The following is a 120,461-nucleotide window of genomic DNA, read 5'->3' on the forward strand; positions in this document are numbered from 1 at the left end:
GTGTAATAATGAGAAATAACACACAAGAAAAAGTATTGAACACATGAAAGAGAGGTGCAAAAAGTCATGGAAAGTCATGACACAAGCTGAAATCTATCAGTAATTAGAAAGCAATCCTGCTACTTATTGAAAAATAGTATCAGCTGGTTCACCTCATGGCCTATTAAAAGGTGTCTTATTACCAAGGTGCCACACAAGAACCATCTCATGATGGGTAAAACCAATGCGCTGTATCAAGACCTTCGCAACCTTATTGTTGAAAAAGAACGGATCACATTAATTACATAAGAATTTCTAGACTACTGAAGGTTCCAGTGAGCACTGTTACAGCCATAATCTGAAACTGGAAAGAACATCATTTCACCATAAACTGGACATGATCAGGTGCACCTCACAAGTTTTCAGACAGAGGAGTGAAAATAACAGAAGAGTTGTCCAAGAGCCAAGGACCACCTGAGGAGAGCTACTGAAAGACCTGGAATCAGCAAGTACACTTGTTTCAAAGAAAACAATAAGTAATGCACTCAACCTCCATGGCCTGTATGCACGCTCACCACATGAGACTCCATTGCTGAACAAAAGCATGTTCAAGTGCATTTAAAGTTTGCTCAACAACATTTATACAAGCCTGTGAAATATTGGGAAGATATAGTCTGGTCAGATGGGACCAAAATTGAATTATTTGGTTGACATAATACACACCATCCTTGGAGGCCAAAAGGCACAGCATATCACCCTAAAAACACCATACCAACAGTGAAGCTTGAAAGTGGAAACATCAAATGTACCGAGACATTCGTGATAAAAAAATCTGCCATCTAGCAGGATGATGACGATAAAATAAGGGTGGACATTTTAGGAAGACAATGATCCCAAAGACACAGCCAAGGAAACTTTCAATTGGTTTCATCGACAGGAAATATAGCTGCTAGAATGGCCCAGCCAATCACCGACTTGACTCCAATAGAAAATTTATGGAAAGAACTAAAGCTCAGAGTTCATAGATGGACGTGGCAAGACCTTTAGGATTTGAAGAGCGTTTGTGTGGAAGAATGGGCCAATATCACACCTGAGCAATGCATGCGACTAGTTTCTCCGTACAGGAGGTGTCTGGAAGCTGTCATCCCCAACAAAGGTTTTTGTATGAAGTATTAATTAAATTTCAGTTAGCGTGTTCAATACTTTTTCACTGGTGTAATTTCTCATTATTATCTAAGGAGTAAAAAATTCAGGAATGTGGTTTAGTTGTCAAAAGTATCATACTTCTTCATCAAACCAAACCAAACATTTCTGGATTTCTGACTCCTGCTCGTCACTGATCCGTCGGCAGTGCAGATTGAACTCATTCTTTTCCAGCCTTAGATGTTCTCCAAGGCATGGGTCAGCAGTAGCCTTTTTAAGCCATGTAAGCGGTTGTGATCATACAACCCTACCAGGTGAGCAACTTCACCCACATGCTCCCACTTTTATCCAGATAAGACCATATTGCACTTATTGTGCTCAGTTATCGTATTTCTCATTATTCCACATAATGGAACGGCCTGGTGGAGTTTTTTGTGACTCTTCAAGTTGGGTACATGGAAGTCGGTGGTGTGGAAAAGTTTTTCAGGCAAAAGAGGTGCCCCGAGACTGTGATTGCTGCTGGAACTAATGCCGTAAGGTTGCAACCAGGTTTTGCAGCACCAAGTTATTTATTTATGTCTATTATATGCCGTTTTGGCCAATTTAATCCAAGTGACTGGTATTTTTTTATTTGGAAATTCGGGAAAAAGGCGGTTTTACTTAAAGGAGCTAGTTAAAGATCAGAATATACACTACCAGAGACATGGAAAACTGGCACTCCAGGAAATGGTAAGACAAATATAATATGCAAACATGGAAAGTAGGAAATCCCCAGAGTCGTTATGCCAGTAAATCCATATACCTAGCATACAGTTATACCACTTTAAAATAAAGAAGATATCCGGAGCAAACATTTACATAGTATTACACATTGTATCTTGACTTTATTTTGGTTTATAGCCATTCTGGCAGTGCTGTTCTTTATATTTTATTCACTTGATAGAGCTACAGTTTATAATTCCATCACTTACACCATAAAAAGGAATAAGAAGGGTAAGTATCATGAAAGCATACACATATATATATGTGTATTCATACACTCAAACTACGTTACATGCATGCATTACATTTAATAAAAATATAGATCGAAGTGCTTCTTTAATGCTTAGGCAATTTTTCATTTTTGTCTTGGCAATACTTTATTGATCCACAAATCAGGACAAATAACACAGAAAGTCCCAGCAAATTACCCCAAATGGTGCAAAATTATAGAGTCTCACCCTTCCGCTGACTTGCCGGGATAAGAGTAGCTGTGACTTCTGAGCTTCCAGGGCCGACTACCCCCACCTGTAGCAGTGACAGGAGGTAACGACAAGCTTAGGAAGCTGACAGTCCATTGAGGTACAAAGACAGGTGACCAGAGGGTCACAACCTCACTTCTGTGAACATCTCCGTAGAGCCAGGTGGCCGGTGGGCCCCAATCCTGGCTTTCCCTAATGCATCCATGGGGTTAACGTGACCAGTGGCTCCAAATTCTGGCTTCCCCAAACATATCCATGGGTACAGTGATGGTCAATGGAGAAGATCTGTATTTTTTCAGCTGGGGCTGTGGTCCCCTAAGCTGGAATCCGATAGAATGTCAAATCTGTGTCCCTCCTGATGGAACCATAATCTGGCAGCTATCTTGTAGAGTGTTCCTGACTGCGGTTTTTTAAAGCGTCTCTGGTTCTTTGGATCTTTGGATGTCTTGTTACAGAGGCATATCCCCCTTATATAGTTCACAACTATTCTTCAAGCCACTAATCACAGGTCAAGGGGAAGGGGCGATGAGGTTAACCCACATTGTTTGATTATTTATAGTTTATCTTTCAATGTTTTCAAGTCAACAAACTGGCTGGCCTGGTATAATGTCTAATCAACATATCAGCAAACATCATTGTTCAGTGACTCTGCATCCCTGTTTTGCAAAGATAACAGTACAATAAACTGTAGGAGCTGATATAAGAAGTAAATAACAACCATTCATCAATTTACAAATATCAATACAACCTACAAGAAGAGTCAACATAAAGATAACAATCTATGCCTCCTGGCTTACTGAAAATAGACATCTGGATAAGTAAGATTAAATGCTGTGTCGTCTCAGGGGCATATAAAGGCTTAGTGTTTGGAGAAGAGTGAGAAGCTTGTTGGCAATCCAATGGAGCTTTAGCATAAATATATAAAATAAATATATGAATAAAATCAATTCTTAGTGTTCATATGTAAATTTTTCCTTTAGTGGGTGCACTTCCCCAAACAGTGCTTACAAGCATTCATCTACTGTGCCTATAGATGAATGCAGCTCTGATTGGGAGTGCTTTATCTGAACCTTATGCAATGCTTGACCATCAGGATTGTCTTTATTAACCATTTTTGTAATTAATTTATCTTTATTAAAATTAAAATACAAATATAATAAGGAACTAACCGTGCCGGATTTGGCAGGTGGATCATAGTCAAAGGGAAATAATAAACAGTATCATCACAATCTCTGAAAGTTGAACTCAATCTAAGGTAATGTCACAAGGTGTAAAAGATTATCAGTGTAGTGACTCAGACTGTTATTACATAATCATGTAGAATAATAAGGAAGAAGAGAGGAAAAAGAAGAAAGGAGAGCAGAAAGACAAAGAAAGAGAGCGGGGAGGGAAGCAGAGGAGAGAGGGAAGGGAGTACAATGGAGAACTCCAAGAGTACGGCTCAGGCTCAGTTTTCCCCCGATAAGATTGAGGTAGTCAGCAGAGGATCTAAACTCCAGCCAATGAAACCAGGATTTGTAGAACCGGTGATAGGAGTTATTAATCGTGAAACTAATTCCTCCATTAGCATAACCTCATTTATTATGGAAGACCAGAGGGAGATTGTTGGAGTGGTATCTTTTTTTCCATGAAAGAGGAATGCATGTTCTAGCAGACACAATAAGGCTATGTTCACACGCTGCGGATTTTGCTGCAGATTCACAGAGGTTCCGCAGCTGCGGGTCCACAGCAGTTTCCCATGCGTTTGCAGTACAATGTAAACCTATGGGAAACGCAATCCGCAGTGCCCATGCTGTGGAAAAAAATGCGCGGAAACGCAGCGATTTATATTCCGCAGCATGTCAATTCTTTGTGCGGATTCTGCTGTGGTTTACACCTGCTCAATAGGATTCCGTAGGTGTAAAACCGCAGTGGAATCTGCACTAATTCCGCAATAAATCTGCAGGAAATCCGCAGGTAAAACGCAGTGCCTTTTACCTGCGGATTCCACAAATCCACTGTGGAAAAATCCGCAGAGCTCCAAAATACGTGTGCACATACCCTTAGGTGTTTCAATATCGATTTTTTTGTAGATTTGTAAAGGGATTTTGCTGGAATGGAGAACGACGACAGCTGGATCCAGGTCTGAGATAAAAGCTGTGATTTCACTGCTTGTACTTTTTCCCAAAAATGGGAGAGAAGCTTGCAAGACCAAAAAATATGAAATAGATCACCCTCCTTCTCCTCGCATCTCCAACACATGGGACTGGTATTTGGGAATAAAGACTGTAGGTGACTTGGGCCTTGATACCACCAGAATACAATTTATAGCCGGTCTCATGGAATCGAGAGCTGATGGATGATTTATGTGTCAGGGTGAAGACAGGTCTCCATCGATCCCACGTCAGGGTATGACCCAGATCACTCTCCCAATGTGTAAGGGTGAAGACACGTCTCCACCGATCCCTCATCAGGGTATGATCAAGATCACTCTCCCAATGTGTCAGGGTATGACCCAGATCACTCTCCCAATTGAGAGAACGCTAGAGGAACTCCAAAAGGTGGACCCACTAGACCGCGAAAGTGAACCCTCCTAGAGCGAGTGGACCCAGTGCACCACCCCCTATACAGGGAGCGTTAAGGGCAGGCCGGAGATGCAGGTTGACTCGGAAAGAGCACAGGGAAGACAGGCAGTACTGAGACGACGGTATAAATGGTGGGGGCGGAAGTGGTAAAGGACACTAGGACTGGATTGAGGAGAAGACAGACTGGTATGGAGAAGACAAGGAAGCAGGGCAATCAAGAGACACTGGGAACCTGGCAGGAAAGGTTAGACGCAGACTAAGGGCCCCTTTCCACTTGCTAGAAAAAAAATGGTCCGATTTACGGACCAAAAAAACGGATGTAACGTATGCGATTGTCATGCGAGTGTCATGCGTGTGTCATGCGAGTGTCATGCAATTTTTTTATCGCAACATCCGTATGACATCCGTATTGCTGTCCGATTTTTACGCACGAGTCTCATGTCGGGTTTAGGAAGCAGCAAAAGCCGGCAATTGAATTACCGGCTTTTAAGATATCTAGCGCTGCATTAAATATAAATATAAATATATATATATATATATATATATATATATATATATATATGTGTCTCCCTGACATATATATATGTATATATACCTATTCTATGTGTATATATCTACTGTAATCTAACCTGTCAGTGTGATTTTACTGTACACTGCACTGAATTTCAAAGGACACCGGTACGTAAAAATCGGACAGCACTCGCATGGTGCGAGTGCTGTGCGTTTTTTTTCTCGCACCCATTGACTTGCATTGGCGAGTCTCGTCCGAGAATCGCAGCAATACGCAGCATGCTGCGATTTTTTTCTCAGTCCGATTTCGTCTGAGAAAAAAATCGCAAATGGAATGTCACCTATTGAATAACATTGGTCCTAGTGCAATCCAAATTTTTATCAGATTGCACTCGTCCGTTTTCCTCGCAAGTGGAAAGGAGCCCTAACTGTAATGATGGAGGCACGGCAGCAAGAACAATCAAGGGACACTGGAAGGCAGGCACTACAAAGAAACGAAAGAGAGAGAACAGGTGAGGGAGAAGGCTGGGAGAAACACAAAGGACTAAATGCTAATAAGGCTGCTATAAGGGCAGAACGACATGGGGCCAGAATCAAATGCGAACACAAATGACAATCAGGCACCGCCAGGAGGAACAGGCGGTCTGATAAGGAGGACGGCGGAATACCTTCCGGGTGGGAGTCCTCCAGGGCACAGAGAGAAACAGACAGAGCGACCAGAATCAGCGAGATAAATGTGCGCGTGCGCCGCAGAACCCAGTACGTGTGCTCACCCGAGGAGGACCAGGAGCCGGGCGCGTGAGAGGAGCAGAAGCCCGAGATCGAGCAGGGACGCGTCGGGACGCCGCAGAGTGGTAAGTATGGCGGAACACAGGTGGCGAGGCAAGCGGGGGCGTGACACCAATGTGTCAGAGTGAAGACACGTCTCCACCGATCCCTCATCAGGGTATGACCCAGATCACTCTCCCAATGTGTCAGGGTGAAGACACGTCTCCATCGATCCCCCGTCAGGGTACGACCCAGATCACTCTCCCAATGTGTCAGGGTGAAGACACGTCTCCACCAATCCCTCATCAGGGTAAGACCCAGATCACTTTCCCAATGTGTCAGGGTGAGGACATGTCTCCACCAATCCCTCATCAGGGTAAGACCCAGATCACTCTCCCAATGTGTCAGGGTGAGGACATGTCTCCATCGATCCCTCGTCAGGGTACGACCCAGATCACTCTCCCAATGTGTCAGGGTGAAGACACGTCTCCACCAATCCCTCATCAGGGTAAGACCCAGATCACTCTCCCAATGTGTCAGGGTGAGGACATGTTTCCATCGATCCCTCGTCAGGGTACTGCCCTGATGGCTCTCCCATTGAGTCTGAAAACGAGTTTTAGGCTGGTCCAGGGGGTCAATCAGTATGGAATTTGTGAAAGACAAAGTATGCCTTAAAGGGACACTGTCACCTGAATTTGGAGGGAACAATCTTCAGCCATAGGGGCGGGGTTTTGGGGTGTTTGATTCACCCTTTCCTTACCCGTTGGCTGCATGCTGGCTGCAATATTGGATTGAAGTTCATTCTCTGTCCTCCGTAGTACATGCCTGCCTTGTGCAGGCATGTACTACGGAGGACAGAGAATGAACTTCAATCCAATATTGCAGCCAGCATGCAGCCAACATGTACTATGGAGGACAGAGAATGAACTTCAATCCAATATTGCAGCCAGCATGCAGCCAACGGGTAAGGAAAGGGTGAATCAAACACCCCAAAACCCCGCCCCTATGGCTGAAGATTGTTCCCTCCAAATTCAGGTGACAGTTTCCCTTTAAGTGACCTATCTTCCAGCACTCAACTTTATATGGGATCAATCAGAATCACTATCAATGATGGCAGTCATGTAATGACAATCAGTTTAAGGGTTTGCTAAAAAAAAACAAAAAACAAAAAAACGCTGTGTACAATCCATTTGTTTTTTTTACTCAAAAGCTATTAATCGTTTACAGGACCATTTACAGCTTTCTATGCTACAGAATTAGGCTATGTGCCCATGTTCAGGATTGTTTGCAGAATTTTCCTGAACAAAACCGGACTCCTTTTGCAGGAAATCCGCCTGCATTGTTATCGCGTTTTTTGCGCGTTTTTCTTGCATATTTTTTGTGTTTTTTTTCGCGTTTTTTCCAGAGTTTCCAAATGCAATAACACAGTGGCAAATCCGCAGATTTTCCGCAAAATGAATGAACATGCTGCGTTTTTTTCCATGATGTGTTTGTTTTGCGGAAAAAAAAACGCAGCATGGTCACAAAAATTGCGGAATGCATTAAAATGATGGGATGCTTAATGTAAGTGTTTTATAAGCGTTTTTACAGCGGAAAACCGCCGAAAAAACGCGAAAAATCCAGAACGTGGGCACATAAAAATCAGATGATGTCAGGGCAGCACGGTGACACGGTGACTCAGTAAATGATTTACTGATTGTCTGTATGGCATGCAATTTTGTTTTTCTCACGCCCATCAGATTTCGGCATGAAATCTCAGCATGCCGAACAAAGCAGATAAAAAATATGCACTGCCTCATTGAATAACATTGGTCTGAGCGCAATTCGATTTTTTTGTCCAATTTGTACGCACGTGTGCGCGAGCCCTGAGAGCGACTGTGTGTAGTTAGATAATACATACAGCAGATGGCAGTAAGGATTGACAGACAGAATAGAGCCACAAGGCACATGTGAATGGGAGGTGTTCTGCAGTCTTGTGATCGCTGCCTCCAGTTCCTGCTTCCTGCTGATGTTCAAAATTGTGTCCCTGGGACTTGGGAGCCGCACAGATCTGTGGGCGCAGGTTGGTCTTGTTGCCGCATTATAATTTTCTTGTTTGTTATGCAGAAATGTCAGCACTTACTTGTAATAGTATTTTCCTGCATTTGAATGGACAAAAAATGCTGTAGATTTGAAAGAAATGCTCCAGTAATAAGGCTATGTGCACACGATGCGGATTTGCTGCGGATCTGCAGCGGATTTTTCCTCGCAGAAAAGCTGCAGACATGCACTGTGATGTACAGTACAATGTTATTCAATGGGATAAAAAAAAAACCTGTGCAGATGGTGCGGAAAAATCAGTGCGGAATTGCTGCGGATTTCAAAGAAGTGCATGTCACTTTTTTTGTGCGGATCTGCAGCGTTTCTGCACCCCTCCATGTTAAAAATCCGCAGTGGCAAAAACCGCACAAAATCCGCATCAATTCCGCATAAAAACCGCACAAAATCCGCGGCTGCGAATTCTGCCAGGAGATGCGGATTTTGTGCAGAAAATTCTGCACCTCTTTTCCTACGTGTGCACATAGCTTAAGGCCGGCTTCACACTCAGCGTATGAAAATACGGTCCGTATATTACGGCCGTAATACGCTGAAATGTCCCGAAAATAGTGGTCCGTAGCGCCTCCGTAGGCAGGGTGTGTCAGCGTTTTTTGCGCATGGCATCCTCCGTATGTAATCCGTATGGCATCCGTACTGCGTGGTTTTCTCGCAGGCTTGCAAAACCAACATACCGCTATAGAAATGATCCATGTGTCCCAAAAAGAAAAAAATATATATATATACTGTCTATATATATATATATATATATATATATATATATATGTCAGTAGACACATATATGTATATATATTACTATTTTTTCCAGCGCTATACAGCTTGAAAGCCGGTAATTCAATTACCGGCTTTTTCTTTCTCCTTCCTAAAACCCGACATGATTTGAGACATGGTTTACATACAGTAAACCATGTCTTCTCTCCATTTTTTTTGCAGATTCCACACTACTAATGTCAGTAGAGTGTATCTGCAAAATTTGGCCGTTCTAGCTCTTAAAATAAAGGGTTAAATGGCGGAAAAAATTGGCGTGGGCTCCCGCGCACTTTTCTCCGCCAGAGTAGTAAAGCCAGTGACTGAGGGCAGATATTAATAGCCTGGAGAGGGTCCATGGTTATTGGCCCCCCCCTGGCTAAAAATATCTGCCCCCAGCCACCCCAGAAAAGGCACATCTGGAAGATGCGCCTATTCTGGCACTTGGCCACTCTCTTCCCATTCCCGTGTAGCGGTGGGATATGGGGTAATGAAGGGTTAATGCCACCTTGCTATTGTAAGGTGACATTAAGCCTAATTAATAATGGAGAGGCGTCAATTATGACACCTATCCATTATTAATCCAATTGTAGTAAAGGGTTAAATAAAACACAAACACATTATTTAAAATTATTTTAATGAAATAAAAACAATGGTTGTTGGAGTATTTTATTCTACACCCAATCCAATCACTGAAGACCCTCGTTCTGTGAAAGAAAAAACATAATAAACCAACAATATACTTACCCTCCGCAGATCTGTAACGTCCAACGATGTAAATCCTTCTGAAGGGGTTAAAACATTTTGCAGCAAGGAGCTTTGCTAATGCAATGCTACTCCTCGCTGCAAAACCCCGGGGAATGAGTCTAAATATAGATCAATGAGCTATATTTAGCTTCATTTGCGGTGAGGCGCCCTCTGCTGGATGTTCATAGATCGTGGGAACTTTCCTAGAAAGCCTGGGAGTAGAATAAAATACTCCAACAACCATTGTTTTTATTTCATTAAAATAATTTTAAATAATGTGTTTGTGTTTTATTTAACCCTTTACTACAATTGGATTAATAATGGATAGGTGTCATAATTGACGCCTCTCCATTATTAATTAGGCTTAATGTCACCTTACAATAGCAAGGTGGCATTAACCCTTCATTACCCCATATCCCACCGCTACACGGGAATGGGAAGAGAGTGGCCAAGTGCCAGAATAGGCGCATCTTCCAGATGTGCCTTTTCTGGGGTGGCTGGGGGCAGATATTTTTAGCCAGGGGGGGGGGCCAATAACCATGGACCCTCTCCAGGCTATTAATATCTGCCCTCAGTCACTGGCTTTACTACTCTGGCGGAGAAAATTGCGCGGGAGCCCACACCAATTTTTTCCGCCATTTAACCCTTTATTTTAAGAGCTAGAACTGCCAAATTTTGCAGATACACACTACTAACATTAGTAGTGTGGAATCTGCAAAAAAAATGGAGAGAAGACATGGTTTACTGTATGTAAACCATGTCTCAAATCATGTCGGGTTTTAGGAAGGAGAAAGAAAAAGCCGGTAATTGAATTACCGGCTTTCAAGCTGTATAGCGCTGGAATAAATATTAATATATATATACATATATGTGTCTCACTGACATATATATATATATATATATATATATATATATATATATATATATATATATATATATACCTATTCTATGTGTTCACATTTATTCTACCTATTCTACTGTAAGCTGTCAGTGTGATTTTACTGTACACCGCACTGAATTGCCGGCTTTTCTCTCTAACAGCGCTGCGTATTTCTCGCAAGTCACACTGCTTGTCCGTGTGTAATCCGTATTTTTCACGCTTCCATAGACTTTCATTGGCGTATTTCTTGCGCAGTACGGTGACAAACGCAGCATGCTGCGATTTTGTACGGCCGTAGAAAGCCGTATAATACTGATCAGTAAAATACGGCAGATAGGAGCAGAGGCATAGAGAATAATTGTGCCGTATTTTTTGCGGGTTTTACGGACGTAGTTTCTGCGCTCTTACGTCCGTAAAACTCGCAAGTGTGAAGCCGGCCTAAGGAAAAAAAATAAGCAGTGTGTGATCTCGGGAATCTCATTCACATTGCTAGTACGGTAAAGCACTGCGGTTATTTTCTGTGGCAAAAACTGAGCGCGTTAACCAGCTCCGGCTTTGTTTATACCTGGTGTTTTTTTATGCTTTTTTTTTCTGCAAAAAAAACCAAACCCTGCTCTCTTGGCACTAAAGAAGCTGCAAAAAAAAAAAGCATTTTTTTTCCTGTTTTTTTTTTGCTGCTGTTTTGTCATGCTACATTTGTCTCGTGTGCATGCTGATAAAATTTAGTGACCACAAAAATCATTCTTCTAGATAAGGTTTTCACTCAAAAAACGCAGCAAAACCTGATGCCTGCATTTTTTCAATGCGTGAAAAACACTGAAGTGACATGCTCTATCCTGGAAAAGCCAAGCAAAGCACAAAATACTGAGGACAAAAAAAAGCAATCTGTGTGCATGAGATTTTTGACACTTCCTAGACTTTGCTGGTACTGTAAAACGCAGCTGTGGTGTCACATCGTGTCAATTTCTCTTGCGGGTGTACTGAGTTTTCTAGGTGACTTTCCCCCATAGAATTACATTAGTTGCAAAAAACGCACATTTTTTGCGCATTTCTGTGTCAAAAACGCCACAGAATAAAAAAATATCAATAAAGTTCTGTCAAAGCCAAATACCAGGAAGTATCAACAACAAAGCAGCTTTATTTGAAGTATAACGCACCAAATGGAGGCAAAAACGCAGTGTGAAAAATGTGATAAAAATGCAATGAAAACCGTAAGTGACCTAATATGAATAATAGGTGCAGAAATTCTGCGTCATCGAAAGCTCATGGTGGGAACATCGCCTAAGGGGATTGAATCGCCTAAGAAAGGACGTGTTTCCTGAAAGAAAACTTAAATCTGTGATTAGAAAAGGTATCAATTAAATCCATGTAAAAGTGCCATTATGGCCATACGTTTATAGTGCTAAATCCTGCTGACAGGTTCCCTTTAAGGCCAGGGTCACACTTGCGTGAAACTCACATAATTTTCGTGTCTCAATACCCGGCACTGCCGCCGGAGTGTGCGTCTGCATGTATTTCTATGCAGCTGAGCGCTCCAGTCCGAGTGCTAGCAGCAGTGCCGGGTATTGAGACACGTGCTAATTTCTCGCAAGTGTGACCCCGGCCTAAGCAAAAGTTACAAGAGTTCTCTGGTATTCATTTATTTCCCACCCTCCTTTATTAGCAATCTTGTGTGTAAGGCTTGCTTCACACTAGCAGTATTTGGTCAGTATTTTACATCAGTATTTGTGGCCAAAACCAGGAGTGGAACAATCAGAGGAAAAGTATAACAGAAACATATGCATCACTTCTGGATTTATCACCCACTCCTGGTTTTGGCTTGCAAATACTGAGGTAAAATATTGACCAAATACTGACCGTGTGACGGCAGCCAAATACTGAGGTAAAATACTGACCAAATACTGCTAGTGTGACGGCAGCCCTAGAATGAGGCTAGTGAGTCTAAGTCCTCATTCACACATCAGTATTTGGTCAGCATTTTTCATCAGTGTTTGTATAGCAGGAATGGAACTTTCAGACCGGGTGCCCACGATCTTGAAGGGGAAGCGTTTTGGACACAGTGCATGTTCGCAGCATTCAAAGCGCTGCCGGCATTGAACGCAGGTGAATCCGCATGTGATCACTGAACCGTGTGGATTCCACAACATAAATTGACATGCTGCGGTCTGGAAAGAGGCGCTGCATGTCCGTTTCCACTGGTGCACACATAGTGGACATGGGATTTTTTGAAATCCCATCCACTATGCTGTAACATTTGGACGCTGTGGATGTATCAGCATTAAACCCGCAGCGTTTACTGATCGTCTGCACATAACCTCACAGAAGAACTAAAAGGCTGTGTGCACACATTGCGGTTTTTTCGCAGTTTTTTCGCAGTTTTTCCCGATAAAAACGCTATAAAACCGCAAAAAAACTGCATACAATAAGCATCCCATCATTTAGAATGAATTCTGCATGTTTTGTGCACATGATGAGTTTTTTCCGCGAAAAAAACGCATCACGGTAAAAACCGCAGCATGTTCATTAATTTTCCATTTTTTTTTTGCGGATTTCCCACTCCAAAATGCATTGGGAAGTGTCCGGAAAAAAACGCGGCAAAAACGCATGCGGTTGTCTTGCAGATTTCTTGCAGAAAATGTCTGGAATTCTCAGGAATTTTCTGCGAGAAATCCTGAACGTGTGCACATAGCCTAAATGAAATATTGACTTCTGTTCTGTGTTTTGGAGACACTCATGGTTTTTGCATACAAATACTGATAAAAAAAAAGCTGATGTGTGAATAAAGCCTTATATTGAGAAAGTAGTTGTCGCTCCACTCACAAAGTACTGTGGGATCCGACTGGTTAAACGTGCGATCACTTGATACCAAACAGGAGTGCTGCTGAAAATCATAGGATTGTGACCGGGGAGTACGGTACATTGCTGCACTCATTACTAGTGTTGAGCGATACCTTCCGATATTCGGAAATATCGGTATCGGATTGGATCGGCCGATATCGAAAAAATATCGGATATCGACGATACCCGATACCAATGCAAGTCATTGGGACAAAAATATCAGAATTAAAATAAACCCTTTCTTTCCTTGTAGGTTAATTCCACATGAAGGAAAACAACTAAGAATAATGTAGAATGTATTGGGGGAGGTGGAGGAGACATTAAAGGCATAGAGGTTTAGCCCAATCAAATGGAATAGCAGGAATTTTTTTTTTTAAAGATGTTCGGAGTTACAAAGATATTGACTATGTTTAGATTTTTTTATTTTGTCAGATATTTATGTTTCACTAATTCCATACTCGTACAGCTTCTTTTTACTTCTCCAACACTTTCTCCTTCATCATCCTCAGCAGCAGCATCTTTTTCATCAACTTCTCCTTCACCTTATTCATCTTCTTCTTCACCTTCTTCCTATTATTCTTTTTTTTTTTAATTCTTCAGATTCTTCTTATTCAACTATTATTCTTCTTCATATTCTACTTCTTCATCTTCTTCATATTCTTCTTCTTCATCGTATTCTTATTTGTGACAGGCATTCCTGTAGTTGTTATCTATAAAAGTTTGAAGATTAGACCTTCCCGTTCTGCCTGTCACAAAAGCAGGGCTGTGGCGTCGGAGTTAGTTTTGGTTGGAGTCGGAGTCAGTAGAAATGTACCGACTCCGACTCCAGCTTTAAAAAAATGTATTAATATTTCATAATTGAACTTTCATATGCATTTTATAAATATTACTCAAATATATATGTTCTATCAAACTATGAACAACAGTGATAAGCAGTTCTGATAGACATTTCTTACTTCTTGTGTGTCACTGTTCTCCACTGTCTTTATCTAATCTTATACTTGGTTAACCTCATGCTGCCCCAACCCCCCTACCTACAATGTATGAAACTGAAAGGGAAAATGTGTTGCAAATTCTTAGTAGTAAAGCTCCTTCTCTGGACTAGATGTTTGGTGTGCGTCTTCCAAGCAACTCACAGCTTGGCATTGCTACATCAATGAAACGGAGAGAGGAGCTACTATTACAAAATAACATTCTTTTTGCAGCTGTTTATGTAGACCCAATGCATCGGATTCTTCTAGATGACCAACAGCTAACTAAAGGAAAAGAAGCTCTGTTTGAAATAGCAGTAAGGATGAAAGGGTTGCAGAACAGTCAGGAGGAACAAGAAGAATTTGGTCGTCCTGCCACATCTTCACCCTCATTAACTGATGAAGAATTTAATTTCGAAAAATATTTGGATCACAAGGACCGTGCAAAGCGTTCCCGCATAGAAGAGTCATCCCCATCAAAGAACACAGCCAGTACATTTCAGCAGAATTTTTCATGTGCACTAAAAGAAATTGAGAAATTTGACCGTTCATCAAAAATAACAGTGCAACAAGCGATTCCTCTGTGTCCTGACATTGTCAGAGATGTTGCCCGAGTGGTTACTGCTTTGCCACCAACCCAAGTTAGTGTAGAGAGGCTGTTCTCTGCTCTCAAAATAATTAGATCAGATTTGAGGGCATCCATGAAGGAGGATCTGACAGAGGCAATACTTTTTCTGAGGACAAATTTATAGATTTCTTCTTATTAACTGCATAACAGTGTTTATTGCATATTTACTTACAAGAGTTTAGAAAAGTTTATAAAAGTTATTTGCTATATTCTAATTGTATTCTAATAAATATAGTTTTTGCTCTAAGTGGTCTGATTTCTTTTATGATGGTGAGAAACTGAATAAGCACGATGTTAATATTTGACAACAGTAAATTTATTGTTACGAATTGGCCATTTATGAAGGAGTTGGAGTCGGAACCTGATAAAATCCAGGAGTCGGAGTCGCAACTCTGGCTTACCGACTCCACAGCCCTGCACAAAAGATTTACAACAGTATTTGTCTGCGTTCAGTTTGGCCTGCAGCAGCAGGTTTATTCCAGGAGCACCACGAGGAGGAACGGACTCACCCCCATACACTGCTTAGTCGTTTTCTTCTTATAATTTAGATAATATCTTTTGCTCTGATTTTTAGTCTTATGCTTAATGTTCTTCTGCTTTTTGTTCTGCAGCTTCTTGTTCTTTTGCTTCTCAGTCTTCAGGGTCATTATCTTTAGGGTCTTGAACATGGAAATGTAGCAGAAGGTACAATAAGGCTGAGGAACTGCCGAGAACCAGCTGACGGTACTGGAACCCGGATGGCTACCCGAAGGTAGAAGAGCCAATGGAACTACCGAGGACCAGCTGACGGTACTGGAACCCGGTTACTAAGCAGGAGGTACCCGTGCCACAAAGCACTACCAAGGACCACCTGACATTGGTGGAACTCGGATACCCAGAAGGAGGCCCCTAAGCCAAAGGCTCTGCTGAACCAGCTGACGGTACTGAAACAAGGGGGACCTAGTCAAGATTGTCTTCCTAAGAACCAGCTAACGGTGCTGGAACTACGATAGGCAGCAGAAGGTACACAGGAAAATAAAAAATAGCTAGGCCGCGAGCCGGCCACAGTTACCGAAAACCCACAGTCTTGATTGCCAGTTCCCGCAGCCCACATAGGAAGCACCTAAACTGCAGGCACCATGGAGCCGGCTAACCCGAACACAACAGGACAACGTTTTGGAGTCTAAGTGACCTTGACACTACCCGGAAACAGCTGGCATGCTGGAACCAGGCTGGGCAGGAGGGAGTACCCGTGCCAAAGACACTGCCGAGAACCAGCTGATGGTACTGGAATCCGGATGCGTTGCCCAAGGTACAAGAGCCAATGGAACTACCGAGGACCAGCTGACGGTACTGGAACCCGGTTACTAAGCAGGAGGTACCTGTGGTGGAACTCGGATACCCAGAAGGAGGCACCTAAGCCAAAGGCTCTGCCCGGAACCAGCTGACGGTGCTGGAACCAGGATGGGGAGCAGAAGGTACAAGAGCAAAAGACACTGCCGAGAACCAGCTGACGGTACTGGAACCCGGATGGCTACTCGAAGGTAGAAGAGCCAATGGAACTACCGAGGACCAGCTGACATTACTGGAACCCGGTTACTAAGCAGGAGGTACCCGTGCCACAAAGCACTACCAAGGATCACCTAACTTTGGTGGAACTCGGATACCCAGAAGGAGGCACCTAAGCCAAAGGTTCTGCCTGGAACCAGCTGACGGTGCTGGAACAAGGGGGACCTAGTCAAGATTGTCTTCCTAAGAACCAGCTAACGGTGCTGGAACTCAGATATGCAGCAGAAGGTCCACAGGAAAAGAAAAAATTGCTAGGCCGCGAGCCGGCCACAATTACCGAAAACCCACAATCCTACAGAGGGAGCTTGTCCTATTGGCACTACTGAACCAGCCTTGATTGCCACTTCCCGCAGCCCACATAGGAAGCACCTAAACTGCAGGCATCATGGAGTCGGCTAACCCGACCTCAACACAACAGGACAACGCATTGGAGGCAAAGTGACCTTCACACTACCCGGAAACAGCTGGCGTGCTGGAGCCAGGCTGGGAAGGAGGGAGTACCCATGTCAAAGACACTTCTGAGCAGCAACGGGCGGTGTTGGAGCCTAGGGATTACATGACAAATACAGTGTAGGCTGAGGCCTAATTGGAGCAAGTTGAAAGGAAACCTTTAACCCCCTAGGCGTTAGCAACTGAAAGAGCCACCTTGTGCAGCACCAACGCTGCACAAGGAAAAGGTGGCTGTCACGGATCCCTACTCCGTGGTGTCACTTGCCTGCTCTCACACGTGACTTGGGGTTGTGCCTGCAAGGGTTAATCTATCTCCCCACTCTCAGTCCCAGCATTCAACCTCTGTCCTATGCTGTAATGGGAGCATAGTTAGCTCTTAGGCTGTGACGAGATGCCTAGGGAGAGTTAGGAGCATTCCACGGCTACTTCTAGTGTTGTGTTAAGCTTAGGGACTGCGGTCAGTGCAGTTACCACTTCCTTCAGAGCTCGTTCCATGTTGCTCCTAGACCACCGTATCATAACAGACCCCCTGGTGAGATATGGAGACAGAATTTCTACTAGTCCCAAGGAAGTACCTATTAACACCTAGGTGCGACTTGCTTTCAGGACAGATGTTACACTATCACTAGTCACACATATAACCCTAGACATATGTCCCTACACACATATAGGTATATATATATATATATATATATTTCACCACACCTCCCTCCTTATGAACGTGCATGGGGGTTGACTTACAGGTCCGCTCCCAAGCACGTATCTGGTTCTGCCCCATCTTGGCGAGACAGGCCATCCGCATTGCCATGATCAACTCCCTTCTTGTGCTGAATTGTGAAATCATATTGCTGAAGTATCAAACTCCATCTAAGCAATTTCCCATTGTCCCCAACTACTCTGTTGAGCCAACTCAATGGGTTATGATCTGTGATCACGGTGAAGTTGCGCCCATAGAGGTATGGTTGCAGCTTCTGCAGAGCCCACACAATTGCAAAACGTTCTTTTTCATTGGTGGCATAAGCCACTTCTCTGGGCAGGAGTTTCCTGCTTAGGTACAGGCCTCTACTTAGTTCCATGATGGTGAGGTACAATGCTTTAGCTAGCTGCTCTAACAGCTCATCTACCCTCGGCATGGGGTAGACCTCACATCTCGTCAGTACATTTAATTTCCTGTAGTCTACACAGAACCGGGTAGTATGGTCCTTTTTTGGGACAAGAACCACAGGCGAGGCCCAGGCACTCTGGGATTTTTGTATCACCTTGAGTTTCAGCATCTCCTCTACCTGTTCCCTCATGTGTGCCTTCACCTCTGCTGACACACGGTACGCAGACTGCCGTACTGGGGAATTAGTACCAGTGTCCACATGGTGAACTGCTAAGTGTGTCCTCCCAGGCTCCCCTGTGAAGACTTCAGTGAACTCACTGAGCGCCCCCATCAGCTCAGACCTCTGACTGTGGGATAGCTCAGGGTTAAACTCTGCTGACTCCAGGGACTCCACATACTGAGTCCCGGACCCCACATCCAGTAGCAGACCAGCCTCCCCCTCTTCAGGCAGGCTACAGACAGGTAAGACACAGGCCTCCCTGGCATGATGTGCCTTCAACATATTTACATGAAACACTTTCTGACGCTTTGCATGCTCATCTAGTGTCACCACATAATTATCATTCAGCCGCTTATGTACAGTATATGGTCCCTCCCATGCGGCCTGCAATTTATTCTGTAACATAGGGACCAACACCCAAACCTTCTGCCCTTCCTCATAGGCCCTTAGTCTGGCATTACGGTCGTACCAGGCCTTCCGGTTGATTTGGGCCTGGGTCACGTTCTCATGGGCCAGGTTGCTCATCTTTTGCATTCTCTCTCTGAGCCGCAGTACATATTCGACCACTGAGACTCCAGTACTGGGGTCGTCCTCCCAACAGTTCTTAATCAAATCAAGTGGCCCCCTGACTCTCCTCCCATAAACCAGTTCAAAGGAGGAGAATCCAGTAGACGCCTGGGGTACCTCTCTGTAGGCAAACAACAGATGGGGGAGGTACCGCTCCCAGTCTCTCTCTTCAGTCTCCACCAGCATTTTGAGCATTTGCTTTAATGTTCCATTAAAACGCTCGCAGAGTCCGTTGGTTTGGGGATGATAGGCGCTGGCCACAAAATGCTGTACTTGTATTCTTTCACAGAGGCTTTCCATCAGATCAGACATGAACTGGGTTCCCTGATCGGTCAACATTTCCCTGGGGAAACCCACACGAGAGAACACAGTCAGTAAAGCATCCGCCACTTTGTCTGCTCGGATGGAGGATAGTGCCACAGCTTCCGGGTATCGTGTAGCATAGTCTACCACTGTGAAGAAGTACTTTTTGCCAGAGCTGCTAGGGATTGCAAGTGGCCCTATGATATCCACAGCCACTCGCTGGAAAGGTTCATCGATCACAGGCAGTGGTATCAATGGAGCTTTCTGTATATTCCCGGACTTCCCAACTCTCTGACAAACTACACATGATCGGCAGTAATTGGCAATATCTGTCCCCATCTTGGGCCAATAGAAGTTATGTGTCAGGCGAGCTTTAGTCTTTTGTATTCCAAGGTGTCCGGCCAAAGGAATTTCATGGGAAATCTTCAATAATTGTTCCCTAAATGGATAAGGGACAATCAGCCACCGTTCATAGTCGCAAGATTCTGTAGTATCCGTGGGGATAGTCTCTGTATACAGTCTGCCCTGGTTCCAGTGAACTCTCTCTTTGCCAGAAGCAGCAGGGGGTTGGTCTGCAAGACAGCTGAGCTCTTCCAGACTGACATCTGTATGCAGGGCCTCCTGGAAGCTCTGACGGTCAGCCTGCAGGCCCTGACCTAGTGTGACTGCCAGGCCCTGGTCGGAAGCTGAGTTTTCAGTGTCTGTTATCAGGAACCTTGGTGGGTCTGCCATGTATGGAGGCTCCGGGACCACAGTATGGGCCTCCTGTCCTGGCAGTTCTGTCTGAAACTCATCCTGTAATCTCTGGACCTGAGTCTGAGCCGCAGCCTGACTCCGGGTCACAGCTGCCACATAATTACAGTCCTGTGCATTGGGACATTTTCCCTTCTTGCACGGGATCTCAGATGGGTCTCTTTCCTCCACCTTCTCTGCATCATTTACTTGCAAGGGAGGAACATAGTGGGACACCATCCTCCCCAGGTCTGTGCTTAGCAACACATTGGTGGGAATAGCCTCTGATACTCCCACTTCTCTCAGTCCTTTCCCTGCTCCCCAGTCCAGGTACACACGGGCCATGGGCATGGCAGGGCTGACCCCCCCCCAATCCCGGTTATAGACATAGTCTTTCCTGGTATGATAACGGCAGGGGTTATCATGGCTGGACGCACCAGGGTCACCTCTGCCCCAGTGTCTCTGAGACCAATGGTGACTTTATTGCCAACAGTGACAGATTGACAGTTCTCATTTGCCCTCGCATCAGAACCGGCTACAAAGAGGACAGACTGTGGGGGCACAGCCGGCTTTGTGGTGGTAGTTGGGCGTTTCTCTCTATCAGGGCAGACAGCGCTAACATGTCCCACTTTGTTGCAGGAGAAGCAGCGGCGTGCATCGCCTAGGGAATGTCTATTTCCCGGGGCCCCATAGAAGGTGGGCTTGGACAGCACTGGTGATCGGCTGGCAGAGGAAGAAGGGTCCCCGTTTGGCTTACCTCCCCTCCAGCTGAATCCCGATGGCTTCCACACCTCAGGCATCCTGTTAGCCACATAGCAGTCCTCAATCCTTGCAGCCTGATCCGCAGTTTGTGGCTCCCGATCAAACACACATTGTCGTACATCCGTGGGGCACATGTGAAGAAATTGATCCTTGACCATAAGATCCGTTAAGTTCTCAAAACTGTTAACAGAAAGTCCCCTAATCCAGTGGTGGAACATGGTCCTCAAGGTGCTCACAATATCCGCATAGCTGTCAGTTGATCCACGTTGTAGGTTCCGGAACTTTCTATGATACACTTCTGGTGTCAGGTTGTATTTCCTGATCAGGGCCTCTTTTATGGCCTCATAGTTCGCATCTAGCTCTGGTGGGAGGCCAGCAAAAACTTCCAGGGCTTTGGCTCTCAACCCTGGGGTTAGATACTGTGCCCACTGCTCACAGGGTAGATGGTACTGCCTGCAGGTTTTTTCAAATCCCCGCAGGAAAGTATCTAAGTCCGTATCCTTCTCCATCACAGGGAAGTTTTCAAGACGTGGCCTACTTGGATTTATGTCCTGGGAGGGGTTATCTGAGGACTGATACCCCGCTCTATTTGAGCCATCTGAAGCTGGAACGCTCTGTCCTCCCGGCGTTCTGCAGCCTCTCTCTCAGCCTGTCGGTCCCGGAGTTCTGCAGCCTCTCTCTCAGCCTGTCGGTGCTGTAGAATAAGCTGCATGCGCAGATTGGGATCACTTGTTTCCAGCCGTTGTAAGTCCATTTGCAAAGTACAGTCCATAGGCTCCTCAGCACTGGCATTGCTGACATTTCCATCAGGCATCTCCGGTGCAAGAGCTAGCATTGCTGGGTCTCTCTGAGGTGGGCTCTCTCCTTGCCCAGATGTTCCAGCACTTTGCTCTATGTCCTGCTCGACCAGGAAGTGTATCAGCAGCTCCCTGGATCTGTCGGCAGTCTCTATTCCTCTCTGCTTCTTTGCTCTGCTTCTTGTACTGGGCTGCCATATCGATGAACAGCCTTTGCCAAATAAAAGATAGAAAAGAAAAACTGGGAGGGGAAACTGTTTGCAAGTATGTCTAAGTAAGCACTGAGTTGAACCTTGAAGAACTGGTGCACTTCTCGCAAGGATACCAATTCTTTAGTACTGGGAATAATTGCTTAAACCATGCACTAATACTCTAATAGAAATAATTCTATCCCACCGCTCGCCACCAATTGTCACGGATCCCTACTCCGTGGTGTCACTTATTCATCACGTGCCTGCTTTCACACGTGACTTGGGGTTGTGCCTGCAAGGGTTAATCTATCTCCCCACTCTCAGTCACAGCATTCAACCTCTGTCCTATGCTGTAATGGGAGCATAAATCACACACCGACCCAGGCCACACACCCGCTCATACGCGCTGCCACCACTCATCGAATACATGGGCGATGAGTCCTGGAACTAACAATAATACTAATAAAAATATGTCTATCACTCATAAGGCTCACACACCTTTAGGCTATGGATTCTTTTAGAACATTCAAGGTTCAACTTGTTAAAGTTTTATACTTTAATAGCAAAAAGTTCAATGCTTACAATAAGAAAAGGTATAAAAATATGATAATAAAAAGACATACAACTTATGCAAAACAGTGTCAAAAGAAACAGGAGAAAACTTACAGAAATCATCTAACTGGTAGTCTGCTTTCTGCTCCCTGAGGGGGGGAGGGGTGAATGGAGTTGGTAGAACACATCAGCTTCTCAGGCTGCCCTCACATGTGAACACAATTCTCTGTCTGCAGCCTAAATTTATAACTTTGGTCTGAGGTCAGGTTTCTAGACCGACTTCCCAGGTTAACCCCTTTACCCCCAAGGGTGGTTTGCACGTTAATGACCGGGCCAATTTTTACAATTCTGACCACTGTCCCTTTATGAGGTTATAACTCTGGAACGCTTCAACGGATCCCAGTGATTCTGACATTGTTTTCTCGAAACATATTGTACTTCATGATAGTGGTAAAAATTCTTTGATAGTACCTGCGTTTATTTGTGAAAAAAACGGAAATTTGGCGAAAATTATGAAAATTTCGCAATTTTCCAACTTTGAATTTTTATGCAATTAAATCACAGAGATATGTCACACAAAATACTTAATAAGTAACATTTCCCACATGTCTACTTTACATCAGCACAATTTTGGAACCAACATTTTTTTTTTTTAGGGAGTTATAAGGGTTAAAAGTTGACCAGCAATTTCTCATTTTTACAACACCATTTTTTTTAGGGACCACATCTCATTTGAAGTCATTTTGAGGGGTCTATATGATAGAAAATACCCAAGTGTGACATCATTCTAAAAACTTCACCCCTCAAGGTGCTCAAAACCATATTCAAGAAGTTTATTAACCCTTCTGGTGCTTCACAGGAATTTTTGGAATGTTTAAATAAAAATGAACATTTAACTTTTTTTTTCACAAAAAATTTACTTCAGCTCCAATTTGTTTTATTTTACCAAGGGTAACAGGAGAAAATGGACCCCAAAATTTGTTGTACAATTTGTCCTGAGTACACCGATACCCCATATGTGGGGGTAAACCACTGTTTGGCGCATGACAGAGCTCGGAAGCGAAGGAGCGGCATTTGACTTTTCAATGCAAAATTGACTGGAATCGAGATGGGACGCCATGTTGCGTTTGGAGAGCCCCTGATGTGCCTAAACATTGAAACCCCCCACAAGTGACCCCATTTTGGAAAGTAGACCCCCTAAGGAACTTATCTAGAGGTGTGGTGAGCACTTTGACCCAGCAAGTGCTTCACAAAAGTTTATAATGCAGAACCGTAAAAATAAAAAATCATATTTTTTCACAAAAATTATCTTTTCACCCCCAATTTTTTATTTTCCCAAGGGTAAGAGAAGAAATTGGACCCCAAAAGTTGTTGTACAATTTGTCCTGAGTACGCTGATACCCCATATGTGGGGGTAAACCACTGTTTGGGCGCATGGGAGAGCTCGGAAGGGAAGGAGCGCCGTTTGACTTTTCAATGCAAAATTGACAGGAATTGAGATGGGACGCCATGTTGCGTTTGGAGAGCCACTGATGTGCCTATACATTGAAACCCCCCACAAGTGACACCATTTTGGAAAGTAGACCCCTAAGGAACTTGTCTAGAGGTGTTTTGAGCGCTTTGACCCACCAAGGGCTTCACAGAAGTTTATAATGCAGAGCCGTAAAAATAAAATAAAAATTTTTTTCCCACAAAAATTATTTTTTTAGCCCCCAGTTTTGTATTTTCCCGAGGGTAGCAGGAGAAATTGGACCCCAAAATTTGTTGCCCAATTTGTCCTGAGTGCGATGATACACCATATGTGGGGGGAACCACTGTTTGGGCGCATGGGAGGGCTCGGAAGGGAAGGAGCGCCATTTGGAATGCAGACTTAGATGGAATGGTCTGCAGGTGTCACATTGCGTTTGCAGAGCCCCTAATGTACCTAAACAGTAGAAACCCCTCACAAGTGACACCATTTTGGAAAGTAGACCCCCTAAGGAACTTATCTAAATTTGTGGTGAGCGCTTTGACTCACCAAGGGCTTCACAGAAGTTTATAATGCAGAGCCGTAAAAATAAAAAATCTTTTTTTTTCCCACAAAAATTATTTTTTAGCCCCCAGTTTTGTATTTTCCCAAGGGTAACAGGAGAAATTGGACCCCAAAAGTTGTTGTCCTATTTGTCCTGAGTACGCTGATACTGCATATGTTGGGGTAAACCCCTGTTTGGGCACACGGGAGAGCTCGGAAGGGAAGAAGCACTGTTTTACTTTTTCAACGCAGAATTGGCTGGAATTGAGATCGGACGCCATGTCGCGTTTGGAGAGCCCCTGATGTGCCTAAACAGTGGAAACCCCCCAATTATAACTGAAACCCTAATCCAAACACACCCCTAACCCTAATCCCAACAGTAACCCTAACCACACCTCTAACCCTGACACACCCCTAACCCTAATCCCAACCCTATTCCCAACTGTAAATGTAATCTAAACCCTAACCCTAACTTTAGCCCCAACCCTAACTGTAGCCCTAACCCTAACCCTAGCCCTAATGGGAAAATGGAAATAAATACATTTTTTAAAATTTTCCCTAACTAAGGGGGTGATGAAGGGGGGTTTGATTTACTTTTATAGCGGGTTTTTTAGCGGATTTTTATGATTGGCAGCTGTCACACACTGAAAGACGCTTTTTATTGCAAAAAAATATTTTTTGCATTACCACATTTTGAGAGCTATAATTTTTCCATATTTTGGTCCACAGATTCATGTGAGGTCTTGTTTTTTGCGGGACGAGTTGACGTTTTTATTGGTAACATTTTCAGGCACGTGACATTTTTTGATCGCTTTTTATTCTGATTTTTTTTGTGAGGCAGAATGACCAAAAACCAGCTATTCATGAATTTCTTTTGGGGGAGGCGTTTATACCGTTCCGCGTTTGGTAAAATTGATAAAGCAGTTTTATTCTTCGGGTCAGTATGATTACAGCGACACCTCATTTATATCATTTTTTTATGTTTTGGAGCTTTTATACGATAAAAACTATTTTATAGAAAAAATAATTATTTTTGCATCGCTTTATTCTCAGGACTATAATTTTTTTATTTTTTTGCTGATGATGCTGTATGGTGGCTCGTTTTTTGCGGGACAAGATAATGTTTTCAGCGGTACCATATTTATTTATATCTGTCTTTTTGATCGCGTGTTATTCCACTTTTTGTTCGGCGGTATGATAATAAAGCGTTGTTTTTTGCCTCTTTTTTTTTTTTACGGTGTTTACTGAAGGGGTTAACTAGTAGGCCAGTTTTATAGGTCGGGCCGTTACGGACGTGGCGATACTAAATATATGTACTTTTATTGTTGTTGTTTTTTTATTTAGATAAAGAAATGTATTTATGGGAATAATATTTTTTTTTTTCATTATTTAGGAATATTTTTTTTTTTTTTTTTTTTTTTTTTTTACACATTTGGAAAAAATTTTTTTTACTTTGTCCCAGGGGGGGACATCTCAGATCGGTGATCTGACAGTTTGCACATTACTCTTGTCAGATCACCGATCTGACTTACAGCACTGCAGGCTTCACAGTGCCTTCTCTGAGCAGGATCTGTGAAGCCACCTCCCTCCCTGCAGGACCCGGATGCCGCGGCCATCTTGTATCCGGGCCTGGAGCAGGGAGGGAGGTAGGCAGAGCCTCGCAGCAACGCGATCACATCGCTGCGGGGGGCTCAGGGAAGCCCGCAGGAGCCCCCTCCCTGCGCGATGCTTCCCTGCACCGCCGGCACATCGCGATCATGTTTGATCGCGGTGTGTCAGGGGTTAATGTGCCGGGAGCGGTCCGTGACCGCTCCTGGCACATAGTGCCGGATGTCAGCTGCGATAGGCAGCTGACACCCGGCCGCGCTCCCCCCGTGAGCGCGGCCGATCGCGTATGACGTACTATCCCATCGGTGGTCATAGGGGCCCACCCCACCTCGACGGGATAGTACGTCCAATGTCAGAAAGGGGTTAATATCATAATTGCGGTCTTTTTGATTGGGCACGGCCGCTCTACTAATGAATATATATTATTTTCCTCTGGAGACACGTGTGAGATGGTTCCCAGGGATAGCTTCCCTCAGGCCACAATCAGTGTCTCCCCTCCAAGACCTAGAAGGTGTCAAATGTTGCTTTTCTTCTCGGCCCTAGCTAGACCCCCTGGTGAGATATGGAGACAGAATTTCTACTAGTCCCAAGGAAGAACCTACTAACACCTAGGTACGACTTGCCTTCAGGACAGATGTTACATTATCACTAGTCACGCATATATCCCTAGACATATGTCCCTACACACATTTAGATATATAATTTCACCACAGTGGCTCTTTTAATTATGCTCCTTGCACACGCTGAACTAAACACTTCTAAAATGTGTCCCCTGATACCGTGAAACCGTCCCGGAGGTGGGACTTTCCTTCGGAACGAGACGCAGCACAGCCGGCATTCGTGCCCCTTTTGCGCCGAGCGCCGCCTCCTCAGCGTTGTTTGAATCTGTCACGGAGCCCGCGCTGTTATGTTAAACCTTGGCCATGCGCTGACTGCGCCTGTGTGGCCGCGCTGCCCGAGATCTCGCCCCGCAGTGTCTTCTGATTTAGTCACACTGTGGGGCTGGGATTCATGGGCATGCTCAGTGCATATCTTTGCCTCTCACTCATCTCCTTCCGCCTTCTTCAGACTGTGGGGCATCAGCTGATCCCTAATCACATGCCACGGCCGTGACGCCACACAGTCTGAGGAAGGCGAAAGGAGATGAGTAAGAGGCGAAGATATGCACTGTGCATGCCCATGAATCCCAGCCCCGCAGTGTGAATAAATCAGAAGACAAAGCGGGGAGGCATCTCGGGCAGCGCAGCCGCACAGGCGCAGTCAGCCTGACATCAAATGATGTCAGAAGACGGGCAGCACTAACTGCACATGCCCAAGGTTAAACATAACAGCGAATAAAAGCGGGCTCCGGCACAAATTCAAACAACGCTGAGGAGGCGGTGCCCGGCGCCAAGGGGGTATGAATGCCGGCTGTGCTGCATCTCATTACGAAGGAAAGTCCCACCTCCGGGACGGTTTCACGGTATGAGGGGACACATATTTTACAAGTGTTAAGTTCAGCGTGTGCAAGGAGCATAACTAAAAGAGCCACCTGTTCCTTGTGCAGCATTAGTACTGCACAAGATGGCTCTTTCAGTTACAAACGCCTGGGGGGGACAGGTTCCCTTTAATTGCTGTAGTAGTGTCAGTGTGGAGGGAGCAGGCGAAATTGCCAGATACACAGCTGGGGATCAGCTGATGTTACTGAACCCCAATAACACGGCAGCAAGTGTTGACTGTGCATACAGCACTTCCGGGCACCAACTGGCCGTGTTAGAGCCCAGGGACAGCAGGAGGAGCAGACTTGTGTTATTGCCGCATACACAGCAGGGGAGCAGCTGTTGTTACTGAACCCCACTAACACATGAGCGAGTGTTTTTCTCTGTGCAGACAGCACTTCCGGGCACCAACTGGCGGTGTTAGAGCCAAGGGACAGCAGGAGGAGCAGACTTGTGTTATTGCCGCATACACAGCGGGGGAGCAGCTGTAGTTACTGAACCCCACTAACACATGAGCGAGTGTTTTTCTCTGTGCGGACAGCACTTCTGGGCACCAACTGGCGGTGTTGGAGCCCAGGGAATAAAGGAGAAGCAGAGTATAGGCTGAGGCCTAATTGGAGCAAGTTGAAAGGGAACCTTTAACCCCCCAGGCGTTAGCAACTGAAAGAGCCAACTTGTGCAGCACTAACGCTGCACAAGGAAAAGGTGGCTCTTTTAATTATGCTCCTTGCACATGCTGAACTAATCACTTCTAAAATGTGTCCCCTGATACCGTGAAACCGTCCCAGAGGTGGGACTTTCCGTCGTAATGAGACGCAGCACAGCCAGCATTCATACCCCCTTGGCACCGGGCACCGCCTCCTTTGCATAGTTTGAGTCTGTCACAGAGCCCGCGCTTTGATTCTGTCACAGAGCCCGTGCTGTTATGTTAAACCTTGGCCATGCGCAGTTAGCGCTGCCCGTCTTCTGACATCATTTGGTGTCAGGCTGACTGCGCCTGTGCGGCCGCGCTGCCCGACAACCCGCCTTGCAGTGCCTTCTGATTTATTCCCACTTTGGGGCTGGGATTCATGGGCATGTGCAGTGCATATCTTCGCCTCTCACTCCTCTCCATCCGCCTTCTTCAGAGTGGGCGGCGTCACGGCCGTGGCATGTGATTAGGGATCAGCTGACGCCACACAGTCTGTAGAAGGCGGAGGGAGATGAGTGACAGGCGAAGATATGCACTGAGCATGCCCATGAATCCCAGCCCCGCAGAGTGAATAAATCGGAAGACACTGCGGGGCGTGATCTCGGGCAGCGTGGCCACAAAGGCGCAGTCAGCCTGACATCAAATGATGTCAGAAGACGGGCAGCGCTAACTGCACATGCCCAAGGTTAAACATAACAGCGCAGGCTCCAGGACAGATTCAAACAATGCTGAGGAGGAGGCGGCGCCCAGCGCCATGGGGTATGCATGCCAGCTGTGCTGCGTCTCATTACGAAGGAAAGTCCCACCTCCGGGACGGTTTCACGGTATGAGGGGACACATATTATATAAGTGTTAAGTTCAGCGTGTGCAAGGAGCTTAACTAAAAGAGCCACTTGTTCCTTGTGCAGCATTAGTGTTGCACAAGGTGGCTCTTTCAGTTACAAACGCCTGGGGGAGGGACAGGTTCCCTTTAATTTCTGTAGTATTGTGTGTGTGGAGGTAGCAGGAGCAATTGCCGGATACACAGCAGGTGATCAGCTGACGTTACTGAAACCCAATAACACTGGGTCATGTGTTGACTGTGCAGACGGCACTTCTGAGCAGCAACTGGCGGTGTTGGAGCCCAGGGATTAAAGTTCAGGTGGTAGAAACATGAACACAACAGGAGACCTGGATACTGTTGCCAACCAATTATTTAATCTGTAAGAGGAGTGGCAAATTCCTGCGAGATCCGGGCCTTGTTCATTTTCAGAATAGTAAGCAGGTCAACCTTATCGGAGGATAGTCGCATGTGACGGTCTGTTAGTACACCACCTGCGGCACTAAAGACGCGTTCCGATAATACACTAGCAGCAGGGCAAGCCAGCACCTCCAATGCATACTAGCTATGCTCTGGCCATGTATCCAGCTTAGAGACCCAAAACTTGAAGGGGGAAGAGCCGTCTGGGAGTACACTGAGAGGGCAAGACATGTAGTCTGTCGCCATCTGACGGAAACGGGGCCTCCTGCTGACTGGACCCGTCTGTGATGGTGTAGACATTTGTGGCGGGCACACAAAGCTTTGCCACTGTTGGGCCATACTGGTCTTGCCTTGTGCTGAGGCACTGCTTCTGCTCTCTCTTTGTGCAGAGCTTCCTCCACTGCCTCGACGCACTGAGCTGCTTTGTAAAGCACTAGCAGCACTTCTCTCGATTGGACTGGAGAAGATGATGGACTGCACCAGTGTGTCTTGGTACTCCCGCATTTTACGCTCCCGCTGCAACGGTGTTATGAGGGTGTGTAAGTTGTCCCGATAGCACGGATCTAGGAGGGTGTACACCCAATAATCAGCCATGGTTGGAATGTGGGCGATCCGGCGGTCGTTTCTCAGGCACTGCAGCATGAAATCAACCATGTGCTGCAGACTGCCGACTGGCCAAGAAACGCTGTCCCCTGCTTGAAGTGTGATCTCTGCCTGCTCTGCATCACCCCACCCTCACTCTACATACTGACTACTGGAGATTTGTGTAACTCCCTCCTCTGGACAGATGTCTTCTTCCTCCATTGACTCCTCCTCATCCTTCTCACAAAGTGTCCCCTGCCTAGGCCTTTGTGAGGAACCACGTTGCGCAGACTGTCCAGAAGCAGATGGCATTTCTGACTCCTCATCCTCCACCTCTTCCACCACATCAACCCTTAGCGCCTGCAGTGTTCTTTCAAGCAGGCACTCGCCATCCGCGTGGAATCATCGAAGGCACACAAAACCTAGCTGATGTCCTTCATAGTGGCCCACTCAGTGGTTGTGAAATCTGAACGGTGCGCAGTGCGACTTTTTTGCGCCTGATGCAGCTGGTACTCCATTACTGCTGGCTGCTGCTCACACAACCGCTCCAACATATGTAACGTTGAATTCCACCTGGTGGGTAGGTCACATATGATGCGATGTTCCGGAAGGCGGAATCGGCGCTGCATAGCTGCAATGCGCGATCTTGCCATGCTGGAACACCACAAGTGAGCACACTATAGGCGGACCTTGTGCAGCAGTGCATCAAGATCCGGATAGCCCCTCAAAAAACTCTGCACGACCAAGTTGAGCACATGTGCCAGACATGGGATGTGAGTGAGGTTGCCTAGGCCCAGAGCTGCCACCAGATTTCGGCCATTGTCATACACTACCATGCCTGGCTGGAGATTCGCTGGCACAAACCACACGTCGCTCTCCTGCTTGATGGCATTCCAGAGCTCCTGCGCTGTGTGGCTTCGATTCCCCAAAGAAATTAATTTCATAGAATCATAGAATGGTAGAGTTGGAAGGGACCTGCTGGGTCATCTAGTCCAACCCCCTGCTCAATGCAGGATACACTAAACCAGGGGTCCCCAACTCCAGTCCTCAAGGCCCACCAACATGTCATGTTTTCAGGATTTCCTTAGTCTTGCCCAGGTAATAATTGCATCACCTGTGCAATGCAAAGGAAATCCTGAAAACATGACCTGTTGGTGGGCCTTGAGGACTGGAGTTGGGGACCCCTGCACTAAACCATCTCAGATGGATGTCTATCCAGCCTCTGTTTGAAGACTTCCATTGAAGGAGAACTCACCACTTCTCGTGGCAGCCTGTTCCAATCATTGATCACCCTCACTGTCAGAGTTTTTTCTATTATCTAATCTGTGTCTCCTCCTATTCTGTTTCATCCCATTGCTTCTTGTCTTTCCTTGTGCAAATGAGAATAAAGATGATCCTTCTACAATCTGACAGCTCTTGAGATATTTGTAGACAGCTATTAAGTCTTCTCTCAATCTTCTTTTTTGCAAGCTAAACATTCCCAAATCCTGTAACCATTCCTCATAGGACATGGTTGGTAGGTCGCTCTTCTCTGAACTTGCTCCGATTTGTTGATGTCTTTTTTTAAAATGTGGTTCCCAAAACTGGATACCGTATTCCAGATGAGGTCTGACCAAAGAGGAGTGGAGGGCAATAATGACTTCACGTGATCTAGACTGTATGCTTCTGTTAATACATCCCTGAATTGCATTTGTCTTTTTTGCTGCTGCATCACACTGTTGACTCATGTTCAGTTTATGATCTATTAGTATACCCAAGACTTTTTCACATGTGCTGTTGCCTAGCCCTATTCCTCCCATTCTGTATATGCTTTTTTCATTTTTATTGCCCAGATGTAGTACTTAGCATTTTTCCCTATTACATGCAATGACTATGGTGGTGACTATGTGGTGTATTATACTATATGCAGGACTATGGGGAGTGCATTATACACTATAAACAGAGTGAAGTCAAGCCCAATATTGATTTCATGTAGATTTCTCTTTTGTTCATTTACTTTGTACTTTGTTAATTGATAAAAAACTAAGCTATTAACATTTCTATTTTTGAACACATGTGGACGGTACACAAGAGCTGTGCACATGAGATGTCTTCGCAATCTGACAGATTTTGAGTGCTACTTCACGGAAGAGTGGGAAAAGATTTCCAGTTCTAGATGTGCCATAGACGGCTACCCAAAAATACTGAATGCGTCATAATAAATTCAAGTAATATTAGTTTATGGGTGTGCATTTAGTATATATGGATCACATTATTTTAGTTCTTTATGTTTCTTTTTCCTTTTTTTTCACTCTAAAATATTTCCGTTTATTTTTCAATTGAATTGGACAGATAATAGGTGACATCAAAGGTGAAAAAATTCTAAAATGATTCTTCCTGATATGATTTTATTAACATAAAAAAACCCATAGAACTTTAGCAGGTGTGTGTAGAGTTTTTATATCTACTTTATATATTACACTTCATGTATACAATTACATTTAGGTATCACTGTAGTTCAGTCTGCCAGTAAAATGTTCAAGATCTAGCAGCAACCAACATTATATGAAATTGTTAGCTATGAGATTAATCGTTCAACTGCCTCAGAGGTTCCAGCCTCATGTACGGGCCATACAGAACTTCCTGTTCTAAGTATGTGGTGATCAGGTATCAAGAATGAACCCTCACTGATAATTCATAGAAGTGTGGACGGAGTGATTCGTTATCAGTTCCTAGAATCCTTATCTTTTAAGCCTTATTATAGAACACAATTTTAAAAAAGTCTTAGCTTAGGATCCCTATGTTTGGTCGCCGAAAGAAAAAGTGGCACAGCTACAAATTCGACAGCCCCAGCCTCTTAAAAATAGAGGTAAATTAATAAATAGTTAATACGCAATAAACAAAGAAGTCACAAAAATTATATTTTAAACTAAAATAAATATAGGAATAAAGAGGGACGAAATCATAAAATGTTCTTGTTTGGTTATTTCCATGTAAAAAACATATATCACACACATAAGGAGGAGACAAATAATTTGGTCCTCCATCATTATAATGTAAAAGTAAAAGCTTAATTACTTTCAAATGTATTATACAGGGTTGTATGTGAGTGATAAAGCTTTCTTCTTCGCTATTCCTCATGTAAGGGGTGTGGACTGGACTGCCAGTCGTGTCCCTGAAGACATCAATCGTGTTGTGCATATAGTGTTATGCGTCTTTTGTATAGCTTGTGAAGTGTAATATGTTTGCTTTGGTAATGTGTTGGGATATGATAATATTTAGTGCATGAGTAATGTAGAGGTAATACATAAGTGTAATGTGGATAGTGTTGGATAAGACATAGATAGTGACATTAGTGTATAGTATAGGAGGTAGACAGTTGACTGTAAAATAATGTTTTGTGGGGATTTTTTGCCCAGCAACAGACAGCAGAGTAAGTGAGAGTTAAGAGATGGGACTAGCCCACAGTGGGAGGGGTTAGGGCCAGGGAAAGCAGACTACTTCCTGACAGTCAGACAGGAGTTAGAGTTTCACAATGCAAGGAGAAAAAGCAGAGCATAGATGAACATTTCATAAAACAAACTTTATTCAAAAAGTAGTACCAAGACATATACTTTAATATTTGAGATTATATTACTAAGATAAATTAGTAATGAGAGCACAACGATTAATGCTTGAAATATGCTGTAAAAAGGCCCCCCTGCCACCTACCCCCCCACAGAGCTGTAACTGCCAATACAGGAGCACACAAAGGACCCCTGCACCACCCCCCAAAAATAGAGGGGAAAGGGGAAAATGGTAACTAGCCCAACACTATTGACAGGCAGATAAAGGCATCAATGTGCCTGACCTGGAGGGCAAGCACCCATACATGCAGCAGACCACCTCCTGACTGCTTCCCCACCCTGCCCTCGCACCTGGTAAGTCTTTACCCCCATGTTAGCGAATATGATTTTTTATGCCACTATGGTATCCTAGTATGGACACTCTTTCTGCTGCATGTATGGGTGCTTGCCCTCCAGGTCAGGCACATTGATGCCTTTACCTGCCTGTCAATAGTGTTGGGCTAGTTACCATTTTCCCCTTTCCCCTCTATTTTTGGGGGGTGGTGCAGGGGTCCTTTGTGTGCTCCTGTATTGGCAGTTACAGCTCTGTGGGGGGGTAGGCGGCAGGGGGGGCCTTTTTTACAGCATATTTCAAGCATTAATCGTTGTGCTCTCATTACTAATTTATAACGCTCAAATATTAAAGTATATGTCTTTGTACTTCTTTTTGAATAAAGTTTGTTTTATGAAATGTTCATCTATGCTCTGCTTTTTCTCCTTGCATTGTGATATGCTCTGAGCAGATTTAGTGAGTTCGGGGGTGGCTGGCGTTATTTTCGTCAGACCTCGATTTCTCACATTATGCATTTGGGATTTTTGTTTTCAGGAGTTAGAGTTTGGAGAGCGACAAGTGTGCAGTGCTGCCAAGGGGGGATCCACAACTAGAAGAGACTGGAGCGAGAGATAATGAGATCCTAAAGAGAGTTACTGATTAGACTGAGAGACTTTCCAGAAGGCGTTACCGGGTAAGATGCTGAGATTGCTAGTGCCAACGGTAATGGACCTATAGAGTACTGAGAGAGTGGGACTAGTGGGGGACCCGAGCGGTAGATCCAGAGTGTCCATAGTGATAGGACGCGGAACCGCTGAACGAGTTGAGAGAAACTTGCTGATCAGGACTGTGGCCTAGAAGCTGGGTTGTGGTGACGTGGAGATGAAACAGATAAGGTGCAGAGCCCTGGAGTAGCCTACAGAGGAAGGATACAATGAGAATAAAAAGGCTTCTTACTATGAAGGAAACTTGCTTAAGACTGTGTATCCGCTATCCCTTGTATATAACTCTTATCAAGTTCAGTAAATTCCCCATGTTTGAACCAAAGTCTCCTTTATTACTCTGTGGAATTCGTGGTCCTGGCTAGCCAAAACCATTGGCTAAAGGTGTCCGGCACGGGCACAAGGCCCTCACAACACTAACACCAACACCCAGCCAAGACCCATCTTTTCCTGTAGAGTATATATAAATGATCAGGGTCACCTTGCACTCTATATAAGTTGGTGCTTTAAGAGGAAAAAAACAAATCAATATAGTAGAGCAACCTCCAGCACACACAAAAAAAGTGAAAAAATTTGTTCTTGATTTTCAATGGTTAATTTTTATTCTGGGAATTCACAGCCATGAAATGAAGCATAACATAAGAAACTTGTCCCCAACGTTTCGACCGCATACGGTCTTTATTAAGGGTTCAGTCTGTGATTATGGACGGCAACTCGAACGGCAATCCCAGAAAGATGGGATTCCCATATCCCAATACCCCCGAATGCGAAGGAAGAAAAAAATGTCCATCTACCTATACCGCACCGAGCAAAACGACCCAGGATATGGAGACCCCCTGTAAGTATCCACACAAAGAAAGCCCTTTCCTCCCCTTCTACACCGGGATGTAATCTATGTAAGGGAATAGATTATAAATGGTTTAAAGGGATCCCTAAGTATTCTCATCATCCGCACAATAAAAAAGAAGAACTGAAGTAAACTATAATGTAAAAAAGAACATTCATAAAGAATGTATATGTGCCATAAACAGTCATACATAGAAACATGCCGTATCATGCAGTTCTTCTTTTTTATTGTGCGGATGATGAGAATACTTAGGGATCCCTTTAAACCATGTATAATCTATTCCCTTACATAGATTACGTCCCGGTGTAGAAGGGGAGGAAAGGGCTTTCTTTGTGTGGATACTTACAGGGGGTCTCCATATCCTGGGTCGTTTTGCTCGGTGCGGTATAGGTAGATGGACATTTTTTTCTTCCTTCGCATTCGGGGGTATTGGGATATGGTGTTAGGCTATGGACTTCTTAAAAATGGCGCCGGTAAGTGCAGGCGCATTCCCTTTGGCATAGGGCACACAAATATGGTATCCTCCTTAGGGCTTCTTGAATATGGCGCCAGTACACGCATGCGCAGTCGCTCGCCTCTTTCCTCTGCGTCGCCGAAGGTCTCAATTAACTTCCGGTGCGCATCATATGACGTCTGAGAGGGATTTCCTCTAGCGCGCGCCGGAAATGAGTACCGGAGTCGATGCAGTTAGGGATTTGGCGGCAGCGTCTCAGCATGCGAACACCTTACTGGCTGGCCTGATTCTTCAAGGGGTATTTAATGAGGTAAGGTGGGAGAAGGAACACACTCCCCTTGAAAAAGCACGGGCGAAACGCGCGTCGGGGCGTTGCTGGACAGCGGTGCACAACTATGGGTAAGCATTGATCCACTTACGATATTTCATTTTTATATTATATATTGAATTCTCATCTGGGAACAATAGATGTAGATAATACCTCAAAGGATGTCTCTGGGAATCTTATATTTATATGAGAGTAACATTAGTTATAGTGTGCCTCAATGCTTGACATGACATGGTTGGATGCGGTACTTTCGCGGCTCATGGGATTTTGACTAATTCTCTTTGATATAACTCACATGGTGTTATGTACAATTTTTTTTTAAATTTGTTTTCAATAAACTTTATTGATTTTATAGTATTTGTGATATAGTGGTCTGTGGGTACTTGGTACTCATCTTGTGGTAGCTGCCTAGTATGTTCCAAGACGGCCTGTTAACGTTTGGCCACGGCTGTGCTCATATCGGTCGGAACAGGTAAGCGTTCACGGGTCCATGTGGAGGTGGACCGTGACGGCTCCTGCAGTGATGATTCAGAGGAACTGGAGTATGAAGAGGAGTCAATGTGCACAGACTGGATTCCTGCAATCCTTGGAGTTGGCAGAACATGTAGAGCGCCACTCTCACGATCTGTACCCGGTTCCACAACATTTACCCAATGGGCAGTGAGGGAAAGGTATCGTCCCTGTCCATGGTGACTGGTCCACGCATCGGTGGTGAGGTGGACCTTGCTACTGACGGTGTTTAGTAGTGCATGTTTAATGTTTCCCTCCACTTGCTTTTGCAGGGCAGGGATAGCTTGCCTGCTGAAATAAAAGCGGCTGGGCACGTTGTATTGTGGGACTGCCAATGCTATCAAGTTACGGAAGCTGTCAGTCTCCACCAGCCTGAATAACAGCATTTCAAGGGACAGTAGTTTTGCAATGCCAGCATTCAGAGCCTGTGCTCGTGGGTGGTTTGCCGAGAATGGCCGCCTTTTCTCCCATGCCTGTGCTACCGATGGCTGTAGACTGGGCTGGGAGTGTGAGGATGACTTTGAACGTGGTGCTGTGGGTGGAATTACACTGGGTCTCTGGACAACAGTGCCAGAGGTTCTTCCATGGCGATCCTGTGAGGAAGCCGAACCAGCTGTGTGTGAGCTGGAGGAAGAGGCTCCAACACGAGCTGAAGAGGTGGTAGGTGCCGCTGTAGGTTGGCCTAGGTCTTCAGTGTTTTTGGAACTTCACCGCGTGCTTAGTCCGCACATATTTCCACATATTTGTGGTATTGAGGTTGCTGACACTTTTCCCTCTTTTGATTTTCTGATGACACAGCTTGCATTTGACTAAGCAAATGTCAGCTGCAACTGTGTCAAAAAGGACCAGGCACTGCAAGTCTTGGGAGTGCCCGCTTTGGCTTTTGGAAGAGGCATGCTCCTAATGGGTGCTGAAGTGGAGGCTACAGGCAACGCAGTCTTCCCCCTCCCTCTCCCTCTTTGGGCCGTTCGGGGAATCTCTTCCTCAGAGCTGCTCCCACCACCTTCCCGTACCTCACGCCATGATGGGTCAAGGACCTCATCATCTACACTACCCTCTTCCACCAACTGCTTCTCCTGGGTAGTCACGGCAGCACAGTATGCACCAGAAAGTGGCACCTGAGTCTCATCATCAGATGCGAACTGAGGTGTGCTGACCGGAGGCACTGGCCCACCCGCCTCTTCAGATTCGGAGAGACAAAGCTGTTGGGCATCACTGCATACTGCCTCCTCTTCCATTTCTCCAATGCTGCTTAGCTGGGCCCCTCTTTCCAAGCCAAGAGATTCAGAGAACAGAAGTAGAGATGGCTCCTGTCCTGGGCTCTCTGACTGCCTGGGCAATTTGGCAGGTGGTGAAGAGACAGATGGTTGCTCTTCAGTGCTCTGTGCCTGAGAGGATGTGGCACTAATTGAAGTCGATGCGTTAGCTGCCATCCATCCGACAACGGCTTCAATTTGTTCGTCCCGCAGCAGCGGGGTACGGCCAACTCCTACAAAGCTGCGCATGAAGGTCTGTTCCCTGATAAACCTGGGGGATGATGAGTCACCGGTGCCCACAGCAGGCACAGAATCCCCACGTCCTCTCCCTGCTCCACGACCACGTGCCTTACTCCCTGCCTTCTTCATCTTGGTAGACTGATAAAGATAGGCAGAAAAGTACTAAGGGCTTAGTGTGCTTATTCCTGAACAGCTGCTAACAGGTATAAGAAACACTAATTTTATAAAGGGTGGACTACACTTTAATATGAGCTAATGTGGCCTACACAACTATAAAGTGGAGTGTTTGGTGAACTTTATAAACTTTTGGTTTGTTTCGCAGAACAGACTACAGAGTGAGCTGCACTCACACAGAGACCGTGCAGATAGCCATGAACAGCGCTGCAAGGCCAAGAAAAGCTCCTCTATCTAATCCTATATAGTGTTTTTCCACAATCTAGCAGGATACGGATGGAAACTGTTGTGAATTCTGCTCTTGGGCTCCCTCCGGTGGTTATGAGTGGTAGTGCTGCTGTCTTTGGATTGCAGCATTTATCAGGTGTGTCCACTTATTGCAATTTGGACTGAGCTATTTAAGTCTTGCTTGATCCTTTAGTCAGTGCCAGTTGTCCATTGTTTTTGGAGGATTCACATCCCTGACTGGTCTCTCCTGTTTTGCTGTTCTTTTCAACAAAGATAAGTTCTGGCTTTGTTTTTGCTGTCCACATGCTGTGGGCCTTATAGTTCTGTGCATTTTCATGTTTTGTCTTGTCCAGCTTTGTCTGTGTAAGGATTTTTTGCAGCCAAGCTGCATCTCTGGAGATGCAGATATACCCTCCATGTCTTTAGTCAGATGTGGAGTTTGGTATTTTCTGTGGTAGATATTTTCTAGTGTTTTAATACTGACCGCATAGTACTCTGTCCTATTCTTTCTTTTTAGCTACAAAGGCCTCCTTTGCTAAATCCTGATTTCAGTCTGCGTATGTCATTTCCCTCTCCTCTCACAGTCAATATTTGTGGGGGGCTGTCTATCCTTTGGGGATTTTCTCTGAGGCAAGATAGTTTTCCCATTTCTATCTTTAGGGGAAGTTAGTCCTTAGGCTGTGTCGAGGTGTCTAGGGAGTGTTAGGTACATCCCACGGCTACTTCTAGTTGTGGTGCTAAGTTCAGGGTCTGCGGTCAGTACAGGTACCACCTTCTCCAGAGTACGTCACATGCTGCTCCTAGGCCACCAGATCATAACAGTACAACTGGCCACAATGAGTTAAACGCATCTCAGAAGAAAGGAAGGAAAGTGCTAAGCCATTTTTTTTCTGTAGTCTGTTGTGTCTTTCCTTCCCTCTTTTCCTCTGGGTGGCTCAGGAGTTAGGCGCTGGCATGGAGGTTCAGGAATTGGTTTCTCGTGTGGACCAACTTGCTGCTAGAGTACAGGGTATTTCCGATTATATCGTTCAGACTCCGGTTTTAGAGCCTAGAATTCCAACTCCTGATTTGTTTTTTGGGGACAGGTCCAAATTTTTGAGCTTTAAAAATAACTGTAAACTGTTTTTTGCTCTGAAACCCCGTTCTTCTGGTGACCCCATTCAGCAGGTTAAAATTGTTATTTCCCTGCTGCATGGTGATCCTCAGGATTGGGTATTTTCCCTGGAATCTGGGAATCCTGCTTTGCTTAATATAGACACCTTTTTTCAGGCGCTAGGGTTATTGTATGATGAACCTAATTCAGTGGATCATGCAGAGAAGACCTTGTTGGCCCTGAGTCAGGGTCAAGAAGCGGCAGAATCGTATTGCCAGAAATTTAGAAAATGGTCTGTATTGACTAAATGGAATGAGGATGTCTTGGCGGCAATTTTCAGAAAGGGTCTTTCTGAATCTGTTAAAGATGTTATGGTGGGGTTCCCCACGCCTGCTGGTCTGAGTGATTCTATGTCTCTGGCCATTCAGATTGATCGGCGCTTGCGCGAGCGCAGAGTTGTGCACACTGTGGCGTTGTCCTCCGAGCGGAGCCCTGAGCCTATGCAGTGTGATAGGATTTTGTCTAGAGCTGAACGACAAAGATTCAGGCGTCAGAATAGGTTGTGTTTAAAGCGCTGCGGAATATGATAGCGCTATATAAGTAAGCATAATAAATGTAGCAACGTGGCTGCATATGGCATTTACTGTATTTTCTACATGGCATGAGCAAATAGAAAATAAAAGTTGAGAATATATAATTGAAAGAAGTTGTTCACTACTATCCTTAGGTCAATTTTGAATCAGCTGCTCTCGGTGATGGAAGTGCTCATTTTCCGAGCTGCTCCATCTTCTGATATTGGCTGCGGCCTCCTATTGAAATCATAAATCTGTGTTTGTTATTTTTCATTGCAAATACAGTCATGGCCAAAAGTATTGACACCCCTGCAATTCTGTCAGATAGTACTCAGTTTCTTCCTGAAAATGATTGCAATCACAAATTCTTTGGTATTATTATCCTCATTTAATTTGTCTTAAATGAAAAAACACAAAAGAGAATGAAGCAAAAAGCAAAACATTGATCATTTCACACAAAACTCCAAAAATGGGCCAGACAAAAGTATTGACACCCTCAGCCTAATAATTGGTTGCCCAACCTTTACCCAAAATAACTGCGACCAACCGCTTCCGGTAACCATCAATGAGTTTCTTACAATGCTCTGCTGGAATTTTAGACCATTCTTCTTTGGCAAACTGCTCCAGGTCCCTGATATTTTAAGGGTGCCTTCTCCAAACTGCCATTTTTAGATCTCTCCACAGGTGTTCTATGGGATTCAGGTCTGGTCACCATAGAAGTCTCCAGTGCTTTCTCTCAAACCATTTTCTAGTGCTTTTTGAAGTGTGTTTTGGGTCATTGTCCTGCTGGAAGACCCATGACCTCTGAGGGAGACCCAGCTTTCTCACACTGGGCCCTACATTATGCTGCAAAATTTGTTGGTAGTCTTCAGACTTCATAATGCCATGCACACGGTCAAGCAGTCCAGTGCCAGAAGCAGCAAAGCAACCCCAAAACATCAGGGAACCTCCGCCATGTTTGACTGTAGGGACCGTGTTCTTTTCTTTGAATGCCTCTTTCTTTCTCCTGTAAACTCTATGTTGATGCCTTTGCCCAAAAAGCTCTACTTTTGTATCCTCTGACCAGAGAACATTCTTCCAAAACGTTTTAGGCTTTTTCAGGTAAGTTTTGGCAAACTCCAGCCTGGCTTTTTTATGTCTCGGGGTAAGAAGTGGGGTCTTCCTGGGTCTCCTACCATACAGTCCCTTTTCATTCAGACGCCGACGGATAGTACGGGTTGACACTGTTGTACCCTCGGACTGCAGGGCAGCTTGAAATTGTTTGGATGTTAGTCAAGGTTCTTTATCCAACATCCGCACAATCTTGCGTTGAAATCTCTTGTCAATTTTTCTTTTCCGTCCACATCTAGGGAGGTTAGCCACAGTGCCATGGGCTATTAACTTCTTGATGACACTCCGCACGGTAGACACAGGAACATTCAGGTCTTTGGAGATGGACTTGTAGCCTTGAGATTGCTCATGCTTCCTCACAATTTGGTTTCTCAAGTCCTCAGACAGTTCTTTGGTCTTATTTCTTTTCTCCATCCTCAATGTGGTACACACAAGGACACAGGACAGAGGTTGAGTCAACTTTAATCCATGTCAACTGGCTGCAAGTGTGATTTAGTTATTGCCAACACCTGTCAGGTGCCACAGGTAAGTTACAGGTGCTGTTAATTACACAAATTAGAGAAGCATCACATGATTTTTGTCTACCCCCTTTTTTATGTTTGGTGTGCAATTATATCCAATTTGGCTTTAGGACAATTCTTTTTGTGTTTTTTCTTTTAAGACAAATTAAATGAAGATAATAATACCAAATAATTTGTGTTTGCAATCATTTTCAGGAAGAAAATGAGTATTATCTGACAGAATTGCAGGGGTGTCAATACTTTTGGCCATGACTGTAGGGGAAAAAACACAGAAAAAAGATACATGCAACAAATATGCTAAATTTAACACCTGTATATTCAATGTGAATGAAAGGTAAAGCTATGTTTTAACTCTTAGTCACTTCTGCTAGTTTTTAGCCTCTGAAGTTTCCATGAGCCACACCTTGACCACAGCCGGATTGAGCTCAGTCAACATCCGACAGTGCGGGACCAGATTAGAAAATGTGATGTCTAGTGACTGTAGCAGCTGTATGTGTGTTGGGGAATGACAGCTGAATGGTGACTTCATCTCACTAAATCTTGGAGACAAACCTGTAAATCAGGTTTTCCTTCAAACTGCCATTTTGCTCATGTAAATATAACTCCGTAAGACTATACAATGGTTGGACATCTGAGAGGTCAATTGTAAACCGGAAAAAATCCTGAGCACTAATCATCTGAGCAAGAACATTAATGTGATGCTGGACTTGTACCATGGAGCCTCCATTATAGGTCCCATCCTATTTGACAAACAATAGGGCTGCAACCTGCTATGTTTTTTTTTTTCAAGCTAAAATGACACCTCAGTGGCGTATACTGGAAGCTATAAGTCATTGGTGCCCGTCAAGTGACAGCGGTGTGTGTTGTGTTACGGATCTGGAAACGTCTTGTGGCTCCTTTTTTATACCTTTTTTGGCCTAGGTATACTTTGGGAGCTATTCTGGCCGTATATTAGAACATTCCCATAATCTCCCATGCACCAGACGAAGGCCAAAAAGTGTGTTCTTTTGGTCTCCGTCTGACCGGTATGTGCTGGCATACGAAAAGACTGTACTATACACAGCCACAAGTGTAAACCATGTGGTATATTTTTTTACAGTGGGTCTCTATGGTGGACGATGCCCTGGGATCCTTCCTGACAGTGCATACTTTTGGGCACAAACCTCCTGAGCGTATGTGCCCGACTGTCGACAGAAATACCGTTTGTACCTAGCCTAAGCCACAATACAACCAAATGGTAACTTAGTATGAAATATATAATTAATTTTTTCTTGAATCACTCATAACATGTTCTACTTTTATAGATACAAGTGGCCAAAATGCATCTGCTATTCGTGGGCATAGTCTTTGCCCTGTCGTCGCTGGTCTCATCTTTGGACAATGGACTAGTCAGGACGCCCCCCATGGGCTGGATGACGTGGGAGCGCTACAGATGCAACATCAACTGTGAAACTGACCCAGATAATTGTATAGGGTAAGTCTGATTGTTGACTGTACGTGAGTTCATTGTTTTTCAACTGCAGTTATTAGCAAAAGGAGACTGTCACCAAAGTAGTGCTAGCCTTAGTGCAGACAGTGCGATTCAGTGACTGCTGCCAGAATCCTAGCAAACTATGTTTTACTTTAGAATGGTGCAACGTTTTGAAACAACATGTCTTAAAGAGGATATCGTGTATCAAAATAGGTGATAACTTTGATTGCAGGAGGTCCCACCATTAGGACCCCCACTGATCCCGACAACAGAGCTCTGACTTGCTTTTTTTTTCTATGGCCACAGATTCTTTACGGAGTCTCAACAGTACCAAAAAACCATGACACGAGCAGGGGTGCACATGCACGGTACTCACTACAATCAAGTGGGGCACTTCAAGGCCTCCTTCTAGGGATCAGTAGTGGTCCCAGCTTAGATACATCCAACATGTTATCTGTCCTATAAATGGGGGATAACTTGTTAAGTTGTGAAAACCCTTTTAAAGGGAACCTGTCATCCGATTATGCTTTGAAGATGGCTTCTTCTAGTGCTGCTCTACGTGTTTGACGAGTCTTTTATTATGTAAGAGACCTGTCAATCGCCTCTAGCAGCCCTGAAAAAAGCCATCTGAGGTAGAGCTGAACAAGTCTCGTTTCCGGCTATGATCCCCGGTTAGATCTTCAAAGTACTTTTCTTTTCTCCAAAATTCTCGGAGTGTTTCAAAGTAAAATATACCTGTCTGCAGTCATGAAGCCAGGATCTGATTAATGCTGCTCATAAGGGGTTACATTTTAAATATTCATGGCCCGTATTAAATAAAAAATAAAAAAATTCAAAACCCGCGGGAGCTGTACTTCCCCCATCATCCCCATCCATTAGATATAAGTAATGCATGTTCAGTGAATGCATTAAAATACTCACCAGTCATGGTTTTCCGCCAATTCCGGCAGTACATCATGTGACCGCAGTTATGACCAACCATTTAGCACAGTGTTTCTGTGTGGGCCACAAGTCACTTTCTCAATGTAAGCCTATGAGACTTAGAACCAGGCTCTCATAGACTTCAATTAACAAATGAACTAACGGTCCACGGTGTGAGCCAAGAGGAAAGAGCTGCAGCCACATGGTGCAGGAGGGAGAACGGAGCGGCGCTGGAAACGGCAGAAGACTGCAACTAGTAATTATTAGATTGGTTATTCTCACAATTGCATTTTGTTTTCCACAAGGAACAGTAATTGCATTTTCTTGTTGAATGGGCGGTCTTCTTCAGACCTGCTTAAACTACATTTTCCAGTAGAACCTACTTCTCCTCAGTGCTGCAGACCCCCCTCCTGTGTGCTCCTTATAAGTCTCACCTATGAATTATAATCAACCAATCTAAGTATAGCATTCCCCTTAAGAGTCTGTGCAAGTGTTTGTCTTATGATGGCTGGAGATGGGCTTCAACTATCAGGACAAGCTTAGCCCTTCTTTCAATAATTGTGGAAACTGTACCCATCGGAAGGTCTGCAGAAGGTTTTCAGTCATTACTGCAGTATTCTGGTCATGGTCTCAAACTATGCATCTTGGGAACCTTTGTGTCATCAACATATGACCTGATGATAATAATGCTTTATAAAGTAAGAAAGAAAACTCAGAACTTTGACACTGTGTAAAGAAAACCGAACAAGGTGACGGCAAAACAAGTTGGAGCGCTTTCTCCAAGTTAAATTGGGTTCATATATCTTAACGTCCTGTAAATATCATGGTGGAAGAATCTCGTGTTCCTTCTCGTATATTTTTTTAACTGATTCTTGTCTGTATTTCAAGATGTCTTTGAAGAAAAAACTGAAGTAGATGGTATCGGTTCTCCATTTTGGCTTTTTTCTTTCATTGGTATAGAGAACTGTGACAGATATTGGTAGGATGCCCGGCATTATTGCATTTATTATTTCAACTTTTTGACAGTATCTTTAGCAGACAAGATTTTAGGGTGCATAAAAAGAGATGAAATCTTATGGATCCTCTCCTAAAAAGGAGATTGGGACGTTAGACTCCATTCAATAGGCGGCAACTAGATTATTACAAGGGATGGAGGTCTCTGATACAATGAAAGGTTAGAAAAGTTGGGCTTGTTTAAATTCTAAAAAATACACCTCAGAGGGATCTCGTTTATATGGATAAATACATGTGGGGCCAATACAAAGGAATGGCATATGATTTATACCTTCCTAGGACCTTACAAAGAACCAGGATCTAAGGGGTAACATTTCTCCTTGTGGAAAGTGACATGTCGGCGTAGAGAGACTTTTAGGCTGGATTCACACTTGCGTTTCAAAACGCATGCGTTTAAAAAAAAACCGCGTGGTGAAAAAACGCATGGAAACGCGTGCAAACACTGCGTTTTTTTGACACATGCATTTTTGCATGTGGTGAAAAAAAGCAGAGTTTTGACGCGTTTACATGCGTTTTTTCATGCGTTTGCGTTTTTTAAACGCATGCTGAGAAATGTGTGACAGCTGCCAATCATCAAAATAAAGTAAAAAACCCACTATAAACAGAAATAGTTAGGGTTAGGGGTAGGGATCATAACCCTAACCCTAAAGGGATCATAACCCTACCCCTAAGCCTAAAGGGATCCTGTTGTGAATTCTGTGGCAGAGCTCCCTCCTGTGGTCACAAGTGGTACTTCGGCTGATTCTCTCTGTGAGCTTCTGTTGGTGGAGGGAAGTGGTACTGCGGCTTCTGAGTTTCCTCCCTCAGGTGATCTGGTGAGGTCGTTAGGTGCTTCTCTACTTAACTCCACCTAATGCTTTGATCCTGGCTTCCTGTCAATGTTCCAGTGTTGGACTTGCTTTTCCCTGGATCATTCCTGTGGCCTGCTGCTCTGCATAGCTAAGTTCTTCTTTGCTATTTGTTTGCTATTTTTTCTGTCCAGCTTGTCTAATTTGTTGCTGGAAGCTCTGGGACGCAAAGGGTGTACCTCCGTGCCGTTAGTTCGGTACGGAGGGTCTTTTTGCCCCCTTTGCGTGGTTTTCTTTAGGGTTTTGTGTAGACCGCAAAGTTACCTTTTCTATCCTCGATCTGTTAAGAAAGTCGGGCCTCACTTTGCTGAATCTATTTCATCTCTACGTTTGTCTTTTCATCTTAACTCACAGTCATTATATGTGGGGGGCTGCCTTTTCCTTTGGGGTATTTCTCTGAGGCAAGGTAGGCTTATTTTCTATCTTCAGGCTAGTTAGTTTCTCAGGCTGTGCCGAGTTGCATAGGCAGAGTTAGGCGCAATCCACGGCTGCCTCTAGTGTTGTTTGGAGAGGATTAGGGATTGCGGTCTGCAGAGTTCCCACGTCTCAGAGCTCGTTCTATGATTTTGGGTTATTGTCAGATCACTGTATGTGCTCTGACCGCTATGTCCATTGTAGTACTGAATTGCCTTTCATAACAGTACAGGAAGCCAAAAGTACTAATGATTCTCAATAGAGGGAAAAAAGAAGTTCTGAGACCATTTTTTTTTCTTTGCACTGTGTTTTGCCTTTTTTTTCCCCTAGACATTTGGGTGGTTCAGTACACAGGTGTAACGATGGACATTAGAAGTCTGTCTTCATTTGTGGATCAGCTCTCGGCAAGAGTACAAAAGATTCAAGACACTATTGATCAGAAAGCTATGTTGGAACCAAGAATTCCTATTCCTGATTTGTTTTTTGGAGATAGAACTAAGTTTCTGAGTTTCAAAAATAATTGTAAATTATTTCTGGCCTTGAAACCTCGCTCCTCTGGTGATCCAGTTCAACAGGTTTTGATTGTTATTTCTTTTTTGCGCGGCGACCCTCAGGACTGGGCATTTTCTCTTGCGCCAGGAGATCCTGCATTGAGTAATATCGATGCGTTTTTCCTGGCGCTCGGATTGCTGTACGATGAACCTAATTCAGTGGATCAGGCAGAGAAAAATTTGCTGGCTCTTTGTCAGGGTCAGGATGAGATAGAGGTATATTGTCAGAAATTTAGAAAGTGGTCCGTGCTCACTCAATGGAATGAATCTGCGCTGGCAGCTATGTTCAGAAAGGGTCTCTCTGAAGCCCCTAAGGATGTCATGGTGGGATTTCCTATGCCTGCTGGTTTGAATGAGTCTATGTCTTTGGCCATTCAGATCGGTCGACGCTTGTGTGAGCGTAAATCTGTGCACCATTTGGCGGTATTACCTGAGCTTAAACCTGAGCCTATGCAGTGCGATAGGACTTTGACCAGAGTTAAACGGCAAGAACACAGACGTCTGAATGGGCTGTGTTTCTACTGTGGTGATTCCACTCATGCTATCTCTGATTGTCCTAAGCGCACTAAGCGGTTCGCTAGGTCTGCCACCATTGGTACGGTACAGTCAAAATTTCTTCTGTCCGTTACCTTGATCTGCTCTTTGTCATCGTATTCTGTCATGGCATTTGTGGATTCAGGCGCTGCCCTGAATTTGATGGACTTGGAGTATGCTAAGCGTTGTGGGTTTCTCTTAGAGCCCTTGCAGTGTCCTATTCCATTGAGAGGAATTGATGCCACGCCTTTGGCCAAGAATAAGCCTCAATACTGGACCCAGCTGACCATGTGCATGGCTCCTGCAAATCAGGAGGTTATTCGCTTTCTGGTGTTGCATAATCTGCATGATGTGGTCGTGTTGGGGTTGCCATGGCTACAAGCCCATAATTCAGTATTAGATTGGAAATCCATGTCGGTGTCCAGCTGGGGTTGTCAGGGGGTACATGGTGATGTTCCATTTCTGTCATTTTCGTCATCCACCCCTTCTGAGGTTCCAGAGTTCTTGTCTGATTACCGGGATGTATTTGATGAGCCCAAGTCCGATGCCCTACCTCCGCATAGGGATTGTGATTGTGCTATCAATTTGATTCCTGGTAGTAAATTCCCAAAAGGTCGACTGTTTAATTTATCCGTGCCTGAGCACGCCGCTATGCGCAGTTATGTGAAGGAATCCCTGGAGAAGGGGCATATTCGCCCGTCATCGTCACCATTAGGAGCAGGGTTCTTTTTTGTAGCCAAGAAGGATGGTTCGCTGAGACCTTGTATAGATTACCGCCTTCTAAATAAGATCACGGTTAAATTTCAGTACCCCTTGCCATTGTTATCTGACTTGTTTGCTCGGATTAAGTGGGCTAGTTGGTTCACCAAGATAGATCTTCGTGGTGCGTATAATCTGGTGCGTATCAGGCGAGGAGATGAATGGAAAACTGCATTTAATACGCCCGAGGGTCATTTTGAGTATCTAGTGATGCCATTCGGACTTGCCAATGCTCCATCAGTGTTTCAGTCCTTTATGCATGACATCTTCCGAGAGTACCTGGATAAATTCCTGATTGTGTACTTGGATGACATTTTGATCTTCTCGGATGATTGGGAGTCTCATGTGAAGCAGGTCAGAACAGTTTTTCAGGTCCTGCGTGCTAATTCTTTGTTTGTGAAGGGATCAAAGTGTCTCTTTGGTGTGCAGAAGGTTTCATTTTTGGGGTTCATCTTTTCCCCTTCTACTATCGAGATGGATCCTGTTAAGGTCCAAGCCATCCATGATTGGACTCAGCCGACATCTCTGAAAAGTCTGCAAAAGTTCCTGGGCTTTGCTAATTTTTATCGTCGCTTCATCTGCAATTTTTCTAGTATTGCCAAACCATTGACCGATTTGACCAAGAAGGGTGCTGATTTGGTCAATTGGTCTTCTGCTGCTGTGGAAGCTTTTCAAGACTTGAAGCGTCGTTTTTCTTCTGCCCCTGTGTTGTGTCAACCAGATGTTTCTCTTCCGTTCCAGGTCGAGGTTGATGCTTCTGAGATTGGAGCAGGGGCTGTTTTGTCGCAGAGAGGTTCTGATTGCTCAGTGATGAAACCATGCGCTTTTTTTTCCAGGAAGTTTTCGCCTGCTGAGCGAAATTATGATGTGGGCAACCGAGAGTTGCTGGCCATGAAGTGGGCATTCGAGGAGTGGCGTCATTGGCTTGAAGGAGCTAAGCATCGCGTGGTGGTATTGACTGATCATAAGAACTTGACTTATCTTGAGTCTGCTAAGCGGTTGAATCCTAGACAGGCTCGTTGGTCGCTGTTTTTTGCCCGTTTTGACTTTGTGATTTCGTACCTTCCGGGCTCTAAAAATGTGAAGGCGGATGCTCTGTCTAGGAGTTTTGTGCCCGACTCTCCGGGTTTGTCTGAGCCGGCGGGTATCCTCAAGGAAGGAGTAATTGTGTCTGCCATCTCCCCTGATTTGCGGCGGGTGCTGCAAAAATTTCAGGCTAATAAACATGATCGTTGTCCAGCAGAGAGACTGTTTGTCCCTGATAGGTGGACCAATAAAGTTATCTCTGAGGTTCATTGTTCGGTGTTGGCTGGTCATCCTGGAATCTTTGGTACCAGAGAGTTGGTGGCTAGATCCTTTTGGTGGCCGTCTCTGTCGCGGGATGTGCGTGTTTTTGTGCAGTCCTGTGGGATTTGTGCTCGGGCTAAGCCCTGCTGTTCTCGTGCCAGTGGGTTGCTTTTGCCCTTGCCGGTCCCGAAGAGGCCTTGGACACATATCTCTATGGATTTTATTTCTGATCTTCCTGTTTCTCAAAAGATGTCAGTCATTTGGGTGGTCTGTGATCGCTTTTCTAAGATGGTCCATCTGGTACCCTTGTCTAAATTCCTCCTCTGATTTGGTGCCATTGTTCTTCCAGCATGTGGTTCGTTTACATGGCATTCCAGAGAATATCGTTTCTGACAGAGGTTCCCAGTTTGTTTCAAGGTTTTGGCGAGCCTTTTGTGGTAGGATGGGCATTGACTTGTCTTTTTCCTCGGCTTTCCATCCTCAGACTAATCGCCAGACCGAACGAACCAATCAGACCTTGGAAACATATCTGAGATGCTTTGTTTCTGCCAATCAGGATGAGTGGGTGTCCTTTTTGCCTTTGGCTGAGTTCGCCCTTAATAATCGGGCCAGCTCGGCTACCTTGGTTTCGCCATTTTTCTGCAATTCTGGGTTCCATCCTCGTTTCTCTTCAGGACAGGTTGAGTCTTCGGACTGTCCTGGTGTGGATACTGTGGTGGACAGGTTGCAGCAGATTTGGACTCATGTAGTGGACAATTTGACCTTGTCCCAGGAGAAGGCTCAACGTTTCGCTAATCGCAGACGCCGTTTGGGTCCCCGACTTCGTGTTGGGGATCTGGTTTGGTTATCTTCTCGTCATATTCCTATGAAGGTTTCCTCTCCTAAGTTTAAACCTCGTTTCATTGGTCCGTATAGGATTTCTGAGGTTCTTAATCCTGTGTCTTTTCGTCTGACCCTTCCAGATTCTTTTTCCATACATAACGTATTCCATAGGTCATTGTTGCGGAGATACGTGGCACCTATGGTTCCATCTGTTGATCCTCCTGCCCCGGTTTTGGTGGAGGGGGAATTGGAGTATATTGTGGAGAAGATTTTGGATTCTCGTGTTTCTAGACGGAAACTCCAGTATCTGGTTAAATGGAAGGATTATGCTCAGGAAGATAATTCCTGGGTTTTTGCCTCTGATGTCCATGCTCCCGATCTTGTTCGTGCCTTTCATGTGGCTCATCCTGGTCGGCCTGGGGGCTCTGGTGAGGGTTCGGTGACCCCTCCTCAAGGGGGGGGGTACTGTTGTGAATTCTGTGGCAAAGCTCCCTCCTGTGGTCACAAGTGGTACTTCGGCTGATTCTCTCTGTGAGCTTCTGTTGGTGGAGGGAAGTGGTACTGCGGCTTCTGAGTTTCCTCCCTCAGGTGATCTGGTGAGGTCGTTAGGTGCTTCTCTACTTAACTCCACCTAATGCTTTGATCCTGGCTTCCTGTCAATGTTCCAGTGTTGGACTTGCTTTTCCCTGGATCATTCCTGTGGCCTGCTGCTCTGCATAGCTAAGTTCTTCTTTGCTATTTGTTTGCTATTTTTTCTGTCCAGCTTGTCTAATTTGTTGCTGGAAGCTCTGGGACGCAAAGGGTGTACCTCCCTGCCGTTAGTTCGGTACGGAGGGTCTTTTTGCCCCCTTTGCGTGGTTTTCTTTAGGGTTTTGTGTAGACCGCAAAGTTACCTTTTCTATCCTCGATCTGTTAAGAAAGTCAGGCCTCACTTTGCTGAATCTATTTCATCTCTACGTTTGTCTTTTCATCTTAACTCACAGTCATTATATGTGGGGGGCTGCCTTTTCCTTTGGGGTATTTCTCTGAGGCAAGGTAGGCTTATTTTCTATCTTCAGGCTATTTAGTTTCTCAGGCTGTGCCGAGTTGCATAGGCAGAGTTAGGCGCAATCCACGGCTGCCTCTAGTGTTGTTTGGAGAGGATTAGGGATTGCAGTCTGCAGAGTTCCCACGTCTCAGAGCTCGTTCTATGATTTTGGGTTATTGTCAGATCACTGTATATGCTCTGACCGCTATGTCCATTGTAGTACTGAATTGCCTTTCATAACAGGATCCTAACCCTAAAGGGATTAGGGTTAGGGGTAGGGTTAGGATCCCTTTAGGGTTAGGGGTAGGGTTAGGATCCCTTTAGGGTTAGGGGTAGGGTTAGGGTTAGGATCCCTTTAGGGGTAGGGTTAGGGATAGGGTTAGGGATAGGCTTAGGATCCCGTTAGGGTTAGGATCCCGTTAGGGTTAGGATCCCTTTATCACCTTTATGGTGGGGGGTGGCATATCAGTGTGTTTTCTGTTTTTTTTTTTAATAAAAACGCATGCGTTTTTAAAGCAAACGCATGTGCTTAAAAACGCAGGCGTTTCCATTGACTCCAATGTATTTTTTGACACAAAAAAACCGCATGAAAACGCATGCGTTTTTATGTGTTAAAAAAACGCCTCTCAAAAATACAAGTTGCATTTCTGAAAAAGAACGCATGCAGCAAAAAAACGCATGCGTTTCAAAACGCGACCAAACGCGTACAACAAAAAACGCATGCGTTTTCAATGTTAAATATAGGAAAAAAAACATGCTTTTTTTGTGCAAAAAAACGCTGCAGACAAAAACGCAAGTGTGAAACCACCCTTAGGCCATGCATTGTTTTTCTGGGAAATTTAAATATGCAAATTGTCTCTTTAGAAAGGTAGAGGAGATGAACTCTAATGCCACTTACTGGAAGTAGCAATGCTAAAAGTCAATATCAGCCCTTTAATGAGCCTTGTCATATGTCTTAGGATTTGACTGTCAGATCTCATGGTTTGCACTGCCGAATAAGCCCTGAGCCAATCAAATTCGCTCAACTCTAATCCTAAGTCTTATAATAATGCTCATTAAAGGGTTGATATTGACTTTTAGGATTGTTACTTCCAATAGGTTCAAGTCCTGTAACTCCCTGAAGAGGCAATTAGCATAAAGAACCAGGGGACATTCATTACGGATGAAGGAAAGAGGATTCTGGCAGCTAAATAGGAAAAGGTTCTTTACAGTTAGAGCAGTCCTACTGGAATAATGAGATCTTAATCTGCGCATGTGCTGCCTCCGACTCCATTTTCCTGCAGCCCACCGCTGGGAGATCAATGGCTCCTGCCTCACATTGCCCCACTCCTGACGCTGCCGTCTTCCTGCAGCGGTTACCCTGCTCCTGCCTTTTTTCTTATTTATCTCCTCAAAATTTGGGGTGCCTCAGATTCTCCTCTGGTAGAGGCCGGGAGAGCAGGGCAAGGTTTCAATTTCTTTTCATATCGGACAACTGAAGGCAATTTATGAACTACGGTAAATTGTGGCTAGAACAGACTAGTTAATCCATTTTAACCTATTAATTATCTTGTCTGAAGAAAGATACAAACTCTTATCCGGAGTCAGTTTAAACTTCTTGAAGTAATTTTCCATCTTCACTTCTTTATACGTTGATTCTTTAGCCACATTTTAAGGAAACTAAATTATGTTTTTGTTGGGGGAAAAAAAAGTAAAAAAAGAAGTGGTAAATCACGATCAGGAAATCCCCACAGATTCTACATGACATTTGTCCATTATTATTATTATTTTTTTTAGCTTGTTGCTTGTACACAAAGATATGCTGAGAGCAGGACATTGCTCCTTACAGTGAGGAAGACATGTAGAAAATGTAAGGATTCCTCCAGATGGCTGAGATGGCATGCCTGCAACTTCCTTGGAGTCTACATAAGTACTACGATCAGTCTCATAGAGGGACTTAGTAAAAAAAAAAAAAAAAAATACAATATTTTTTTTAAAAATGGCAAATAAAAAAATATATACCGTATATACTCGAGTATAAGCCGAGATTTTCAGCCCATTTTTTTTGGCTGAAAGTGCCCCTCTCGGGTTATACTCGAGTCGTTGTCCCAGGGGGTAGGTGGGGGAGGGGGAGCGGCAGCTGTCAAATCATACTTGCCTGCTCCCGGCACGTCTCTGCATGTCCCTGCTTCTCCGGCGCCCGCAGCTCTTCCTACGTTCAGCGGTCACGTGGTACCGCTCATTAAAGTAATGGATATGAATGCATATTCATTACTCTAATGAGCGGTACGATGTGACCGCTGAACATAGGAAGAAGCTGCCGGCTCCCGGAGAACATCTGTCAGTGTGAAGCTGCCACACCGGGAGCAGGTGAGTATAACGGGGGAAGGTGAGCTTTCCGATATTCACCTGTCTTCGTTCCACCGCTGCGCGCCGCTCTGTCTTCCGCGTCCTCTGCCTGTGTAGTTCAGGTCAGAGGGCGCGATGACGTGGTTAGTGTGCGTGCCACCCTCTGCCTGAACAGTCACTGCAGAGGATACAGAAGACGGAGTGGCACGCAGCGATGGAACGAGGACAGGTGAATATCGCAAGTGCCGGTGTCCCCGCCTGCTCAGGACAAGAGGTGAGTGTCATTTTTTTTTTTTATCGCAGCAGCAGCATATGGGGCAAATGTTTCTATGGAGCATCTTATGGGGCCATCAACCTTTATGCAGGATTGTATGGGGCACATTTTTTATGGAGCATCTTATAGGGCCATAATCAACCTAAGAAGGATTGTATGGGGCACATTTTCTATGGAGCATCTTATGGGGCCATAATCAACCTTTGCGCAGCATTATATGGGGCAAATATCTTTATGGAGCATCTTATGGGGCATATTTTTGTATGAAGCATCTTATGGGGCCCATCATAAACTTTATAGAGCATTATATGGGGCATATTTTATTATGGAGCATCTTGTGGGGCCCATCATGAACTGTATGGAGCATTATATGGGGCTCCTGATTCAATATGGATATTCAAAAACACTTAACCTACTGATGTCTCAATTAATTTTACTTTTATTGGTATCTATTTTTATTTTTGAAATTTACCAGTAGCTGCTGCATTTCCCACCCTAGGCTTATACTCGAGTCATTTTTTTTTTGTGGCAAAATTAGGGGTCTCTGCTTATACTCGGGTTGGCTTATACTCGAGTATATATGGTATATATTGTATCCATAAATACATATTTTTCTAGAAAAAAAAAAGTAAAGGCAAAAAACATATGCTTTTTCGCCATATCGCTGAACAAAAAGTGAAATAAAACGCGATCAAAAAGGCGAATGTACGGTAAATAAAAATGGTACCGCTGACAAGATCATCTTCAAAATGTCTGAAACGTGTCTGGAAATATAATTTTTTTTGTTTGGCCTGTTATCCTTAGTCATGTGACAAAGCTGTTTTAAAGGGTTGATATTGCCTTTTTTTAGGATTGCTACATCCAATAGAGGACACTAAAGATCAAGTGCTTTTCTGTTCTGAAGGGGCAATTTGCATAAAAAAGGCTTAATCACTGGAAAGGTCAAACTGAATCCAAACTAATGAACATGTTAGGGGGACATCTCAACACCATCTTCTAGGGTAAAGCGGTCACTCCAGAGTGCTTGGCACAGAGCACTTCGGTAATGTCAATGTAGTCTAACCATTTCTTGTTTGAATGGGGCAGTATGAATCTGGCTGCATCTGCTGATACCACCCTCGTTAAATAATAAGAAATCTAGATTGCAGGATTATTATTATTTTTTAATCGATTTTGGTTTAATATTTTCTAGTGAAGAATTAATAAAGAGAATAGCAGACAAAATGGTTGACAGTGGATGGAGGGATCTTGGTTACGTTTACATCAGCATCGATGATTGCTGGACCCTAAAGCAGAGAGACTCTAGTGGACGACTTCAACCTGACCCAAAAAGGTTTCCAAGTGGTATTAAGGCACTTGCAGATTATGTAAGTACAAGTATGTAATATTTCCATCAACCATTTATGTAATAAGAATTATTTATAATATATTGTGATTTATCTTCTACATTAATTATACTATTCCTTTAAAAACTGTGTACAAGCTTACCTAGAAGACTTGATGCTGTTTTGAAGATGATGGGTGGTCACACCAAATAATGATGTGATTTTAGATTTTTTTTTTCCCTCACTAGGATTTTGCTAATTGATAAAAATAAATTATTAGCACTTCTACTTTTGAAAACATTCTTACTTTCCAGAATTTTTTCCAGACTGCACAGAAAAATGGAGTACAAGTCCAAACAAGATTTTTTATATAATAAACGATATAATTTTATTACTAAATATGATACGATACAAAACTAAGTAGACCGAAACAGACAAGGCACCTGTTGTGTTCGGTCAGGGTGACCGACGCTGCTTTAAGGGGTCCGCTGGGGTGATGTTATGGCAGCTAGATGGTATACCTTCCCACAAGTGAAGTATGTCCCCAGGGCTTCCCAGTATGTAGATAGTAGAATGGTGAGAGGTGCAGTGAAGAACAAGGACACAGGATTGCAGTCTCTTTACCTTGTTTACTGTTGGTTTCAGCAGCCACAGTCCAGAGCACCAGATCACAGAGCAGGCAGGGTCCGGCCGGTTTAGAGGCAAGTCCAGAGTCCCCTTGTCCAGGTGGAAATCAATAGCCTTCCCTTGCGCTGTAGTGGTGTAGTACCTTACTGCTAAGCCTCTCGTAAGGTCTTCACAGATGTGGTGTCTCTCTCTCTGTCCCCCGTATAGGATAGGACAAAACCTGTATGACTGGTGACTTGAGCCTATTTATAGGGTCTCTCAGATAGCCCGGCAATGTGGGGTGTCACCGTGCCTCCTAGGTGTAGGTGCGGACAGGTAACGTGCAATTAGCTGTCCTGCCGGTCTCTGAAGTAAGGTGTAAGGGTCCTTACTACCTCGGTGTCTGGTTACCGGTTATCTGCGCCTCAGAAGGAGGCAGCCTGCTCGGGGCTTGTCCCCCTCTGGTCTCCTCTTCCGCGCTTTGCTTTCCTGCACGCTCACTGCAACGTATTCGGGTTCCTATCTGTCTCTTTCCTGGGAGCTGCAGCTCTTAGGGCATGCACAACTCCGTGAACTCTCTCACCTCTGTCCTCTGACAGGAACTCGCTCCTGCCAGGAACAGCTTCCCTGAAGGACTGACTAACTTTCCCTCCAAAAACCACAATATATATATGTAGGGGAGTCACCTAGTAAAATAGGATCTCCCTTGTGGCCTGGAGTGTGAATATGTTGCATGTTTGTGGTACCTGGCGACAGTTATCCTTTCTTGCTTCCAAACGTAACATCACTCTCCCCGTGAGGAAAGCGACATTACTGTGACGACCAGGACCCTGGGGTGCCACATATTTATGTAATAGCAAAATTAAACAAAGTTACACTTATTTGGTATCGCTGTGTCTGTAACCACCTGCCCTATAAAACTTATAAAACCGTCACACTAGTTAACACATTCAATGAATGTGTATAAAAAAAAACACAAGGCAAAAACAATGCTTTTTCATCATACCTCCAAACAAAAAGCTGAATTTAAAGCAATCAAAAATAACAATGTAAATAAAAATGGTATACCTGAAAATGTCTTCTTGTCCCGCAAAAAACAAGCCACCATACAGCTCTAACAGTGGAAAAAGAAAAACGTTATAGCTCTCAGAATAAAATGATGCAAAAATATTTTTTTTTCCTAAAAAGTAGTTTTTATTGTGTATAATTGGCCAAACATATACATTATATAAATGTGGTATTGCTGTAATAGTGCTGACCCAAAGAATGAAGTTGCCTTATCAATTTTACCACATGGAGAATGACATAACCCTCCCCACCCCCAACCCCCGCTACAAAAAAAAGAAAAATATTCCCAAATTACTGTCTTTTGTTCATTCTTCCTCCAAATATTGGAATAGAAAGCAATAAAAGAAAGTTGTGCACTGTCTGTAGAAATATTGAAAAATTATAGCTCTCAAACAATGGTGATGTAAAAACTTGCTTTTGAAAAAAAGTGTCTTTTTGTGTGTAGCAGCAGTCAAACAGAAAAAAACTAAATAAATCTGGTATCTCATCAATCGCACTGACCCGAAGAATAAAGTTGTCTTATACCGCAAGAGGAATGACGTAAAAAAAAAAAAAATTAAAACAAATTCTTCACTTGCTGTTGATTTGTTCATTCTACCTCCCAAAGATCGCAGTAAGGCTTGGCTCACATTTATCCTGCTCTGAGCGCTTACAGCGGGGTTTCTGTGTAAATTTCTGAAAAATGTGATTCAGACGGAACCCCCGGTGGAAGATTCCATATAATGGGGCAGATGGAAGCACTGTGGATCCGTCTGGCCTATGATCCGGCGATGTCCATCTTTTTAGGCATGCATAAAAACGCGGATGGCCACAGTGTTATGCACTTCTTAAAAGAAGGACACCGCTGAACAGAGGCCACTCGGAGTCCAGAGTAACTCTGCTGCCTCATTATAGTCAATGGATCCCGCTGGGGTATGATCTGAATCATGTCACTTGGAGGTTTAGATGGATCCCCCAATATAAGTGCTCTGCGTAGACCATAGGATGAATGTGATCCAAAATGTAAAATGTTCCCAATAAAAGCTTTAACTCCATCCATAAAAAAAAGTCCTCACTGAGGTCCGTCATCTGTTAACGGAAATATAGGAGGCTTCCATGTTACTGGTAGTGCAAAGGCTTTGGTAGATCGCTATGGCTCCTCGCCTGACAAGACATTCGGCAAATTCTACGCTCCAAAATACAAATGCCTCCCCCTCCCTTCGGAGTCCCACAGTGTACCTAAACCACAGTTCGCATCAGCATGTTTGGCATTTCTGTCGCAATGAGAGCCCACCTATTTTACGGGTTCGTGTCTCCAGAAGCATGAGCTGGGCACTACAATGTATGGGCACTACAATGTACTGGTCACTACAATTTCAATTTTCATTCAGCAACATCCACTGCTCTTTGTTTCTGGCAAACACATGGAGTCAAAATGATCACTACACCTGTAGATAAATTCCCAGAAGTGTGTAATTTCAAAAATGGCGTCACTTGAGGGGGAAATCTGCTCTTCTGGCACTTAGGGGCTTTGAATATGTAGTTCACAAACTGTTCTACGATAATCCTCATCAGACTGTAATAACCTTTGGGTGGCAACTCATAGATACATAATACGAAGAGGGTTTCAGACAAAGAATCGCAAAATAATGTCTACACGTATATATTCTTTTTTTCCTCTCATTTTTTTGATAGCTCTCTCTATCCTCTGTTTTCAGTTTGTCGGACCAATGGGAGAGGTATATATGATGATATGATCTTCTATGTATTACAGCTCCATGCCAGAGGTCTGAAGTTGGGTATATATGGTGATATGGGTAACTACACATGTGGTGGCTATCCCGGGACAACTTTGGACACTATCAAAATTGATGCTGAGACATTTGCAAAATGGGAAGTTGACATGTTAAAGTTTGATGGCTGTTACTCAAACTCCAACGAAAAAGCTTTAGGTATGTTATGCCAGTGTCATGTTGTTCTTCTACATTAACTTGGGATTCACCTTTTTCAGCCATACACTATTGCACCACCATTTCCTGGCCTGTTTCTGTTAGATATGAATAAAATATGTAGGATACTAGTATAACACTATCCTATTTGGGTATTACAAACCCTTTTTGCATGTTTTCACATGTACAGCACTCTTGAATTAAAGGATGTTTAAAATAAAGAATAATTCCACCGTACTATACCGAGGCTATCAGCGCTCACCTCCACACTTGTCACCAATGATCTCACCATTCTCCTATCTTACCCACACACTAGCGACAATGTCATAGGAAGGCAATTAAAGGGGTTTCTAGTCCGGGTTCTAAATGATGCCAAATGTTCATGCTGGTGAAAGAACATGCGGCCACAGCATGCAGTATAGTTTTTTTTATTCTTAAATAATCAGGTCCAGAAATATTTGAACAGTGACACAAGTTTTGGCATTTTAGCTGTCTACCAAAACATATTCAACATATTGTTATAGCTGCTTTGTTTTCAAGGGACCGAAGATAATTGGACAATTTTCTCAAAACTTCTTTAATGACCTGCCTTGCCTTTTCAACCAGATTCATAATTGGATCATGTGTAGCCATAAGCTTTTCATGTGACGAGACCTGTTTTTAAAGCGAAGATTCCAAAGCGGTAACAATTTCCCTTTCACTTTTATTCCCGTTACAAAGTGAGCAGCGCTTCAGACGCCCAACTACCGCTCCATTCATTTACTATGGGCTTTGAAAAAAAGCCAAGCTCAGTTCTCAACACATTCATGAACTGCATGTAACAGCAGCGATCAGAGATGGGCTCAGAACGCTGCTGTTAACTACTTACATGCTGCTGTCAGCCTTTGGTTTTGGAGTTTCACAACTTTGTGTTAATAAAAAAATGTTCCAGTGCTGAGATAATCTTATAAATGTGCTCCTACTATGTACTGTGTAATGTCTGTGACCGTACAGGACCATGGTCTAATCATACCATAGCTCCTGGGCATGGTGGGTGGGGGAGTAAAGGGGAAAGGGGGGGGGGGGTATACTAGTGATGGGCAATCCGGCTCTTTTTGGTGATCTCGCTCTTTTGGCTCCGCTCACCAAGAAGAGCCGGCTCTTTTGGATATTAAATGGATCTCTATTAAATGTGTTCACAATATGTGAACACATATTTAACATGATGTGAATGTGGCCGAAACCCCGCCTATTCATGGCTGAAACACCGCCTATTTGCAGTTAGCCAATTAAATTGATGAATGAGTGGAGTTTGGGTCAGGTGGGCAGAGTTTCATCCGTGGAACACCGGAATTTTACGCTCAGGGAGAGCCATTCAGAGAATTCAGTGGTTCCAGACGGCTCTCGTCGTTCACAGCAGGGAGCTACCTCTTTGCCTTGGTTCGTTCACGAACGACCCATCACTAGAGTACACAGACATTCCAGCACAAGATCGCAGCTGCTGTATTCTGTGAGGTAAAACCTTTCTCTGCCAGTTTAAAAACTTGTTTTACCTCACAGAGAAAAATCAGCTGTGATCACATGCTGTCCTGCCTGTATACTCTTCTGCTTCCTACCCTGCTCAGGAGCTGTGGTGTGATCAGACCATGTCCATGTACGGTCAGACACATCCTTACTACAAGGGCACATATAGAAGATTCTCTCAGGACAGGCCCTTTTTTTTTTTTTTTAAATTGTGAAACTTATTTATATTCTAAGACCTATTAATCAAAATGTACTTAGCTTGTGGGACAAGCTTGTGGGACAACATCTTTGAGGCACGCATTCCTTGGGTGCACCATTCCATGCGCCTATTCCCTTACAATTGCAGGTTCAAGTTTCTTAAGGGGACTAATAATAATTAAAACAAATCCTCATATGGCTATGTCAGTGGAATAACAAAAAAGGTATGACTAATGGTAAAAGGCAAGAAAAAAATTGGACGCAGCAGAAGAGGTTAGTGAATGTTTGCCTTGTTAAGTATCCTCCAATGACCTTTCATCAGACATGATTGGTGAGGCGGGGAGAGGTTTTAGGTTACAGATAACAAAGGGTCGTTATTGCCCTCATACTCATTAGAATAATGTCGACTGAACCTGCCGATATCGGCTGATTGGGCCAATGGTCTAGTTTGTATGGGGGCGCCAGCCGACTGGTGGTCAGGATTGGATAGATGTCTGTCACGCATATCTGTTTTCAGATTTCTGATCTCATTTTACTCCCTGAGATGAGCTCAAAGCCAACGTGGCCAAGCGAACGCTCCTATGTATGGGAGTGATGGCTGAGAGGGCTGTTGTCTAAATGATTGGTCAAAGCGTCGTATATGATCTTTATGTAATTAAACGTGTAGGAATTCCTAGAACAGGAGGAGGCCAAGGATGACCCTTTATTTCAAATAGAATCAATTCTATTATTTATTTTTTTTTTATGCAGGATATCCTAAAATGAGTGCAGCGTTAAATGCGACTGGGAGGCCGATCCTATATTCCTGCAGCTGGCCTGCGTACGAAGGTGGCCTTCCTCCAAAAGTGAGTATTACCACAGTACTAGAATGTTAGAGTTGGAAGAGACCTCCAGGGTCATCGTGTCCACCCCCTGCCCAATGCAGGATTCACTTAACCATCTCAGACAGATGTCTGTCCAGCCTCTGTTTGAAGACTTCCATGGAAGGAGACGTCTGCACCTCTCATGGCAGCCTGTTCCACTCATTGATCACTTTCACCCTCAGGCCTATCTCTGTCTTTGCTAGGCCATGATTCTCCATTATTAGGATTGTAAAAGCTTTGTTTATCTACTGACAGGTGAATTACACATTATTGGGTGAAATCTGTAACATGTGGAGAAACTATGGGGATATTCAGGACTCGTGGGAGAGTGTGCTGAACATAATAGAATGGTTTGCTGACAACCAGGACAATCTACAATCGGCTGCAGGCCCCGGCAGGTGGAATGATCCAGACATGGTGAGCAGAACAGGAATAAGCCTCACATACATTATTCTTATAAAGCATATCTTTATAATATTTAGGGTCTCGGTAAAGGGAGCTGCCCCACTGCTAACGAAAAGCTGTAGCCAAACCAACTATCTAAATCAAGTAGAAAAAAGGGGAGTAATAGACAACCAACACCAGTAAAAAGGACTACCCCTATCACGATACTCTTTACTAATTTATCAAAAAACAGATAATACCAATTATTATCCGTGTTTGATAAATTACGGTAATAAAGAGTATTGTGATAGGGGTAGTTCTTTTTACTGTTGTTGGTTAACGAAAAGCTGTAGTCAGAAAAATGGCCAGTGATGAAGCTTGGCAGATGAGTGAAGCCATAGCTAGGGTTTTCTTCTTGTATTTTGGATTTCATATGTTAAGGTTTCCCTGTACCTAAAGATGGGTTATGATGCTTTGACTGTAAAGAATCCGTTATGTCAGCCGTCACTCGTTACATTTATTTTCAATCAAGCTCTAATATCCTTCATTTAACGACAAGTTTTGGCCATTTCCTGTTGTAGCTCATCGTTGGGAATTTTGGACTGAGCTATGAGCAATCTAAATCACAACTGGCAATTTGGGCAATTCTAGCAGCCCCATTAATCATGTCTAATGACCTGAGGACTATCTCCCAAGATGCAAAGGAACTCCTGCAAAACCGTCTTATGATCTACATTAATCAGGACCCTCTTGGAAAGCAGGGGGCAAGAATTGCAAAGGTACCTGTGGATTAAATAACAAATTTATTGTATTTTTTTGTGAAAACCTGATTTTGTGTATGTGTTAGAAAAAAGATTTGGAAATCCTTCTGAAATCTGTAATACATGATAACGAAAGACATGTCCATAGTAATTTGTAGACAAACTTTGGGAATCAATGGAGTCCAAACTTGGATTTACAGCAGTGAGATCTTCGCTTTGTTTACTTGTTCTCTATTTTGTGGCTCTCTAAGATGGGTTCACACTGTCCGACCCCTGGAGCATTAAACGACCCCTGATTGGTAAATAATATGTAAGGGTACGCACTTAATGTCCTAGATCGTTCAGTGTACATAGGCTGCCATTGTTCTCAGAAACTAGAGTCATGTTCTCACACGATGAGGAGCTGCTGAGAACGCTTTTTTGTGCACTAGATGGTGGCCCGATTCTAACGCATCGGGTATTCTAGAATATGCATGTCCACGTAGTATATTGCCCAGCCACGCAGTATATTGCCCAGCCATGTAGTATATTGCCCGGATTATCACAAAGCAATCGTTCATAGGAATGTTCATTTATGATAATCTTGTAATGCAAATGGACCACAATTCTCAGGATGTCATGACAGTCCCAATTTGGACAGCCATAAGATGTAGTGATGAGTGAACGTGCTCGGATAAGGTGTTATTTGATCATGCCCGGATTCTAATTGAGTGACTTCTGCATGCTCGAAAATTATGTTCGAGTCCGCATGCCAGCATATCTTGTGGCTGTTTGATAGCCACAACACATGGAGGGAGTGCCTGTTTGCTAGTCAATCCCTGCATGTGTTGACGCAGTCTAACAGCCACGAGACATGCAGCTGCAGGGACTTGAAGATATTTTCAAGCACGCCCAAGACACTCAGTTAGTACATGGGCATGATCGGATAACACCTTATCCGGGCACGTTCACGCATCACTAATAAGATGGAAAACGCTGGTCTGCATGGTATAACAAAAAGAGAGAAGTCATCACCGGGCCCTGCTCTAGACCTAACACAGTGAATCAGAATTAAAGGGTTATGCCTGTCTTCAAAACTTACCACTGTAGGATTTCACACTTTCAAGTAGGCATTGGGTAGCGTTCACACAGACAATGCGTGCTGAAATAGGGCGCTGAGGGTACCACTAATATAATGGGATCACCATCTATACACCGAGGGTAAACACATGTAGGAGAAAGAAGTGTGTAAGGTAGTCAGGATCACCAAATATGCTAAATAGCCCAAATAATTTTCTTATACAACAAATAAAGGACATGCATAATAAAAACATTTACAAGGAGCACTTGTAGCTATCCAGAGCCCCATTTTTTTTAGATCATTGTGGGTCTCCTAAAGTTATCGCCAATCTTATGGATAGGCACAAAGATCTAAAGATAGGAATAACCTTTTAAGAATGTGGTGGTCACGTGAAATAGTTCAGTGTTTTACCTGATGCCAAACCATCACTTAGGTGTAGCTATATTGTCTTTTGGACACGATTTCACTCTGGCTAAGGGTTGTCCTTATTGCAGGTTGGCAGTCTGGAGGTATGGAGAAGAGAACTGACGGATGAACAGTATGCTGTGGCTGTACTGAATACGGGAACGGATGGTCTGCCGAAACGCTTCATCACAAGCCTTACCCAGATGAACATAACCAAGTGCGAGTTTGGCTATAAAGTTTATGACGTATTTGAAAAAGAATACTTGGGCACTTTTAAACCACAAAAAACATTTCCAATGAGTATTAACCCTTCCGGTGTAGTCATGTTGTTTGTTCGCCCAGCTGCTATGCCCGATCACCCTTTGTAATGTCATATTTGACTACATCATGATTAGAATAAGTCGTTTGGGCAATCCGGCGCTACAAATGTGTTTTATATGAGAGCCTTGTGCCTTTTTTATACTTGAAATACTTGAAATCACTGGCAGTGCTTCTTTGAATAAAATGCTAAGCAATACGACCTTCATTTATAACAAAATGGCATGAAAGCTGTTTGTAATTTCGTGATCTATTACACACCTGTCCAATCTTTCCAAGAATCTATTTTCAATGAATTGTCTTGTAATATTTGTGCTTCATTAATTTAAAACAAAATATCTCCTGTCTTCACAGAATTTGACTTGCGCTCATATAGATATCCACACGTGGTGAGGCTCGATATTTCTAGAATAGACCCTTACAATAATTGCTGGCTGAACACTACAGTTGACGATTATTCCTTCCAACAACCTATACACTTGGTTTCGCCGAGCGTGCATGTGTTTTCAGTGGGAAAACAGGATTAAGCCTCTTCTCTCTTAAGTAAAAAAAAATCTTAAAATCCAACACACCTACTCGTAATACTTTTTTCCCACAATTTTTGCTGTCAGGAAATAATTGCGATGCTCCAGTACACATTAGTCATCTGACATATACAATACAATGAGTAAGGACACCTGTAAATGCTAATCTATTGCTGGACAGAAATTTGTTAGGTGGGAAAGTTAATCACATACGAGACCGTAATTTGTACAATGTAGAAACTATACTATACTAATAGAGAGTAACTTTCTTAAAGGGATTGTCTAGCTTTAGAAGCTTTGCCTTTATTGGGGATATAGCACCACTCTTGTCCATAAAGTGTTTCAACTATTAGGCTACATTATCACAAATCGCTTTTGGTGAGTTTTTCATGTTGCAGATTTTCTGCGCCATTTTTGCACCCACTAAGTAAAATGGGTTACTTACATTTTTTTGAAAATGTGCAGCGTAAAAAACGCCAAGTGGTAATAAAGCCATACAGCTCAACTCCATTTATTAATATAAGCCTGACCCTATAATAGAGCAGAAATGATTTTCTTATCCCCGCAAAAATTCATATAAAGGAGTTTTGCCAAATTAATAAGGAGATAACTTATTGATCACTGGGAGGGAGGTTGGGAACGCAATGATCTAGAAAATGGGGCTTTGCAGAGTCTTGTCTGATTGGACCGGTGTTGGAGGGTGTGCACCTCCGCTATTACATTAACTGATAACTTGGTACAACTACTTTAAATCACTCAGGTATTTTTTGATGATTTTCTTTTTTTCCGAGTCAACCAGATCGGATACAACTGGAGTCTTTATTCTTTCCTTCATGCCTTTCATTTCTAAAATTTCGGCCTCAGAGTGATCTGTTTAGCAAAACGTGAACTTATTTGTGAATTATTAAAATGTAATGTCATTTATGATGTTTTTTTATGCACTGTAGGCTCACTTACAGATGGCATCATTAGGCGTATATAGCAGAGGCAATGAGCAAAGCGTTCAGGAGTTATCCAAATGTCTAATTACTATACTATAATGCACGTGTACTGTGCCCATACTGTATACTCTAGTGATGACAATGGATATTGTCAATTCTCTGTATTCTCTATAGATATATATATATATACAAAGCTGCAATTTTTCTTTTTGATCTGTGCTGTGATGCTGATTTTGTTACCTGTGCACTGACTCTTACATCTCCTTTACAGACCATTGTGAATAATAAATCCAAATAAGAAAAGTCGTCTCAGCGTTCGCCTTGCATGTTGGTTAGGTTTCAGAAACTGTTTGGGATGTGACAATCATGGAGAATACAGAGAAATGACAATATCCATTGTTTGGGTTCAATTAAACCTTTTAATATGTAAGATATTATTAGTGTATGTATTCAAGAGGCTTTCCAAGATAAAAAATAAACTTGGTCATACAAGGGCAGATGGTACATAATTGGTGCAGATAAGTCGTCATGCACAAGTGAGCAACACCCCATTGGTGAAGACTATAAACAGCCACATCTGTACTCGCAGATGATGGCTGTGTTATCCAGTCATCATCTGCCTGTAACAGCTGCAGGTGGAGCGGAGCTCTGCTTGCGGCTGTTAAATGCTGCTGTCAATCTCTGACGGCAACATTTACTGCATGCTGGCACATGGGCATGTCCTTAAATAGGGCAGCACCCATGATGTGATCGCAAGGCTCCGATGGGTTGCCGTGACAGCTGGGGGTCTGCTGAAGACTTCTGTGCCTGTTATGATGGTTCTCCTGAGACAGACAGCCCATGGCTGGTGGTAATAAGAGATTATAAATTTTGCTATACATTGCAGTACTGTGGTATTGTTGTATATAGCACAAGTGATTGGATGATCATATGTTCAAGTCCTCGAAGAGGAGTAACAAATACAGTACAAAGTGACAAAGTTTAAAAATATGAAGAAAGTGTAAAACGCCCTATTTCACACCCCCAATTAAAAAAAAATTATATATATATATATATATATATATATATATATATAGTATCTTTTACACACATAAAATCTGAGCTGTAAAAAATATAATTTCCCAGCGCTCGCGCTGACGTCACATAGGGAAAGCGAGTTCATTGGCTGTGAACTCCCAGGACCTGATTGACAGCACCACGAGCAAGAGAACGTTCTCATTCTCGCGGTGCACTCAGACGGGGAATAGGAGTTCACACGGAGACACTGAGCACACGCTGCTCAGTGTCTCTGCTGGAGGACAGGCTGTATGGTCGCATCATACAACCATGCAGCCTGCCATCTAGATGTAGCAGAGCTAAACCCGTTGTGGGACAAATGGATTAGCAGCATATCTGCAGAAAGGTGAGGAATATTGTTTTGCGTTTTTAATTCTTTTGCAGATGACAAGAGCGTCAGTGGAATGGGCATTGGTGGAATGGACGAAGTCGTAAGTATGGTTTAATTAAGATTTATTAAAGGAGTCTGTCATTCTTTTAATTAAAGGACTTTATTCTGGGTGGGTGTGTTTTCATACAATGTGACTATGGGCTTAGTGTTACTGACGCCTCTAAATTATTAACCTCGGGGCTTGATGTTACCTGACAATACAAAGGTGCCATCAACCCCCCCAACTATCACCCCACTTGCCACCACTACAGGGCGAGTTGGAAGAGTGAGGCTATGTGCCAGAAATGTCGCTGTCACGGTCAGCTGCAGCTGCTGGTGCGGCCCAGCTCATAGACGCCCCCACGCCGACTGACCACGAGGGCGTGCATCCCCCGGGGATGCAATAAGGACCCTTTATACCTCAGAGGGGACCCGGGCCTACCCGAACTAGGGGAGGGCAGAGACCGGGGTTCTGTGGCAGCTGAGCATGTGGACAAGGAAAGAGACACGTAGGACTTGATTACATTGCACAACTTCAGGTATAGAGAAAGTAAAGTTTACTAAAGTAAAGACACACAGTACAGTTGTGGCCAAAAGTATTGACATCCCTGCAATTCTGTCAGATAATACTCAGTTTCTTCCTGAAAATGATTGCAAACTCAAATTCTTTGTTATTATTATCTTCATTTAATTTCTTAAATGAAAAAAAACACATAAAGAATTGTCCTAAAGCCAAATTGAATATAATTCCACACCAAACATAAAAAAGGGGGTGGACAAAAGTATTGGCACTGTTCGAAAAATCATGTGATGCTTCTCTAATTTGTGTAATTAACAGCACCTGTAACTTACCTGTGGCACCTAACAGGTGTTGGCAATAACTAAATCACACTTGCAGCCAGTTGACATGGATTAAAGTTGACTCAACCTCTGTCCTGTGTCCTTGTGTGTACCACATTGAGCATGGAGAAAAGAAAGAAGATCAAAGAACTGTCTGAGGACTTGAGAAACCAAATTGTGAGGAAGCATGAGCAATCTCAAGGCTACAAGTCCATCTCCAAAGACCTGAATGTTCCTGTGTCTACCGTGTGCAGTGTCATCAAGAAGTTTAAAGCCCATGGCACTGTGGCTAACCTCCCTATATGTGGACGGAAAAGAAAAATTGACAAGAGATTGCAACGCAAGATTGTGCGGATGTTGGATAAAGAACCTCGACTAACATCCAAACAAGTTCAAGCTGCCCTGCAGTCCCGAGGGTACAACAGTGTCAACCCGTACTATCCGTCGGCGTCTGAATGAAAAGGGACTGTTTGGTAGGAGACCCAGGAACACCCCACTTCTTACCCCAAGACATAAAAAAGCCAGGCTGGAGTTTGCCAAAACTTACCTGAAAAAGCCTAAAATGTTTTGGAAGAATGTTCTCTGGTCAGATGTGACAAAAGTAGAGCTTTTTGGGCAAAAGCATCAACATAGAGTTTACAGGAGAAAAAAAAAGGCATTCAAAGAAAAGAACACGGTCCCTACAGTCAAACATGGCGGAGGTTCCCTGATGTTTTGGGGTTGCTTTGCTGCCTCTGGCACTGGACTGCTTGACCCTGTGCATGGCATTATGAAGTCTGAAGACTACCAACAAATTTTGCAGCATAATGTAGGACCCAGTGTGAGAAAGCTGGGTCTCCCTCAGAGGTCATGGGTCTTCCAGCAGGACAATGACCCAAAACACACTTCAAAAAGCACTAGAAAATGGTTTGAGAGAAAGCACTGGAGACTTCTAAGGTGGCCAGCAATGAGTCCAGACTTGAATCCCATAGAACACGTGTGGAGAGATCTAAAAATGGCAGTTTGTAGAAGGCACCCTTCAAATATCAGGGACCTGGAGCAGTTTGCCAAAGAAGAATGGTCTAAAATTCCAGCAGAGCATTGTAAGATATGAACCAACCTATTGTTCAATACTAAATCACATATACAAATATCAGCAAGACGCTGACGCGCCACTGCTATTCCTGAATAAGGTAATTGTTCATCCTAGACACTCCAGGATACCACTGTTCACTGCCTCTCACTGATATTTATGTATATGACATTACAGGTCATACCCAGAAACAGATCAACTATTAGGTCGTACTTGATATCAAAGAGACTGTACCTGGTAAATCACTATTACCTCAGGACATATGTTGGGCCTCTATCTAACTGCCTACTTGTCACAGGCTACTAACGTTACTATCATTTTCCCTAGCTCCTTGACACTACAGGGACAACATCCTTTCTACCATAAGAACTATTCACAAATCCTGGACGAAGGTAATAACTGTATTCTCTACTTTAGAAGTACTCGTAGACACTATGTCACTTTACAGACTCCCGCTTGACAGACTTTATGCTACATTCATGACTTAGCCTCATAACATAGGTATATTTCTCACTGTGGGTATTATCTAATAAGTCTAATCATACTATATATACAGTATATATTGTTTTATATGTATTGTACATTTGTCTTGCATTTATTGTATGTTATTTATCTTAAGATTTGTATATACTGTTTTGTATTCACAGTGCGACCTTAGAGTAAGACCTGGGAGGGTCGAAACGTCAAATCACACTGAGTCGCATTCACATTTTTGTAATAACTGCCTATTATTTGATGTGATATACTGTACTTGATTGACTTCTGTTTTCACTTGAATAAATTAGCAAATTTCAAAAAAATAGGGATTGCGGTGGATTCTAACAATACTCATTGATGGTTACCGGAAGCAGTTGGTCGCAGTTATTTTGGCTAAAGGTTGTGCAAGTATTAGGCTGAGGGTGCCAATACTTTTGTCTGGCCCATTTTTGGAGTTTTGTGTGAAATGATCAATGTTTTGCTTTTTGCTTCATTCTCTTTTGTGTTTTTTCATTTAACACAAATTAAATGAAGATAATATCAAAGAATTTGTAATTGCAATCATTTTCAGGAAGAAACTGAGTATTATCTGACAGAATTGCAGGGGTGTCAATACTTTTGGCCACAACTGTACATAAATGAAACATAATGATGTCAGGCTCCCGATTCCACACCTCCCAGAAGGGTACCACCCAGTGGACCCCAAGGCACCAACGGATCACCGAGGCACACATAGACGGGACATCAGGGTACACGAGGTCATCAGGATGCAGGCAAGACATCAGGGTACACCAGGACATCAGGGTACACGAGGTCATCAGGACATCTGGACCCAGGGTCACCGGCAGACAGACAGGAGTCGTTCGGTTCCGGACATCCGACACGACCTACAGGCACCACTACAGTCATCAGGCTTCAAGCTCCAGACAGCGGTCATCAGGTTCCAGACTGCGGTCATGAGGCTCTGGGCATCGGACCTAGGAAGAAATTCAAGTGGGATGGTGCTAGATCCGCAGGATTGCTGGGCCTGCCAGGAGTTAGCACCGCATGGTATCCAGAGCACAGAGTAGATAATCAGCAGAAACACCAGTTACAAGAGACTCAAAGTCACTGGGTGTGAGGCTCCAGATGCAGAGGGATTCCAGGAACATAATCACAGCAGACACAGTTCAGACAGGTTCAGGTACAGAATCAAGGATTCAGGCCTGGATACACCGCCTCCAGGACAGGCGCCAGAACATAGGAATCAAGGCAAGGACATTGGTACTAAAACATAGACAGGAGAGGTGCAGGAACACAAACACACATAGCAAAGTTCAGGAGCTTTGTGAGTAGCACAGGCCCCGCCCATAGGGCAGGGGAACTTTATATAGGAGCTGCCCCTCAGCAATTGGCTGGGGACAGCATTTCAAGTACACACCCTAAACCTGATAAAAGTAGGGGAGGTGTGGCCGCGCATACCCTTAGCACACACAGAAACCATTACAGCACAATCAGTGCAGGAACTGAGGCTCAGGGCACCAGGCTGTGATTGCACGCACTGACACACGTGGAAAGTCATGCACCAGCTGCAAATGACCTCACAACCCGCGGACAGCTTCCACAGCGGCAACCAGGGACCGCACATGCCGATGGTCAAGCAATAGAAAAGACCTAACCACCCATGTACGGCTGCGCAGCAGGGAACTGAGAAGGCTCAATCCAGGTAACAGCCAACAGTATCCCAGCTCAAATTAGGGGGAAAAGAGTAAAGGGTTAAAGCAAACATATGCATTGACACGCCGAAAACCAGATACAGACAGAACAGCGTGACAGTCACATCTTAGAGATGTGCCTTTTCTGGGGCAGCTGAGAGCAGATGGTTTTTAGCCTGGGCAAGGCCAGTATCCATGGCCCTTTCCTAGGCTATTAATATCAGCCCGCAATTGTCTGAACCTTTGGTCAATTTTTTTATTGGATACAAGGGGTGTATTCTCTTATATACCTAGTCACAGCATTGATTGAGCTGGGCTTAAGATATATTGTTTTAAACATGGAGGGGTGGCTCCCTATTTTAATTGAATCATGACTGATGGGGATTGGAAGCCGTCTCACATCAGTTTTTTCTTTTGACCATACGGTAACTGGCACCTGATGCATTTCAATATTCTCAAACAATCTTGCATCAGATGTTCTCACAACTTTTGCCATATATAACATGCCTGCAAGTTTGCATAAATGTTTATCTAAGAGTAGACTTGTGGCTGTAATGCCCTCAAAATTGTATTATACGGTGGCCTGGATAGCACTCAACATATCTGTTCCCATTAAATTCACAGCAGCATTTTCACTAGCAACAAGTTTTTCAAGCATAGCTTGGCTATCCAGTAATTTTAGTTTCTTTCACTTGGTCAGGAGAACTGAAGTCTCTTGACCTCCACTCACGTCACAGTATTGTTAGTAATCATGTCTGACGTTGTCAAGTCTCTGTACACTACAGTACAGGCTGCCCCACTGTCAATCAAAAATTCTGCCTTAAAATTGCTTTGGTCGTTCTCAAGATGGGGTCAGGTCCTAAGGAATGAAAACAAAGTGCAACTTTCACTGGGTTGCCAACTTCCTAGAGCAAGAGGGGTAGAAAATCAGTTTGCTTGTTTTTATAAGTTTTCAGCATCTGGAGTATTGTCCAATCTCCCCACATTTCCAGCATTGCACTATTTCTAGGTCACAAAATTTCCCCCCTTCTCTGGTTTCTCTTGTTTTCCCTGTGTCCTAGAAAATATTATACCAAATATGAAACCTGGACATAACTTAAACATAATGTGAGACTAGTTAATATTAAACGAAATATAGAAGTGAGAAAAATATTAACCCTTCCAGCATCGGACTGGAGCACCTTGGGCCCACCAGAGAAAATCATTCTTGGGGCCCACTATGTAGCTACATAGAAATAGATACAAGACCACCAATTATGCGGTAAAAAGCGCTAATATCAGGGTATAATATAAGGTAGTTCACGTCTTAATAATGTAGCAAGGGTTGGGGTAGCCCCCTCACAGAATATAATGTAGCCCCCTCATAAAATATAATGCGGTCCCCTCTCATAGAATATAATGCAGCACCCCACAAAATATAATGCAACCCCCTCAGGTATGACACAGTCCCCACCATAGAATATAATGTAGCACCCCCATAGGGTATAATGCAGCTCCCCTCATATAGTATAATGCAACCCACCAAAGAATATAATGTAGTCCCCTGAGAGAATAATGCAGCCCCACCACAGAATATAATGCAGCCCCCCATAGAGTATACTGTAACCCCTCATATAGTATGATGTAGCCCCCCATAATATAATGTAGTACCCTGAGTATAATGCAGTCCCCCCACAGAATATAATGTAGCCCCCCAGGGCCGTATTTAGAGTTTCTGCTGCCCTAGGCACTTTTGGCGCTGCCTCCCCCTTTGGTGAGTATGACACTATCGGCAGTGACTTTGGCAAGAATCGCTGATGTGAAAGTCGCCGTTTACAGCAGATCTGGCGGTTTTTCTGCATCTGCCGCGTAACGGATCACTTACAGCAACACTGCATTCGGCCTCATTCATTCCCTATGGGATTTGCGGCACTTGCCGTGATCTGGCAAATGCGGTACCATACCTCCCAACTTTTGAAGGGAAGGAGGTATAAAGTTTGCGGCGCGCGTAGTGCCTCTGACCACACCCATTTCACAACTAGTCACACCCATATCCACGTCCCAACCACAGCCATTTAGCACTGCTGATCACACTGTTTTATATACAATAATTATAAACAAAAAAAAAATATGGCCACACATAATAGCCACACATGATGCTCAATACTGTATAATGGCCACCACACATGATGCTCCATACTGTATAATGGCCACACACAGTTCTCCATACTGTATAATGGCCACACATGATGCTCAATACTGTATAATGGCCACACATGATGCTCCATAGTGTATAATGGCCACACATGATGCTCCATACTGTATAATGGCCACACATAGTGCTCCATACTGTATAATGGCCACACACAGTTCTCCATACTGTATAATGGCCACACATAGCGCTCCATACTGTATAACGGCCACACACAGTTCTCCATACTGTATAATGATACCACATGATGCTAAATACTGTATAATGGCCACACATGATGCTCCATAGTGTATAATGGCCACACATGATGCTCCATAATGTATAATGGCCACACAGTGCTCCATACTGTATAATGGCCACACATGATGCTCCATACTGTATAATGGCCACACATGATGTGCCATACTGTATAATGGCCACATATAGCGCTCCATACTGTATAATGGCCACACATAGTGCTCCATACTGTATAACGGCCACACACAGTTCTCCATACTGTATAATGGCCACAAATGATGCTCCATACTGTATAACGGCCACACATGATGCTCCATACTGTATAATGTCCATTGGCCACACATGATGCTCCATACTGTATAATAGCCACACATGATGTTCCATACTGTATAATGATCCCACATGATGCTCAATACTGTACAATGACCCACCCTCCTGTATGCATGGCTCATATCCCCCTCCTGTATGCATGGCTCACATTCCCCCCCCCGAATGCATGGCTCATATTCCCCCCCAAATGCATGGCTCATGTTCCCCCCTCCTGTATGCATGGTTTATCTCTTCACCACCCCCCCCCTGCTCCCGCTCATGCTCCCATCTTGCATGGCGCCCTGGCTTATGTCCTCCTTCAGACCCCCCATGTGTGTGACAGCACCCCCTCCTTCCCCACAGACCCCCACGTGACAGCACCCCCTCCTTCCCCACAGATCCCCACGTGACAGTACCCCCTCCTTCCCCACAGACCCCCACGTGACAGCACCCCCTCCTTCCCCAAAGACCCCAATGTGACACACACCATCCTTCCCCACAGACCCCCATGTGACAGCACCCCCTCCCCCACATTCAAAAGTCACCCTGCTCTCTGTACAGCCCCCATGTAGTAACGTCCGCTTATCTGTGCCCCCACAACCCTCAGATCATCAGCCCCATGGAGTCCTGTGTACATAGCCCCCGCCATTGTGCCGCTCCTCAGCCTCTCTCCACAGCATAGTTGGTCTCCTGCTGTCAGCGCTGCACTGGAGGATGCCCCGCCCCTTCCCGTGACATCATCTCACACGGTCATGAGGTTGGCAAAGTCAATAAGGAAATATCACAGTGTGGAGAACACCGCCATGCTTCATCCCCCCATCCCTCATACTCAACTGACTTGTCCCACACGCCGCGCCGACATCCCTCTGGCTCTGTCCCGACTCCCGGCGCAGCACCTTCTTCCTGCGTGAGCTGTCATGTGATACCGCTCATTAAGGTCATGAATATGTGCATATTCATGACCTTAATGAGCAGTACCACGTGACCGCTCATTCAGGAGGAGCTGCAGACGCCGAGACCAGGCATCGCTGGAGCTGGGTCAGGTGAGTATCGTCTTCAAGGAGGGTGGGAGGGAGGCGGGCGAGCGCGGGGGGGGCCCTGGAGTAGTGGGGGCCCTGTGTCAGTGCCTGGGCCCACCGGAGAATCCTCCAGTTCTTTGGTGGGCCAGTCCGAGCCTGAACCCTTCTACATCACAGTCATGTTGAGTGGTAAAATATTGTCTAAGATGTCCAAAATGTACTATGCCGTGTTCAGCATTTTGATAAATTTGATACAAATTTTAATTTCTATTTAAATACATATAGTTAGGTCCATATATATTTGGACAGAGACAAAATGTTTCTAATTTTGGTTATAGACATTACAACCATGAATTTGAAACAAAACAATTCAGATGCAGTTGAAGTTCAGACTTTCAGCTTTCATTTGAGGGTATCCACATTAAAATTGGATGAAGGGTTTAGGAGTTTCAGCTCCTTAACAAAAGTAATTGGACAATTGACTCCAAGGCTATTTCATGGACAGGTGTGGGCAATCCCTTCATTATGCCATTCTCAATTAAGCAGATAAAAGGCCTGGAGTTTATTTGAGGTGTGGTGCTTGCATTTGGAAGGTTTTGCTGTGAAGTAAACATGCGGTCAAAGGAGCTCTCCATGCAGGTGAAACAAGCCATCCTTAAGCTGCAAAAACAGAAAAAACCCATCCGAGAAATTGCTACAATATTAGGAGTGGCAAAATCTACAGTTTGGTACATCCTGAGAAAGAAAGAAAGCACTGGTGAACTCATCAATGCAAAAAGACCTGGGCGCCCACGGAAGACAACAGTGGTGGATGATCACAGAATAATCTCCATGGTGAAGAGAAACCCCTTCACAACAGCCAACCAAGTGAACAACACTCTCCAGGAGGTCAGCGTATCAATATCCAAATCTACCATAAAGAGAAGACTGCATGAAAGTAAATACAGAGGGTTCACTGCATGGTGCGAGCCACTCATAAGCATCAAGAATAAAAAGGCTAGACTGGACTTTGCTAAAAAAACATGTAAAAAAAGCCAGCACAGTTCTGGAAGAACATTCTTTGGACAGATGAAACCAAGATCAACCTCTACCAGAATGATGGAAAGAGAAAAGTATGGCGAAGGCGTGGTACAGCTCATGATCAAAAGCATACCACATCGTCTGTAAAGCACGGCGGAGGCAGTGTGATGGCTTGGGCATGCATGGCTGCCAGTGGCACTGGGTCACTAGTGTTTATTGATGATGTGACACAAGACAGAAGCAGCCGAATTAATTCTGAGGTATTCAGAGCCATACTGTGTGCTCAGATCCAGCCAAATGCAGCCAAACTGATTGGTCGTCGTTTCATACTACAGATAGACAATGACCCAAAACGTAAAGCCAAAGCAACCAGGAGTTTATTAAAGCAAAGAAGTGGAATATTCTGGAATGGCCAAGTCAGTCACCTGATCTCAACCCAATTGAGAATGCATTTCACTTGTTAAAGAGACACTGTCACCTGAATTTGGAGGGAACAATCTTCAGCCATGGAGGTGGGGTTTTTGGGTGTTTGATTCACCCTTTCCTTACCCGCTGGCTGCATGCTGGCTGCAATATTGGATTGAAGTTCATTCTCTGTCCTCCGTAGTACATGCCTGCACAAGGCAATCTTGCCTTGCGCAGGTGTGTACTACGGAGGACAGAGAATGAACTTCAATCCAATATTGCAGCCAGCATGCAGCCAGCGGGTAAGGAAAGGGTGAATCAAACACCCAAAAATCCCGCCTCCATGGCTGAAGATTGTTCCCTCCAAATTCAGGTGACAGTGTCCCTTTAAAGACTAAACTTCAGACAGAAAGGCCCACAAACAAACAGCAACTGAAACAGTGAAGGCCTGGCAGAGCATCAAAAAGGAGGAAACACAGCGTCTGGTGATGTCCATGAGTTCAAGACTTCAGGCAGTCATTGCCAACAAAGGGTTTTCAACCAAGTACTAAAAATAAACATTTTATTAAAGATTATTAAATCTGTCCAATTACATTTGGTCCCTTTAAAAACAGGGTGGCACATGTTAAGGAGCTGAAACTCCTAAACCCTTCATCCAATTTTAATGTGGATACCCTCAAATGAAAGCTAAAAGTCTGAACTTAAACTGCATCTGAATTGCTTTGTTTAAAATTCATTGTGTAATGTCTATAACCAAAATTAGAAAAATGTTGTCTCTGTCCAAATATATATGAACCTAACTGTATACCCTACATGACTATCACCGGTGGACACAGACAGAAAAGGGCCCCTAGGTGAGAACAGTAATATGGGCCCTTTGTAGTGCAACAGCTCATCATAATGCACAATCCCACCGTTTGGAAGTGGTAGTGGCCCCCTTGTCTCTTGGGCCCCTGTGCGCCAATGATCAGTATTGATAAAGCTCCCCATGGACTTATATTACATACATAGGCTGAGAACTTTCAGCAGAACTTTCCATGTTTTAGCTTGAACCCAGCAAATTCCTGGGCCACCTGCCAGGAGTGCCAACAGCCAGGACACAGAGGAGGAGACTGAGGCAGCCTGTGTCTGAGGAAACATGTAATAAGATGTAGAGGGAACTAAGGGGTTATCATCACAGCACATTTATAAAGAAATCCAGGAATAAAGAGCTCATATATATAGGGGAACCTCCAAGAGGAACTTCAGAGGAGCATCAGGCTGGAGCTTCATCCATGGAACTTGAAATCTTCCTTGTGCTTTTCCTGTGTAGCTGTGAGTAGACTTTTTTTTTCCTACATATTTAGGCTAGGCTCACGTGATGGGTATCTATTGTTCTTTATAGGTTTAGATATTTACATTGTTTTAAATTTCTACAGGCAAATTGCTTTAGGACTGACAATCAGTCATACGATCTCCTCACCCAACTTATTATTATAGCTTTATTATTTCTTTAATTATATAATGTTTAATTAATAAAAACAATCATGTTACAATTGTGTCCTTGAGTTGTGATTTTAGGACGAAGCAGGAATTTTTTTTTCCCATATAGGGATTTATTTGATGGAAGGTTTGGATGTGATTCACCTGTAGAAATATTGATACAGATCATTTCCATAGACTGTACATATACAGCAACCTAGCCCCGTTTCAGAGCCAAATGTTAGGCTATGTTCAGATGATGTGTTTTTGCTGGTTTTTTTTTATATGCAAATGTTAGGCTATGTTCACACATTGCATTTTTGGTGCGTTTTTTTCCCCACAGGTAAACTCTAAAGAAAAAAAAAGCTGCTTACAAAAAAACAGGTTTTATTGTGGGTTTTTTTTTCTGTATCTTTTTATTGCTGCATTTTTTATGTCTCTTGTGCATGTTCATAAAGTTTAGTGGCCAAAAACGGAATTTTGTACGTTTTTGCATCAAAAACTGTCTTTTTTTTGCTGCTGCTGTTTTTGCACTTACTCATTTTTCAGTGAACAAATGCTGAAAGTACATGCTGCAGTTAGCAAAAACGCAGCAGTTTTACAAACCAGTAAGATTTCTGAAATGTCATAGGCTTTGTTGGTACTGTAAAACGCAACTGGAAATTTGTAGCAAAAACAAAACGTGAACATAGCCTTAAGCTGCATTTTACAGTACCAGTAAAAGCTTTGAGACTTCAGAAATCTCTTGCATACACTGTTTTTTCTTGACTGATTTGGAAAACTGATGTGTTTTTGCAAACTGCAGCATGTCATTTCTTTCAGCATTTTTGCAGCGGTTTCTCACCCACAGAAAGCAATGAGTAAGTGCAAAAACGCAGCAAAAAATGCAGGTATCAGGGTTTTTTTCTGCATTTTTGGTGCCAAAACCTTAAGAAAAGTTGCATCGTTTTTTAAGGGGTGGGAGGGGGCACTAAACTTTATAAGTAAGCACAAGAGACAATAGAAATGCAGGAAAAACTCAGCAAAACCTGCTTTTTGAAGCTATTTCTTTAATACCAAGAGAGCAGGTTTTGCCTGCGGAAAAAAAAGCAGCAAAAACGCAACGTGTGAACATAGACTGAGGGTACGTGCCCATAATCAGGAATTGCTGCAGGTTTTACTAGAAATCCCATGTCCACTATGTGTGCACAGTTGCCTGCGGCTCACCTGCGGAGACGGACATGCAGCGCTTCTTTCCAGACTGCAGCATGTCTATTTCTCTTGCTTTAAAATACAAGACGAGAGGAAAGCTCAAAAGACGTCTGAATATCTTTCTGCTCCCCTCTCTCCTTCTTCTCTGAAAGCGCTTTAAGAAACTATTCCATTGTGTTTGGGTGGGATTAATGCAGTTTTTTTTATTCTCAAGCGGTTTTGGAAGAGTTTTTTTTCTGAATCATTCTTTGCAGCCTTTTGATTGGACAGTGCCTAGTTTGGAGAGGTTTCTTTGGAGAGTGACATCCACTTTGTATTTTCCACCAAGTATGTTTTTTTTTTTTTTAAACCTATGCATAATTGAAAAAAGTGAATTTGAAGAATTTTTGAAGCAAATTTTGATGAGGATCCACTTAAAAAAATCCTAAAAAAAACTTTGTATGCATATAGCTTTAAAGGTAGCTGCACAGGGGAAAGTGTTCACAGTTCTCCACCGTGCGGACAGGGAAGAAAGGATCTACAGTCTTAGGAAGGGCAGACAGAATCAGCTACAGATAAGGAGAATAGCACATGAAGAGGAAATAATTACAAGACAGAAGTTGTTGATATTTATGAACTAATGAAGACAGTAGTACTCTTGATTAATGCAGACCTCAGATGCAGCCTACAAGGCTATGTACACACACTGTGTTTTTCAGCATTTTTTTTTTTTTGAGCAGCGAAAATCTGCTTTCTTGTTTGGTTCAGTTTGGCTTTGGGTGCAGATTACTTGTTTGATTTGTCTACAGTTAAGTTTAATAATGTTAGTTTTATTAATTAAAAACATTGCAAAATGCTAAGTTGCATTTTTGCACTTTCTCTTTACTTTCTATGGGTGAAAAAGAAAAAGCTGCAAAAACGGTGGAAGAATTGACGTGCTGCAGATTTAAAATATGCAGGCTTCCAATTCAGTCAGGAAAAAAAAAAACAAGCATGTGCATAAGATTTCTGAAATCTCATAGCTTTTGCTGGTACTGTAAAAAGCAGCTCTTAATCTGCATAAGAAAACACTGGGGGGAAAAAGCAGGAAAAACGTAATGTATGAACATAACCTAATAAGAGGAGAGACATTCCCACAATAGAAAAATCTGAAAGTATTCCAAATCCACAGACTGCATATCAGGGTATGTGGAAATGACAGAAGGAATGACAATTGCAGATGGAAACTTACACTGCTCAAAAAAATAAAGGGAACACTTAAACAACAGAATATACGGTAACTCCAAGTAAATCAAACTTCTGTGAAATCAAACTGTCCACTTGGGAAGCAACACTGTTTGACAATCAATTTCACATGCTGTTGTGCAAATGGAATAGACAACAGAAGGAAATTATTGGTAATTATCAAGACACTCAATAAAGGAGTGGTTCTGCAGATGGGGATCACAGACCACATCTCAGTACCAATGCCTTCTGACTGATGTTTTGGTCACTTTTGAATGTTGGTTGTGCTTTCACACTCATGGTAGCATGAGACGGACTCTACAACCCACACAAGTGGCTCAGGTAGTGCAGCTCATCCAGGATGGCACATCTATGCGAGCTGTGGCAAGAAGGTTTGCTGTGTCTGTCAGCGTAGTGTCCAGAGGCTGGAGGTGCTACCAGGAGACAGGCCAGTACACCAGGAGACGTGGAGGGGGCCGTAGGAGGGCAACAACCCAGCAGCAGGACTGCTACCTCAGCCTTTGTGCAAGGAGGAACATCAGGAGCACTGCCAGAGCCCTGTAAAATGACTTCCAGCAGGCCACAAATGTGCATGTGTCTGCACAAACGGTTAGAAACCGACTCCATGAGGATGGTCTGAGTGCCCAATGTCCACAGATGGGGGATGTGCTCACAGCCCAACGCCGTGCAGGACGCTTGGCATTTGCCACGTAACACCAGGATTGGCAAATTCACCACTGACGCCCTGTGCTCTTCACAGATGAAAGCAGGTTCACACTGAGCACATGTGACAGACGTGACAGAGTCTGGAGATGCCATGGAGAGCGATCTGCTGCCTGCAACATCCTTCAGCATGACTGGTTTGGCAGTGGGTCATTAATGGTGTGGGGTGGCATTTCTTTGGAGGGCCGCACAGCCCTCCATGTAATCACCAGAGGTAGCCTGACTGCCATTAGGTACCGAGATGAGATCCTCAGACCCCTTGTGAGACCATATGCTGGTGCGGTTGGCCCTGGGTTCCTCCTAATGCAGGACAATGCCAGACCTCATGTGGCTGGAGTGTCAGCAGTTCCTGCAAGATGAAGGCATTGTAGCTATGGACTGGGCCGCCCGTTCCCCAGACCTGAATCCGATTGAACACATCTGGGACATCATGTCTCGCTCCATCCACCAACGTCACGTTGCACCACAGACTGTCCAGGAGTTGGCGGATGCTTTAGTCCAGGTCTGGGAGGAGATCCCTCAGGAGACCATCTGCTGCCTCATCAGGAGCATGCCCAGGCGTTGTAGGGAGATCATACAGGCACGTGGAGGCCACACACACTATTGAGCGTAATTTCCTTGTATTGAGGCATTTCCACTGAAGTTGGATCAGCCTGTAACTTAATTTTCCACTTTGATTTTGAGCATCATTCCAACTCCAGACCTCCGTGGGATATTAGTTGTGATTTACATTGATAATTTTTAGCTTTTATTGTTCTCAACACATTCCACTATGTAATGAATAAAGATTTACAACTGGAATATTTCATTCAGTGATATCTAGGATGTGGGATTTTAGTGTTCCTTTTATTTTTTGGAGCAGTGTGTGTGTGTGTAGGTGGGATGTGGGCACTGCCAATTTAGCACAAAGTTGCTGCCAGAGCTCACAGCACATTAGGAAACCACACCGGAAAACATGACTGGTATACCATTAATTACAGAAAGGGATGTGGAGGTTTGTTATGGAAGAAACTACAATAACATCATCCTTTTTTTTTTTTTTAATTTATATCTTTGATTTCCGCTGGAGGTCACTTGTGGACTGAAGCGGAAGCAATTGCCTAAATCAAACTACCATAAAAGATGCAGCCACGTGCTGCTCTAACTCTTTATACTAAAGCTTTCAACAAGATGTTTGGCAAAACTACCTTATGGGACCTTTCTAGCTGCAGGTACATTACACTAGTGTTGTGAGCTAGAAACGTCCAAGATCCCACATCTAGATTATCCCTATGTAAAACTACAGAAAAATGGAGACAAAATACGGTAGGCAACTGGACCCACATTTTAGCACCAGTTTTGCTAAGCTGGTCCAAAGGCCCTGGTATTTGATTTCCTCTTCACATTTGTTTCCAAAATCTTGTCAATGATGTTCCCGTGGAGAGGTGATTCCTGGATAGGGTCTTGCCAAATAACACAAATTTTCAGGGGATTAACCAGAGCAAGGGTCCTTCTAGCAGCCGCATGACCTCCTCTATGGCATGTCCACCTCTGGCATTGTGTAAGAGGGCTTGCAGAATGTTATTGAATCTCAGAAGTGAGAAACGAGCATACAGTGGCTCCACAGAATTAAAACAAACTATAGTGTGGCTTTATTTTTCCCCCAGTTATTCAGTATGGAGGCAATTGCACTTTTAATATTGCCCAAGAGCAGAACTTTTCCAAAGATGTAGAGTCTCTGTTCTCTCTACAACTTTCGATATCCTCCCAAAAAATTTGTGCAAAAAGACAATGTTCTCATAAAATAAATATTTTATTGAAAAAATAATAATAGTAAAATATATTTAAAAATAATTAACAGCCGATAGAAGCACATATGATCATTTATGATACAGGTATAGGAAAATACAATAATTCATAATATAATATACCATGCTAGGTAATGCAAAAAAGTAACAAATATAAATAGCAGACAAAAGAACCCCTAAATAGGTAATACATAAATAAATAAATTTTTGCAATGTTGCACATATTGTTTGGAGATATGTAATACCGTCACAAATTATGCACTTTAGTGTGATTTTTGTAAACTAAACTTATTTGGCACTTTATTAGATTTTTGGTTGTACCTGATTCCTAATAGGATACACTTATTATTTACATATATATATTTTTAGCACTATTGCACTTTGTTTTTTTACACTTGGTGGCATTGTGGCAATAATATTATTATAAATTGCTGCTGCACATTTTTTTTGTAGCTATTTAATACTGTCACAATTTTAAAGTAATTTAGTGTATTACCTTTTTAGGGGTTCTTTTGTCTGCTATTTATATTTGTTACTTTTTTGCATTACCTAGCATGGTATATTATATTATGAATTATTGTATTTTCCTATACATGTATCATAAATGATCATATGTGCTTCTATCAGCTGTTAATTATTTTTAAATATATTTTACCATTATTATTTTTTTCAATAAAATATTTATTTTATGAGAATATTGTCTTTTTGCACAAATTTTTGGGAGGATTTTTTTGTTAATTAGTGCAAGACATAATTTAATTGTACATACAATTGGTTTCTCGTCTGATTGAACTTTCCTGATATGCCTGATCACACGTCTCCACTGGTTAATATACAGGCAGTCACTCACCTTTAGTGCCGGTGAGACCCACACTCACAGTATGTTTTTTGCCTGCCCTCCAAAACAGATACTCTGTCTTTGACCTCCGTCTTTGACCTCCATGCCCTCACAGTGTCCACTTGCACAACCAGGAAGTCTTCTCCTGACATTCATTCCAAGCCTCAGCCTCATGGTGCCAACTTACACAACCAATAGTCCCCTCCTTGATTTTATATTGCACCTCATGATCTCATCCCTGCAGTGGCATTCTCCTCAGGCCGGTTTCACACGTCAGTGGCTCCGGTACGTGAGGTGACAGTTTCCTCACGTACCGGAGCCACTGACACATGTAGACACATTAAAATCAATGCATCTGTGCAGATGTCATTGATTTTTTGCGGACCGTGTCTCCATGTGCCAAACACGGAGACATGTCAGTGTTTGTGGGAGCGCTCAGATTACACAGACCCATTAAAGTCAATGGGTCCGTGTAAAACACGTACCGCACACGGACGTTGTCCGTGTGCAGCCGTGTGCCATGCAGGAGACAGTGCTACAGTAAGCGCTGTCCCCACCACTGGTGCTGAAGCCGCCATTGATATCTTCCCTGCAGCAGCGTTTGCTGTAGAGAAGATATGAATATTCCTTTTTTTTTTAAGTTTCTCGTGTTTAAAATAAAGCTCCATGTCCCCAACCCCCTCCCACCCCCTGTGCGCCCCCCCCCCCCCCCCCCGCTGTTCTTAAAATACTCACCCGGCTCGCTCCCTCGCTGGCGCTGCTTCCTGTCCTGGCCGCATCTTCTACTGTGTGAGCGGTCACGTGGGGCCGCCGATTACAGTCATGAATATGCGGCTCCACCTCTCATAGGGGTGGAGCCGCATATTCATTACTGTAAATGAGCGGCCCCACATGACCGCATACAGTAGAGAGTGCGGCCAGGACAGGAAGCAGCGCCAGCCAGCGAGGGAGCCGGGTGAGTATTTTAAGAACAGCAGGGGGGGGGGGGCGCACAGGGTGTGGGTGGGGGGTGGCGACATGGAGCTTTATTTTAAACACGAGAAACTTGAAAAAAAAAAGGAATATTCATATCTTCTCTACAGCAAATGCTGCTGCAGGGAAGATATTAATGGCGGCTTCAGCACCAGATGCTGGTGCGTGTGGTACCCAGCACGATGCGTGTGGTACCCAGTGGGCACACGGGCGGCACACGTGTGCTGCCCGTGTGCCACACTGATGTGCCACAGAAATGCACGGGCACACGGACACGGATAATTCCGGTACCGATATTATCTGGACGTGTGAGACTGCCCTCACTCGCTGTACGGTTCTCCCTTGGGATACAGTACATCCCACTTGGTTTTTGTCTGTCACAGCTACTTTAGGTGGCCACACTTCCACTCTGTCTTAGCTCTGCTCTCCTGGACTTTGGCTGTTACAGCTATCTGCTAACTCCTCTCAGACAGACAGTAATTATCATGGTGGTCTTTTTATGGGGGTAATATACCCTCTACAACCTGATGCAACACAGTTCAAAATGTTTCCATCTGCTCCCAATACTAAGCAACATGGCTCCTGCTGACTACACAGGTCCTCTGCTACTGACGACGAATAAAGGGAAGCCAGCTGCTAAATCGTTGTGTCTCTTACACACTGGGTGACCAGCCTCCTTCAGTCTTGTGGACAACAGGCGTTAACGCCTAAACTGCTGCAGCATTAGCTTGACTCTAGATTTCCAACAGGCACAAATAGAAAATGCATTGTTGGTTATGATCAGACAATTAAAACATAGACAAGTGCACTGAGCATAAGTCCTTGTGAGGACTGGATACAAATAAATCTCATAGGTCATCTTTCAATGTCAGAGCTGTAGCCTGGTAATAAAATACAATGATGACATATAGAAACATAAGTACAAAAGATCAATGGAAAATCACAGATGCAACATGTCTAACATAATAACAACAGTCTGATAAGAGAGTGGCTACAGCCCACATCCACCCTATTAAAATAATTAGACTCCCAGTGATTTCATATGATTTTAAATCATTCAGGGCACAGACCTGCAGCCATGGAATTATCAGCGGCCCTTTATTATGAACCCTAAATAATGTTCCAAAATAATAGAGCCATCCAGTGTCCCATTAATGCCAGTTCTCAATACAGTCACACAATGTGCAATGCTACAAAATACTCTTTTACCCATTTACCAATAGTGGAGTTCCCTTGATGGATGAAGGAGAGAAAAATAGCACTTTGAGTGTAGTATAATTAAAAATGTTAAAACAATGATTGGTTATTTTCTCATCTCATGAAGTTGTTCACATTAGGGCACAACTCCAAGAACACATAAGCAAAATCCAATAGGAGCAGTCAACCTAATGTGCTGTAAGAAACTCCTCCAAGGACGTTCCATCAATTTGTGGTTAGTGTGGAGATACCATGTTAATGACGCCTCCGTGCTAGTGAATGAAACGGATGAAAATGGCACCAAAATAAAATAATTTATTAAAACACAATGTTTTTCGGCTGTGTCTAGCCTAACTCGGGTGTCCAACACTTGAGGAAGGCTGGATACAGCTGAAACGCGTTGTGTTTCTAATAAATTATTTTATTTTTGGTCCTATTTTCACCCGTTACATTCGCTACCATGGAAGCACCATTCACCTGGTATTTCCACCCTACTTTTACCCATTTATGAGTGCACTAGAAAGACACATATTATGAGTTTGGCTGTAGTAAGTCTACACACCTAGGTGACCCTTTTAATCCACCAGCTACCCTATATTCATGGAATAATTCGTATAAGGATTTACAGTGGCATGTAAAAGTTCAGGCGCCCCTATTCAAAATCACCGTTATTGTGAACAGTTAAGCAAGTTGAAGATTAAATGATCTAAAAGGCCTAAAGTTAAAGATGACACATTTACTTTGTATCTTAGGCCAAAAAAAAGTATAAAGTAATTTTTAAAAATTACAAAAAGGAAAATAATAATAATCTTTATTTTTATATAGCGCTAACATATTCCGCTGCGCTTTACAGTTTGCACACATTATCATCGATGTCCCTGATGGGGGTCACAATCTAAATTCCCTATCAGTATGTCTTTGGAAAATGGGAAGGTGCAAAAGTTGGGAAACCCTCGGAGATTTGTGTGCTCAGATAAATTTGATCAAAGTTTCAGATCTTAATTAGCCTGTTAGGGTTATGGCTTGTTCACTATCATCGTTAGGCCAGGTGATGCAAATTTCCCAGCTTTATAAAAACCCAGCCTCCTCTAACCTTGTGCCAAAAATCAGCAGCCATGGGTTCTTCTAAGTAGCTGCCTAGCACTCTGAAAATGAAAAGGGTGGAGGCCGACAAAGCAGGAGAAGGCTATAAGAAGATTGCAAAGCATTTTCAAGTTGCCCTTTCCTCAGTTCAAAATGTAATTAAGAAATGGCAGTTAATAGGAGCAGTGGAGGCCTGGAAGACCAAGTAAATTTCAGTGAAAACTGCTCATAGGATTGCTACAGAGGCAAATCAGAACCCCTGCTTGACTGTAAAAGACCTTCAGAAATATTTAACAGTACTTACATAACGCAAATAGTAGTGGGAGAACCCCCCCTGGTTCTCCCACTACTATTTGCGTTATGTAAGTACTTGGTAACCATTTGTACTGTCGGCTAGGTTTATTGCATAGTGGCACATATTGATATATGGAGGATCAGTAGGACTTGGGCATTAACCCTTGAGGTCGGGGTCTATCTAAAATAAGAGTAGTATTAGAGTCACGCTATATATAGCTTTACTAATAGGTGGATATCTCCACATTACCTATCTGTGACTATCTATCCTGATTTGGACATATACGAGCCCACGCTGGAAAAATCCCGTTAAAATTAGGAGGGGGGATATGCAGTATGAGCCCCTGTCCCTCTGATCGGAGGTACATATGTACCATTCCTTGGCCGTTTACAGGTTACAGCATGCTATTTGGTGCTTTATATGTGGTGGGTTGACTGGTGGGGGGTGGGGCCCCTGGTGTTATTATATTGTTCTCAGTGTGACTTCCATACACCTGATTGTGTCTCTTTGTGTATTTTAAAATTTCTAATAAAGGATTTATACTTTTTATAGTGGACTTGTACATCATCTTTTCCCTATGGGAATTAACGTTGTATTAAAGGGGTTGTCTGGGACTCTTAACACTGATAACCTATCCTTATGATAGGTCATCAATGTCTGATTGGTAAGTGTGCGACCCCCGGCACCTCTGTTTATTAGCTGTTACCGGTGTCAGCGGCAGCTGAAACTGCTCAGTTGTGGACCTGCACAGCTCCGTCAACTGTATAGTGTCTGCAGCCGGATACTGCATATCCGCGACCTATTCAAATCAATAGGGGGTGGATGTACAGTACCCGTCTGCGGCCACTATTCTGTTGATGGAGCTGTGCAGCTCCATAACTGAGAAGTTCTGGCCGCTACCAACACCTGTAACAGCTGATCAGTGCTGGTGCCGGGTGTCACAACTCCAACATTCAGACATTGATGACCTATTCTAAGAATAGGCCATCAATGTTAAAGTCCCGTACATCCCATTTAAATCTGACTCCTCAGGACTGTGTAAGCGTCCATACTTTTTAATCTGTGTAAAATAACACATATCCTTTCACTAGTACATTTGAGACAACAGGTCTCTCAAAATGATTTTACCTTTTTCTTTTTGATTAATTTGCGTGTTTAACAGTCTTATAAAAAATATCTCTACGTTTTTGCCACCTAATTATTTGATTACTGTCAAAAATGTTCTGTCAACCCAAAATAGGAGACCAGAAATAGACTTTGCTCAAGCCTCTTAGTTTAGCGGATTCCAGGAACACACTGATATTCACCCTTTGATCTCTATACTGGTCTTCGATGCTTGGGCTCCTGAGTTGTGTCCATGAAGAAGCCAAATGAGAACCAGAGAAACCAGGACAAAATCCTAAAGAATGGCCAGGATAAGATACAAGTTTGCCAAATTGAAAGGTCACACAATCCAGGCGTTAAATTCAAGGTATAGGTCATTCAGGGGTTAAATAGGCAGAATAATAAGGAACAAGTAGGGCCAAATAGCAGACGTCAATCCACAATAACTGTCAAGGGCCTAGCAAGGGATTTAAAAGGAAGACCTAGGCCGCCCGTTGACCAGTGGACCCATTCGATGACCAACTGTAGTGACTGACTAGTCAGCAGGACCATGATTCGCAGTGTTAGTACTATGAGTTACTGGATGATCGTGAACGGCACACATGCTGCCTATCAGGATAGGAGAACACCGCATCTCTGTGAGCAGTCAAGCCTGGAAAGCTGATTGAGTGACTTTTATATGGCACCGACTCAACACCTCCAGCCGGAACCAGAGCAGAGACGCCTGACAACAGTAAGTGGTGCAAAAGCCGAGGGCAAGTAAGTTTGGAACAACCACTTATTGGACTTGCCTATTAATCTCTATAAAGTGTAAGTCTGCATAAAAGCCAAATGTGTTTGCACTATACATGTAATGAGCTCATTTTAAAGGTTGTTTTATCTTTTTTTTAATACAAATGAAATAACTCATTCAAGTGTAACATTGCCTTACTGCAAAACTAACAATACAACTACTCAGGGAATAAGGAACTTGTATGAGAAAGTAAGAATATGTGATCAAACATCCATTGTACGATTCTGAAAACCCCCAGATTCCCAACATCTCTATGAAAAGATTGTATTCATTTATCTCACGTGAGACAGGATAGTGACCAGGAAACTGACCAAAAATGTAACTGTAAAGAGGAAAAGCACCTCTTGCACAACACTTTTCTTGGAAATTAAAGAGCTTTATATTATTCCGATAAGGGAAATCTGTTGAATGGGCGACATCTGACAGTACCACTACAAAACCTAAAGAAATGAGCTGGTATACAAACTGGCGTGCATGCAGCATATAAGCACACGTTCACACTGGCCACTGAACAGAAAAAAAACCCCAGAAACATAAACCCTAATTGGTCTCTACTAGCTGGGCTTAGTCCTTACCCACATACATATCGCTTGAAAAACGGTAAGGTTTTTAATATTAGAGTTAGGACCATCCGAAATAGGGTCACTGTGAAGTGGTGGGATGGAGTTTGCATTTTTTTAAAATCAAAATTATGTTAACTACGTACTCTATATTTTTATGCACTATTGCTTTTTATGTATTTACTTATTATATTTCTGACTTTGCTTTTTTTTCTGGTTAGTGGCCAGTGTGGATGTGCGCTTACATGCTGCATGCACACCAGTTGGTATCCCAGTTAATTTCTTTATTTTTTTTTTCAGTCTGGTTGCACCATGTGCATATAAAGGTGAGGCCTGCCTTTCCTTGAGCTGGACATTATGTTGATGTGGTTCCCAATGGCTGTGTGTCCATTAGCTGGACTCAGTTCTTCTCCGCCCTTATCCACATGCATGTCACTTGACAAACGATAAGGTTTTTAATATTAGAGTTAGGCCCATATCAACTAGGCTCACTGTGACGAGGCTGGATGGCTTTTGCATTTTTTTTAATAAAAATTATGTTAACTAAGTACCCTATATTATTTTCATGCACTATTGCTTTTTATTTACTGCAAGGTGCTTATGGAGCGCCCGCTAGGGCCTAGAGGATACTCGGTACCGGGTCCAGTGGTCGTTAAAAGGGTAGTCACGATGGCAGTGACCTGGTCTGTGGCCCTGGGTGTTCAAGTTAAAGGGAAAGTCTTTAAAGGGGTTGTTTTGAATAAAGAATGTTTGTGACGCCACCTGTGGTATTCGGTCAGGGGTGACCGACGCTGCTTAAAGGGGTCCACTGGGAATGATTGTACTGCTGCAGGTATGGCTTCCCACAGGTGAAGCTTGTTCCCCAGGGCTCCCGGTGTAGTTGGTAAAGATGACAGACAGTGTAGTGCCAGAAACAATTAGAGGACACAAGGTTGCAGTCTCTTTACTAGTGATGAGCAAGTATACTCATTGCTCGGTTTTTCCCGAGCACACTTGGATGATCTCCGAGTATTTGTTATTCTTCGAAATCTAGTTTTCATCGCCTCAGTTGCATGATTTACGGCTGCCAGATAAGCTGAATACATGTGAGGAATGCCTGTTTGTTAGGGAATTCCCACATGTATTCAGCCTGTCCAGCAGTCGTAAATGATGCTGCTGAGGCGATGAAAACTATATCTCGAAGCAATAACAAATACTCGGAGGTCACCCGAGTGCGCTCGGGAAAACCCAAGCAACGAGTATACTCGCTCATCACTACTCTTTAACTTTTACTGGTGTTATACAACCACAGTCCAGGGTACGGCTCACAAGTGATGGTGAGGTCCGGCCAGCCCTGAAACGATTAGGAATCCCCTTAGCCAGGTGGATTGGGAGCCTTCCTTATTACGCTGTAATGTGCATCCCTTGCTGCCTGAGGCTTCTCACAAGGTCCTCTCTCTTTCTCTCTCTGTCCTAGAACAGTACCCACATGGCAGGCAGCACAAGCCTTTATACAGGTGTCCCAACTTGCAGCGACTCTGAGCTCTGTATGCTGCTGTGCCTTCGGGTGTAGTTGTGGACAAGCTACTTTAAATCTCCTGCCCTCCGGTTTCTGCTGTGGGGCATACAGTCACACACAGCTTCGGACTCCCGATGTCCGGTTCCTGCGTTTCAGCGTGGGGGGAGCCCAGTCAAAGCTTCCCTCCAGTTCCTCACTTCTTCTTTGCTCCTTCTTCCTTCACACTCTCTACAGACTAATCTAACTCCTCCTCCAAGCCAGAACATATATAGGGAAATTCCCCTGAAACCGGGTCTAGAGCTCCCCCTTCTGGCCTAGAGTCAGAACATGTTGCATGTATGTGCTACCTGTTAATGGGATCCTCCTTGCTTCCAGGCATGGCATCACCCTCCCTGAGAGGAAGGAAATACCACTGTGGTACCCGAACCTCTGGGGTGCCACATTTACTTATTATTTTCTGTCTTTGTTTTTCTATTCAGTGGCTAGTGTGAATGTACGCTTAAATGCATGCACACCTGTTTATATCCCAGTTCAATTTTTTAGGTTTTGCCACCAATTGAAAGTAGCAATCCTAAAAGTCAATATTGACCCTTTAACGAACCTTGCCACATGACTTAGCATAAAAGCCAAACCAGAATCTAAATTTGAAGACACATGTGTTGGGGTGTTGCCCCTCCACAGTATAAAGAATGACATTTGATTTGACTGTATGAGAGGCCTCTGACTGGTGTCCAAGTCTGACTGGGGTCTAATTGGTAATATTTCTCTTTATGGAAATTTTACTTCTTGGACCCCAGTCAAAGGCTTTTCCTACCATGAAATCAGATCTAATGCTTTGCACTGAAACACGTGTTGCCCCAAAACACGTGTCTGCAAATTCAGATTCTGTTTTGGCTTTTATCCAAAGTCATTTGGCGCAGCTCATTAAAGGGTCAATATTGCCCCTTAGGATTGCTACTTCCAATAGGTGGCACCAGAATTCGAGTCCTCTTTCTCTCTGAAGAGGCAATGTGCATATTTAATTTCTCAGATGAGCATTTCACGGCCATGTAAGCCTCCTTACCCTGGCATTTCTCTTAGTAACCGTAATCTCACACAGTTAATCATGTTTAAAATACATGTTATCATCCTTTATTTACTTTGATCATTCAGGGGACATCTGCTTTCTGAAATTAAATGTGGTAATGGAGCAACACCTATTGCAACAAAAAAATATGCCAATATTAGTAAATGTGTCACTTGAAAGTTTAATTCTTACGAAGGGGCTTCCCCTTCAACATAGAAGGGTGGACACAGGATAAGGAACCCCTTACATATTCCTCTATCAGCTACATAAGATAAGTTGCTTCATTGCTTCCTGCTCTTTTTTTCAATAATAGTTTCTACCTTAAAGTGTTATTCTCATCTCTACATTAGCAACCAAGATGGAAAATACTTGCCTTCCAGCCACCAAAAACACAGTGAACAACTCTGGTTCTGTAACTTCCATTCATTTTTTGGGGGAGTTCCGCAAACTGAGTAGCACAGCTGATTAAAACTGATTTTCTGGGGTCCATGATAAGGAAGTAGCTATTCTCTTCTCAGCCATGAAAGGAAGAGAATGGAAAAACCCTTGAAAGTGTTGTAAGTGGAAGCAGTGATACCCCTGAAGATTCCTGCCAAAGAAATACTGCCATCTGGTGGCCGGGCACAATCAGGTGGAACCAATTTGCACCGGAAGAATTTCAGGGAGAGCAGCTTCATGTGCTGGACCTGGTCAGGTGACTCGCAGGATATAAAAGGTCTGCACATCAAACCGCGGGCAGATTTGACGCCAAGAGACAGAGAGGAGCAGACACGGACCAGGGATAGCACTGTGGCCAGTGTGACAGGCCTCAGCGGGAAATCTGTGCCACCAGGTTGCCAGTCACTGCCTCACAAGGTTCAGACTACGTTCATGAAGACCCAGTGTTCTGACTGCACCAGTCAAGACCAGGATCTGCGCCTGACTGCACCAGTCAAGACCAGGATCTGCGCCCTATGATGGTCAAGACCCAGAGACCAGACGTTGCATGTCAAGAGCTGAGCCCTAGTCCTCTCTGCTGCAGTCCCAGCAGATATTCGACAGTGGTCAAGCAGTGAAGATCCGTGAGTAGATGACAACTAAAGAGGCACACCTGTGGGTGCAGAGGGATAGCATGAGTGAGCAGGGCCGTCACTTCCAGGATTGACATACGGTACTGAGGCTGGTCGATGTCAGGACAAACGCTTGGGAGGGTCCAGTTGGTGCGTGGAAAACTCAGAGTGCTTTAATAGACTTGGTCAGAAAGACTTGTGGCCTAGTGGGAAAACTCGGTGACCCCCACCGCGGCCAGAATTATAGAGAGAGAATCTAGTTGGTAACTCCCGTGAGAGGACATTAGTACTATATAGTGAAAAATCTTTGTTACTATTTCACTCATATCAGTATTTGGTTTATTGTTTGATTTGCCTTAGTTATGATCACCAACTGTTTAAATGCAACAGTAATTTACAGTAATTCTAAACAGAATTATATCCTTCACTGACTGTTCTTACCTTGCGTTATGTGTGTTGCTTCCAGTCATCTGCATTACATTGTCACCTTAACTTTAGAAAATTTCACATAGATAGCTCAGAAGTGTTGATTGCGTGCTAAGACCCCAACCAATCACTACAACAAAGGAAGAGCAGCATCTTGGCAAGTACTGCTTCCTTTGAGACTGAAGATGGACGCAATCGTTTCTTTTGACTGAGTCACAGTCTTGGAGGAGAGCAGCACTCGGCTGATTGCTTCTGCTTCTTCATTTTGGAGATCGGAGGGGGTGATCAATTTCTGGGTCCCCCTCGCCATGTGTTTATGGCATGTCAAAAGTTTTTTAAAAAAGGGCAATTATGCTAAGCCAGTATAACGTCAGTTGTATAATAGCATGAACGAGCTTTGGAAAATGTATGTTAAAAAAAAAAAAAAGAAAAGGTCTACGCTGCTGGATTGGATCTGGCACAACAAGAACTTATGTCTACCTATTGATTTTAGTAATTAGTAAAGAATAGGCCTGATTTTAACAAACTTTTTTCAATCAAAACTTTATTTCTATATTGCAGGCCTGAATGCTGACCTGGGCAGTTCACGGATACGACAGAAAAGAGGAATTATTGAATTAGCCGGAGCTATTGAATGCGGAACCAGCAGGTCTTCTCTGTTGTATATTGGATATGGATGTTACTGTGGTCTAGGGGGACATGGAATACCAAAAGACATAACAGACTGGTATTTAATTTCAGTTACGTCTCATGTTAAGCTTGAATTATTGTTATTCTGGGATGTGCCCAATCCAATGTTAAAGCAGGTGATAAGCAGAGGTTCCAGTCTGCTGTTTAAAGCACTCTCCCTTTCGTGTAGCACCTAGTTTTCTAAAGCATAGTCATCTTAAAAGACCTACATCTACTGGAAAATGGTGCCCATGGCACCAAGTAAGGGGGCCGCACATTCACAGCTCTTTCTATACATTTCATTGGGAAATAAAAAAATGTATAATATAGCGCCTATAAAAAGGAATGAAAAGGCAGACCCACACGTAGGTGCCCAATCCCAAATACCGGATCTGTAACGTGGCACGGAGTGGTAGACATGGACGAGGTACTAGTCTTCCACGCCCCGGTAAGCTACATGAAGACGGGGGTCATGGCTGGGTGTTTGTGCTTCGTCTATAGGGGTTATACGCCCTTGCAGACCGCATGATGGCAATGACTTCGGCTGGCCAGGACCGGTTGTTGAACAGTTCAGTGAGGGAGACCACCACTCAAAAATAAACATTCTCTACTTAACATTAGCTTGGTGGGAACTATGTACAATAGATAGCGGGTGCATAACTTCACAAATGTCTCCTTTAGAACATGGAGCATCTTCACACACGATTCTGCCTCTAGTTCCACTGTCTTCACCACAACCCAGCACAGTACTACAGTCCAGTAAGTGAGAGTCCTATACATCAACCCACGGTTCTGTGTCTTTTTTTCTGTTAGGGGAGTTAGCTGGCCACTATGGCTTTTACTTAGCTTCTCCGCTTGCTGTTGCCTTGTAAATCCACTTGGGGCACTCTCTTCATCTCAAGATCCCTGTTCCATCCTGGCTCGTTACTTATCTGTTCGGTGAACTCACGGCTGCCTCGCGAGGCGTTGTGTCCCAGGACCGTTTCCAATACATCACTCTGTCCTTTGATCACTCTTCCTTCATTTATTCCAGATCTGTCTATTCACTACATTGTTCTCCACTCTTTTTGGGGACACCCAACTCATGTGACTCTGTTAAGTGCTCAGGTCAAGGGTCTGCTGTAGCTGCAAGCTAGGCCCTCTCTGACTCAATACCAGGAAGTCCTCTCCAATCTTGCTACATAACCCCTCTCTCTGGGCTAGTCCCAACTCTTGACTCTATACCTACACGCTACCTGTTGCTGGGCAGAACACAACTCGATCACATAACAATATCAAACATTATAATTCATCACATTAGATCACAGCACATATGAACAAGGAGGAATGTGGGTACAACTTCCATCTTCTTATAGATCCATTTTTTTAAATAGATACGGGTTCCAGTAATAAGACCTGCATCCATCACGCATTTATGACATATCTTGTTGATATGCCATAAATGTCTGCTACAGGCTGATTATTTTACTAAATATATCTTATACCAAACGCACAAAAGTATCCCTTATGGCAGACTAAAGAACCTGACTTACTCTTAAATGTTGAGTGTGAACTTCCGGGTTGTGGGATCCTATTCTGCATGCCAGGCCCACTCATAGGGATAGTGAGTGATTTTGCGTGTTCTCATGAGATCTTGCTCTTTGATCTAAACCAATTGTTGTCACTCTGTGACTTCTCGTGTCAGACCGTCTGGTTGAGTTTGCCTCTTGCAGCACTCCTCAGCACTGCTACATCTTCATGTTAAATCCATTTGGCTTTAGGGGGCATGGCAGGAATTTAACCCTGCTGTGTCCTGCAGAGAATAGGTTCCCTGGCCCATCCCATGTCAGCAGGTTCTATATTAGGCAGGTCATCCCACAATTCCTTGCTGAAATGTTGGTTCCCAGCCTGCTAACATCTGTTTGCATATCTCAGAATTCTGTCTCCCATTTTTGACCTGGCCTGTTTATCCGCCCAGTTTTTCTTCTCCATCCTTGACTCTAGCTTTGTATTGTCAACCCGTGCTACCTGCCCCGACCTCAGACCATCTTTATACGCTTTTATCTCTCCGTCCTGTACCATGCCTGTGACTCTCTAGTCAGCTGCTGCAGTCCCGGGGACTGCCCTGGAGTGGAACTCGTTGCCTACCAGCTGCCCAGCCTATCCTCACCATCACAGGCCCTAGTGAAGACCCGGTAGACACTTAATCATGCCCTTCTAGGGTAAGTTTGGCCTGTGGCTCAGTGGGTTCTCAAAGATCACACAATTATCGATCAGTAACCGCTTCAATTTTGTTACGAATCTACCTGCTTAGTGAAGGACACAGCAGAGCTGGTTTAGATCAAAGCATGAGATATTGTGAGATATCGAGCTTTCACTGTGAGAAGGGCCCTGAAGGGTTGTGGGATCCTGTTTTGCATGCTGAAATTCCATAATCCATAAGATTGAACTTAACTTTTGCCAGAAAGATTTGTCCTACAGCTTCCGCAAGGAACACTTGTCAACATTTCTATAAGATATATTTAATCATCAGTCTATGGCTAACAACTGTTTTGTTAAATAAGAAGGGCAACCACAGTCTTGGGATGAGCACTCTTTAACCCCTTCATTCTCGACAGATATATACATCATGGAGTGTGTCAGGGATTTTGGAGCGGACTCAGATGCAGGGCAGATACCAGCTACATTATATAGCCAGCATCTGCCTCTAACAGCAGTGATTGGCTCACCTGCTTATCGCTGCTGTTAACCTCTTAGTTTCCATTGTCAACCACTGACAGTGGCATTTAAGCGGTGAGTTCTGGCTTAGACATTTGTTCGGGTGTTCATTCATCCCCGCAATGTGATCGCAGAGAGAGACGATGAGTTAATATGACAGCTGGGGGAAGGCTGAACACCCCCGTGCCTTTCATGTGATTTCTTCTGTGATGTCCAGCCTGTGGCTAGGTAATGGTATTGCTATAACGGGATCCCCTGTTTTTTATGTGTATCACTACAAGCAGAATAATATTGTCTCTTTTTTTCTAGGTGCTGCTTTAGACATGATTGTTGCTATGGAGATGCCGAACATTTTGGTTGCAATCCTAAGAACCATAATTATAACTGGAAATGTGTCAATCGCTCCATAAGATGTGGTAAGAAAATGGAAAAATTTGTCATATTACAAGTTTTCTGGAGAACAGACAGAAGTCAGAACTGGTTAGAGTTTCCAGACCTGTGGAGATTCACGATTAACCATTTAGCAGAATTGCAACGGCTCAATGCCAATGTCGGCATTCAAGGGGTTACACAGCAGTGAGTGGAGTTAGCCCTGGTCATGGCTGTTCGAGGCAGGTGCTGGCTGTAGAATACAGCCAGCATCTGCCTTGTACGTTGCAGGCTCAGCTGTTAAGCCATCTCCTCATACATCAGACGTGAACCATACAAATAACAGCAATCGGTTAAGATAGGTTTCCAGTAAATTTGTCTACACATGGAATAGTAATTGTAGCTGTATCATCTTTTTGCCTTTGCTCGGCTGTATCCATACATTACCCTCTATGGCAGCTGTATCCTGTGTTCTTTAGACCGAGTACCACCGGTCCAGTACATACACAAATTGTAGACCACTGAATGACATAATTACCTATCACATTCCTCCTCGCAGCTCTCAGACCCTTCACATGTAGCTTGGCCCTCTTTCTCCCTTTGTATACCCCCCGTGCAATTAAATTGGGGAAAATTTATAAAATTGTCTTAAAGCAAAACAGTCTTTGTTGCCCATAGCAACCAATCACAACACAGCCTTCTTTTAGAAAGTTGCATGAAGGGAACCTGTCACCAGGCTTGGCCAATATAAGTTACGACCATCGCCTTTCAGAATGCTGTAGATAAGCCCCCGATTCGACCTGAAAGATAAGAAAAATAAGTTTTATTATACTCACCTGGGGGGCAGTCCGGTCCGATGGGTGTCGCAGGTCCTGGTCTGGCATCTCCCATTTTCTTATGATCGCCACCCTCCGGCTTGTGTCATGGCTCCCGGCATCGTGCTCCTGCGCAGGCGTACTTATCTGCCCTGTTGAGGGCAGAGGAAAGTACTGCAGTGCGCAGGCGCTGTGAAAGGTCACAGAGGCCCAGCGCCTGCACACTGCAGTACTTTGCTCTCAACTGCCCCCGGGTGAGTATAATAAATCTTATTTTTCTTATCTTTCAGGTCAGATCAGGGGCTTATCTACAGCAGTGTTCCCCAAGTCCGGTCCTCAAGAGCCACCAGCAGGTCATGTTTTTAGTATTTCCTTGGTATTGCACGGGTGTTAATTGCATCACCTGCACAGGCAATAATTCCATCACCTGTGCAATACTAAGGAAATCCTGAAAACATGACCTGTTGGTGGCTCTTGAGGACCGGGGAACACTGATCCACAGTATTATAGAATGCAGTTGAAAGGCAGTGGCCGTATCTTATATCGACAAACCTGGTGACAGGTTCCATTTAAAGAGTAACTATCACTTAATATTATAAGCTTTGAATAATATTGCTAATCGGTGGTGGTGTGGGGGAGCGCTAGAGCCAGAGATAATTTTTGTTTTTCTCCCCTTCTTCAAAGAGCCATACATTTTATATTTCCGTAGCAATATGAGAACTTCTCTTTTGTGGGACGAGTTATAGTTTGGAATGGCATCATTCATATTAGTTATGAGTTAGCTGTGCAGGAAAAATGATGAGGCAACATAGTTCTGCAGGTCAGTACACACATTGCAATACCAAACTTGAATAGGTTTTTCTTTTTGTTTTTTGAATGAATTAAAGAAATTCTGAAGTCTGGAAAAATAATTTTTTTTTTGGTTTGTGCCGCCATTTAGCAAGACCCAGAACTTTTTTTTTTTTCCGTTAATGGAGAAGTATGAGGTGTTATTTTTTTTTTAACACACCGAGCTGTAAATTGAATTGGTACCATTTTGTATTTTTCTAAGTGTAGTGATCAACACCTTTTTTTAAACATGTCGATTTTTATTTTTTTTTAGTTTTTCTACTTTAAAATTGCTGAAGTTGTACTAGAAATGTAGAGTTTGATTGGACATTTACGGATATGGCAATATCAAATATGCTTATTTTTACTTAAGGGAAAAAAGGAGGATGATTTCAATTTTCTTTCTTAAATTTTGGTACATTATCCCCCTAGGAGACTTGTACCTGTCACTGTTTTATCGTATGTACTATACACTGCAATACTACAATTTTAATCAGGGTCTTGTATGAAGCCTAGCCACAGGCTGTTCTTCACAGAAGTACCATCATGGCAGCCATGGAACCCTTCACCAAGCCCTTCACTGCCAGGGCAACCTATTGACACCCCATAATCACATAGCGGAGGGGTCAAGGGTGTCCGGGAATGAATGCCGCCCAGGATCATGATGTCTAAATGCCGCCATCAGTGATTGACAGCAGCATGTAATGGATTAAAAGCAGTAATCAGAGCTCGCTGCAGTCGCTACTTTTAAAGGCAGATGCTCGCTGAGTAACACAGCCGGCATCTGTCTTGTGTGGGCGGGCTTAGGTTCTGGGCGTGCTCCAGACAGCTGCACCCGTTGTATGATATAATGGTATGTCATGGACGGAAAGGGGTTAAGCAGCAGTCTTTGAACATAACAAACGCAGCATCAGCACTATATAAATGCAATAATAAACCCGCTTATGAGTCATTAGGTTCACTGTGACCTTACTGAAGTGAACACATTACTAATTTGTTGTTAGCTGTCAAACCTAAATTGCAATTACACCACTAGTAATTTAGCCTCCAAACACAGGGTTACTGGACTGTTTATAGAAAGCACTTCTGTATGGTTCATTGTGAGAGGCCTTTAGTGCAGAGCAAAGGAAGCCACTTATAGTAATTATGGTTCATTCTGATGAAAAACAAGTCGATTTCCACGAATGTGGTTGCACTCGGATATTCTATCTTTACCATCCTTACATATTATTTTCATTTGGTAAGATGGAAATAGGTTTTACAACATGTCTATTATAATAATACATTGTCATTTGACCCTTTAAAAGAAGAAATTAAAATCAAATACACTCACGACTAACATCTCGATTAAGTTGTTCTGATTTTAGAGGGTAATGCGGCCATACGTAAATGGATTATGAAGCGGTTACTCACCAGTCTAGTGTGGAGTGTACAGATAAAGAGGCAGCGATAGTTCTCCTCCAATTTATACCAGAATACAGTTACTTGTTTTGCAGGCTTAATTGATGTCCAATACAGTGCTCAAATAATTTTGTCAACTAATATACAAGTAATGCTCCCATATACAACACCACGGTGGCTCAGTGGTTAGCACAGTCCGGATGCCTTGCAGCGCTGGGGTCCTGGGTTCAAATCCCACCGATGAAAACATCTGTAACGAGTTTGCATGTACCGGCTACTCCGGTTTCTTCCCACACTCCAAAGACATACTGATTGGCGCTCACGATCTAAATTCCCGATGGGGACAGTGGTCATGATATCTGTAAAGCGCTGTGGAAGTAATGGTGCTGTATAAGCAATTAAGGTAAATAATGCAACCGAAAAAGGGAAAGGGGCCTTAGAGCAATTGAGAATTAATAATTAATTGCTTTATTACATAATATACAGAAATATATACAAAAAATAATAATTAAAACGGGTTCAATTAGTAGGGATAGTGACACCTAAGTGCCACGTCCGGTAGGTTGGTATAAAGTGCAAACAAAAATAAGACGTCCCAATAAACCGGTATTCAAACACTCACAAAACCCTTTCAGATATTAATAATGTTAAAAGAGGCCAGGAACAAATAGAATAATATAGGAATGGCAGAAAATGAAACTGTATAGAGGCTCTAAAAGGTGCAAGTGCATGAGATAGTATTAAAAACGAATAAGTGCAAAACCAGTCAGCACAATAAGACTTCCCCCTGAAGAAGCACTAAAGCGAAACGCGCGTTGGGGTCTTTCTTCCAAATCGGCCTTCAGGTTGATTTTGCTTTCATTTATTGAGTATAGAGCTTGTCGTTCCCTACCTGCATTAAATATATGTACCTTCCTTATTTAAAGGGCGTTCTACAGCAATGGGTTTTCTTCATAGACATTTTGGCAATTTGACTATGGCTCTTTATAACGTCTTATTGTGCTGACTGGTTTTGCACTTATTCGTTTATAATCTCATGCACTTGTACCTTTTAGAGCCTCTATACAGTTTCATTTTCTGCCATTCCTATATTATTCTATTTGTTGCTGGCCTCTTTTAACATCATTAATATCTGAAAAGGTTTCGTGAGTTTTTGAATACCGGTTTATTGGGACGTCTTATTGTTGTTTACACTTTATACCAACTCACTATCCCTGCTAATTGTACCCATTTTAATTATTACTTTTTGCATATATTTCTGTATATTATGTAATAAAGCGATTATTTATTAATTCTCAATTGCTCTAAGGCCCCTTTTCCTTTTTCGGTTGCTTTGTGTATTTTTTTGTGGCAGAGCTAATATATTGTTGGCCCTTTTTTGAAATTAAGGTAAATAAATATACTGCTAAGTGAATCACATAATTTAGTGTTAACGGGAAATTCATACTGCCAGTAAATAATTCACAGCCTAACTGAGAACTCAATTAGTATTCCCACAAAGTGTCCAATAGTATTACCATACATAAGGATCATACCATATACTGTAAAATATACACACATACATCTATGTAGACGAATGCCTTGCATTGATGATGTGTATCTCTGCTTTCATGGTGTCAAGCATGCATGTGGTTCATGGACCAGGCTTACCTGGGAGGCAGGGCCGGTTTTAGACAAAGTGGGGCCCTGGGCAAAACTTTAAAGTGGGGCCCCAAAAGCACATAGGTTGTATTTACATGTGCTGAGTTGAGTCTATTAAACGAGCGTGATCGACAATATTGAAGTCTTTCAATGTTTGTTTCACGTTCTCTTCACACTGGCTGAGGAAGAAAGATGGGCACCGAACAATCACTAATAGATCAATCTGTCCCCATACAGTATCATATTATTAACAGCATATCTGCAGTTTTCACCGAGTGATGCGCTGCTGAAAACAATGATTTTTGTTCTGAAAAAAACAATCCATCCTCCATTTAGTATAATGCACACCCCATAGTCCTCCATCTAGTATAATGTGAACCATAGTCCTTCATACAGTATAATACACTCCCCATAGTCCTCCATATAGTATAATGCACTAGCCATAGTCCTCCATACAATATAATGCACACCAAAGTCCTTCATATAATGCATTCCCCATAGTCTTCCATACAAAATAATCCTTGATAGAGTATAATGCAGCCCCCATATAGTACACACAGTATAATGCACTCCCATAGTCCTCAACATAGTATAATGCTGCCTCATATAGTATAATGCAGCCCCCATAAAGTATAATACAGCCCCATATAGAGTACAATGCAGCCACCATAGAGTACAATGCAGCCCCCATAGAGTATAATGTGGGTATAATGCAGCCCGATATATTGTACAATGCAGCCCCATAGAGTGTAATTTAGGTATAATGCAGCCCCATATATAGTACATTGCAGCACCCATATATATAGTACATGGCAGCCACCATATATAGTATAATGCAGCTCCATATATAGTATAACGAAGACCCCTAGTCCTCCAGTAGTATGGCCTCCACGATGTAATCACCAATTACAAAATAAATAAATACAATGCTCACCTCTCCCCATTCCCCCGCTGTTCCACTATCTGCAGTGTGTCTCCTCAGTAGCGTGTCGCGTAATGAAGTGATGTCATCGCACCAGCTACATCAGACGCAGAGAGAGAATGATGGAAGAGGGAGCGTCAGCTGATGTTCTGTCCTCCATTTCTTTCAACTGTATCGTCATCTATGATGTCGATACAGTTAAATATGCGATGCGGAGGCAGAGCTGACACTGGCACCAAGCCCCCTTGACTCACGGGACACATAGCGGCTGCGTGGTGTACCGCTGTTAGCGGCACACCGCTGGCTGGGGGAGTGGGGGCCCTAGACATATTTCTAGTTTGCCTGCCCCTAACGCTGGCTCTGTTGGCTTTCACTGGAGCTCTTGATGATGGAATCAGGCTTGTGCTGCAGGTAGCCACCAGTTACCACTCCTAGGCAGTCTCCGATACAGCAGCTGCTGACCCCAGAGGTCAGGTTTGCTGACACGGACTGGACTCAGTGACTGGAGTCACAGGGCTGGATTCGGATGCTGGAACTGTGCAGACACAGGGGGGTCAGCGGGTGCTCTGGTCTGCTAGAAGAAACCGCATAGAGCAGGGCACATCCCACCGAATGCCCACTCTCCTTTAACCGTGGGCATTCTACTCAGACCACACAGGGTGAGGGTAAAACAGTGCGGCAATACTTTATTGAAGCACAATACAGGCAAATAACAAATAGAACAGTCTCAGCAAAAATACCCAAGATGGTGCACATTACAGAGTCTCATCCTTCCGCTGACTCGCAGGGATAAGAACAGCTGTGACTTCAGAGCTTCCAGGGATGACTAACCCACCTGTTACACATACAAAGAGGAGGTAACAACAAGCTTAGCAAGTTGACAGTCCATTGAGGTACAAGGCCAGTTGACTAGAGGGTCACAACCTGGCTTCTCCAAACATCTCCATGGGGCCAGGTGACCGGTGTGTTCCAATCTTGGCTTTCTCCAAATGTATACTTGGATCAGTGATGGTTCAGTGATGGTCAATGGAGCAAATCTGTATTCTTTCAGCTGGGGTCATGGTCCCCTAAGCTGGCATCTTGTAGCATGTCAAATCTATGTTTCACAAAACACAACTGAGTTCTGGCTGCTGCTCAGCCAGCCTAACATGTTCAACTTGCATGGGTTTCGTATGAGGAGCTGTTTAAAAAGTCTAGGGAACTAGCGGTTTCTGGAAAGATGGAGCCAGATGTGATGGTTTCGTCTCATGCGTCACCTCACTGGTTAGCTCCTGGATGCTGTGAAGGGAAGATGCAGAAGACTGAAAAATCAGCTCATCGAAGACCTTTAGGAAGGCCACCATGAAGGCCTACGGGTCCAAGGTCACAGGATGCCCTTTCTCCCACAAGAGGTTGAGCCATGCTAGGGTCTCTGATGGGTTAGCAACTCATGATGCTGCATGCATTGCTCTAGGAACCGTTGACACTGTTTAGAATCCCCATTGTAACGTGGTTGATCAGACAAGACAAGTTCAACTCCAGGAGCGTAAGTTTCAGGCTGAATAGATACGGCCGCAGTTACAGCAACTTGGGCTGGTGCAGCTGACATCAGAACTTCCAATTGGGACTTCACTATCCATAGATAGAACAAAACTTTTTCTTGTTGCTCTCGCTCCTGATACAACTGCTGATATAACTCCAAGTGCGAAGGTGGTGATCAGTGAGGTCCATGACCTGAGCAAACTGTCATGCATGCGCTGGTGCACGCGGTTCGTGAACCCACTGTGCTACTGAGCCAGGCTTACCTTGGAGGGGCATAACTAAGTGGCTACCTGGTTTTCACTGAAGCTCCTGATGGTGTGGAGTCAGGCTAGAGCTGCAGGTAGCCACCAGGTACCACTCCTCGAAGTCTCCGGAACAGCTGCAGCTGACCCCAGGGGTCAGGTTTGCTGACATGGACTGGACTCGGAGTCACAAACAAGGCTAGATTTGGATACTGGAACAAGCTCAGTCAGCCGGAACATTCTCAGGTTACAGGTAGCTCCAGAGCAGCTTCAGGATTCAGATACTGCCGCTGCAGCTTCAGGCTCAGATACCACAGGGGGGGCAGTGTCAGGGTTCACGTGCTGCCAATGTGGCTTCAGACTCAGGGTGCAGCAGGAAGCAGTGTTGAGAGTTCACGTGCCGCTGGTGTGGTTTCACAGATCTCAGTGTCAGGCTAGGAACAATACCACACATAAAACTACAAGTTAAGGTTCTAGCTTTGGTAACAGAAGGACCAGGAGGTTGGGTTCAGGCCCATGGCACTCAAGGACTTGGGGTTCCGGTTCAGGGCCTGGCTAAACAAGGACCAGGGGTTTGGGTTTAGGAAATGGGACCAGGCAGCTTACTAGTTGCACCAACACTAACGAGGAAAATCGTTGCTCAGCCACCTCCCTACTGGGAAGGGTGTCTTTTATATAAGATGCCTCCCAGCTATATTGGCCAGGGGCATTTTCACAGTACGTGCGCTGCACCTTTTAAGACCAGGGGTGCGCGCATTCTAGGCAGGCTCCCGGGAAACGTGTGCAGAGTGCACAAGACAGGAAGCAGATGGGGAGCTCACCACGTGGCCAGAGCTTTGAGTATGTTGGCGTCCTTGCATAGAAGGAGAAGAGGGATCATGAGAGGGTGCCAGCACTAGTGTAACACATGGCATATTCAAGAAGATCTATTCTAGCTTTCAGAAAGAGGGATGGAGTTTTTTGGCCATCCAGGCCTTAGGTGACCAATTGGCTTTGCAGAGACCTGCCTAAGATTGACTAAACACTGTAAAAGTTGACTTGTGTTAAAAGATTTTCCAGTTTACATTTTTTATTCAATTGGCTTCTTCTACTTAACAATAACCAATACACTTGTACTTACCTATAGATGCTCCAGTGGCAGCTCTCCGCTGCTGCTTCCAAAGTTTGTTGAAATAACTGGAGTGGGGACATTATATCGATATCTTGTGACTGCTTCAGCCAATCACTGGCCAGAGCGGTCTGGTGTCGTTTACCTCTGCATCACTGTTAAGCCCAGTTAATAGGGGGCAAAAATCACACACTATTGACATGACATTGCCACTGCAAGAAAGGCTGATATGGGAGCAGAGAGCCGACACTGGAGCAACAATGAGTAAACACAGCTGAATTGGTTATTTTCTTATGTACACGAAGCCAATGGAATAAAAAATGTAAACTGGACAACCTTTCCACACAGGTTGACATTTAGAGGGTTTCGTCAACCTCAGGCAGGCCTTGGCATAGCGATTACCTAAGGCCTGGATCCCAAAAAACGTCATCTGTCTGAAAGCTAAAATAGATCTTCTTGATTATGCTATGAAAGATCACGTCATCAATTCATGGTACAACTTCATCAGTGGCGGACACAGACAGAAATGGGCCTCTGAGCAAGAACAAGATCTGGGCTCTTTGATGTCCAGTAGCTCATGATAATGCACAACTCCATCTGCTTTAGAAATAGAACTGGGCCCCTTTACCTTTGGGCCCCTGTGCGGCTGCACAGGTTGCACCAATGATATGTCCAACCCTACAATTCCTAACTATCATGTCATGTGTCTTCCAAGTGGCGACTGTATCCCTTCCATCCACTATAGTTACACCCTGAACCCTCCATAACCTCTACTGACCACTTTTATTATTTGCGTCGCCAACATTCTACCAAATTGACCAATACTACTGAGAGGTGTACAGTAAGTCTAATACACACCACCATGTGAAAGGCTGTGCGAGTGAGCCGGGAACTACAAACTTTGGCAAATATAAGAATATGTCCTGTCTTGGGAAACCGCAGATTTATTACAACCGTACTCAATACTTGTTTTGTTTTTCCAGATTACACAAGAAACTTCTGCCAAAAAATACTGTGCAAATGTGACAAAGAATTAGCAAAATGCCTGCAGAAAGCACCATATAAAGCAAAGTACGCCCTGCATCCTAATTTTTTATGCGGGAAGGAAAATCCCCAATGCAAGTACTACGACGACTGATACAAGAGACAAATGAGTCCTTTGTACAGAAATCTGTCACGTTCCCAAAAATCATCCATAGCTGAAGAAAAATATGTGGATCAATAATTATAACTGCCAAGGGTGAATGGACTATAAATTCTCAATTACTGTACTGCAGTGTTTTAATTACTTAAAGAGGTTGTCCACTACTTTTTCATTGATGACCTATCCTTAGGATTGCTCCATCTTCTGATAGTGGCAGCATCCGGCTACTACACCTCCTCTTCCTATTCAAATCAATAGAAGGCGGATGTGTAGTACTGTCGCGGCCACTATCAAAAGATGGAGCAGCACATTAGCACATGCCACAAATTAGAAATATAGTATAGTTCTTCTGATTCACTAAATCACTTACCTCATGTGAAGGGCATTGCAGTAACAGGTGTCCATGGTTACGACCTAATATAACAACAGTTGGATAGCTGTTAGTGGTCGTAACCATGGATATCTAAGCTACTGCAATTCCTGCAGATGAGGCAAGTGACATAGAGAATCAGAAGAACTATCCTACATTTCTAATTGGAGGGATCTGCTAAGATTATTGTTATTACACCAACTACATATTGGGATGGGATGTTGGAGATGGAAATGACCCTTTTAATTTTATTCTGCTGACACTTGGCTGCTCTTCACCCTAATAATCATGGGGATGTCTTCTCATGGACCATCACTGCTGAAAAATGTTGGAAGTTTTCCATGATTATGTTTTTAAACTGTGGTAGCATTTCATATTTTCTGATGTATAATATAAATACAATGTAATAATGTGTTGGAAAAATAGTTGATTTGATTGTGATATATCAAATGTTTATCTAGATAGGTGAAAACACTTTTTACTTTGAGTCTTCACAATCAAGAAGAAAATATCGACTCATTCATAATTGGAAAAACTGACGGCTTGGCAGAAATTCGGGGCTATAATAAACTTCAACTCATCTTTGTCTGTCTGTGTGCACTCTGTTCTTAAAGATCAAGATCATCGGTCCATAGTCACTGGGCCAATCTACAACCCCAATTCCGAAAAAGATGGGACACTGTAAAATATAAAGAGAACAGGAATGCAATGATGTGGAAATCTGTTATAGCCATACTGTACTCACGACAGAACATACATAAATCAGAGGGGGAAAATTCAACATTTTTCCTTTTCATTTGAAAAAATAAAAATACAACTCATTTAGAAATTGGTAACACGTTTCCAAAAAATTGGGACAGGGTTATGTTTAACATTGTGCAGCCTCCCCTCTTCTTTTTACAGTCTGTAAACATCTGGGGAATGAGGAAACCAATTGCTGAAGGTTTCGGAGTGGAATATTGTCCCATTCTTGTCTGATGCAGGGTTCTTGCTGCTCCACAGTCCTGGGTTGGAGAGGACTATATGTTATTTTTTTTTACCCCATTTAAAAAGAGGCTGTACAGGTAAAGGACTCCACTTTAAAAAAAACAAACAAAAACATCTGCAGCGTAGTGTGCATTTTTATTCAACTATAAAAGCCTATTGGTGACGTATGGTGGTGCGCAGTCAATTGCTGCCGAATCTGACAGCTGACACCCAGCACTAAGTGCCCGGAGCGGTCACGCGCCACTCCCTGCACTTTAACCCCAAAATGCTGCGATCTAACGCGATCGCAGCATTCCGTCAGCTGGCAGAGGACTGACAGCCCCTCTGACTTTGGATCGCAGACCCTGTGGTGTTATGCGGGGTTCCAATCGTTGTCATGGTGACCCGGATGTAAAGTTGCTGATCATCAAAAATAATATAAAAAATTCTAAAGATAGTCTATCTGGAAATAAATATTTGTCTGAAAAAAAACCTCAAAACATAAACAATAAAAGTACACATATTTTTTATTGCCGCGTCCACAACGACCCAACCTATAAAACTATCCCACTAAATAACCCCTTTAGTGAACGACAGGAAAAAAAAAAAAAACAAGGTGAAAAAACAATGCTTTATCATCATACTCCCGAACAAAAAGTGGAAAAAAACATGATGAAAAAATATGGCTATAAATAAACATGGAACCGCTGAAAACATCATCTTGTCCTGCAAAAAGCAAGCCACCATACAGCTGCATCAGTGGAAAAATAAGAGTTATAGCTCGCAGAATAAAGCAATGCAAAAATTAGAATTTTTTCTATATAAGCTTTTATTGTGTAAAGGCGCCAAAACAGAAAAAAATGATATAAATGAGGTATCGCTGCAATTTTACTGACCTGAAGAATAAAACTGCTTTATCAATTTTACCACACACGGAACAGCATAGACCCCTCTCCCCTTCCTCCCCCCCCCAAAAAAAAAATGAAATTCCTGAATTGCTGGGTTTTGTTCATTCTACCTACCAAACATCAGAATAGAAGGCGATAAAAAAAGTCATGTGCCCAAAAATGGTACCAACAAAAACGTCAACTCGTCTTGCAAAAAACAAGACCTCACATGACTCTGTGGGCCAAAATATGGAAAAATTATAGCTCTCAAAATGTGGTGGTGCAAAAACTATTTTTTTGCAATAAAAAGTGTCTTTTAGTGTGTAACAGCAGCCAAACATAACAACCCGAAATAAATTTGGTATTGCTGTAATCGCACCGACCCGAAGAATAAAGTTGCCGAATCACTTATACTACACGAGGAATGGTGTAAAAATAAATAAAACCAATTCTTCACCTGCTGTTGATTTTTTGATTCTGTCTCCCAAAGATCACTGTAAGGCTCGGTGCATATGTAGCCTCCGGATCAATCGGGGGTTTCATTTGGATCACGTCACTCAGATTTAGATGGAAACCCCAAAGTAAGTGGTCAGCGTAGAGCGCCAGATAAATGTGATCCCAAACATTATGTAAAATGTTCCCAATAAAAGCTTCAACTCAATCCATAAAAAAGCAAGTCCCAACTCAGGTCTGTCATCTGTTAATGGAAATATAGGGGGCTTCCACGTTACTGGTAGCACAAAGGCTCTGAAAAAGTAAAATGGCTCCTCACCCACCAAAAGTAATTCAGCAAATTTTCTGCTCTCAAATCCAAATGCCCCCTCCCTTCTGAGCCCTAGTGTGCCTAAACAACATATTGCGTCCATGTTTGGCATTGCTGAAGCGATGACAGCCCACCTAACTTATGGGTGTGCATGCCTCCAGAAGCACGGGCTGGGCATAACGTACTGGTGACTACAGTGCACTGGTCACTACAACGGCAGTTTGCAATTTCCTCCCGAGTCTCTCCGAAAGGCTAAGTAGTACTGTACAGCCACATATGGGGTATTGCCATGTTCAGTAAAAATTGTGGGACAAATTTTGGTGCCATTTTTACCCACGTCTTGTGTTAAAATGTAAAATCTGGGGCTAAAACAAAATTTTGGTGGTAAAAATGTAGTTATTTTTTCTTCACTACCCAATGGTATTAAATTCAATTGAAATTATATCTTATATTCTAGGTTTTTCAAAGTAGCCACCTTTTGCTTTGATGACTGCTTTGCACACTCTTGGCATTCTCTTGATGAGCTTCAAGAGGTAGTCACCGGGAATGGTCTTCCAACAATCTTGAAGGAGTTCCCAGAGATGCTTAGCACTGGTTGGCCCTTTTGCCTTCACTCTGTGGTCCAGCTAACCCCAAACCATCTCGATTGGGTTCAGGTCTGGTGACGGTGGAGGCCAGGTCATCTGGAGTAGCACCCCATCACTCTCCTCGTTGGTCAAATAACCCTTACACAGCCTGGAGGTGTGTTTGGGGTCATTGTCCTGTTGAAAAATAAATGATGGTCCAACTAAATGCAAACCGAAAGGCATAGCATGCCGCTGCAAGATGCTGTGGTAGCCATGCTGGTTCAGTATCCCTTCAATTTTGAATAAATCCCCAACAGTGTCACCAGCAAAGCACCCCCACACCATCACACCTCCTCCTCCTCCATGCTTCACTGTGGGAACCAGGCATGTAGAATCCATCCGTTCATCTTTTCTACGTCGCACAAAGACACGGTGGTTGGAAAAAAAGATCTCAAATTTGGACTCATCAGACCAAAGCACAGATTTCCACTGGTCTAATGTCCATTCCTTGTGTTCTTTAGCCCCAAAAATGGTTTTATAAATTTTGTTGTAAAAATGAGAAATCGCCGGTCAACTTTTAACCTTTATAACTTCCTAACCCCAAAAAAGTTTGGTTACAAAATTGTGCTCATGTTAAGTGGACATGTGGGAAATGTTACTTATTAAGTAGTTTGTGTGACATATCTCTGTGATTTAAGGGCATAAAAACTCAATATTGTAAAATTGCAAAACCAGACATTACTTACCGGTAATGGGATTTTACGAAGTCCACGACAGCATCCTACTGAGAGAGGGGATCCGCCCATCAGGACAGGGAACCTACAGGTTAAAAAGGGGCGGTCCCCCGCACCTCCTCAGTTGTGTTTCAGAGTATGAGAGGAACTGCCAACCGGATTAGTACACAATAATCATTATATTTACATCACAAAATACCATCACTTCTAAAGTGTGAACATTTTACAACACACTTTCCCTCAGAGTGCAAGAAACCAAGTGAATAATTACAGGGGGTGGGGAATGTGTGGGTGCTGTCGTGGATTCCGTAAAATCCCATTACCGGTAAGTAATGTCCAATTTTCCTTTCGCCACGACAGCACCGTACTGAGAGACTTTCAGAGACTGTCACCTGGGGGGGACCACAGCATTAAGAACTGATCGCCAAAAGTCTAGACTAGAGGTGGATGAGAGATCAAGCCTGTAGTATCTATAAAAGGTGGAAGGTGATGACCACGTTGCAGCCTTACAAATCAAATCAATGGAGACGTCCGACTTTTCAGCCCAGGAGGATGCCATGGCCTGCGCTGAATGGGCTCCAACTCTTTCCGGTGAGGGTTTCACATTTGGCTGAATAAGCTAAGCAGATTGCGTCTTTTATCCACCGTGCAATAGTGCTTTTTGTGACCAGACCCCTTCTTCCAGCCCTGAAAGGAGACAAACAGGGCCCTACTCTGCCTCCAAGACTGAGTCTTCTCTAAGTACTCCAGCACAGCCCTTCTGACATCTAGAGTATGGAAACTTCGTTCCTTCGCTGTATGCTGCCGGACTAAGAAGGCTGGCCACGCCCCCTCACTTCCCCATCCATGATGTCCCTCTCTGGTCCCTCCTGAATTTAAGAAGTACTTCTGGGTCACGGGCGCGTTACTGACCAGTGTACAAGCGTGGAGGCCCGATTCAGTAAATGGCCTGTACCTCCCGATGAACACAGGGAGCCTCACCTCCACCTGTGCCACGCCCACACGACTCATAGCGGTACAACCTGAACCCAGGGATCGCGCCATCCACACCAGACGAGGAGGGGCCTGAACAGGCAGAGCACCCCCGACGCTGCTTCTGCAATCCCGGGCTCTGCCGTTCCGATGGAGACCGCAGAGGCTGATTGGACCCAGGTAAGAATCTTCTCCGCGAGTTCCCATCAGGACAGGAAACCAACTGAGGAGGCGAAGGGGACAGCCCCCTTTTAACCTGTAGGTTCCCTGTCCTGGTGGGCGGATCCCCTTTCTCAGTAGGGTGCTGTCGTGGCGAAAAGGAACATTTTCACAATTTTTGCCAAATGTCCGTTTTTGTTTTTTTTAAATAAAAGCAAATCATATCAAAGAAATTTTGCCAATATCATGAAGTACAGTATGTTAAAAAAAAAAATCTCAGAATTACCAGAATTCATTGAAGTGTTCCAGAGTTATTACTTCATAAAGTGACAGTGGTCAAAATTGTAAAAATTGGCTTGGCCATTGACGTGCAAAAACCACCTTCGGGGATAAAGGGGTTAAAGGAGTTAAAGGAAATCTGTCACCAGTTTTTGCCACCTAATCTGAAGAAAAAAAATGGCAAAATAATAATTGCGAGTTGCGCAAAACTTTTGCGACTATTCAAAGTGTTTTATGAGTTTTTCGCTACAAAATAACATATATCTCAAAGGATATAGCCAATAACAGTGACTAGTTATGAGCGAACGTTATGGGATAAGGTGTTATCTGACCATGCTCGGGTTCTAACCGAGTGTCTTCATGTTTGTTAGGTAATCCCTATGTATTACGGCCGCGGAGACTTGAACATATTTTTCAAGCACGCTGAAGTCACTCGGTTAGAACCCAAGCATGCTCAAATAACACCTTATCCAAGCACGTTTGCTCATCACTAATGGTGACCACAACTGCAGATATTAGATGACTACAAAGGCCAAAAAATCCTTTTTCTGCTAACTCTTATTGTGCCATAATAGATATTCCATCTTACAGAGTGGATTTTTATTTTTGTGTTCAAGTACAACTAGACACATGTATGCATGATCTCGGCAACATCGACCCAGGGTCACAAAGCAAGGATTGATCTGTCAGGTGTGAGATACACATTATCCTTAGAATTTATTCAGAAAATTGGCCAGCTGAAATCTGTAGAAAAATAGGCCAACAGAATTTCAAGTTGCGTGACCGGTGAAAATAAAACAAAATTTTGCAACTGGCTTTTATTTTATTTCTACAGTGTTCATAGAGCTTTAAAAATGTCCTGGCAATACAGAGACACTAAACTTACATGTTTAATATACTGTATATATTTTATTACCCCCCAAAAATCCAATCTTTGTTAAAGAAAAAAAAAATTTTGTTTGAAAAATATATACAAACATATTGTACGATAGTGTAGTGCATCATAATAGGACCTTTACTGATGTCTTATGAGGCCCAGAGGTTGTGGGGTTTCAGTACAACTGCATCAGGCAATCTCGCCATCAAAGGCTGCAACGGCATTTAAATGGTTAAACAGCAGCTATCAGAACTAGCTCCAGTTGCTTCTCTTAGCAAGTAATGGGTGAATAACAAGACCAGCACCCAAAAAGACCCAATATAGAGAAAGTTTAGCTCTTGCACCCACTCCATACACCCTCAACAAATACCAGTACGTCTTATCTCGGGAAGAGGCCGTCCACAAATGTAATTTATCATTTTGCTTACTTATGTAGCGCCATTAACTCCACAGCGATTTACAGACATCATTGCTGTCCCCATTGAGGCTCACAATCCAAATTCTCTATAAGTAAATCTTTGGCATGTGGGAGGAAATCGGAGAACCAAGTCAGACAGGTGGGGTCTTGATAACCATCAAACCTACCATTAGCAGTTTTCAAGTCCTGCTCCTCTGGCCACAGGCAAAGAACAAAGCAGTGGCCGTTCTCAGGGACGGCAGCAAAAGTGAATGTGATCGGAGTGGCAATAACCGTTAACGGACACCACAGTGCTAATGGAGCACCAACGTTCAGCTATCATACACCACGTATTTCAGGTGGGCAATGGTCCTTAACCCCTTTACCCCACCGGTGGTTTGTACGTTAATGACCGGGCCAATTTTTACAATTCTGACCAATGTCAGAATTTCACATTTTTCCAACTTTGAATTTTTATGACCTTAAATCACAGAGATATGTCACACAAAATACTTAATAAGTAACATTTCCCACATGTCTACTTTACATCAGCACAATTTTGGAACCAAAATTTATTTTTGTTAGGGAGTTATAAAGGTTAAAAGTTGACCAGCGATTTCTTATTTTTACAGCACCATTTTATTTTTAGGGGCCACATCACATTTGAAGTCACTTTGAGGGGTCTATATGATAGAAAATAACCAAGTGTCACACCATTCTAAAAACTGCACCCCTCAAGGTGCTCAAAACCACATTAAAGAAGTTTATTAACCCTTCAGGTGCGTTACAGGAATTTTTGGAATGTTTAAAAAAAAAATAAAAAAATGAACATTTAACTTTTTTTCACAAATTAATTCAGATACAATTTGTTTTATTTTACCAAGGGTAACAGGAGAAATTGGACCTCAAACGTTGTACAATTTATCCTGAGTATGCCGATACCCCATATGTGGGGGTAAACCACTGTTTGGGCGCATGGCAGAGCTCGGAAGGGAAGGAGCGCCATTTGACTTTTCAATGCAAAATTGACTGGAATTGAGATAGGACGCCATGTCGCGTTTCGAGAGCTCCTGATGTGCCTAAACAGTGGAAACTTCCCACAAGTGACCCCATTTTGTAAAGTAGACCCCCTAAGGAACTTATCTAGATGTGTGGTGAGCACTTTGAACCCCCAAGTGCTTCACAGAAGTTTATAATGAAGAGCCTCAAAAATAAAAAATCATCTTTTCGCCTCCAATTTTTTCTTTTCCCAAGGGTATCTGGAGAAATTGGACCCCAAAAGTTGTGGTGCAATAACTAAGGGGGTGAGAAAGGGGGGTTTTTATTTACTATTTATAGCGGATTTTTGCTTGGCAGCTGTCACACACTAAAAGACACTTTTTATTGCAAAAAATAGTTTTTGCGTCACCGCATTTTGTGAGCTATAATTTTTCCATATTTTGGTCCGTAGAGTCATGTGAGGTCTTGTTTTTTGCAGGACGAATTGACTTTTTATTGGTACCATTTTCGGGCAATACCAAATGAGAGAGCCAGCCTTCAATCAGGGATTTGCCGTGTGGCACACCAATGCAAAAAATATATACTCTGTATGTGGCAATGGTCACACAAGGAATGCAGAGCATCTGGTTCTCAGCCTATTAATGACGTGCTATGGTGGGCTGCCCAGTGCTAATTAGACTTTTTTTGTGGTTTTCATGTTAGAGTAGGACTGGCAAACGTAAGGACCCTTGACATGGGCTGCCAGCTTACATATTATGGCCAGAATATCAACAAATACCTTACAGTTAGGTCCATATATATTTGGACAGAGACATTTTTCGAATTTTCTTTATAGACATTACCACAATGAATTTTAAACAAAACAATTCAGATGCAGTTGAAGTTCAGACTTTCAGCTTTCATTTGAGGGTATCCACATTAAAATTGGATGAAGGGTTTAGGAGTTTCAGTTCCTTAACATGTGACACCCTGTTTTTAAAGGGACCAAAAGTAATTGGACAAATGACTCCAACGCTATTTCATGGACAGGTGTGGGCAATCCCTTCGTTATGTCATTCTCAATTAAGCAGATAAAAGGCCTGGAGTTGATTTGAGGTGTGGTGCTTGCATTTGGAAGGTTTTGCTGTGAAGTAAACATGCAGTCAAAGGTGCTCTCCATGCAGGTGAAACAAGCCATCCTTAGGGCTCCTTCTCACTTGCGTAAAATACGGCCAAGTCTCGCAGGTTAAAACCCGGCTCTGCCGCCGGCACTCCAGCGCGGAGCGTGCAGCTCCATGTATTGCTGTGTGGCTGATGCTCCGCTCTGGAGTGCCGGTGGCAGAGCCGGGTTTTAACCTGTGAGACTCGGCCGTATTTTACGCAAGTGAGAAGGAGCCCTTAACCTGCGAAAACAGAAAAAAACCCATCTGAGAAATTGCTGCAATATTAGGAGTGGCAAAATCTAGTTTGGTACATCCTGTGAAAGAAAGAAAGCACTGGTGAACTCATCAATGCAAAAAGACCTGGGCGCCCACAGAAGACTACAGTGGTGGATGATCACAGAATAATCTCCATGATGAAGAGAAACCCCTTCACAACAGCCAACCAAGTGAACAACACTCTCCAGAAGGTCGACGTATCAATATCCAAATCTACCATAAAGAGAAGACTGCATGAAAGTAAATACAGAGGGTTCACTGCACGGTGCGAGCCACTCATAAGCATCAAGAATAAAAAGGCTAGACTGGACTCTGCTAAAAAAACATCTAAAAAATCCAGCACAGTTCTGGAAGAACATTCTTTGGACAGATGAAACCAAGATCAACCTCTACCAGAATGATGGAAAGAGCAAAGTATGGTGAAGGCGTGGTACAGCTCATCATCCAAAGCATACCACATCATCTGTAAAACACGGCGGAGGCAGTGTGATGGCTTGGGCATGCATGGCTGCCAGTGACACTGGGTCTCTAGTGTTTATTGATGATGGGACACAGGACAGAAGCAGCCGACTGAATTCTGAGGTCTTCAGAGACATACTGTGTGCTCAGATCCAGCCAAATGCAGCCAAACTGATTGGTTGTCGTTTCATACTACAGATGGACAATGACCCAAAACATAAAGCCAAAGCAACCCAGGAGTTTATTAAAGCAAAGAAGTGGAATATTCTTGAATGGCCAAGTCAGTCACCTGATCTCAACCCAATTATGCAGCATTTCACTTGTTAAAGACTAAATTTCAGACAGAAAGGCCACAAACCAACAGCAACTGAAAACCACCGCAGTGAAGGCCTGGCAGAGCATCAAAAAGGAGGAAGCACAGCGTCTGGTGATGTCCATGAGTTCAAGACTTCAGGCAGTCATTGCCAACAAAGGGTTTTCAACCAAGTACTAAAAATGAACATTTTATTTAAAATTATTCAATCTGTCCAATTACTTTTGGTCCCTTTAAAAACAGGGTGGCACATGTTAAGGAGCTGAAACTCCTAAACCCTTCATCCAATTTTAATGTGGATACCCTCAAATGAGAGCTGAAAGTCTGAATTTCAACTGCATCTGAATTGTTTTACTTAAAATTCATTGTCGTAATGTCTATAACCAAAATTAGAAAAATGTTGTCTCTGTCCAAATATATATGGACTTAACTGTATATTGATATTTTTTTGCACGTTATATTTTTTTCAGGGTGCAGTTGGGCCCAAATGGTTCTGTAAACTGTGGCCTCTGTTCACACAGGATGCATTATAGTTAGCACGGGGCAGCCCGCAATAGCGCGTCATTAATAGGCTGAGAACCAGATGCTCTGCATTCCTTGTGTGAACATTGCCACATACAGAGTATATATTTTTTGCATTGGTGTGCCACACGGCCAATCCCTGATTAAAGGCTGGCTGTCTCATTTGGTATTATTGCACCTGTGCAGTTGCCATTTTACTTGGTTCCCCTGCACCCTGTTGGTGCAATTGTATTGAGGCCCATGTAGACAGGTAAGCATCTCTGAGAGTTTTTTTTTTTTTTTTTAAATATTGGAGGATTTTTTTTCTCTTTTTGTGGCTTTCATACCATTTTCGGGCACATGACATTTTTTGATCGCTTTTTACTCCGATTTTTGTTAGGCAGAATGAACAAAAACCAGCAATTCATGATTTTTTTTTTTTTTTGTGGGGGGGCGGTTATACCATTCCGCGTTTGGCAAAACTGTTACAGCAGTTTTATTCTTCGGGTCAGTACATTTATATTTTTATGTTTCAAGATGATCCGTCTTTTTGACCACTTTTCGTTCAGTGGTATGATAAAGCATTGTTTTTTGCCTCGTTTTATCTTTTTACGGTGTTCACTGAAGGGGATAACTAGTGGGACAGTTCGGTCATTACGGATGCAGTGATACTAAATATGTGTACTCTTGTTTTTTTTATTTGCATAAAGAAATGTATTTATTGGAACAATTTATTTTTCTTTATTTAGGAAGTTTTAAAAAATATTTTTACACAGTGTAATTTTTATTTTTTTACTTTGTCTCAGGGTGGGCATCACTATATCGTATCAGATCGCTGATCTGACACTTTGCAGAGCACTGTGTCAGATCAGCAATCTGACAGGCAGTGCAGGAGGCTTGACAAGCCACCTCCCTGCAGGACCCTGCAGGACCCCAGCAGCCATTTTGGATCCGGGGGCCTGCAGGGAGGACAGAGGAGACGCTCGGAACACGATCACATTGCGTTGTTCTGAGGGTCTCAGGGAAGCAAGCAGGGAGCCCACTCCGTGCACGATGTTTCCATATGCTGCGGTCTTGTTTGGTCGCAGTGTTTCGGGGGTTAAAGTGCCGGGAACGGTCCGTGAGCTCTCCTGGCATAGTGCCAGATGTCAGCTGCGATAATCAGCTGACACCCGGCTCCCGTGAGCGTGGCTGATTGCATATGACATACTATCCCGTCGATTGTCATATGGGCCCAGGTCACCTCGACGGGATAGTACGTCTGATGTCAGAAAGGGGTTAATACACTGTTCAAAACAATAAAGTGAACACAAAAATATCACATCCTACATATCACCGAATTAAATATTGCAGTTGAAAATCTTTATTCATTACACAGTGGAATGCTTTGAGAACAAAATATAAAATGATCAATGTAAATCAAAATTAATATCCCATGGAGGTCTGGATTTGGAATGATACTCATAATCAAAGTGGAAAAATCAAATTACAGGCTGATCCACCTTCAGTGGAAATGCCTCAAGACAAGGAAATGATGCGCAGTAGTGTGTGTGGCCTCCACGTGCCTGTATGACCTCCCTACAATGCCTGGGCATGCTCCTGATGAGGCAGAGGATATTCTCCTGAGGGATCTCCTTCCAGACCTGGATTAAAGTATCAGTCAATGCCTGGGCAGTCTGTGGTGCAACATGATGTTGGTAGATGGAACAAGACATGATGTCCCAGATATGCTTGATTGGATTCAGGTCTGGGGGAAAGGGAAGGCCAGTCCACAGCATCAATGCCTTCATGCAGGAACTGCTGACACATGAGGCCTAACATTAACATGCATCAGAAGAAACCCACGGCCTAGTGCACTTGCATATAGTCTAACAATCGGTCTGAAGATCTCACCCCAGTACCTAATGGCAGTCAATGTACCTCTAGCTAGCACATGGAGGGCTGTGTGAACTTGCAAAAGGTAGTGGTCATGCTGCTAGGTTGTTACCCTCCTACAGCCCCCTCCACATCTCCTGGTATCAGCTCCATGTTCTTGACACTCTGCAGACAGACACTGCAACCGTTCTTGCCAAAGCTCATACTGATGTGCCATCCTGGATGAGCTGCACTACCAGAGCAACTTCTGTGGGCTGTGCAGTAGACACCCCTCATGCTACTGTACCTCTACAGGGGAGAGTAATGATAAAATGCAAAATTTACCGAAACAGCCAAAATGGATGAAGTTGTTGTGGTCACTACCTGACGAACCACTCCTTTATAGGGGTTGTCTTGCCAATTGCCTATATATGTTTACTTTTGATCTGTTCCATTTGCACAACAGAAGGATAAATTGATTCACAATCAGTGTTACTTCATAACTGGAAACATTAATTTAATAGAAGTGTGATTGACTTGGAATTAAACAACACAATGGAAGTGCTCCCTTTTTTTGAGCAGTGCACATTTGACTTATTGGGGGGCAAATGGCTTTAGAGTTAGCCATTTTAGATTGAAATGAGAAGAAATGCTTTACTTTAT

The 120,461-nt window shown here is 43.5% G+C and overlaps 2 protein-coding genes across 4 annotated transcripts; both read left to right on the forward strand.

The window, feature by feature from the left end:
* The first annotated feature begins 8,144 nt into the window (after nt 1–8,144).
* On the forward strand, nt 8,145–64,835 carry NAGA (alpha-N-acetylgalactosaminidase). 3 transcript variants are annotated; one of them, XM_069734054.1, is made up of 8 exons: nt 8,145–8,267; nt 43,162–43,331; nt 55,300–55,474; nt 58,860–59,037; nt 61,486–61,580; nt 61,854–62,015; nt 62,564–62,761; nt 64,298–64,835. In XM_069734054.1, exons 1-8 carry the CDS (start codon nt 8,214–8,216, stop codon nt 64,574–64,576), a joined length of 1,311 nt encoding a protein of 436 aa, XP_069590155.1. In that variant the 5' UTR covers nt 8,145–8,213; the 3' UTR covers nt 64,577–64,835. The 3 variants fall into 3 exon arrangements, with proteins under 3 accessions (XP_069590155.1, XP_069590157.1, XP_069590156.1); XM_069734056.1 differs by lacking the exon at nt 8,145–8,267 and adding an exon at nt 34,473–34,496 and having other exon boundaries at nt 64,298–64,746; XM_069734055.1 differs by lacking the exon at nt 8,145–8,267 and adding an exon at nt 43,074–43,094 and having other exon boundaries at nt 64,298–64,746.
* A 12,965-nt stretch (nt 64,836–77,800) lies between these two features.
* Nucleotides 77,801–108,236, forward strand: LOC138645047 (phospholipase A2-like). Its single transcript, XM_069734058.1, has 4 exons — nt 77,801–77,995; nt 94,489–94,654; nt 97,603–97,709; nt 107,124–108,236. Exons 1-4 carry the CDS (start codon nt 77,956–77,958, stop codon nt 107,276–107,278), a joined length of 468 nt encoding a protein of 155 aa, XP_069590159.1. The 5' UTR covers nt 77,801–77,955; the 3' UTR covers nt 107,279–108,236.
* Nucleotides 108,237–120,461: the final 12,225 nt, after the last annotated feature.

Source organism: Ranitomeya imitator, chromosome 7, assembly GCF_032444005.1.
Source record: "Ranitomeya imitator isolate aRanImi1 chromosome 7, aRanImi1.pri, whole genome shotgun sequence".
Lineage (NCBI taxonomy): Eukaryota > Metazoa > Chordata > Amphibia > Anura > Dendrobatidae > Ranitomeya > Ranitomeya imitator.

Excerpts from the sequence above, each read along its gene's own strand:
- NAGA (XM_069734054.1), top strand. The coding sequence starts at position 8,214 with ATGTTCAAAATTGTGTCCCTGGGACTTGGGAGCCGCACAGATCTGTGG. Across the intron at positions 8,268-43,161 it reads GCACAGATCTGTGGGCGCAG|ATACAAGTGGCCAAAATGCA; the intron begins GTTGGTCTTGTT and ends CTACTTTTATAG. Across the intron at positions 55,475-58,859 it reads TTAAGGCACTTGCAGATTAT|CTCCATGCCAGAGGTCTGAA; the intron begins GTAAGTACAAGT and ends TATGTATTACAG.
- LOC138645047 (XM_069734058.1), top strand. The coding sequence starts at position 77,956 with ATGGAACTTGAAATCTTCCTTGTGCTTTTCCTGTGTAGCT. Across the intron at positions 77,996-94,488 it reads TGTGCTTTTCCTGTGTAGCT|GCCTGAATGCTGACCTGGGC; the intron begins GTGAGTAGACTT and ends TCTATATTGCAG. Across the intron at positions 94,655-97,602 it reads CCAAAAGACATAACAGACTG|GTGCTGCTTTAGACATGATT; the intron begins GTATTTAATTTC and ends CTTTTTTTCTAG.